Source organism: Natator depressus, chromosome 20, assembly GCF_965152275.1.
Source record: "Natator depressus isolate rNatDep1 chromosome 20, rNatDep2.hap1, whole genome shotgun sequence".
Taxonomy (NCBI): domain Eukaryota; kingdom Metazoa; phylum Chordata; order Testudines; family Cheloniidae; genus Natator; species Natator depressus.
In genome coordinates this window covers 21,618,955-21,733,984 of record NC_134253.1, presented here as the reverse complement: position 1 = coordinate 21,733,984, position 115,030 = coordinate 21,618,955, and the positions used below count along the sequence as shown (strand labels likewise).

The 115,030-nt window shown below is 53.5% G+C and overlaps 4 protein-coding genes across 5 annotated transcripts; 3 read left to right on the top strand and 1 right to left on the bottom strand.

Moving 5' to 3' along the window:
* Positions 1-11,858: 11,858 nt before the first annotated feature.
* LOC141974910 (CCN family member 1-like) lies at positions 11,859-20,709 on the bottom strand. The gene is made up of 5 exons (XM_074934955.1): positions 20,521-20,709; positions 19,339-19,552; positions 16,379-16,696; positions 14,640-14,839; positions 11,859-12,796 (listed from the first exon to the last, which is right to left on the bottom strand). Exons 1-5 carry the CDS (start codon positions 20,569-20,571, stop codon positions 12,488-12,490), a joined length of 1,092 nt encoding a protein of 363 aa, XP_074791056.1. The 5' UTR covers positions 20,572-20,709; the 3' UTR covers positions 11,859-12,487.
* Positions 20,710-46,849: 26,140 nt separating this feature from the next.
* Positions 46,850-53,025, top strand: LOC141974912 (volume-regulated anion channel subunit LRRC8E-like). The gene is made up of 2 exons (XM_074934957.1): positions 46,850-46,987; positions 50,539-53,025. Exons 1-2 carry the CDS (start codon positions 46,850-46,852, stop codon positions 52,792-52,794), a joined length of 2,394 nt encoding a protein of 797 aa, XP_074791058.1. The 3' UTR covers positions 52,795-53,025.
* A 3,815-nt stretch (positions 53,026-56,840) lies between these two features.
* On the top strand, positions 56,841-63,121 carry LOC141974897 (volume-regulated anion channel subunit LRRC8D-like). The gene is given in 4 exon segments (XM_074934938.1): positions 56,841-56,953; positions 60,670-61,904; positions 61,906-62,367; positions 62,369-63,121. Coding segments are annotated over 3 exon segments (2,316 nt in total). The 5' UTR covers positions 56,841-56,953; positions 60,670-60,671; the 3' UTR covers positions 62,990-63,121.
* Positions 63,122-67,587: 4,466 nt separating this feature from the next.
* On the top strand, positions 67,588-111,599 carry MAP2K7 (mitogen-activated protein kinase kinase 7). 2 transcript variants are annotated; one of them, XM_074934894.1, is made up of 12 exons: positions 67,588-67,752; positions 81,450-81,497; positions 98,122-98,266; positions 98,763-98,829; positions 99,530-99,643; positions 100,236-100,355; positions 100,628-100,735; positions 101,253-101,432; positions 103,667-103,747; positions 105,717-105,859; positions 109,391-109,436; positions 110,632-111,599. In XM_074934894.1, the coding sequence occupies exons 1-12, from the start codon at positions 67,629-67,631 to the stop codon at positions 110,767-110,769; spliced, it is 1,314 nt and encodes a 437-aa protein (XP_074790995.1). In that variant the 5' UTR covers positions 67,588-67,628; the 3' UTR covers positions 110,770-111,599. The 2 variants fall into 2 exon arrangements, with proteins under 2 accessions (XP_074790995.1, XP_074790996.1); XM_074934895.1 differs by lacking the exon at positions 81,450-81,497.
* Positions 111,600-115,030: the final 3,431 nt, after the last annotated feature.

The following is a 115,030-nucleotide window of genomic DNA, read 5'->3' as shown; positions in this document are numbered from 1 at the left end:
CCCCCTGCCCCCCCCCACACCTCTCTCGGTCTGCCTGTCTATCTCCCCCCCACACACCTCTCTCTGTCTGCCTGTCTATCCCCCCCACACCTCTCTCGGTCTGCCTGTCTATCCCCCCCACACACACCTTTCTCTGTCTGCCTGTCTATCCCCCTGCCCCCCCCCCACCTCTCTCTGTCTGCCTGTCTATCCCCCCCACACCTCTCTCGGTCTGCCTGTCTATCCCCCCCACACACACCTTTCTCTGTCTGCCTGTCTATCCCCCTGCCCCCCCCCACACCTCTCTCGGTCTGCCTGTCTATCTCCCCCCCACACACCTCTCTCTGTCTGCCTGTCTATCCCCCTGCCCCCCCACACACCTCTCTCTGTCTGCCTGTCTATCCCCCTGCCCCCCCACACACCTCTCTCTGTCTGCCTGTCTATCCCCCTGCCCCCCCACACACCTCTCTCTGTCTGCCTGTCTATCCCCCTGCCCCCCCACACACCTCTCTCTGTCTGCCTGTCTATCCCCCTGCCCCCCCACACACCTCTCTTGGTCTGCCTGTCTATCCCCCCCCCACACACCTCTCTGTCTGCCTGTCTATCCCCCTGCCCCCCCACACCTCTCTCTGTCTGCCTGTCTATCCCCCTGCCCCCCCCACATCTCTCTCGGTCTGCCTGTCTATCCCCCCCACACACACACCTCTCTCTGTCTGCCTGTCTATCCCCCTGCCCCCCCACACTTCTCTCTGTCTGCCTGTCTATCTCCCCCCCACACACCTCTCTCTGTCTGCCTGTCTATCTCCCCCCCACACACCTCTCTCTGTCTGCCTGTCTATCCCCCTGCCCCCCCCACACCTCTCTCTGTCTGCCTGTCTATCCCCCCCACACACACCTTTCTCTGTCTGCCTGTCTATCCCCCTGCCCCCCCCCCACCTCTCTCTGTCTGCCTGTCTATCCCCCCCACACACACCTCTCTCGGTCTGCTTGTCTATCCCCCTGTCCCCGCCCCCACATCTCTCTCGGTCTGCTTGTCTATTCCCCCCCCCCCACATCTCTCTCGGTCTGCTTGTCTATCCCCCCCACACACACACACCTCTCTCTGTCTGCCTGTCTATCCCCCCCCACACACACACCTCTCTCTGTCTGCCTGTCTACCCTCCCCCCACACACACACCTCTCTCTGTCTGCCTGTCTACCCTCCCCCCACACACACACCTCTCTCTGTCTGCCCTCCCCCCCCACACACACACCTCTCTGTCTGCCTGTCTATCCCCCCCCCCACCTCTCTGCCTGTCTATCCCCACAGGCTACTTTGTCTAGCCACCCCTGCGCACAAATTGGTCCATTTCTCTATCCCCCTGCACCTCTGTCTGTCTGAGGCTGTAGCCGGGTTGGTTTTGTTAGCAGAAGAGATCTGTGTGGCTGGAAAGCTGGGCTCTCTCCCCAGCAGAAGTTGGTCCAACAAAAGACATTCCCTCCCCCACCTTGTCTCTTTTCACAGAGTGATCGCTCTGCCTCTGACCTCTCAGGCCTCCACCTCAAGAGAAACCTGCGCCAGCTTCAGAAGAGGAGCTTGGGAGTGTCCATTCATAACTCTGCCTTTATGGCTTATCACAACAAACTGTGACCCACGGACGCCCCCTTTTTGTCTTATGACTGCAGAGGGGTTAATGGGCCACGCTGCCTTGAACGGTCTCTTTAACAGACGTTCTTGTTAAACCCTGGATTTGTGCTGGAAATGGCCCACCTTGATTATCATACACATTGTAAGGAGAGTGATCATTTTAGATAAGTGATCATTTTAGATATTACCAGCAGGACAGTGGGGTGGGGGGAGAGAAAACCTTTTGAAGTGATAAACACCCATTTTTTCATGGTCTGTGTGTATAAAACATCCTCACTGCATTTTCCACTTTATGCATCCGATGAAGTGAGCTGTAGCTCATGAAAGCTTATGCTCAAATAAATTGGTGAGTCTCTAAGGTGCCACAAGTCCTCCTTTTCTTTTTGCAAATACAGACTAACAGGGCTGCTACTCTGAAACCTTTCTTAAAACAGGGGTAGTAAATGATTTTTTGGTCAAGGTCCAGATTCCATAGAAACATTTTTCACACCACAATAATGATAAATAAAAAGATTTGAGGGTCTGTTCAGAAGCATCTGGCGGTCCGGATTTGGCCTGCAGTCTGCCTATTAACTACCCCTCCTTCCAGTATGTGCTACCTACCTATGCTGTACGATCTGTTCCACCTTGCCTTTAGCTGTGATGCTCAGAGGACCTTTCCCAGACCCGAAGAAGAGCTCTGTGCAGCTTGTCTGTTTCACCAGCAGAAGTTGGTCCCATAAAAGATATTCCCTCCCCCACCTTGTTTCTCATCTCCTGGGATCAACACGGCTACAGCATCACGGCAAGTATCTCTCTATCCAACCCCACACTCACCCATCTGTCTGTCCGTCATGCATTCTCTCTCTAACGCTTTGGTGTCAGAGGAAGTGGGAAATCCAGGATCGCCTGGTAGATCCTGTAACATTCAATATTGCCCCATATCGTCCAGTATGTTTATGACTGTGCTGCAAACCCGTGCCTTGTGGACGGGTCTCTCCTTGCTCCCCAACCTCCAGGGGAATTTGGAGAGACAGCCTGCCCCTCTCCCCTGCCCCACCCACCACCCATTATGTAGGGCTAGGGCTCTAGAAAGGGAACCAGCCCATTGCTGTCCTGGTAAGGGCTCAGCCCCATGGCATCCTGCCAGCTGGGCCCTGCGGTGGGGCCAGCAGGATGGAAGTGCAATCTCCCTGGGGGCTGCAAACAAGGTGAAACAGGAGTGGGCAGGTCTGCGTAGGGAGGAGGGTGGTGAAGCACTGGAATGGGTTCCCTAGGGAGGTGGTGGAATCTCCTTCCTGAGAAGTTTTAAGGCCCAGCTTGACAAAGCCCTGGCTGGGATGATTTAGTTGGGGCTGGTCCTGCTTCGAGCAGGGGGTTGGACTAGATGACCTCCTGAGGTCCCTTCCAACCCTAATATTCTATGATTCTATGAAATCAGGGGAAATAAACTGGGTGAACCCTGGGCCCTGGGGTGCTGAGGGGATGCTTCTGGGGGCAGGATCCTATGGTAGGACTTGCCCCCCCTTCCCCAGAGCAGGGCCTGGGCTGCTAGGGCTGGCTTTGCCCCCTCTTGCTCAAGCAGTCCCCAGCTACACTCCTGATTGCTGAACAGCCCCAGCTGTGTCGGAATGGAACAGCTGGCCTGCCCACCAGGTTGTCCCCCCCCAGTGGTTGCTCTGTGCAACTGCAGCAGGAGGTAGGCGCGGCCCCTCCATTTCAAGCAGTAGGGGGCTGATTATAGGTCAAAGGCTCGAGCCCCACCCTGGACATGGGAGACCGCAGGCAGAAGTATTATTGGATGTACCCCAGGACGCACCCCCCGGCCCCCAGCCAGGCTTCTCTGCTGCGCACGCTGTTCTGGAGGCTGCTCCTTCAATCAGCTGCCTCTGCTTCTTCAGCTCTGACAGGGGCACCCCCCAAGGAGCTGAGGGATGGGCAGAGCTGTGTGCCAGAGGAGCCCAGGGCTGGGCCAGCAGGGGGCTGGAGGCTGGGACTGAGGGGCACCGGCAGAGCTGAATGAGGGCTTGGTGCTGACTTTTGGTTTTGCCGGTGGGTGCCCTCCCAAGGCCCCACCCCGACTCTGCCCCTTCCCGAGGCTCCGCTCCCGCTCCACCCCTTCCACCGCCTGCCCACCCGCTCATTCCCTCCGCCCCCTCCTCCGAGCACCTCTGCCAGCTTTGGAGGGAGGCTATTCACATGAGAGGAAAAAGGGTGGGTGAGGTGATATCTTTTATTGGACCAGCTTCTGTTTGCGAGAGAGACAAGATGTTGAGCGTTCACAGAGCCCTTCTTCAGGAAGAAGAACTCTGTGAAAGCTCCAGAGCTTGTCTCTCTCTCTCACCAGCAAAAGTCGCTATTTTCAGGATTCATTTTAGCGTAATGGCATCATCACACCAAGGAAGGAGCACGGCCAGCACAATGAGATGAATATAGCCACGGGTGCAGGCCAGACAGTCACAGGGCAAGCACACCGGGATCCACACAGCAGCATAGTAGTGTCCGTCTAGCTCTCAGTTTAGTGGGACTACACTCAGGGACCGAGTCCAAGGGGTCAGCTAGACACAAGGGCACCTGCACAGAGCTGTACTAACCGCAGGCTCTACACTGGCCCAATAGGAGGAGTTGTATGTCAGGGCACTAATTCCCAATCCCGGTGCAAGGCAATATGGGATCCAGGCACCAGGTCTTTAGTGCCAGAATTTGTACTCCCAGGAGAGAGGGATGGAATTATAGAAATTACCGGGGGCAAAGCCCTCTGTGAGCATCCTGGCTCAGTCCATCTCCCTGCCCATGCAGGGCTGATCCTTACTGCATGTTTTGTCCAGTCTCCTTTTAAAAGTCCCAAGCCTTGGAGTTTCTAGCTGTGACACTCTATAATAGGGGTTCCCAAACTGGGGGGGGGGGTCAGGACCCCGCAGGGGGTCGCGAGGTTATTACATGGGGGAGTTGCAATCTGATAACCTCCACCCCAAACCCCGCTTTGCCTCCAGCATTTATAATGGTGTTAAATATATTAAAAGTGTTTTTAATTTATATGGAGGGGGTCGCACTCTGAGGCTTGCTATGTGAAAGGGGGTCACCTGTACAAAAGTTTGAGAGCCACTGCTCTATACCTTGGGGGAGTGGCGTGCTGTGCTCTCTAGGCCCCATATTCATCATTTGTATATATTCTTTATATTTCATATAAAGCAGGCCATGTAAGGTATCACGGGAAAGGTTATGATTTGCTGACACCCACTGTTCTGTTGAAATATGTGTATCATTAAAGTGCATAAAGTTGTGAAATTGTGCTGTATGGTGTTAATGAAATATGCTGCAAATCTGGGAGTAGCCCAGAAGGCATCTCCCCAGAAACAACAAGGCACTTGACCGAATGGCTGGGTGGATGCTACACAACCATCGCCAGCCATTGTGCAGCCAAGTGAATGACAATTAGCAATTCAATGAGAATTACTCAACCCTGGGACTCAGCAGTGCCCGCCCCCACCAACATGATGCTTGGACTTGTGTTTGCCAGAGCACATGGACTAAACATATAAAACAGGAGACAGTTTCTTCCAGCCCAGGTTGTACCCCAGGGGTCACACACTAGCCCTTCCCTTGGGAGACTGTTCCATCCACACCCCAAGGCAGAGATTGCACTGCTAGGAAGGTTTCCCCTGATAGCTTGAGTTTCCCTCTCTCCCGCCCCATATCCCTTCCCCACTGCCTCTTCCCTTCCATCCCCCACCCTCGTAAGAGGCAGTCACCCGGATGCCAGGGTGGGGGACCAAGCGCACTGCATGGACATGGCCACTGTCTCCGAGAGGCAGGCATCTCAGCCTGGGCAGGGAGGGCAAGCAAGGGGGCACCGCACCCCGCAGGAGCCCAAGAGACGCTCCCCCGCCCCCATGCCCGTCCCTGTCCAGCTGCCCGGCGGATGCTGGCACTCTCAGTCTCTCTGTGCTGCAGGGGTCCGGGGCATGTTATTGGAGACACCTCTGATTGAGCCCCCTGCCAAATGCAGAGAGCTGGGTGGCAGCCGGTGGCCCCCCCCACCCCCATCACCACGCAGACGGCCACCCCGCGCGCAGCCAGGTGCCGGCTCTCAGCACTGCCCTCCCTGCCTCACCCTCTCTATCCCCACAGATGCCTCAAGGCAGAACAGTCCAGATTTGCCTCCCTGGGGTCCAGCGGGGGAGTGTGGGGTGTATGTGGGGGGGTGTTGGAATTCAGAATCATTGGGCCCCTCACACAGGTTTGTAAAGCAACAGCACCACCTGCTGTCAGATCCTGCAACACACACATGTGCACACACCCGCTGCAGGCCTGCTCGGCGAGTCACACGTGCACACACACGGACATGCAGCCCATGCATGTGCAAATCCACACATGGCAGCAGGCCTGCTGTGGGAGCTGGCCCTCCCTGCACTGGCAGCTCAAGGTGTAATGTGACTGTGGGCCCCCAAGTACACGTCAGGGCTCTAGCTGGAGGTCTGGGGTGCTGTCAATGCTGCTGACATTGGCCTTACTGAGGTGGGGTGGGGCTGCTTCGCTACTCTGCTGCTCCCAGATTGTTTTGCAGTGTGACATGCACACACCCCCACCCCTGGCATCGCCGGGCCCTGGTACAGTTGTTCTCAATGCCGGGGGTGGGGGAAAAGCCCTGGAGCCTTGGGGAGCTGCTGCTGGCTGAGCCCTTTGGGAACCCCAGCCCCACACAATGAGCATCTCTAAAAACAGCCACAACTCAAGCAACCACCAGCCCATCCGCCCCCTGCACCCTTGTGTTTGAACCCGTTTGGATGAAATGACCGGCTTCTCCCCTAGCAGGCAGCGGCTGAGGCAGCCCCAGAGCTGTCAACCCACCAGCGGGGCTGCGAGGGTTGTGACTCCTGCCCCAGTGGCTGGTGTGCACAAGTGGGTAAGAGCCTACTGCTACTGCCAGCTAGTGGAGCTCCTCCTTCGGCTCCTTGGGTGAGGCCTGGGCTTCAGCCCTGAGGTTTGTGGGTTCAGTTGGGGTGTGTGTCATCATTGCAGGAGCAAAGGGGGGGAGCTGTAGTACAAAAAGGTCCTGTCACCTCCACAAGCAAAGGCTGGGCTGTGGGATAGTTCTCTCCTAACAGAATACCACCCCCTGGGAATGACCTAGGCCATGCCATGGGGCACCTCCCCTCCCTCACCCAGGCCTAAACTGGGCCATGCCCCCCTCAGGAGCTGAACCTAGGATCTCTGGCTCTTAACACGTGAGCCTCTGGGGCCTGGGCTAAGAGCCAGGTTTGCTGGCCGGGGCTGAATCAGGCCCATCAGGCCCACCACCACTGGAGGGGGAGGGTCTAATCCCACCCCCAACCACCCACACTCAGGCCCAATCTGAGAAGGACCCTAGTCTCAACAGTTCCTTATACCATGTCCATCACCGTGGCATTGGGGTGCCCCCCAGCCATGCATCAGGCATCTGTCCTGCCTGCTCCATTCTCCGTCTGGGCGGGTGAGGAATGACACGTTCATCGTCTCTCACTGCTGATGCGTCCCCTCTGTGGGGGAGCGTTCCTACTCCAGGGGCTGCTCAGCAAACAGCGTGGGGGCCGCTGCCCTAAGCCAGGTCTCTTTTAGGAACGTATGCCCATATAGCATTGTCAGGGCGCGGGGACGTTTCTAGACCAGCAAATGCCCTAGTGTAGACACAGCTATGCCAGAGTAGCTGTGCATTGCCTGTTTTCCTCACTGAGGGGCACTAGCACCTTGCCCGTGAGCTAGCTGCCTCCCTAGCGCCCGGAGCCCCTCCTAGTGTAGACGGGGCTTAGAGCTCATTAGTTAAAACCTGTGCTGGCCCATACCTGGACTCTAGTCCTTTGACCTGCTTAAATATACAGACACAAGCATCTCCAGTAGACAGACAGAGCCAGAAGCAGTATCATATTGATTTAACTACGATCCCTTTGGAAACTGGGGTACAACTCCCCCCAGTATGGGCCCAGTTGTACCAGCAGGGTTGCCTACCCTCCAGGATTGTCCTGGAGTCTCCAGGAATTAAAGATTAATCTTTAATTAAAGATTATGTCATGTGATGAAACCCCCAGGAATTTGTCCAACCAGTTGGCAACCCTAGGCACCTGTATAAGCTTAGCCCGTTATTTGGGCTAGTGCAATCCCGTGGCTGTGTAAACAGGAAGTATTGATCCATAGCAAGGACATTCAATTCCTCCGTTTGGCACCGGTGTGACCGCTGCTGGAATAACATGGCCAGTTCTGCTTGCCACTGTTTGAGAAGGCTGGCTGGGGAGCCATGGGGGAGGATTCAGAGATGACCCAGGAGAACGACTAGAGCAGTGGTCTCCAAACTTTTAAGGGTCACACCCCTCCTTATCCCTGTCCATACCCCCCACACCGGGCCCAGGCCAGGAGCAGGGCTATGGCTGGGGGACATGGACGGAGGAAGGGGGCCAGGGCTGGGGATGGGAAAGGAGGAGCAGCAGCAGCAGACAGGCGCAGCTCCGCTTTCAGTCCCAGGCAGGGAAAGGAGCCAGGGCCAGGGGCTGAGGCTGGGGGCAGGAGCAGGGTTGTAGGCAGGCTGTAGTGGGGGCCAGCAGCTGGGCCCTTGGCCAATGCAGAGCCATACGTGGGGATGGGAGCTGGGGATGGGGCCTCCACACCCCTCCAGGAGGATGCCCCCCACTTTGGGGACCTCTGGACTGAAGGATTAGCAAACCTGCCTTCTAGTGATAGACTCCAGAAGCTCAATCTATTTAATTTAACAAGGAGGCGGTTGAAGGGGTGATTAGATTGCCATTTGTTAGTACCTACGGGGGAAGATTTCAGAGTAACAGCCGTGTTAGTCTGTATTCACAAAAAGAAAAGGAGTACTTGTGGCACCTTAGAGACTAACCAATTTATTTGAGCATGAGCTTTCGTGAGCTACAGCTCATGGATTCATGCATCCGATGAAGTGAGCTGTAGCTCACGAAAGCTCATGCTCAAATAAATTGGTTAGTCTCTAAGATGCCACAAGTACTCCTTTTCTTTTTACAGGGGGAAGAGAAATTTGCTGTGCAGCAGACAAACATCTAACGAAATCCAATGGCTGGAAGTTAAAGCTAGACAAAATTCACACCAAAAATAAAGCACCATTTTTGGTATCAGCGAGGGTCATTCACCATTGGAACAGCTCACCCAGGGCTGGAGCAGATTTTCCCTCATTGGAAATCTTTAAATCAAGATTAAATGGTTTTTTAGGAGAGACATGGTGCAGCTCAACCCCAGCTTTTGCACTTCAACGGGCATTAATTCAGGGCCATCCTATGGCCTGTGTTAAGCAGGCGGTCAGACCATGTGACCACTATGGTCCGCTCTGGCCTTGGAATCTATGAGCGCACCTTCATCCTGCTCAAACTGCATCCTTACTCAGAGAAAGCAGAGTGGCCTAGTGGGTACAGTGCTGGCCTGGCTCTGCCCACCCTGTTGGGTGACCTCAGAAAATCACTTCCCCCCACTCCGTGCCTCAGTTTCCCCATCCATACAATACAGTGCTCCTTTGTAAAGCACTCAGATCTACCCCGGAAAGGGCTAGGAAAGATTATAACTGAATGAGCAGCCTCGGTATAACCCCTCCCCCCCCGATATACAAAAACCCCTGTTCAGCCCAGGCTGGTGCTAGATTTAAACCTACATAAAAAAAAAAAAAAAAAAAAAGAGTATCCAGGCAGAGTTACACCTGTTGGATTAAACCTGTATAACCTACCCCCAAATGTGCATGCTCCTATTTCAATGTGAAAGCTGCATCACCCAGGGAGCACCCGCACTGGGGACAGAACTCTATGGGGACTGTGATCTTTGTGGGGCAAGGAGTGTCATTCTGGTCTGTGTTTGTACAGCACCTAGCCCCCTGGGGGCCTGGTCCATGGCAGGGCTCCTAGGCACTGCTGTAATACACCAAATAACATACAGCACCTAGCACCCTGACCCACAGCTGAGATCCTAGGCACTGCTGTAATACACCTGATACTGTACAGCACCTAGCCCCCTGGGGGCCTGGCCCACAGCTAAGATCCTAGGCATAACTACAACTCAAAGAGTTAAGCCAGGTCTACGCTACTGACGTCTGCTGGCATCACTCAGGGGTGTGGTGAGGACAGAGCATTGCTGGCATGAGCTCCTAGCATAGACTCACTTTGCCTGCAGAGCTGCCCTGTTACCAGGATAGATTGCTCTGGTCAAGGGTGGGGCAGGGGGTGGCTTCACTGTAGCAGCACAGTGCACAGCGCTGCTGCAGCCAGACTGGGAGCCCTTTTGCTGGTATAGCAACCCGTAACTTACCTTGCACTTTCCAGCAGTAGCTCTTGAAGCACTTTACAAAGGAGTTTGGGATCATTATCCCCATTGCACTGATGGGAAAACTGAGGCATGGAGCAGGGACGTGACTTGCCCAAGGTCACCCAGCAGGCCAATGGCTGAGCTGGGACCAGCACCTAGCCTGGTGATCCACTCACTAGACCTCACTGCTAGCCATATCCACACAAGTAGTGCTTTGGTGGTATAGCAGTACGGGGAAAGGGCTGCTAGTATGAACGTGATCTAATCAGTCCAGCTTGTTGCTTAGACCAAGCCTAAGGATCCTGATCCTTCGGGCAAGCTGCAGGCCAGAAGCACCTGCTCTTCTTTCTGCCCCGGGTGCAGACACTCACTGGGGAAAAAAACAAGCAAACCCCCAAACTAGCCACAGCTGAGTTTTCTATAAAATAAACTTTGTTTTATTGTGTAAATTATAAAAAAACCCAAATAAACCCCCCAAACCCTAGACTCCATTAGTTATATCCAAAAATAAACAGCTTTTATTGTGATAAATACGTATCACCTCCCCCCATAAACCGGGCTCCGTACACCTTAGACACAGAGGAACAGCCAGGCTGGCAGGTAGCCACTGACCTGGACATAGAACAGAGACCCCGTAGCCCCCCCCCCAGGCTACCAAGCGCCATTAACTCTTTAGTAGCTGCTTAACCTCGCAAGACAAGGGGAGGCTGCCTCTAATGAGACGCCCCCAGCCGGGGCAAAAGCAGGGAATCTAGAAGCAGGAGTGGCTACTCTGACTGCGCTGTAGCACTTATGAGCCCCTGCCCATGGATCAGGCCCGAGAGGGCGACAATGCTGCTCAGGGTGGGTTACAGGGAGGCTTGGAAGGATTCGATTTCTAGGGATAAATGTCAGCAAACATGAATTGCACCAGCCACACAAACCCACAAAAAAATAGCTTCGGTACAGGTCAGTTATCAGTGACAACCGGCCATGGCTGAAACGCGCTGCTTGAGAACTCCTGAGTTTGATTTAAGGCAGTTTCCTGTGTAGAGTTTGACATGGGGTGTTGGCCATTTGTGTTTTAAAGCTTGTTCACCGTTAACTTTTCGAATCTCAACATCTACTGTAATTAGCATCTGACCCCCCCCTTGTCTGATCCCCCTCCATAATTTCCCACAACTGTAAAAGTCTTTTTTTAAAAACCCAAACAAGCATTATCTATTGAAATTAAAATCGAATGCTGCCAAGCTTAGTTAGATGCACTGAAGGGGGAATCCTGAATAAACTCCTCCGGATCGGGAGATGGTGGCAGGATGAGGGGAGGGGGGGGAAGGTATTTATGAGAGAAACATAGCTGCCCTCCCCTCATATGCCATTCCTGTTCTAAGCCAAACTAAGCAGAGAACTGGCCTTCCTGGAGCAGGGAACAGACAGCTGGGCTGGTGGGGTGGTTCAGAAGAGCCCCATAAACTTTGAAGGGTTTGGTGGATCCAGATCTGACATTTGCAGCTAGTTATCCAGCCAGGAACTGGAGCAGAATACCAGCTTCTAAACTCCCTTCCAGTTTTTTTTTTGTTTGTTTGTTTGTTTTTTGAGTGGGGGGAAGAAAAGAGAAACTCATTCTGATGGAGATACGAGTTTGCAGGGGGTCTGGGGATACCCCTTCCCCCACAAAGCAATTATACCTGCCAGCAAGAGAGAGAAAGGACTTTCAATCATTGTGACAGTCACTATAAATTGCCCCCCCCCCCCCCCCCGGGGAGGGGGAGAGAGAAATCAGGCATCGTTAATTAACAAGGAGGGGAAGACAGCAAGAAGGGGTGACAGATGAGATGGGCTTCCTTATGAAGCCAACAGCCATCGCTCCAAACTGAGTTTGAAGCTGGGTGTGTGTTAAAGAAAAACAAGACAATTTCCCCAAACAATTCTCCCCCTCCCCCCCAACAAGTGCAACTTTGCTGTGCCTGTGAGTACAAAACAGCCCAGCAGGGGGCGATAGAACAGGCATGAAACCCTTTAGACACCCTCCTATGCATCCTTCCCATGGGACCACCAACCCCTTGGCTCCTGGCATCCAGGGTATAATTAAAAGTGCTTTAATGAGGTTGGGGGGAGAGAGAAGAACCCTTTGGATTATTAGAGGGTGGGGCAGCTGTATATTGCCCCCCCATGTGGTTCAAATGACACCTACTCTCTTCCACCAGGGATGGAGAGGGTGTCCATTGGGGGCTCACCACCAGGGGGCAGTGAGTGTGCACAAGGTAGAGGCAGACAGCATGTTGGGTTGGGGGTGGGAAGATGTGGTGAGATACTCCCACCCCCAGGAGGAAGTGGGGGTGCACATCAGGGTTCCATGGGGTAGGTAATGGAAGTGGGGTACATGAAGGGGCACAGGTGGAAAGAGGCACCATGGGATAGGAAATAGGGGGGTCATGAGTGGAAATACAGGCTAGAAAGGGGCTGCCATGTGCGTCAATAGCTCCCTAGGCCTGCCCTCCACCCATCAGCTTAGAGACCTCCAATCTAGGGCTGAGATCCAAGTCCTTAAAGTGTCCTTTGAGCAGGGGGCATCCCTCCTGCCATGCCCTTGCCAAGACCTCGCCCATTCTGGGCTGCCAGCACGGCTCACTCCAGGAACTTGTGTGTGTCTTCATCTAGCCGGTGCTGGGGATGCATGGCAGGCTTGTTGAGGGGCTGGCAGTGAGCCAGCCCGCACTGGCACGAGTGGATCACCATGACGCTGCGCATGAAGGAGTCCCCATCGGGGCAGTGGAAGGGCATGGCCAGGGTGTGGGTGTGCAGGGGCACGCAGCAGCGCCCGTCCAGGCACGAGCCACAGTAGCTGGGCTGGTACTTGCGGAGGCTCTTGCAGCCGGCATAGGTATAATGCACCGGCTCTTGCGCCTTCTGGGTCCGGAGACACTTCCTGCCCTTCTGCAGGGGGGAGGGAAACACCCCAGTTAGATGCAGCTGGAGGGGGAAGGGAGAATGTGGCGGGAGTAGGAGCTGCCTGCATGTCAGACAGCTATAAGGGCCCAATATCTACAGCTGCAGTGTGGCATGAGTTTGCCAGGTCTCAGCCAAGAGGGGGATGGGGGGACTCAGTTGGATGCACCCAGAGTGGAATGAGTACGCTAGGCCTCAGCTGTGTCTGGGGAGGGGATATGAGGGAATCCTGGGAATGGGTGCATTGGGGCTCAGCTCAGTTTGCCTGTGGCAGGACAGACCCTCCCAGCACTGACTGGGATCCAACCCATCACTCAAAGGCTGGGCTAAGTCTCCAGCTCCCTAGCAGGGAAGCCTGGACTTCAATGGAGCCATTTATACCAGCAGAGGGTCTAGACCCTCATGACCCCAACCTGCATCCCCCAACCCCCAGAAGCCAGCCCAGTGTGACCCTGCATCAGCCCCTTAGCTCTACACCAGACCCGCCCCCACCTTTAGTGCTGTGTTGGGCCCTGGATACAGCCTCCATGTGGAGATGGGGCTTTAGCAACCCTTTTGATCTCCAGTTGACAGATGGAGAAACTGAGGCGGGAAGGATCTTCCCAAACTATTCAATATCTTCATAAATGATCTGGAGGATGGTGTGGATTGCACTCAGCAAATTTGCGGATGATACTAAACTGGGAGGAGTGGTAGATATGGTGGCAGGTAGGGATAGGATACAGAGGGACCTAGACAAATTGGAGGATTGGGCCAAAAGAAATCTGATGAGGTTCAACAAGGATAGTGCAGGGTCCTGCACTTAGGACAGAAGAATCCAATGCACCGCTACAGACTAGGGACCGAATGGCTAGGCAGCAGATCTGCGGAAAAGGACCTGGGGTGACAGTGGACAAGAAGCTGGATATGAGTCAGTGTGCCCTTGTTGCCAAGAAGGCCAATGGCATTTTGGGATGTATAAGTAGGGGCATAGCCAGCAGATCGAGGGACGTGATCATTCCCCTCTGTTTGACATTTGTGAGGCCTCATCTGGAGTACTGTGTCCAATTTTGGGCCCCACACTACAAGAAGGATGTGGAAAAATTGGAGAGAGTCCAGCAAAGGGCAACAAAAATGATTAGGGGTCTGGAACACATGACTTATGAGGAGAGGCTGAGGGAACTGGGATTGTTTAGTCTGCGGAAGAGAAGAATGAGGGGGGATTTGATAGCTGCTTTCTACTACCTGAAAGGGGGTTCCAAAGAGGATGGTTCTAGACTATTCTCAGTGGTAGAAGATGACAGGACAAGGAGTAATGGTCTCAAGTTGCAGTGGGGGAGGTTTAGCTTGGATATTAGGAAAAACTTTTTCACTAGGAGGGTGGTGAAACACTGGAATGCGTTACCTAGGGAGGTGGTAGAATCTCCTTCCTTAGAGGTTTAAGGTCAGGCTTGACAAAGCCCTGGCTGGGATGATTTAATTGGGGATTGGTCCTGCTTTGAGCAGGGGGTTGGACTAGATGACCTCCTGAGGTCCCTTCCAACCCTGATATTCTATGATTCAAGGTCACAGTGAGTCAGTGGCAGCACCAGGGAGAGGAACCCAAGAGTCCTCCCCTACCAGCTCTGCTCTAACCACTAGACGCCACTCCCCTGGAGCAGGAGATAAATCCCCAAAAGTCCTGATTCCTAGCCCCTCCTGAAACACCCCCACCCCCCTGGAGTCCTTTGCTAGGATAGCAAGCTCCTTGTTCCAACACCACTTCTAGGGGCTGTCCCCACCTCCCTTGGCAAGGTCAAGGACCTCCCAGCATATCCCCCCACTGCCCCACCGGTTGGGATCCCAGCCCCACCTTCAGCTTGGTGAAGTCAGGCTGGCTGCAGGGTCGGATCTGACACAGCTGCGTCTCCTTTGTCAGCTTGCACTGGGGGTTGTTGTTGGTGACCCGGGTGGAGGCACCCAGGCCACATGTCTTGGAGCAGGGAGACCAGTCTGTAGTCTGGGTTAGGCATTTCCTCAGCACCGAATGGGCCTTGAACAGAGGTGCCCAGGCTGGAGAAGGAGAGAGGGAGCTCAGTTAATACACAGGCTCACCAGCAGGGGGTGCTTGCCATCAAGCCAGGACCTGGGAATTTCAGGTTGCCCTTCAGTCACAAGCTCCTGCACCAAAGCCAGGCCTAGAAGCTTGGCATGAGCTGCAAGGCATATAGGGCAACAGACTAAAGCTGCTGTCTCTGTCCTGCCCCATTCCCGACTCCAGAGCTGGTCCTAGAAGGGGAGAATGGAAGTGCCACCTGCTCACGACCCCTTCACAGCAGACACTAAGTCCTGCACTGCCCCAGGGACTGCCTACCCAGCACTCCTGGATTCTGGGGCTGGTTACTCAGCTTCCTCTGCTACCCTCTTCAACTTGCAGGGGGGGTGCAGGGAATTCAGCTGATGGCCAGTTGGGCCACCTCTTGAGGGGTGGCCAAGCCAGGATTTGCAACCGGGGGTGCAATAGGTCACTGGTGGGGCACTGGAGAGTGAGCCCACCTTACTCCCACCCAGCAGCAGCAGCTCCTGCCCATGGGGCTGGGCTCAGCTTCCTGTGTTGCAGCCTGGCACATGGGGTCACAGTGCCATGCAGGTTTGGCCCTGCTGGCCCTTGGGGATGATGGTGGGGTGCCACCTGACCCTGTGCACCACATCACAGCACCAGGAGCAGGGAGCCAGGCCCAGCCCTGGGGACAGGCACTGTTGCTGCCAGGCAAGTGCACTCTCCAGCCCCATGGGAAAATTGGGGGCAGGTGCCCCCTTCTGTCAATTGCATAATCCACTGGAAAAGGCACCACACTTATCCCTAGAGGCTGCCATGCCCTGCTCCCCACACCCTCCTACTAATTTTGCCACTGCTTCCCAGCAGCTGTGAACCGAGCCCTCTGGGTGCCATTGACCTCAGCACCGGCCATTCCTGGGCACTCAAACAGCCAATGTAGATTTCCAACTCTTGGGGCAGGGACTAGCCTCCAGCCTTATGTTCCTACTGCAGCCAGCAGGGTCCCGGTCCAAATGAAATATGCACGGAAGCATGCACCCCCCCTATGCAATGTGGGGAAACTGGAGGCAAAGATACCTTCCAGTCCAGCCACAGATGTGCATTTAGAGCAGCCTAGAGGCTGCTCTAATTTACGCTCTGCCCCTCTATGGTCCCTGGGGAGCAGAGACTAGCTGCAGCACAACAGGCTCTGGCTGTGCCCTGATCCATTCCCTAGTGGGGGAGCAGAGCCCTTTTGCCAGTTGAGGAAGTTCCCTGCTGGTGGGGGGAGGGAGGAGAGATTTTCTCCCAGAACAGACAATCAGGCTAAATGACAGGAGGAGCTGGAGCATTAGCCTGGGGAGGTGGGTGAAGCACCATTCCTAGCCACCCTACCAGGACGGGTACATCAGACTTGAGCTTGTTGCTAGCTGGTGATAGCACCCTACAAGTCAGGGGTTATCCCACAACACCCACCACTTCTTGTCCAGCCCTGGCATCTCATCCTGGGCTCCTAGGTGGGTGGGCACCCCGTCCCCAGCCCTTTATCTGGTGCCCACTCCTCATGCACTCACCTGGCAGGTTCTTCCAGTGTCCATCCTTGCCCACATAGATAAGCTCATTGCTGTTGGTCTCCCTGCCCTCAAAGGAGACCTCCCCAAACCTCTTGGCCCCCTTGCCGCACACAAACTTCTTGCAGCACTGGCCGGGCACCTTGAGCAGCTGTGGGTCAGGGCAGCTGAGGGAGGCCAGGGGCATCTCCAGGGGGCACAGGGGCAGGCAGCCGACAGCACCATCCATGCAGCTACACTGGTGCTTGCAGCTGGGCTGGAAGTTCTCACCGTTCTGGTAGATCCGCCCATTGTACTGGCATGTCCGGCCTTCCTGTTTGGCTGGGGACACAGTAGGGCCCCCAAGAGGCTCGTTAGTCAGCTGCCCAAGAGGGACACCCACTCCCTAGTGGATCCCTCCACCTCTTTCATGTCAAGATAGCCAAATGTCCTAGGAACCCACTGCTGGTCTGCCCAGCTCCTAACTCCCCCACCCCTCCAAAGCCACATGCTGGCTTGGCATTGTGGCCCCAGAGCAGCAAGCGTCTCCGGGTACTTTGCTGTCCAGAAGCATTGCATTGTGGGAGAGGGGCAGAACCACGGCAGTGGCCAGACAACTTGCAGCATCAGTTGCTCCACACGGACCGGGGGTCAGCAGCACCCTGGTGCAGCTATAGCATGGTGCTTGGGCATCCATGCCCTTACCTCCTGGCACAGACCTATGCCCAGCTGGGGATTGTTGTGCAGGCATCAGATTTGCCTAGAGGAGACCTGGGGCATCCTGCACTGGGGACTAGAGAGGACTTGGGGGGGTCAAGCCTGTTAAGGGGCACAGCATGGCTCAGGATTGGACCATTCCCATCAGAGGTCCATGGCTGGAGCCCCCTCCTGTGGCAGGGGTCCTTTAAGGGTGGTGACTAGGGTGCCCCCCAAAATAAGGAAGGAACCTCACCTCTAAGGGAATTCACAGCCCATCGCCAGAGCATCCCAGGCCCTGGAGAGGCTAAGGGGAGCTGCTGATGCTGAGTGACCTTGCAGGATGAAGGACCTGGATGGATCTTGGGGGGGAGGGTGTGTGGGGTGGGGGAATACAGGTGCTTCATCCTTAGACCACACCATTGGGCCAGACCCAAGTGTTGGAGCAGGGACTGAGGCTGCTGCTCCCCCTAAGGGCCCAGGAGCAGGAGATTTTAGAGAGAGGAGCCCCAGCTTTAAATAGCTCTGGAAAACAGGATGTGGGCCGGGATCACAAGGGCCAGGAATGGATTGTGTTGCAACAGCAGGGGAAAAAAAAGACCCTCATGCTGGATTCAGGCTCCCTTGCCCGCCAGGACCAGGGGAAAAGTTACCTCCCCCACCCCCACAGGAGAAAAGGGTGGGGGGGGGGCAGATTTCCAAGGATGGAGGGGCAAATGTACAATCCTTGCAGGAATGTGGCTGGCTCTGGATCCCTGGCCCGGCTTTTCACTCTCCTGGACACATTCCTGAGCCCTGAGCTCACAGGCTCCAGCTTTCCCACCACCACCCCTCTGGACCTGGGCCTGAGCCCATCCACACTGGGGCAGGGGGGCACAGGTCAGCGATGCTCTCCCACCCCAAGCCAGCAGTGGGGACCCCTTGCTCTTCGGTCTCCCCATGCTTTAACGGGCTGCTGAATGAACTTCTCTTTCTGGGCTCTGTGCCATGCCCCCTGCCCAGCCCCCCAAATGTACATGGGGGTTGAATCCAAGAGAAGCACATGTGTATCACCAGTTTCCCATATGACTGGTCCCCACTCCTAAGCCAGCCATCCCCCACCCTCTGTCACTCCAGGGTATTAATGACACACGTGATCAAGGGAGACAGTCTCCCCAGGGCAGTCAGCTCCAGCATGGCAGGGGAGATGGGTTTTCAAGGCACCCTGAGCCAGATTGCCTTCTCAGCCAGTGAGAGCTCAAAGGGAGACCCCGCCCCCCCCATTTACACCATCTTGGACTCCTGTGGGGCTGGCACTCACCCATCCCACTGCCCCATGGGGCTGGCATGAACCAGTTCTCTCCCCCCCCCCCCCCCCCACACCGCTTGGAATAGAGCCTGGGAAGTTGGTGCGGGGGGGAGTGTCAGTCAATCACAGGGGCTGGTGGAGCATCAGTGACAGGCCCCCTCCACTGTCCTGGGCTCCTCTCCCCACCTGCTGGAACCTTCCACCCCCAGACACCTCCTCCAGCCCTGCCATGGCCCTGTGTCTTGCCCCCTGACCAGCCCCCTGCCGCCTAGAGCGCCTCCTCCCCCCCCCCCCGCAGCCTAGAGCGGCTCCTCCCCTCCCCAAGAGGGAGTGAGCATTAGATCCCCACTGGGGGCAGGGGGGTTTTCTGGCTGTCCCCAGAGCTCCCTTAATGTGGGGCAGGAGGCAGCACAGTCCTTCCACTAGCTCTCGGTATAGAGATGCCACCTCCCCAGGCAGCTGGGCCCTCTCCCCACCTGCCCTGTGCAGTGCATCAGCTGGGCTTGGTTACTGAAGGACCTACAGTACCACCACTTCGCTCTTTGACAGGGAGGTTCCAGGAGACACCCTAGGCCCTGTCATTACCCCTGGGATGGGAATTCCACCAGTTCAGACAGGTGGACACCTCCTCCATGCCAATTTGGTACCCGATTAACACCTTTCCTAGGCGAGGGCAAGGGGCTAGATCTGTTGGGCTGTGGGGGAGGAGAGGAAAAGAGTTCATTGTCCCCTACATTAAAAAAGATCCTCTTATTTAGCTCAAGAACCAGAGGGAGGGGGGTGTTGCCAGCAGGGTCTGTATGTGGGGGTTCATCTCTCTTTTGGGGTAGGAGGATTGTCACAAGCAGAGTTTATATTGGGGTGGGTATATTTGCCCCCCCATCCTCCCTGATGATCTGGAATCAGGGTACCCCCCCTCCCCCAGAGATGTAGACAGAAAGTAAATGAGGACGTGTCCCCCACCCCATACACCCTGTGCCAGTCCCAGCACCCTGCTTACCCCGACAGATGCCCTTGCTGGCCAACGGGTCTGCTCCAAAGTTGCATTCCAGCCCCCTGTGGGGGTCACACGGCCAGTGTTTGCTGCAGTCGTCGTTCAGCTGCCTGGCACAGATTTTGCAGCACCTGCAGCCATCAAGCACCATGCTGACCCCAGGAGCACAATGGGGTGGGCTAGGGGGGCAAAGACACTGCAGAGGGCAACGACACACCACCTACAGGCAAAGAAACCCCTTGGATGAGGGATAATATTTTGGCAAGACCTAGAAAAAAAAGGAGTCCCAGCTGGTTTTGAATAGACGCCATGTTAGTGGTGGGGAAGAGGGACAGAACAACAACATTTTTGTAGGTCCTACAAAAAGATTTTGTAGGTTTTAAATAGACAAGCCCTGCCGAGGCCAAACATTCCCCTCCCCCTCCCCCCAAAAAGCTGGGCAAGCACTTCAAAGAGGGACTATTTTGGGATGGATGAGCCAGGCCTCTTTTTATGGGAGGTGGCACTAAAATAGTTTCCTAGGTGCAGCTGCATTTCTCAGAGGATCTGCATCCCCCTCCCCCCCCACTAAACCTCAACGATAAAAATCCAGCCAGGATCAAAGTCACCACCATCGAGACAGATGGAGGCAGAGACGAGATAAGGGATTTAGGGAAGTAATTTAGAAGAAAAAAACAAACACCTCAGGATCAAATTCTGCTCTCAGGCTAGCACAGATCCCACTGGAGTGACTCCTGATCTTGTTTACACTAGTTTAAATCCAGAGCGGCAGCACAGGAAGTGACTCCAGGTTTACACCAAAGCAAGTGAGCTCAGAAGGCCGGATCTTTCAGCTAACCTAAACCAGTGTCACGCCCACTGATGGAGAGGAGCATCGAGGAGAAAAATCCCCAGATTCAGGAACCTAAAGTTAAGCACCTTAAAGAAAAAAGGTCAGTAGCCAGGTCTGTAGAACACCCAGCGCTGCGTGAAGTCCAGGCGAGGAAAGGCCAGGTCAGGTCTCAACAGGACCCAGCTCCTTAGCTGGAATCCCTCAGAAGTTGCCCCATATGGAAACGGGCTCCATAGACAGGGGCGCAGACTTTAGACCCCCCCAAAGCGAGCCCCTCGGCCTCGAGTCAACGGACTTACACCAGCTGAGGATCCGCCCGCCCATTCCCAGGAGGAGCCGGAAGATCCCCCACTCACCAGCGCAAGGCACAGCAGGAAAACAAAGCTGAGCAGAGACGCTTGTTCCATCGCGGACTTAAACGGGCCAGAGGAAAGGACTGCCTCGGGGGCTCAGCGGATCCGAGCAGCCCGGCAGCCTGAGCTCCACCACTGCTCAGCAAACCCCGCCGAAGCAACGAGCACGTGCATCACACAGCCACCCCGAACAGCATCTATGCCAGCCCCTTTCGGCTCCCTATTTATACTGCCACCTCCAGCGCCCCGCCCACCGGCCTTGGCCGGCCAATAGCAAGGGTGGCGGCCTTCCAGACATTCCAAGGAGGAAGGGGCGGGGCCTGCGGCGGTGGGAGGGGCCGCATGAATAGAATCATTCATAAAACGAGAGGCGCCGCTAGGTTCTAGGGCCGCGCGTGGGCAGTGGCGCGTTCCAGCTCGTAGCAGCGCCTGGCCTCGCCTCGCCTCGCCTCCTTTGCGCCACAGACATGCCAGGGCGAGGGGCAGCGCCGGCCGCAACCATCCCTGCAATGCACGGAAGCCACCTCCACGCCGCGGGCGGCCGGCAGACGGAGCGAAAGGAAACGGCGGAAGGGAAATAAACAGCGCGCGGGTTGTAATGCGAGCCAGGCTGCGAGCTTTGCGGCGGGCCAGGGGGCGTGGGAGCAGGTCTCCAGGGTGCCACTAAGGTAGCGCAGGGTGGGCCCGTCTGTGCACGGCTCCCCCCCGCAGCGGCTCATCAGCACTGGGTTCTGCGGGCCCATAGGGTCTGCTGCCCACCGTTATTCATCGCGGTTAGGGCCCAAAGGGGCTGCCAGACCATTGACTCTGACCAGCACCCCGGAAAGCAGGTCCCGCCCCCAGGGCTCTCGCCAGAGGTGCACCCAGGATTTTCGGCTAAGGAGGTTACTTACCCGCCCCCCTGAGGTCTAGTGGCCGCACAGAGAAAAGCACCAGTCGATTCCCCGCCTGCTCCCCAGAGCTAGGGCGACCTGGTGCATGAGGTCCCACGCCACTCAAATCTGGCCCAGCTGACCACTGTCATGCCATGCCTCCCTTGGGGGCTTCACCCCCCCCCGGCTCTGAAGAATGGGGGCACTGCACCAGCACTCAAAGTCCCCCCTGTTGAAATCTGAAGCAATGCTCCTGCTCAGCTCTCCAGGTGTAAATCTGGAAGCCTGAAGCGTTATTCTGGATCCACCAGACAGAGAACTGGGAGCAATAGGGTTATTCCCAATTTACACAAGTGGAGAGGAGAATCAGACCCCCTGGAGTTACTCCGGATTTACAGTGGAGTGAATGAAAGGGAAATCAGGATCCATGGAGTTATTCCAGATACACACTGGCGCAAGAGGAAAATCCGCTCCAGTGGGGTTACTCTGGACTCACACCAGGGTGAGCAAGGAGAGGCGAGTCTCTACGAACAAAAGAGACTGTTTCTCCTCCCGCTGGATTAGAGTCTGCTCTGAGCTATGCTGGTGTGGATCTGGAGTAACTCCATCAGTGTTCTGGGAGTTCCTCAAGATTTACACCAGTCTAACTGAGAGAAGAAGCCATCCCACTTCCTCACTGGGTTGCAAATCAGGAGCAGCTCCAGTGAAATCAAGGGGCCCCATTCTCATCTCACTTACTCCAGATTAACACTTGACAAACCCCAGCAGAGTGGCTCCTGATTGACACCAGGTGTGAATGAGAGGACAGTCATCCCCAGTGCAATCACACCAAGGATCATCTAGCGGGTATTAGGTCTGTACTCAGAGCTCCAGATGCAAAGGGCCACATGGAGTAAATGGCCCTTGCTCCATTGGAATCAATGGGCTAGATCCCCATTCAGTGGAGTGACACTAATTTGCACCAGCTGAGGATCTGGCCCAGTAATTTTTGGAGGGGGAGGTTCTTACTGCCAGAGTTGGCCAGTTCTACCCCACTCCTAGGCTAGGAGACTTAATCAGCTGCTGCCTGGCTCATTCCAAAGGTAGCTAAATAACTCTCTGTTCCTCCCAGCTAGATAAGTCCCCTGTGTATAAAGGCAGCATCCAGAGAGGGCAATAACCCACAGCAGGGATTTCCTGCTGTGCCAGCTTCATAGCTGTGATCTGCCGGTGACACGATTTATAGCTTGACATTCCTGCCTGTTATTTCCTGCAGCGGCTTCTTTGGTTAGCAGGGGCTAGGCTGAGTTTTCACCTTGATCTGTTTTTCACCCTGACTGGGCGGGAGGAAGAGGAGACATTGCTAATATCCCAGCCAGCCCCAGGGGCAGGCGCCAGTGTGGCTCGGACTGGGACCAGGTGCTAGCCGGCCGGCAGACCCTGCGCTAGCTGTGAAGGGACCTGACATTGGGGGGTCTCTGGGCTCCCATTGGAAACCAGACCCCCAAACTGCAGATAGGGATTTGCAAGCCCTGTATACTGGGGCCCTCACTGGGGTTAAGGTAGCTTTAAACCCCCCATAATTGGGGCCCTGCCTCTCAGTGCCTCCCCATGTGGCACATATGTCCCTATCACACATGCCCACTGCTCTGCCTGAAATCTCACACACATTGTCTCAGCTGCTGTACCTTCTGTCAGCCACTAGATGCCACTGAGGAGCCAGGACCCTCCCTCCCTGCCCCAGCCTTGTATACCTGTCCAGTGAGGTTTAGCTCTATGCACATGCCCCCAGGGAGTATTAGCACCTGCAAATTCATTGAAGACATGCTGAAGAGCTCAGGGGATCATTTGCATAAAATGTCACATGTGGAGCTGCACAAAACTTGGCAGCTGTGGGTAAGTTAGAGCCGCCTTGTGGCGGCTCTAACTCATGCTCTCCTCCTATGGCTCCTGGGGCTCAGAGATCAGCCACAGCTCAGTGTGCTCTGGCCATCCCTCTGATCCACCCAATGCCTGTGCTGGGAGCAGGGTGGGTGCAGAGTCTTTATGCCAGCCAGGAAGGACCCTCTGCAGGAGGGAGGATCGCACCCACTTTACGCTGCCAGAGTGGCCCCTTGGGTCTAGCCACAATGGCGACAGCCAGCAGGTTCCCGGCCTGTATTGCTGAGGGTGACAAGAGTTGCTTCCCAGTGAGTGTGGCAGCAGCTGATTTGGTTCTAGCTGGCTTGCCCAAATCTATCCCACAATGCAGTACTTTACCCAGAAGACCCTGCTGCCAAGTGTAGTGCTGGGCCTGCGCACCATGGGACAAGTGGGCTGGTACAAATGCAACTCCCAAGTCCCCAGCTCTTAATGACACACCCTGGAGCTAGGAATAGGACCCAAGAGTCCTGGCTTCCAGCAGCCCTGGCTCTACCACTAGACCCCACTCCCCTCTCAGAGCTGGGGAGAGAACCCAGCTGTTCACACTCAGACACTCCCAATCCCCACTACCACTAGAGTCCCTCTCCAGCCCACTGCACGCTCCTAGCCCAAGAGGCTCAAGCAGAAAGGACCCCGTGTGCTGCTGGCCCTTGTGCCCTGAGCTCTCTGCCAGGTGGCATATCCTTCACTGACCCATTCCTCCTCCCTGGGTGTAACACACGTTGGAGACACAGCTCACCTGGGCCACCCTCTGCATGGCCTCCCCACACATTAGCCAGGGTGAGGTGAGGGGGCTAAGTACAGACAGGGGGGCAGCTCAGGGAGCTTCTCCCCCCCCCCCCCACACACACACACTGCATAGCCACCTCCTCTCCCTTGGTCAGGAGGCAGTTGAGGTCACAACACAATTATTTCCTTCTGCCCCAGATGGCTCAGGAGCAGCAGGGCGGGGGTGGGGTGGTGCACAGACAGGTCTATATCCTCCCACACCTATGAGCAAAAGCTGTCGGGTCCATGACTCAGCCCCTCTGGCAGCCTGCAAGAGGAGCTGGGGCCATGGGCATTGCTCACCCCGCAGGCGGGTGGGCCCAGGAAGGACCCGCTCACCCTGGAGTGAATGTGCTCCTGCAGGGGGGTGACCCAGCGTGGGTGATGGAAATGACTCCCCATTACTGATCTCCTGCATGGCTGTGCCCCACACACGCTGTGTGTCTAGTGCAACCCCTCTCTCTGCTACCTACCCTTCTACCCACCCACACCCCTCTACCAACCCCTCCATCCACCCTCACCTCTCTGTCCTCCCGTCCACACCACTCTACCGACCCCTCCATCCACCCTCACCTCTCTGTCCTCCCATCCACACCCCTCTACCGACCCCTCCATCCACCCTCACCTCTCTGTCCTCCCATCCACCCCTCTACCGACCCCTCCATCCACCCTCACCTCTCTGTCCTCCCGTCCATACCCCTCTACCGACCCCTCCATCCACCCTCACCTCTCTGTCCTCCCATCCACACCCCTCTACCTACCCCTCCATCCATCTGTGCACATCCCTCTACCGACCCTTCCATCCACCCTCACCTCTCTGTCCTTGCATCCACACCCCTCTTTCTACCCCTCTGTCCACCCTCACTCCTCTGTCCATCCACCCATCCACACCCCTCTACCTACTCCACCCCTCTGTCCATCCATCCACATCTCTCTCTCTATCCCTCTATCCACTGTGACGGAGTCCCCGGGGTACAACCTGGAAATGGGTACTGCTGTGCCCCCTTCACTCTCCAGTCTGGGCTGTCTCTCACAATGCTTTACTACTGACCAGCAGCAAACCCCTCCAGGTGCTTTTATCACTCATCATAACAGCATATGGAGACCCACACTCAGCTAGATTGCATGAATGCTCCCAGAGCCACTCACGAATCACACAGAGACAAGCACTGGTCGATTCGCCGCCAGCTCCCCAGAGCTGTACCATCTTGCCCTGGTCAGCAGCCTGACCAGTGTAAATTTATTAACCAGTCCACCCTTCCCTCAAGTGGAGAGAACATGCACCTACCTGCCTGTGTAAACTGAGCTGAGATTTCCCAAGCACTTCAAACAAAACACACTGTTTAGGTAAAACATAAAACAGTTTTATTAACTGCAGACAGCTAGATTTTAAGTGATTATAAGTGGCAGGCATAAAAGGTCAGAGATAATTACCAAGGTCTAAATCTTAAACACGATTACACTAGGGAGTATTTAGATCAAGCAGTTTTCTCACCCCCCACTGGATGTTACAGTTCAAAAGTTTTATTAAGATGTTTAAAAAAAAAAGTGAATGTTACAGAGTTTAAGCATCAAAGTTTCTGGTTATCAGGGAATAACGTACAGATTATCAAGGAGTGCAAAGTTTGGTTTAAGATTGGATGGCATAAGGAATATATAATCTGCAATATCCCCTATTGGGGGTAAAAGGTTAACGGGTCCAAATAGAGACATTGAGATATGAGGGTATGTTCATATAATGGCTACGTTCAGGTGTGGAGTATAATGAGTGGATATGATGATGAGGATGGATTGACCTTCATTTGGTGAGACTTAATGTTCAGTGAGTTTATGGTTCCAGTTCATATGGTCCAACGGACAAAGTCTCTCGGTCCCTTTCTCAGCTTCTCCCTTAAGCCCGGGACCAGTCCCCTCAGTTGAAGTCTTTGTCTTTCCAGCATTCTTGATGCTTCAAGCATAGGTAGGGGAGAAGAAAGACAAAAGCATGATACCACTATCTCTTAGTTAATACCCTCAGTCTGTGTGCCTCGAAAATACTAGCCGAGACAAGTCCTGGTGGGCTTTGCTGAGTCACAGAGTTGAGCAATCCCCCTGGGGTGGTCTTGTGCAACTGTCATTGAATTCTAAATCCCGATTACAACTCCCCTGCTGATTAATGGTTGTTAAACACCCCCCTGGGAGTGGTTCACCCTCCTTTGTATGTCATTTACAAATTTACAGCATATTTCAGTAACAACCATACAGCAAAATGTCATAACTTCATACACACTAATGATATACATATTTTGAAAGAACAGTGGGTTTCAGCAAATCATGACCTTTTACATATCTTACATGGCATGTTTTATATGAAATATACCCTAATTATATGACAGAGTGGGCATGGGGATTCCAGGGTGCTGCTTTGAGGTACAGAGTGTCACATCAACCCATACCTCTCTATTCACCCACACCTCTGTAGCCATCCACCCATGCATCCAACCATTCATCCACACCCCTCCACCTACCCCTCTATCCACCCTCACACCCCTATCCATTCACCCACACCTCTCTATCTATCCCTCTATCCTAACCCCTCTATCTATCCATCCATATCCCTCTATCCATCCCACCCCTCTGTCCATCCACCCTGTCCCAATCCCTCTATCAGCCATGCATACCCCACATCTAAATCTCTCTACCATACCTCTAACTACCTATCCATCCATCCATCCACCTCTTTCCCTCTTTCTATTCCTAGATCCACACCCTATCCATCCATCCACTCATCCACACTTCTATTTATCTATCGTTCCCTCTGAACTCCTTTGCTACTAATCTGTCCATCCCTCTATCCATAGTCCTCTATTGACTTGATCGCAGTGTATCTGTACCTTCACAGGGAGAAAATTGCAGGTACTGAATGGCTCTTTAGTCTAGCAGTGAAAAAGCAGAACAAGTCCCAATGGCTGGAAGCTGGCACCAGACAAATTCCAACTGGAAATGAGGCCCAGATGTCACCCTGACTGACCATTGGAACAAACTCCCAAGAGACATGATGGATTCGCCATCTCTTGAAGTCTTCACGTCCAGACTGTATCCCTTTTTGGAAGAAGCTTTTAGGCAAAGCCAAGTTACTGGGCTCAGTGTAGGGGAACTAGATAATTTCTCTGCCATGGGTTATACAGAAGGTCAGACGAGGTGATCAAATGGCTTCTCGCCATAAAACCTACAAATCTATCCCTCTATCCGGACCTCTTCCTAAGTTCCTCTAGGCACGCTCCCCTTTCTCTGTGTCTCAGGTGTTATACTGCTCTTCTGCCCATGGGAAGCCCTGCCCCCAGGCCTGGCAGGACACACATGGGTCAGAGGGCATCACTGTAGGCCACCCCGCTGCCCCTTCTTCTGCATTTGGAGCCCACCCCTGTTTTTTTTCCTGGATCAACCCGGAGATTCTGATTATCCCCAAGCCATGCCCTGATCCAGCCAACAGCCCCACCAGAATCTGTCCCTAACTGGGAACCTCTGTGCTGAAGAATCTGTCCACCTCTGGAAAGGAATGGCTCACATCGAAGTCCATTCCAGAGGCACAGAAAACCAGCCCAGGTTCCCCTCTTCCTGCGGGTGCTGCTCCAAGACTCCGTTCCAGGGGGCCAAAATTCCAGTCCACGTTTTCTCCTTGTGCTAACCAGACTCCTCTGATCAATGGCTCTTCCAGCCGTGCCCCACTGTGTAGGTCACACGTGGACCGGTCACCAGCAAATCCTGGCCTGGATTTCTTAGCCTGGATTCATCCATGCACCTGAGCTGTGGCAGTGGGTGCTCTATGCTTTGTGCCTCCCCTGTTTTGGGGCTGGTCCCCTCTGGTGCTCTGGGGCCTTTGCAGCAGCTGGGAATAGCCACAGCACAGTGGCGCTCTGGCCACACCCTATTCCCCGGACACGCCCCCACCCGAAGGGGTGTGGTGACCCAAGGGGTCTATGCTGTCTCTCTGCTCCCAAGCGGGGGAAACACACCCACAGTCTTCCCCACCCCACACTGCTGTGCCCAGGGGTGCTGGGAGCAGGGCCTGGGCACATGGGTGAAGTCACCACACTGGGGAGGGCGCTGGGATCAGACATTGTTCCTGGGGGTGTTGGGGGGCAGAGGAGTAGGGGATGTGGAAGGCATGGAGAGGAGATTTATAGCGGGATGGGACTGGGGAGGAAGAGGCAGGACAGGCAGGGGAAATCCCAGCTCTTATTTTTTCACACTTCCATTTCCTAGTTTCTGTGGGAATAATGGGAATCAACTGCCCTCTGATCTAACCACTAGAGCCCACTCCCCTCCAAGCTGGAGCCCCTCTCCCCGCCACTTCTCATTCCTCCCCCCAATCAGATCTGTCCCTGGGAGGAACCCACTGAACTCAATGGCATCCCCCTACCCAGGCCCTGAATCCCAGAGCCTTCCCCTCCTGGGCCTGGGGTGGGGGGCTGCATGGCCAGAGGGGGGGAACAGAGCAGTGGCCTAGATAAGACAGACATATGGACAGAATTCTGCTCCCTACTCCCCGAGAGTGCTGGCTCCCAGCCCCTTCGCTGACCCATTAGACCCCACTCTCCTCCCCAGAGCTGGGAATAGAACCCAGGAGTCCTGACTCTCCCCTCCCCAGCAAACCATCAGAGCCCACACCCACCAGCCACGCCCCTCGGCAGGGATCTGGTGGGCTCAGGCCCATGGACTGAGGCCAGGGGAAGAGAACGGGTGGGGGGAGCGGAAGAGAGATGGAGAAGAGGGAATGAGTCAGACAGGGGAAGGGAGGTGGATGGCTGCCGGGGCGGAGGGAAGGAGATGGGGGGAAGGGGCGAAAGGAATCTTGACCCTGTGATCCTGGCCTGGGACCAGCTCCCCACTCCTCCTCTCCCTAAGATTGGGACTGAGTCTGGGCTGGACTCACTCCTTCCGTTAGCTCACCCAGAGGGTGGGGGTGGGGGCAGTGCTTGGATTGATTTTGCCTGGGGCAAGGGGGTGATGCTGCCCCTTGCCCCTCCCCCCACCTGTCAATCTGTCCCTGGGGGGAACCCTACCCAGGCCCTGAATCCTGAGCCTTCCCCGCCTGGTGCGGGGAGGGGGGGTGGAGCACGGACAGAGGAGGGGGCGGGAACAGAACAGTGCCCTGGGTACGACAGAATTCCATTCCCCCCCGCAGCATTCCCACAATCAGAGATAGAACCCAGGAGTCCTGACTCCCAATCCCACCCCCCAAAAATCTAAAAGGTCTGGGCCTATGGGAGAATCGGATGTGAGGGAGGGGAGCACCAGGGGGGTGAGCTCCGTGCTCTTGGGAGAGCTGAGCAGCTGGGGAGCCAAGCTCTGCCCCATACTCTGCTCCCTGGAGCTGAAGGCCCCTGACAGGCACCCCCTGTGCACTGTGACTGAGCCCTCCCCATCCCCATCCAGGCCCTGGATGCTTCCCACTGCTCCCCCTCCCCCAGGAGGGAAAAGCAGGATCAGAGTTAAAAAAGCCACAACCCCAAAAGGAGGAGAAGGGGGGGGAGGGGAGGCAGCCGGGTGTGGGGAAGGTCCTGACAAGGGAGCATTGCGCTCTGGGAATGAGAAATATCCTTGGTATCTTCCCAGGCCCCAGCCCCTCTGGGTACCCCCAACCCTGCTCCCCTCCCCTGTCCCCATTGGGCACCCCCACCCCCTCTCCTCTCCCCTGCCCCCACTGGGCACCCCCAACCCTGCTCCCCTCCCCTGTCCCCACTGGGCACCCCCACCCCCTCTACTCTCCCTTACCCTGTCTGGGCACATGGGTCCAGTCTAGGGAGGGGCAGATACAGAGCTGGCTGGGTCCATAAGTACATGCTGGTACCAGGGAGCGGTCCAGCCCCATGGGACGCCCCGGGAACTTGGGCAGGGACCCTCTGGAGGCCCCTGGGCAGCCTCCTGCTGTGGGAACCCAGACTGATGGGAACCACTGGTGCTTAATCCCCTCCCCCGCACCCCGAGCCAGGGGCAGGGCTGCCCTGCTGGATTTGCCCTCCCCGCTCCACCACCAGCTTCCCTGGACCCTGTCCCGGGGGGTCGGGTCAGAGCTGGCCAGGGAATCCGGCGTGACGGTGCCACAGGACGAGCTGGGCACAGCTGGCGGCATGCGATGGAGGGGGGTTGCTGGTTCCAGCCAGTCTGGGCATGTTAAACCTGCAGCTCAGGCTGCTGACCCCTCCCCCCACCCCCATGTGCACCCCACATGCCCCCCACTCCCGGCCTGACTGCCCTGGAGCCACCTGAGCTAAACCCCTCCCCACACACCCTGCAGAAAGGGGGGCAGCCCTCGTGGGGGGTGTGACCCTGTTGAGGGCTGGTGCAGAGGCACTGGCACCAGGCACCCCATCTGGCTGAGGAGGGAGCCAGCCCCATAAATGCAGCCACTGGGAGCCACAGCCCTGGGGGAGGTGATGGGGGAAGATGAAAATAGCCCCACAGCTAGTCGGGAGGTTGTAACTCCCCAGCATTCCTGAGCTCTTCTGGAGTCGAGCAGGTTAGAGCAGGGGGATGAGGAGTCCCGGACTCCTGGGTTCTAGTCCCAGTTTAGGAGAGGGAATAGGGTCTAGTGGTTAGAATGGGGGGCTGGGAATCAGGATTCCGGGGTTCTAGCCCAGCCTCTGTCAGTGTAGCTAACCCTAGAGAGAAGCTCTGGTTCTGACTGTCCGAGCCCCCAGTGTTGAAGGGGTTGGCTCAGCCACAAAGGCGGGGGATGGGGGGCTGCTCTCCCTTTTCCCCTGCAGACAGAGCCAGCTGTGAATCTGGGATCTGGACCCTGGACCCTGCCCCCCTGCCATTTGGATCCAGACTCCAGGAAAGCCAAGGGTCCTAAACCCTCAGTAGTGTGGTGGGGGGGTCGGGGGGCCTTATACAGTCCTGTGATGGCTCCCCCTGGATTCTGCCCAGGAGAAGGGGAGAGACACCCACCCCCACCTCCACCCCCAGCAGCTGGAGTGGCCCGGCCCAGCAGGGATTCCAGGGATGTTTGTGGAAGCTTCAGGCAGCTTCCTCTGGCCCCGGCTGGACAAAGAGTCCTGTGTGCTCCCCCCCTTCCCCCGCACACCTCTGCCATGGGGTGTGTGCAAGCAGCGCCCCCCACGAGGGTTAGCAGGGGCTGCGGGTCGGGACTGAGGGGCACCAGCAGAGCTGTGTTTGGTGGGGAGGCACAGGGCCAGGACAGCAGGCAGCTGCAGGTCAGGATTGAGGGACAACAGCAGAGTTTGGGGGGCAGTCCCCTGCGTGCACCTAGTGTTCCAGCTCCCCCCCCATTATAAAAAAGCCCCTGCAGTATTTGTGTTCGGGGGGTTCCTACGAACGGGATAAATGGGGTGCGCTGGGATCCCATTACCAGCTCAGATTACCCTCGCTGGCCCGACACCCGATCCCCCCCTGCATCAACAGCCCCGACAAACATGGTGCCTATTAATAACAGCAGGGAGAGTCTGCCTAGGGCACAACAGCCCCCCCAGGAGGGGACAGAACCCAGGAGTCCTGACTCCCCCGACCCTGGATCTACCCGTCTAGACCCCACTCCCCACCCAGAGGCGGGACAGAACCCAGGAGAACCCAGCCCCCAGCCCCAGCTCTCACCCACTAGCCAGTGCTGCCTCTTGGAAAGTCCATCCTTTGGCCAGAGAAAGGAAGCCCCCTCCTCCCAGTAAAGGGCAGAAGAGTCTGTGGGGCAGAGGGATAGAGAGAGAGAGCCCTTCTCAGTGTGGGGCTGGTGGGAGCCTGGGAGGGAGTGAGCGGGAGGGACAACTCCTCCCAGTATGGGGCAAGGGGGAAGAGGGGGAGGTACAGCTTCTCCTGGTATGGGGCAGAGGGGAGGAGTGGGCGGTACAGCCCCTCCCAGTATGGGGCAGGGCGGTTAGGGGGAGGAAGGGGAGGGGAAGCCCCCCCCCCAGTATGGGATGGGAGAGGGCTACTGGACAGTTTTGGTGGCCTGGCGAGCTCCCTGTGGCTGGAGGGTGAGGGGGGGTGACACGTCCTCCCAACCTGCCCCTTGGGCCCCACCTCATGGCTGCTCCCACTCGGAGCAGAGTGTGAGGGACCCAGCCACAGGGGCAGCTCAGGCCCGGGGAAGGGGGTGGGACGGGACAGAGCAGGCACCATGCTATAGGGCCCCCTGGCCAGGTGGGGGAGGGACACAAACCCAGGGAGTCCATCCCCGGGTGCCCTGGCCAGGAAAGTCACAATCCCTGGGGCCTGGTCCTTTGCCAAGTTGGTCAGGCCAATTAAGTCCCATTGATTAGAGGGTAGAGACCCCCACCCTGCTACGCCTGCGCTCCCCTCCCCAGGGGATTTAATGCCCCAGAGGGGCCCTCGCTGGAAGGATTCATGCCCTTAACAGGCCCCAGCCTAGAGCTCCCCTCCCCCAGGTATAACCCAGATAGCAGCCAGGCAAGCTCTGTCCCCCACCCCTGTTCTCTGCCCCCCAACATGCCCCTGCCCTGATGAGAACTGGATTAAGACCCAGTGCCCCCTAGAGTGGAAACGCCCCATGAACCATTCCCCAAGCCAGACAGCCCCTACTCTGGGGCTGGATCAGGGCCGGCGCCCCCTACAGGGGAAAGGCCCTGTGCCCCATTCCCCACTCCCTGAGTCAGATGGACTGGAGCCAGCACCCCCTGGAGGGGAAAAGCCCCGTGTCCCATTCCCTGACTTCTGTCTCTTGACCCTCCCGGATCCATGATGGTCCAACTTGGTTGTGCAGCAATCCAAAGAAATTAGGGCTAGGGTGTTACTAGATATGGAGCCCACCAGGGGGTGCTACTGGGTTACAGCTGCCAAGAGCCCTTGGAGAGACGATGCCCTCAGGGCTCTGGCTCTCAGGAGGGTCCAGGCAGGGTTTGCAAGGGGCTCTGGGGTCCAGGGCTCGCTCCTCCCCAGTTGGCAGGGCTTCCTGCTGGCCCCTCATGTGCTTCCCTGAGCGCTCCAGCTAAGCTAGGCAGGACTGGGTTAGTGCTTGGATGGGAGACTGGGTGCTCCTGGGGGGGCAGGGTGCTCAGAAGGGGGTGTTCTCTTCTTGCCATCACTGCCGGCCCTACTGCCCCAGTGCAGTGCTAGGGGGCGCTGTGCTGCAGGGAGTGGGTTGGGGGATCAGTAGGGGCTGAGAATCCATGCTTCCCCCAGCGTGATGCAGCTTTAATCACCCCAGAGCTGGCTGCATTTCAGTGGAAGGGGTGAGAGATCCCCCTGTGACTCTCAACATCTGAAAGTGGGACATTGCTGGGACATTTTTTAGGGGTCTGAAATATTAATACAAAAGACAAGACCCCCCTCCCTCCAGACACACCTCCACTCACTGTGTGCAGGTGTCACTGCTCCCAGCTGCTGCCTCAAAGCTGGTCTTGCAGAGTTACAGATTTCAAGGCCTGCGTGGGCCATTCCATCACCTGCCCTCCTGTACAACCCAGGCCAGAGTACGTCACCCAGGCCAGCTCCCCCCGTACCGAGCCCGATAACTCGTCTCCACCTAACGTGTCCTCCAGAAAGACTGCCAGGCTGGATTTGCAGATGGTGACTCCACCCGTCCCTTGGGCGTGAGAGCCAATGGTCAGTCGCCCGCACTGTCATACATTTGTGCCTTATTTCCAGTTAGAACTGGGCGGGCTTCAGCTTCCAGCCGTGGGCTCGTGTTCTGCCTTTCTCTGCTAGATTAAAACGCCCTTTAGTAGCTGGGATTTAGGGTGGACAAATTTCCAAGGGGAGAAGATTTCAGCCAGTCCCTAGTGTCTGAATGAACCGATCATGAAACCCTGAGTTCAGATTCACCCTGCAAAGGGTCAGCTCTGGTGACAGTCTCCTTGTGCTCCCCCGTCTGTCTGCACCCGGGGTCTCTTGTCTTATACCCAGGTCACCAGCTCTTTGGGCAGGGCCTGGCTGTTTGTACAATACCGAGCACTCTGGGGGGCCTTGGCCATGACCGGGCCTAGGCGCTACCGTAATACACCCAATAAATCATAATAATCATAATGCTGACGGTGCCGGTGCCCGTTCCAGGTCTCCTCCAGTCTGGACGCTGCCCCTCGGGCTGAACGCTCTGCTGGGCTGTGCTAGCAAACGCTGAGCAAGACAGCTTGACTCCAGCAGTTTGTACCCGAGCTCTTAGGGATGTTATCAGTGAAATGCTGCCATAGCAAAATGGCCTTTTTCGATGGAAACTGGTCACAAAAATTGTCTTTTTTTTTTTAGTTCAAAATATTTCTTTCCCCCCTAACCAAGCCTGAACATGAACGTTTTGACCTTTTCCCTATTTTCTACCTTCCCTTCCCATGAAATTGCAGCAAGGAAATGAACGAAGGTGGTGTTATGTGTCTGGCACCAGGGCACTGCCATGCTGTGAGTGGCATTGAAGCACATAGATGGCTCAGGATAGACAGGGGGTGCTGACCCACACCCAGAATTGGGCACAGCCCCCTGCCCTGCACACCATCTATAGACCAGAGCCTGCAACTGGACCCTAGTTCTGGGAAGGGAGTGAGGTCTAGTGGTTAGAACAGGGGAGGTCTGGGAGACAGGACTCCTGGAGTCTATTCCTGCCTTTGGGAGGAGAGTGGTGTCTAGTGGTTAGAGCAAGGAGGAGGACCTGGAATTTAGGATTCCTGGGCTCTAGCCACAGCTATGGGAGGGGCGGGGGCACAAATTGATTTTTGCAAGCACTTCCGATAAAATGAAAACCGCTCGTTTTGAAACCAAGAGAACGAAGCTTGGTTTGGAGCCTGCAGGTTTTAAATGCAAACGTTTAACCGTTTTTAAACCAGGCTCGATTGTATCACTTTTCCTTTTAAAAGCCAAATATTTTCATTGTTGCCAACAATGGGGGTTTTATCACAAATCACGCAAAACGTGGTGCTCTCCTCCAAGCCTCTCAAGTCCTGGAGCGCCAGGATTAAGGGAGAATCTCTCAGCTTCCGTTGAAAAAAGCCAGCTTCTAGCCCTCAGTTCAATTCAGCAGGCCTACATTGGTCTGACAAAATCCTTAAAGAGACAGGGACCCCATCCCACCCCTGACAGCTCAAAAACCCCCAGAGGGTGAACAAACTGAAGGTGAATTTAAAAGAATCTAGTGATTTTTGAAGCTGATCTCGTGATTCATGATTAAGGATATTATTTTTCCATGGCGGTCGCAGAAGTCACGGAATCTGTGACTTTCAGTGACCTCCATGACTTCAGCCCGCAGCAGCCAGGAGCTGCAGGGACCCCCATCACCTATGGTGGACGGAGGGGGGACCCCGGAGCTCCAAGTTGCCGCAGGTGGTGGGGGACCCTGGAGCTCCGAGTGGGCCACCACAGCTGCCTAGCTTCCCATTTTGTCATGGATATTGTTAGTAAAAGTCAAGGACAGGTCATGGGCTTCCATGAATTTTTCTTTATTGCCTGTGACCTGTCTGTGACTTTTATTAAAAATATCCATGACAAAATCTTAGCCTTACTCATGATCTTTGAATGACTGGGGTTGGCGATGCTGCAGTTTGCTTGAGGAAAGGGCAGACCGGGATGTGGAGTTCCTGGCGGGTGGGGGGTCAGGGGCTGGGACATTGGGTGAACAACCAGGCCTGTCCCAGGCAAACCAGGACGCTGGGTGCTTTGACCCCTTCCTGAGCTCATGTGTCTGGGATAAGGCCTGTAACCACGTGGGGGCCGCGCCCCCTAGTGGGGGTTCCCAACAGAGTCCTCTGTGTTGGTTTCAGAGTAGCAGCCGTGTTAGTCTGTAGTCGCAAAAAGAACAGGAGGACTTGTGGCACCTTAGAGACTGACAAATTTATTAGAGCATAAGCTTTCGTGAGCTACAGCTCACTTCATCGGATGCTGCATGAATCCGATGAAGTGAGCTGTAGCTCACGAAAGCTTATGCTCTAATAAATTTGTCAGTCTCTAAGGTGCCACAAGTCCTCCTGTTCTTTTTGTCTTTGTTGGATTACACTCTGACGATCCAGATCCTCAACAGGGGCGGGGCTAACTCTGTGCTGCTGGAAATAGGTTGAAGCATGGGGGATGGGGAGCCATGAACCTCAAAGTCTCTGGACCATATGGAGAGCTCCCTGAACATCCAGCCATCCCCATACACCCCGTCTGTCTGTCTATCTATCGCCATCCACCGCCTCCCTCTATCTATCCCCATCCACCCCCTCTATCTATCTATCCATATATTGCTCCTTCCCCTGGTCTCTGATGTGATCCCCTTCTTCCCTTCCCAGCATTGTCTCCCCTCTCGGCCAGTGCCCCGGGGTGACCTCTGCCAGCCACAGCCCTCTCCCACCTGTGTGTGAACTGGGAGGGACCTCCCTTCCCCCTCAGTTGGTAGAGTGGGTGGAGGGGGGACAAGAGGCTTCTTACAGGAAGGGACTAGCTGGTAGCTCCAGGAATCCTGGCCCCGGGGGCTCCTGAGAGGGCTGGGGTGACTGGACCAGTTTGAAGCTCAAGTGGCCCCACACTGCCTTTGGGCTCATAACTCTGCTTCTAGCCACCACTGGGCAGCCAGAGATGGGTGGAAGCGGGGGATTAACCTCCACCCCTCCCCAAGATCACACCCACCTTGCTGCCTCTAAGGCCCAGGGCACCACTGCTGAAGGGAAGAGCGCAGCCTCCAGCTGGAGTGCCTGGGGAGGAGGGGCTGAACCAGGACTGTGCTTATGAATTAAGTTCTAGCACCCTCAATGGTTACCCCAATAATGCACCCCCAGCCACCCCAAAAATTCCATTCCCTCTTCCCCCACACTGTTGGGGGATTCCTGGGGCAAGATGTTCTAGAGCAGAGTGAGGAGTGAATGGGGGCAGAAGCACAGGGGTTGGGGACCAGACCCATCCATGAGGACTTCACACCCAGCATTGGGACCCCCCAAAGGGTCTGGGAGACCAACAACCTCCCAGTCCAGCTGCCTCGGAGCCAGTAACCTCCCACTCCTCACCCCAGACAACACGGCCTCCACCAATTCATGGCCTGCATTAAGAAAAAGTGGGTTCTCACTAGCTCCTTCCATATCTGGGGACCCAAGTCTGTACAGCCTGTGAATGCTCAGGCACTGAGATGCAGCCACCTCTGGGGTGGGGCACAGAGGAATTTATACAGGGAACCCTCATCTGGGGCTGAAATGCAGCCACCTCCAGTGTGGGGCGCAGAGGGATGTGGGAATCTCTCGGCTGGTGCTGAGATGCAGTCATCTCTGGGGTACCAACACTGAACAAGAGTTTAGTGAAGAATCCTGTTGTCCAGGGGTCGGCAGCCTTTCAGAAGTGGTGGGCCGAGCCTTCATTGATTCACTCTAATTTGAGGTTTCGCGTGACCAGTCATGCATTTTAACGTTTTTAGAAGGTCTCTTTCTATAAGTCTATAATATATAGCTAAACTGTTGTTGTCTGGAAAGTAAATAAGGTTTTAAAAATGTTTAAGAAGCTTCATTTAAAATTAAATTAAAATGCAGAGTGGAGATCATCCCCCCCTGAGCCCCGACCATGCTCCCTGCAGCACAGCGACCCCTAGTGCCACACAGGGGCTCTAGGTTCAGCAGCAACAACCGGAAGGACTGCCCCAAGCTGAGGCCCCGCCCCCACTCCCTGCACTTCCCCTGGGCTCTCCCAGGCGCTCATCTGCAGAGTTGGTCTCTGACACACACACCCGCACTGTCCCCCCTGGAATGGGTACACTGGCCCTTTAAATATCCTTGCCAGCCCTGGCACAGGACCTGTGGGCACCTCAGGAAATGACTATTTCCAGATAATTATGGGCTGTGCTGGGCCCTGCCTGCTGCGGCCGGGTGAGCTCACTCACCCCTAGTTATAGGCATGTAGACAGGACTGGGGGGGACAGGGCCTGGAGAGGGCAAAGGAGTCGGGGAGAGGGGCAGAGAAGTGAGTCAGGACTCATGGGTTCTATTCCAACTTGAAGGGGGGAGTGGAGCCTAGTGGTTAGAGTGGGGGAGGCCAGGGCTGGGTTGTATTCCCAGCTCTGGGCAGGGGCGGGGTCTAGCGGTTAGGTACTATGGATCCCTCTGCAGCCCTGAGTAGATTCCACTGGCCCTGTCTCAGCTGGCGCACCCAGCTCCTATCTGTGGTGTTTCCAGTGTGCCCTGCTTGGAGAGGCTGGTACTAGGCACCTGCTGAAGGCTGGCCTGGGATCCCGCCAGAGAGAGACCTTCAGTGAGGGACACCAAGTGACCCCAGGCAGACGTGCTGGCGGCAGTGCACTGGAAATAGCAGTGTGAACGTTGCAGCGGAGGCTGCGGTCTGGCGTAGCCGCCTGAATATACACTCCCAGCGGCTGTGTCGATGTACCCTTTGGGGGTCCTGACTCCCAACACTCCGGCTCTAACCACTAGACACACCACTCTCTGCCCAGAGCTGGGAATAGAACCCAGGAGTCCTGACTCCCAGCCCCCTTGCTCTGAACACTCCCCTCCCAGATCCAGGGCTGATGAGAGCAGTAGAAAGTGGGAGACAACTGTACTGGGGCCCCCCAAACACCTGTAACTGGGGTGAAATGGGAGGGGGTGGGGCCCCAGCGAACATGATGTATTGGAGCCCCAGTTTCTTTTGATGGGCCTACCAGGAACAGAAACAAGGAGTCCTGACTCCCAACTACCCTGCCCTAACTACTAGACCCCACTTCCCTTCCAGATCTAGGATCTGATTGCAGGCTCTGAGATATAGAGGCAATGCTGGGCAGGGGCCAGAACACACAGGGTGCAGCTTTCACTCCCCTCCATCCTGATCCTGGCCCTGTCACGCAGCCCCGTCCACTTCCTCTGTGCACTGGGGGAGTGAGATGAGCAGGGAGCCACATCCCACAGGTACCAGGCACCTGTCCCCCCACATGCCCTCCGCCCCCATGGGTCCCGATAGTACGTGATAGTTAATAGTTCATTTCCTTGCTGTAGTTCCCAGATCCCTGCAGCAAGGGGTAGCAAGTTGGGCTTTTTGTCCCTCGTCACTTTCAATCCCAGAATCTCAGGTCCCAGCACTCGGCTGTGATGTTTGAGTGGCAAAGGGGGAGATTTTCCTTCCCAAACACCCGCTCCACTGATTCACATCCAAACATCCCTGTTGAATGAATCCCAGCTCACACGCCCCATCTGATTGTCTCCAGAGATGGGTTGTGCGGAGTAGCTGGGGGGTCGAATTTCACCCAGACAATGACAGGCTTTGAGACCATTACAGCTTCTGCCTGCTGCAATGATCCACTTCCTTGAGAACATAAACAAGAGCTTTTTCATAAGCCCTTTTCCGCCCATGACAAAACCCAGCATTTAGCACAGCTCCCGGAGGGCTTCTAACCCATCTTGGGGAACATTTTTCTATGCAATGATTGGTTGCACAATTGTTCTTGTGGCGTGTTGCTGTGTGCTGTTAAACAGCTGCCGTGTTCCACCCCAGAGCTGGCTGCATTTCTATTGCTGTGTGAATGATCACTGCATCGAGTCACTGACGCGCTGTTAAACACCTGCTGCTTCCCACCCCAGAAGTGGCGGCCTTTCATTTGCAGGGAACGAAGTGATCCTTATAAGTAGTTTGCAAAGTACCTGGCATTGACAGAAGCTGCAGAAACGTTAGATTGTCATCGCAGAGGCTGAAATCTTCTCCGGTCCATGAGCAACAGCCATGGGCTGACTTCAGACCACAATTCCGGTGAGAGATTAAATAATCAGATAATTGTAATGTGCAATTACCGTTCCTGTCACCTGACCAGCCCAAACCCTTTAGGAAAGGGAGGGCCGCTACCCACCCGCACAATCGGAGGCGGAGAGAGCAGAAGGGATGCCCCTCAGGGTGCCTGGTGAGACTGGCAGCGATGCAGGAGTCCTGGCTCCCAACGCCCCCCGCTCTCACCACTAGCTCCCACTCCCCTCGCGGAGCCGGGGAGGGACCCGTGAGTCTCGGATCCCCGCTGTGCGGGTCGCTGCCGCTTTGTGGCTGGTGCCGGTGGAGGCGCCGCGTGTTTGCTCTGCCCCGGGTCTCCTCCCTCCCCAAACCCAGCCCAGCGGCGGGGCTGGGCCGGAGCTCGTCAGGCAGGGTGAGTCACTCCCGCACCGGGGGGGGGTGCCCGGGAGCCGAGGCAGCAGGCAGCGCTGGAGGAGCCCGTCACCGCCGCGGGGGGCGCAGCGGAATCACCCTGACTGCGCCCCGCTGAGCTCCGGGCAAGGCAGCCGGCTGGGCAGTGGGAACGGAGAGCTGGTAAGTTACACGGGCAAAGCGGGTGGGGGGAGTGGTCGCCCCCCTCCCCCCCCCCCCCGCGTAGTGAGAATCCAGATTCCACCCACCCAGGATGGGAGGAGGAAAAGGGGGGGATCCGGATCCCCCCCTCCCGCAGGAGGAAAGGGGGAATGTGAATTTACACCTGGCGGGAGAGTGAGAATCCAGATTGACTCCCCAGGAAGGGAGGAGGACTACAGGGGGCAGGAAGGGAGCTTAAGTGGAATCTGGGGGAGGGATAGCTCAGTGGTTTGAGCTTTGGCCTGCTAAACCCAGGGTTGTGAGTTCAATCCTTTAGGGGGCCATTTAGGGATCTGGGGCAAAAATTGGGGCTTGGTCCTGCTTTGAACAGGGGGTTGGACTAGATGACCTCCTGAGGTCCCTTCCAACCCTGATATATGACCTGGCTTTGCCCCTGGGTGAGTTGGGGTTGGTCCCAGAAAAGGGGAGTGGGTCTTGGATCCCCAAGGAAGGGGGAGAGGGGAATTTGTCCTTAGGAGAAAGGGGACCATTTTTTGTGGGGGGGAATCCAGATTTACTAGGGAGGGGCTGGAAGGGTTGGCACCTGTAGGTGGGGTAAGCAAGTGCTTGTTTGCCTCAGGAGAGAGAGTTTTGGGGGGTGCAGATTTTCCTCGGGGGTGGCACATCCACAGGAAATGCATCCTGCCCCCTGTGGCCTGTTCGGTGGGACCCCACTTGCACTTCCCCTCATCCCTGCCAGCACCCCCAGAGAGGAGCAGGCCCCAAGCCACATCCCAGAGCATGTGTGAAAAGGGGGTGGGGGTGAGCGCAGAGGCTGGAGTGCCTTCAGATAGGGCATGGCTGGGGAGGTGGGTCATGGGTAGGGGTAGGGGCCCTGAGCACGGCTGGGGGTGCCCAAAATGTGGCGCGTAGGGGGTGCCTAGGGGCTGGGCATGGCTGGAGGTGACCAGCAATGGGTGGGAGGGGGAATGGGAATAATTTGCTTGGAGCCTGGGAGGATGAGGGGGCTGGGCTGGGCTGAGGGTGAGGGTGAGGAAGGAAGGAAGAAGAACTTTCTTCTGGAAGTCCCCAAGTGCTTGCTCTCCAGGCCAGGCTGAGAGGGGGAAACGGGGCGGGTGTGCCCTCAGATAGCCTGTGGGACTCGCTGATCACCCCTGCTGCAATGAGGCCGATACAGGTGATGGTGGGGAAGGCTCCTCCTGGGCAGCGATGCCCCTGGTTGCTCACAGAATGAACCTCTTGGCTCCTGCATGCCAGGAGCAGCTTGGGCCGTGGGGCCTCCTACTCTGGACCCGATGCCAGGTCCCCCCCATGCCAGAGGCTCTGTGTGTACCCCCTTCTCCCCTTGCTCTGATGCCAGGGGCTGTGTGCATCCATCCCCCCACCTCCTTTCTGTCTGGGAGATTAGGCGTTTGGGATGCCAACTGGGTACCTGCGGGGAGGATTGAGGGGAAGGCATTAATCATAGAATATCAGGGTTGGAAGGGACCTCAGGAGGTCATCTAGTCCAACCCCCTGCTCAAAGCAGGACCAATCCCCAACTAAATCATCCCAGCCAGGGCTTTGTCAAGCCTGACCTTAAAAACCTCTAAGGAAGGAGATTCCACCACCTCCCTAGGTAACGCATTCCAGTGTTTCACCACCCTCCTAGTGAAAAAGTTTTTCCTAATATCCAACCTAAACCTCCTGCACTGCGACTTGAGACCATTACTCCTTGTTCTGTCATCAGCTACCATTGAGAACAGTCTAGAGCCATCCTCTTTGGAACCCCCTTTCAGGTAGTTGAAAGCAGCTATCAAATCCCCCCTCATTCTTCTCTTCCGCAGACTAAACAATCCCAGTTCCCTCAGCCTCTCCTCATAAGTCATGTGTTCCAGACCCCTAATCATTTTTCAGAGTAGTAGCTGTGTTTGTTTGTATCCGCAAAAAGAAAAGGAGTACTTGTGGCACCTTAGAGACTAACAAATATATTTGAGCATAAGCTTTTTGCATCCAATGAAGTGAGCTGTAGCTCACGAAAGCTCATGCTCAAATAAATTTGTTAGTCTCTAAGGTGCCGCAAGTCCTCCTTTTCTTTTTGCTAATCATTTTTGTTGCCCTCCGCTGGACTCTTTCCAATTTTTCCACATCCTTCTTGTAGTGTAGGCCCCAAAACTGGACACAGTACTCCAGATGAGGCCTCACCAATGCCGAATATATGGGAATGATCACTTCCCTCGATCTGCTGGCAATGTTCCTACTTATACAGCCCAAAATGCCGTTAGCCTTCTTGGCAACAAGGGCACACTGTTGACTCATATCCAGCTTCTCGTCCACAGTAACCCCCAGGTCCTTTCTGCAGAACTGCTGCCTAGCCACTCTATCCCTAGTCTGTAGCAGTGCATGGGATTCTTCCGTCCTAAGTGCAGGACTCTGCACTTGTCCTTCTTGAACCTCATCAGATTTCTTTTGGCCCAATCCTCTAATTTGTCTAGGTCCCTCTATATCCTATCCCTACCCTCCAGCGTATCTACCACACCTCCCAGTTTAGTGTCCTCTGCAAACTTGCTGAGGGTGCAATCCACACCATCCTCCAGATCATTAATGAAGATATTGAACAAAACCAGCCCCAGGACCGGGCCATCAGCCAGCTCGCTGAGCCACAGACAATCACAGAGGTGCTGGAGGCTGTGGGTTGCTGCAGAGATGGCAGGGTCCTCCCTTTCTGGTTTTCTGAAATCCCCCCAAATCCATTGGGTTCTGCCCTTTGATGGATTTTGGGATGGTCTGAGGGATGCTCTAAGGGCTTCAGTGAGACGGGGGTGCTGGATGAGTCCTGATCTGCACAGGGTCTAGCAGATGCTAACTGGGCCCCCTGAACTGCCCCCCAGAGGCTGGAGCGAGGATCTTGTACTCACAGCTGCCCATGCTGGATAAGGGTTCCAGGACTGCCCCCATAGGTGCTGGACCTAGGGGTCCTGCCACACCCCCTGGCTTGAAGTGGTTTCCATCGTATGCAAGGTTTCAGTCTGGTTCAATGGCTCTCGGGACCCTTGGCTGCCCCAGTTTGGCAGCAGGGGCAGTTACCCGTGCCTTTTCCTTCCCCTGCGGGACCTTCCCCATGTCGGGACCCCCGAGGGATTCAGTTGATTGTAAGCTCCGTGGATGCTGGAGGAATCCAGCTGTTATGTTTTGGGTGTTTCACTAGTAACACCTGGCTTAGCCAAACGTGACTCTCGGGGGGGGGGGGGGCAGGGAGATGGGGGTTACGTAGGTATCCCTACTGCCACCCTCTGCTGGATGGAATGAGGGTGTCATAAGGCCTGAATTGCTCATGGTGATACCCTCCAACTCTGACAGAGGAGAATGGGATCTGTCCCTACTGCAGCAGAGTGACCCCTCCCCCAAAGCCCTAGTTGGCAGGGGGTTTGTGTCAGTGCTCAGCTCTTTGCCTTTTCCAAGGGGAAGGGAGTTGCCCAAGGCTACACTTCGGGTCAGTGGTGGGGCCAAGAGTAGAACCTAGGGGTTCCTGGCCGTGTGCTTGGGCGCTAGTACCTTGTGCCACCTGCCAACCCTCGCTCCTAGGGAATTTATACTATCAAAATTAGCTGGGGGAGAAGGGTAGTACTGGCCCTAGGAAGGGAGTAGAGTCTACTGGTTAGAGTGGGGGGCAGGACTCCTGGGTTCTAGCCCCAGCTCTGGGAGAACAGTGGGGTCTAGTGGTTAGAGTAGGGAGTCAGGATTCCTGGGTTCTGTCCCCAGCTCTGGGAGGGGAGTGGGGTCTAGAGCTTAGAGCAAGGGGGGCTGGAAATTAGGACTCCTGGCTTCTATCTGCAGCTCTGCATGGAGAGTGTGGACCAGCAGTCGAGCAGAGAGTTTCTCCCACTCAAACTCTGGCTTTCCCTGGAAAGTTCCAACCCTGCCTTTAAAAATTCTCTCTGCTCTGAAAAGTCCTGTAAGTGTCTGAATTCTCCAGATTGCCCCAAACTGCCTTCAGCTTTCTTTGCTGCTTCCCCTGCTGCCCAGTACTGTCCATGGAAATATTTACTCTGCCAAGCAGGCACACATACAAACCACAGGGAAGCAACTGCAGGGTTGACATCCCTTGTATAAGAGCTGGCTTGGGGGTTTCTCCACCATGAGCAAAGGGAAATGCATTTCCTCTGGGGAGCAGGAGTAGCACCCGACTGGGTTGGAGGGGAAATGTCTAGGCAAAGCCATGGACTTTCCTGCTGGTCAGCGGTCCCCACATAACATTGGTCAGTGCAATAAAAATGATTGTGCTCCTTGTCTTGCCTATGGGTCACAGCACTGTGCAAAGGTCATTAAGCCACACAAGCCTTGCAAGGTGTAACGGCAGGATTGTTTGTCTCCTAGAGTTGGGGAAACTGAGGCACAAAGGAGAGAGAGAGAAATTGCCCAAGATCACACACTGTCAGAGTCTGGAACCCAGGAGCTTTGACTCCCAGCTCCCCTGCTCTAACCACTAGACCCTGCTCCCCTCCCAATGATGGGAATAGAATCCAGGAATGTGGATGGAAAAAACAAAGACTGAATAGGCCACAAAGACTCCTCCCTAAGGGTGTACCCTGAGGGGAGGGGTGGCACACATTGGCAGGAGGATGGGGTGTCTACATGGGCTCACAGAACTGCTTCCTGGGCGTAGCTTGTGGGGGTGGAGCATAAAGAGCCTCCCCATCTGGGGCAGTTGGGTACACTTTCACAAGAGCTAAATGATTAAGAATCATGTAGGGCACCAACTGAGCAAACTCTGGCTCCATTCCCACCAGAGATAAATCTGAGCTGCAGATCCTATATCTGGAGACCTGGTTGCTGTGCAGAGAACACCTCCAAAAGGTGGCAGGATGAGGGGTGCAGGACACACCTGAGAGCACTCGGGGGAGTGCAGGGCCAGTGTGATGGGGGGGGGGGGCTGTTAAACTTCCCAACTCCAGGAGTGGCGTGGGGTTTAGCATCAGAGCAGGGGGACCAGGAACCAGGACTCATGTCTTCTATTCCCAATTGGGTAGGGAAGTGGGATCTAGTGCTTAGAGCAGAGGAGGCTGGGAGCCAGGATTCCTGGGTTCTAGTACCAGCTATAAAATGGGAGTGGGATCTATGAGTCAGAACATATGGTGCTGGGAACCAGGCGTCCTGGGTTCTATTCCCACTCTGGGAGGGGAGTGGGATCGAGTGATTAGAGCAGGCTGGACTGGGAGCCAGGACTCCTGGCTTCTATCCCCAGCTTGGCAGGGGGAGGGTGGAACAGGATCTAGTGGATTCATTAGAGGGGGGCAGAGGCTGGAAGTCAGGGTTCCTGGGATAAATGAAGAATTTTTTCCTGCTGCACAACACTGAGACTGGAGTCTGGATTACGCCCCCCAAATCTGGGTTACTGGGCCGGGCTAGGTAAAGCCCAGCACTGGGATCAGAGTCGACCCATCTGCCTTCTGTGACCCAGCGAGGGTCACCCCATCTCTGTTGCCTGAGGGAGGCCACAGGGCGTTGCTATAGTGCTTGGAACCCTGCTCCGAGGTGGGGGGGTTCCTGGGCTGGGCAGGGCTCCCCCATCACTGGGCCATTAAAGCCCCACCCGGTGCCCTTGGTGCCAGATGATTGGGCTCATCCCGAGCCAGCAGAGGGGTGAAATCTACGGCTGGCTGGATCAGTTTTCAAAGGGATGCTGGGACTGGTAGGGGGGAAATGGGACCCCAGGGTCTCCCCTTGGCCTTCTCCAAGATCCCACTCCCTGCCCGTATTGATGTCCTGGATCAACCTTCCCAATGACTCTGTGGGTAGCCCCCATCCCATGTCTGCAGGGAACAAAGCCAGGCAGGAGGGGAAAGGTGGCTCAATGAGACCGGTGTGGATGACCAGCAGGGAGCGCTGTGCTGCAGGGAGGGAGGCTCTCCTTGGAGTCAGTGCTGACCCTGATGTCTCAGAGCTGCGCTGGGGGAGCTATTCTGCAGGGCGCGGGGCGGTGGCTCAGTGTGGGGCGCTCTCCCCTCGCAGTCAGCTCTGGTCCCAAAGCTGCACTGCAGCATGAGACCGAAGCACTGACCTTTTGTGGTTATCAGATGAGCCATTCTTCCCAGGAGTCAGGGTGTGACCCCTGGTGTCCTGCCCAATTTCCGACATGAGTAATCACCTTCTGCCTCCCGACATCCTGCCCTGGAACTTTCACTTTCAGAACAGGGCTCTCCTGTCTCAGGCTGTTGGGGGGCTGTTAACCAGTGGCTGTGCCCCACCCCAGAGCTGGCTGCATGTCAGGACTGGGCAAACGATCCATCCCCATGTACAGTGTGTAATGATCTCTGGGATGGTTGGTGTTATGGAGGTGAAAGAGATTCAGGGTAGGACAATTCTTTCTCTTGGGCTGGGATCCTGCCCTCTTCCCAGGGGCCAGCTCCCTCCCAATGTCCCATGGCCCAATGACTTTTGCTCCCCAATGTCCCTCTTGCAGTCAGGTTACCCAGTGCTGCCTCTTGTTTTCATAATTGGGGGGGCCCCCTTCACTCCTCCAGATTGACCAAGGATCCAGCAAGCTCACTGGACCTGAGCTGGGATTTGAACTGGGGGTCACTAGGGAGGAGAGGCCTCCACCAGCCTAACCCCACCCTCTCTCTGCAGACAGGATGATCCCTGTAGCTGAGTTCAAGCAGTTCACGGACCAGCAGCCGGCCTTCAAGGTGCTCAAGCCCTGGTGGGATGTGCTGGCTGAATACATCACGGTGGCCATGCTCATGATCGGGGTTTTTGGCTGCACCCTGCAGGTGGGTACTGGGCTGGGGGGTGGGCTGGGACCACCCTCTGTGAGACCCCACCCATGCAGCAGCAGGGATAGGACCTGGGGCCTCTGGATCCTCCTCCCTCTGGAGCTGAAGGAGAATCTCCAGCAGCAGCAGTAGAAAGTTCTATCCCCAGCAGCCACTAGAAGGTGATGTGCTCATGCTGGTCAGTAGGTGGCAGTGGTGCCCATAATAGCAGGATGCAGACCCCACAAACCAGCCGAGAGCAAGAGTGGAAACGGAGGAGAAGGCAGCCGGCTGGGAAGAACACCCCTTATCCTGTCCCCTCCTGCCCGTCAAATCGCTGCTGGGGCAAATGGAGTCCTTTGTCAACAGTGGACGCCCTGTTGCATTGTGGGAGGGACATCCCAGCAAGCACTCTGCCATGACGCAAGGCGGCTGGAAGATGCACCCCTGGGGAACTGGGAACTTTGGATCAAAACCTCCCTGGAGCTCAAACGGCTGGGTGGGTGAATGCCACCCTCCTGCTGGGAGAGGAGAGGATGGGCCCAGGGCTCGAGGGAAAGGGGAGCAGGGGGAAGGGCGAGGGCCATCAATACAGGCCCTAAGATGGAGTTGCCCCCCCGATCCGGAGGAGTCAGCCTCCCCTGGAGCTGCCAGTCCTCCCAGGATGTATTTTATCCATGCAGGTGCTGCCACCCCACTGCAGGGGATTCGTGCCCAGGCAGGAAGCTTGCCCCAGCATGTCTGGGGTGCGGCTGGATCACGGGCTGCCCTGGGGAATGGGATGAAGGTGGGGAGCGAAGGCTGTGGCTCAGCAACAGGAATGAAAGGGGCTGAGCTCAGCTCAGCCCGTCTCGTGTGAGCCTGATCAGAGACAGGCTGCTGAGCTAGATGGACCCATTGGGCTGATCCAGGTGGGGGAAAAGAGAGCTGAGACTAGAACCCAGGAGTCCTGATTCCCAGCCCCTCCCCCTTATTCTTACTCCCTTCCAAGAGCTGGGAACAAAACCCTGACTCCTACCCCGCCCCTGCAGCCAGGGCCGGTGCAACCACTAGGCAAACTAGGCGGCTGCCTAGAGCGCCAAATGGTTGGGGGCGGTCAAAAGCGCGCTCCGGGGAGGTGGTGGAGCGGAGGTGAGCTGGGGCAGGGGGGCACGGGGAGGGCCGCCTGCAGCAAGTAACGGAGGGCGGGGGGCCGGCATGCAGGGGAACCCTGTCCCAGCTCACCTCTGCTCCGCCTCCTCCCCTGAGCACGCTGCCCCGCTCTGCTTCTCTCCCTCCCAGGCTTGCGGCTGTTTGGCGCCGCAAGCTTGGGAGGCGGGAGAAGCGGAACGGCGGTGGCGTGCTCGGGGAGGAGGTGAAGCAGAGGTGAGCTGGGGTGGGGAGCTGCCGCATGGCTCCCCGGGCCGACGGGGCGGGGCGGGCAGGCGCAAGGTGGAAGTTTTGCCTAGGGTGCGAAACATCCTTGTACCTGCCCTGCCTGCAGCTCTAACCACTAGACCCCACTTCATAAATGTCAGACTTGAATTTTAGTGGTTAGCTGATGGGCCAGCAAGCTTTGCATTCTGGGGTGGAATGGGGGGAGATGGGAGAATCACCCTCCCCCCATCTCTGCCCCCTGAATGAGCTACCCCTCCTCCACCTAGCCCTGTTTTAGGCTGGTCTGTCGTCATCATTGGGGTGGGGGGTGCTCAGTCATCCCCGGATGAAGGTCCCCCCAATACTGGGGGGAGGAGTCCGTCCATACAGAAGCCAAGCAGCAGGTGCACAAAGCAGCAGCCCTGTCACAATATCTGTCTCTTGTGGCACCAGGGAGAATATCCGTGGCAACAAGTCCCATAGGCAAAGCCCCAGGGCCACTCGGGAGGAGGACGGGAGTGAGATTAGCTCCCCGCTGGCCCCCTTTTGAGTTAACCATTCAGGCACCTGCCACACTGCCAACCAATGAGATGCCAGGGGATGGTGGGATCTGCCAGGGAAGTAAAGAGAAACCCCCTTGAGATGGTGGCTAGAGCAGGGGGCTGGGAGTCAGGACTCCTGGGTTCTATCCCCAGCTCCAGGAGAGGAATGGGATCTAGTCATGGTGAAAGCAGAGGAGCGGCAGTAGTGGCAGGCAGGACTCCTGGGTTTCATTCCCAGCTCTGCCACTGACTTTTGGGGTGACCTCAGGCAAATCCCCAGTACACACACATTCAGACCCTGCTGACACTGGGACCATCAGCACAGCACTCTATTGCTTGAGCTGAAGGAGCAGCTCCATCAGCTGGCACAGTAGGAGGTTGGTGACCCATAGATGGGGAATGTCACCCACACTGCACAGGTGGGTCTGGCTTGCTTAGAGCCAGGGGCTGAAAGACAGTTTCTGTAACAGGAAGTCACGTGGCCCTGGGGTTGCAGTAACCGGGAGCTGGGGGATTTTATTTTGCGTGCCACTGGGCCAGCTCAGCCTCTGCAGAACGAGGGGCAATAATTCTTTACAGTACCCTGATCAGCTCGTCTCTGCTTCCTGCCACCCGGCCTCCCCTGCTCTCCTACCTAACAACATCACGGCGGGTCCTGTTCCCTTCAGTGTCAAGACTCCTGGGTTGTGATTAGCAATGGCCTGGCTTAGCATGGGCACTGAATCACAGGAGCTCCTCATGGGGTTGGTGTGTGCCGTGTGCAGTGCACACATTCACAGGCTAAGCTCATGGGACGCTCTTGCTGCTCTCTAGCTGTGGGGTAAGATGCTGGCGTGAACTAGCAGCTCATTGACCTTCTCTAGTCCCATTTGTCTCAGCCTCACCAGGTGCTTTAGAAACTTGCTACCTCCCTGGAGTTGGTATAATGCCCATTTTATGGAGGTGGAAATGGAGGCACAGAGAGAAGGGAGCAGCCAAAGGTCATACAGAGAGTCAGTGGTAGAGCCGGGGATAGAACCCAAGAGTCCTGACTCCCCACCCCACTGGTCTAACCCAGTAGACCCCACTGCCCTCCCAGAGCTGGGGAGAGAATCCAGAAGACCTGGCTCACAGCCCCCCCCCTGCTCTAACCACTTGACCCCACCCCCCTCCCAGAGCCAGGGATAGAACCTAACTCCAACCACCTGAGCTCTAACTACTAGACATGCTTCCTCACCACCAACTGTGCTTCTTGGACAGTCTCCTTTGTCCCAGGGGCAGCCGAAGTGGGGCCAGAATGGGTCGTGCTCACTGCTGCTCCAGTGGCGCAGCCCACTGAGACTGCAACTCCCAGCACGCCGCGTGTCACGGAACCTATAGCGTTCCCAGGGTGCACCTCTGCACTGAGGGTGTGCTGGAGTGTCTAAGCTACCCTCGGGGCTCCTGGGTTGGGCAAGGCTTCGGTGCCCCTGTTATCACTATTGTCCTGAAATATGCGTGAATGCAGCCTGCAGTCGGTGCTCAGGGGGCAGAACTGTACATGGACCATTGCATGACATACAGGGCCAGACCCCCAGCAGGTGTAAATCAGCCATTGCTCTATTAGAATCAGTGGGGGCAGATCCCCAGCTGGTGTGAATCAGCATCCCCCACGGTTTCCTCACCTGTTCCCCTCTGTGGCCATATCCCCAGGTGACACAGGACAAAATCATCTGCCTCCCCAACCATGTCCCTGCTGGTGCCTCACTCTCTGAAACATGCCAGAATTTCACCAGGAAGAGCCTCAACACCTCGGAGCCAGACACACCCCTGTCCTCCCGGGAGATGAGCGGCCTGCGTAACAACCTGGACATCCAGCAGTACAGCTTCATCAACCAGATGTGCTATGAGACAGCCCTGCACTGGTACGCCAAGTACTTCCCCTACCTGGTGGTCATCCACACCCTCATCTTCATGGTCTGTGCCAACTTCTGGTTCAAGTTTCCGGGCACCAGCTCTAAGATTGAGCACTTCATCTCCATCCTTGGCAAGTGCTTTGACTCACCCTGGACTACCCGGGCCCTCTCTGAGGTCTCTGGGGAGAACCAAGATGGGATGACCTCAAAGAAGGAAGACGGGCGGAGGAAAAGCATCAAGGATGAAATGCCCGAGTCCCATCCTGCTCTACAGCCCGTCCAGTCCATCTCTGAGAAGAAGGTAGCGGAGACTCCTGCAGTCAGCCTGCTGGACAAGAAGGAAGGGGAGCAGGCCAAAGCTTTGTTTGAGAAGGTGAAGAAGTTCCGGCTGCACGTGGAGGAGGGAGACATCCTCTATACCATGTACATCCGACAGACTGTTCTCAAGGTCTTCAAGTTCCTGATCATCACGGCCTACAATGCCGCCCTGGTGCAGAACATCCACTTCATTGTGCCCTGCAGCATGGAGATGGAGGACATGACAGGCTACGACCACTTCTGCTGCAACCACACCAAGGCCCACCTCTTCTCCAAGCTGGCCATCTGCTACATCTGCTTCTTGGGTGTCTACGGCCTCACCTGCCTATACACGTTGTACTGGCTCTTTCACCGGCCCTTGAAGGAGTACTCCTTCCGCTACGTGCGAGAGGAGACGGGCATCAGCGACATCCCTGACGTCAAGAATGACTTTGCCTTCATGCTTTATCTGATCGACGAGTATGACTCCCTCTACTCCAAGCGCTTCGCTGTCTTCCTCTCCGAGGTCAGCGAAAGCAAGCTCAAGCAGCTCAACCTCAACCACGAATGGACAGAGGAGAAGCTGCGGCAGAAGCTGCAGCGGAATGCCCTGGGCCGCCTGGAGCTCCACCTCTTCATGCTGTCCGGCTTGCCTGACACAGTCTTTGAGCTGTCTGAGGTGGAGGCCCTGAAGCTGGAGATGCTCAAGGATGTGACCTTCCCACCGCTGGTGGCCCAGCTCGTCCGCCTCCAGGAGCTCTCCCTGCTGAACTGTCCCGTCAAGCTGCCCTTTGCCTCCCTGGTCTTCCTGCGGGACCACCTCAAGGTGATGCAGGCCACCTTTGACGAGATCAAGGATGTGCCGCTGTGGGTCTACAGCCTGCGCGGGCTGGAGGAGCTCCACCTCTCCGGCCTCTTCAGCCAGGAACTGGGGAGGGCGTCCGGCTTGGAGAGCCTCCGGGAGCTGAGGAACCTCAAGGTGCTCTCGTTGCACAGCAACATCTCCAAGGTGCCGCCCAGCGTGACTGACGTCTCAACTCACCTGCAGCGCCTGTGCATTCTCAATGACGGCACCAAGCTGGTGACCCTCAACAACCTCAAGAAGCTGGTCAACGTGCGGGAGCTGGAGCTGGTCAACTGCAATCTGGAGCGCATCCCCCATGCCGTCTTCAGCCTGGTCAGCCTGCAGGAGCTGGACCTGAAAGACAACCAGCTACGCTCCATCGAGGAGATCCTCAGCTTCCAGCACTGCCGCAAGCTTGTCTGCCTTAAGCTCTGGAGCAACCACATTGCCTACATCCCCGAGCACATCCGGAAGCTCAAGGGCCTGGAGCAGCTCTACCTCAATCGCAACAAAATAGAGACCCTGCCCTCCCAGCTCTTCCTCTGCACCAAGCTCCGCTATCTTGACCTCTCCAACAATGGCATCCAGGTTATCCCCCCGGAGGTAGGTGTGCTCCAGAATCTCCAGTACTTTGCCATCTCCTCCAACTCAGTGGAGACCTTGCCCGATGAGCTCTTCTTCTGCAAGAAGCTGAAGACTCTGATGGTGGGACACAACAAGCTCTCCACCCTCTCCCACCGCCTGGGCAACCTCTCCTTGCTCAGCAAGCTGGAATTGAAGGGGAACCGTCTGGAGGCCTTGCCGCCTCAGATTGGGCGGTGCCCAGCACTCAAGCGCAGTGGCTTGGTGGTGGAGAGCACCCTCTATGAGATGCTGCCCGTGGACATCCGGGAGAGGCTGGAGAGTGAATGAGAAGAGGGGACAGTCAGCAGCAGGGGCAGGCTCTTTGGCCACCTGCAGAAAGACTGTCACAGTGACTAGAGCTGGGAAGTGCCTTGTGTGCTCCTCTCCAGTGCAGATGTTGCTCCCAGGCCAGAGCTGCAAAGGCACCTGGGAGATCTCCCACCAAGAGTCTTACCAAAGAATCATCCCCCCGGCCATGGCTATGGAGGGGCTCAACATTTTATCCCAGTCGGACAGTGGGTGATCCTGTATGGCAGAGCTGCCACGTTGTATCCTGGATTGCCGGGGAGAAATTACTCTATTTATACTTTATTTTTTAGTGTTGTTAACAAGCAGCGTTTATTGCTTTTAAAAAAGGACAATTTGTGTGTGTGTGTGTGTGTGTGTGTGTGTGCGCGCGCGTGTAAATAGCTCATGTTTTAAAGTGCTAGATCTCCAGCACACCTTGGTCACTGCCCCATAAACTGTACCCCAGCCCACAGTCTATCCTATGAATTTCCAGGCCAATCTGATGGGTAATCTAGAGAGGATGCAAATGTGGGTGTTCAACTGAAATTTTGCTGTGGCTTTAACCATGGGAAAGTCTTTCCTCATTCCACAGTTCCACCTACTCCACTGATTCAAAGGGATGCTTTTCTGGCATCATTAGCCAGTGGAACTCACTGTCACAAGAGGCCAAGATGTCAGCAGGATTGAATTTCATTAGTGTTTGGTCATGTCTCAGTTTTGGCAGTCCACACCCACTGTGATGTAACCACATTCCAAAGGAAGGTTGCAGCTGGCTTTGTAGGTCATCTGCCTGGAGAGGGGAAGGAGAGTTACCTGGTTGAAGCATCTGATGGATTTACAGTACCAAGAGAAGCTGGTTTTTCCACTCGGTGTGCTATGTGCTTATCATACAAATTTAAATAGGTGGGTGTGGCTCCCATTGACCCTCCCCCTTTGGATGTGGCTTCTCCTGCTTGCCACATGCCGCTGCCTCCTCCTCCTTGAGGCATGGCTTTTTCCACCAATGACATGGCTCTCAGGGGCTCCTCCCCTTAGTCCCACCTCTCTGTAGCAGGATTCCAGGTGGGCCTGGATTACAGGCACTGATTTCTCCTGCGCTGCATGTAGCTGAGTCTGGAGCCCTTACTCAGGCAAAGATCCTGAAATCCTCCCATGATTGAGCCCTTCTTTTATATTCAAGGATGTATAGGGGGTGGGAGGGGTGGCAATCCACACACAGCTGGTAATAGCAGTGGGCCTGAACCAGAGCCCTGGCTCTGTGCAGCTGGAGGGGAGAAGTTGGAAATGTGAACAGTGCAAACAGCCTTTATCTCTTCACCGAGCTGGGTGTAGCGCTTCAAGAAAGCCCAGTCTGAGCAACGCCCCAGCAGCCGCCTCAGCAGCCGCTCCCAGGACGGCGGGAGCACTCCTAGGAACTCCAACAGCGGACCCTTCTCGGCCGGTAGTCAGCGGCAAGGCACCCTCCAGTTATGGGAGAACCCCCCTTAGCTGTGTCCTGGAACCAGAGGACATATGGGCCGGATCCAACGTCAGTATTATCATAGTAATGGGTAAAGGTCCCAATGGAGCAGCCTCTCCATTGTGCTGGCTGCTGCACAAACACCTCCCCCACAATGTGATCGGGGCCCCCTTTGCACCAGGCACTGCACAAACCCCTTCCCGCAACCACGATTGGGGCCCCTATCGTGCTGGGTGCTGTACAGACCCTGTGTCACCAACCTCCCTATCCTGCCACAGAGAGGCACAGAGTTTCAGGCCAGAGGGGACCATCTAGTCTGACTTCCTGTCTATCACAGGCTACCAGCACCCACACAACAAACCCAACTGCATAATGAGACCGGAGTACCCCAGGAAAGCAGACTGCAGACTATTACATGCCACAGGCAGAGGAGAGGAGGGACCGAGGTGAACCAGAGCCCGAGGCCTCCATGATGGCAGGGAGATGTTTAAGTGAGCTATGCCCAGATAATCCTGGCAAGTGCCCTACACCCACATGCTGCAGAAGAAGGTGGAAGCCTCACAAGGTCCCTGCCAATCTGACTTGGGGGAAAATTCCTCCCCCCTGTCCCCACATATGGCCATCACCGGGACCCAGAGCATGTGCACAAGAACTACCAGACAAGTGCCTGACGAAGGGAGAACGCTTGGTACCAGCTCAGATCCCTGGCCCACCCTGCCCACTAGCCTGTCTCCAGCCCTGATGTGTCAGAGGAGGGAGATTAAAACAAACCCCTCCCAGAATACATGGGGAGGTTGTGGGGGAGGGAATCCCTTCCTGAGCCCTGCCGGTGGCTGGCTGAAACCCTGGGGCACATGCTATTAGGAACATAAGACCCAGGGGTGCTGAGTCCTGCTCCCCACCATCCCCAGCAACCCCATCACACAACTGCCCTCATCAGTGTGTCCAGCTCCCTCTTAAAACCAACTCATCTCAGCCCCTGTGGCCTCCCTCCACCCCCAGCCTCCCTTCAGTTATCCTGCTGCTCACCCCTAATCCCAGCCCTTCTCCTCCAGTCTTCCTCCCTGACCCCATAGGATACCCAACAGGGGGCATTACACCTTCCTCCTCCTGCCACCATCCAGCCCTATCTGCATCCCGAATTCCCTTCAGTGGGCATCTGACTGGGGGGCAGGGGGCTTAGCCGCTCCCTCCCCCATGCTGTACGTGGGCCCCAGGCCAGGCTGCAGATCTGACAGGAGCCAGCCACGCCCCACTCACGTGGCAGCCGGCCAGGGAACACTCTGGGACGGGGCCCAGCCCCACCACCTCCTGCCCTGGCTCCAAGTCACTGGCAGGAAGGAGCTGGGGGCAGATGGGGGCAGACTGGAACTTTAGGGCTGGGGTTGAGAGTGCATCTCAACCTAGGCCCACGGTGGCTGCTCGGGGGAGGGGGGGGCTTTGCCCCAGGGGGTTAGGAATTGAGGTGCTAACCCCCCCCAACACAACCCATTCCCACCCCCATCTCTGCCTTATAGACACACAAGCCTCCCATCCCCCCAACAGCCCTTACACACCACACATCCATCTCAACACATACCACCTCACACCCACCCCTGCCTAATAGACTGTGCCCCCCACTACCTCCTCCATGTACTGGGGTGCCCTGGGAATGGCTATCCATCGCCATCTGCTGGCCAACGCTGTGCGAGCTGCACCCAGAGCCCCTGTCTCCTCTTCTGTGGCGTCTGTGGATCAGAGCTCAGCAGCAGGATCTCTCCACCGCTCTGGATCCCATCCCCTGGGTTTGCGTTGGAGCGCGTTCAGGGATTGGAGTCATTTTTCCATTAGCCAAAGGACTGGGCTCATGATCCCGGCAGCGCCTCACCCCAAAGCACTTTCTACAGTCCCTCAATCCCACTGCTGGCCTCGGCAGAGAATCGTTACCCTTTGGATCTACCGGGAGCTGAAGGCGGGAAGCCACTGACTGTGTCTGTTGTATTAGAAACAGGGGGAAATAAAAATATTCCAGAAGAGACCCTTGGATCCATCCCCATAACCCAGTTAGGGAGAGAACCCAGGAGTCCTGATTCCCAGCCTTCCCCCCTCCCTCCGCTCTAACCACTGGATCCCACTCCTCTTCCAGCGTTAGGGATAGAACCCAGGTGTCCTGATTCTCCCTGCACTGACCACTGAGCCCCACTGACGGCCTACAGCTGGGAACAGAATCCACCAGGAGTCCTGCCTCTCAGCCCTTGATCTGGTGACTGGAGAGTGGGGAGCTGAGATTCAGGACTGCCTGCATCCTGTTGCCAGCTCTGTTGCTGACATGCTTTGTGACGTTCAGCCTTCTGTGCCTCAATTTCCCCATCTGTCCAAGGGGAGGGGTGGTCATTACCCCAGCAGCGGGTCTAATGAGGGAAGTGCTTTGGGTTAGAGTTGGCTGGATCCTTTTGCTAACACAGCTCTTCCCAGCCGGCCCATGAAACAAATGAGGAGGTCACGCTCCCTCCTTCCACAATCCTTCCCCTGCTCCCTGGAGCTGCCATGGAGACAGGAGAGAGAGAGCCACTCCAATGGGACGGATGTGGAGGGCTCCGGCTGGGGACAATCCAGGCCCCCGGCCAAGACTGGGGGGGCTGGAGGAGACTCTTCCCTGTAGAGAAGAGACTTGGTGGAACAAGGATCTAGGGCAAGCGGCAGCCCCAGGCTGAGCAGCAGGTGAGGGGAGGGGGCCTGGATGAGGAGAGGCAGGAGGTGGGAAGGAAAGGGTTCGAGGTTCTCTGGGGCTGTTCCCAGGGCCGGAGAGCGAGGCCAGACCCCCTGCTGCCGGGCAGGATCGGGCCTGAGCGGGTGGGGAGGCTGCTGGGTATGAGTAAGGGGCTCCCCCTGGGATTGGTGTGGGGCAGGGAGCGGTTAGCAGAGCTGAGGGGCAATAAAGAACTCAAGTTAGTTAGTTGCAGGGAGAGAAAACTTTGTTCTCTTCTGGGTCATGGGCCATTCCTCTCCCTCTTTCTCTCTCCTTCTTCCAGTCTTTCTCTCTCGTTCCCTTTTCTCCCCCCAAAAAACATCCCTGGACTAACCCCAAAGTGGGCCAGAGCCAGAGCCAGCTGTTCAAGAGGGTGTCCCAGGGCGACAGGGATCCGGCCCCATGGAGACGGAGTTCTGGTTCTGTTTCCGCAGCAGTGGGGAGGGGACGAGCTACTTCTGTAGCTGGGAGGAGGTACCTGCACCACCCTGGGTGCTGGGAAAGGTTTTGGAGGGGGGAGGGTGTTGGTGATAAATCCAGCTGGTAGGAGCAGCTGGCTGGTTGCGGAAAACGATCCCATTCAGAGCACTGGAAGTGCCAGGGATCCGAGCTGGTTTACATGCCTTGCCCCAGGTAAGCAGGTGGCCAAGGGCAGCTGTGTGGTTAGCACATTGGCCTGTGGTTCTGGACTCCTGGCTCTGCCAGCCACTCCCTGTGTGAGGCTGGACACATCACGGCATCGCTCTGGGCTGCCCGTGGTGAGACAGGTGCAGGGATTCGTCCCCTGGCTGGGACATTGTCAACTCTTTCTAATGAGAAGGCAAAGAATTGTTAGAATTGCATTTAATTCTCTCACCCCAACTGCACTTCATATGGTTTGGAACAATAACCGTCCCAGCAACAGTCCTGACACTCAGCCCCCGCTGCTGTAACCATCAGACCCCACTCCCCTGCCAGAGCTGGGGAGAGAGCCCAGGAGTCCTGACTCTAGGCCACACCACTCCATTTAAGATCTAGCCTTTCGGATGTCAGTGGTTCACTCTACCGGCATGAGATCAGGGTGGATCTGAGCAGGGTGGAGGGAAATCAGGGGACGAAGTGAGCGATGTCCTTCGTGGGAGGAGAGGAGAAGGCTCGTAAGTCTAGGGCCTAACAGGGAGACTGTCAAGACTCCATTGGTCCTTCTCAGCCCTGCTAGGGAGGGATGGGGTGTGCATGAGCTCAGACTCTGGGAGGTGAAATACCTTCTTCCATTGGCGCCTGATGCTGGCTTGGGCTCCCAAGAGACGAGATGCCTGGATTCAGGTGCCCCACGTGAGAGGGGGCTGGTTCTGCCAGGAGGAGCTGGGCACTTTGCACATCCACCTCCTGTGAACAGAGCAGCGATTCATACGCAGAGCCAGGACTGAACCTCTTGCCCAACAGCATCGCAAAGCCAGGCAGCTGCCTCATAAGCTAAGGGAGCCACTCCCAGAGCCAGCAGCAGCAGTAAGTCATTTATCCCCTTGGTGAGAGCAGTCATGGGAAGGTGCTAGGCCCTCGCTGAGACACAAAGTCAGGGCACCTCTCCATAGGCAGAGTGCAACATTTAACCCCTCCTCTGCTACATCATTTCAGTGCTGGTTCCCCTCCTCTCGCCCACTCCTGTGCATTCAAACTGCAGGGCAGCCCTTCTGCCAAGTTTCTCCCTCTCTCTGTTGGGCAGGATCCTGTGGGGAGGTGGCAGAGCAAAGGGCTACAGTGGCAAGATGGGTTTCAGAGTAACAGCCGTGTTAGTCTGTATTCGCAAAAAGAAAAGGAGGACTTGTGGCACCTTAGCGACTAACCAATTTATTTGAGCATAAGCTTTCGTGAGCTACAGCTCACTTCATCAGATGCATACTGTGGAAAGTGTAGAAGATCTTTTTATACACACAAAGCATGAAAAAATACCTCCTCCCACCCCACTCTCCTGCTGGTAATAGCTTATCTAAAGTGATCACTCTCCTTACAATGTGTATGATAATCAAGTTGGGCCATTTCCAGCACAAATCCAGGTGGAAATGGCCCAACTTGATTATCATACACATTGTAAGGAGAGTGATCACTTTAGATAAGCTATTACCAGCAGGAGAGTGGGGTGGGAGGAGGTATTGTTTCATGGTCTCTGTGTATATAATGCCTTCTGCAGTTTCCACAGTATGCATCCGATGAAGTGAGCTGTAGCTCACGAAAGCTTATGCTCAAATAAATTGGTTAGTCTCTAAGTTGCCACAGTGGCAAGATGGTTATTAAGGGGATCACCTGGTCCAGAGCTCTGAATCTACCAACCCCAGGAGTGGGTGGCCAGAGGGACTGCAGGCTGGCACTGCTACACCCCTGCTTTTAAACAGGCCCTTGGAGGACCCCTTCAGTGTGGCAGAGCCCCCAAGGGGTCCCACTCTTCCTTTAGGTTAGCCCACGCAACCTCCCCGTCTCTGAGACTGAGCCCCTGGGCTCCAGCCGTACTGCTTCACCCCATGGAGCTTTGCCCAGAGAGTCCAACTGGGACATATGCCGGGCCAGAGACTTGCTCACTCCTCAGGGTCCACCACACCCTGGGAAAGATTTGCAGTGACACCAAGCAGCCTTTACAAACAGTCGGGTCTATTACTCAGCCGGAACACAGCACGGGAAGTCCTTAGGTGAGCACAGAGAAGCAAAGGTTAAGACATATCCACCTCGCCAAGCCAGTACCCCACCCAGCCAAGCAGCCGTGGGCTCCATTTCAGGCTCTCTCTCTGTCAGACCCAGGTGAGAGCCCTGGCTACAGCACTTGCCCTGCCACCTCACCCCTTTCCCTTTGTTCTTGAGCTGGGGCCTTGGACTGGCAAGTGGAGAAGTGGGGAACTCCCCCCTGGTTGCTAGCTGTGGACGTGCTGGCTGCTGGGGTTCCCGCTGTCTTTTTGGTTTCCAGCCAGTCCTTCAATGAGCCATTCAGTCCACCCCAGACAGCAAGGTGAGACACATGCCTCAGGGCTCGTGTCCTGGCCCTTTCCCCCACTGGTTAGCTATGCAAAGTATGGAGGAAAACTGAGGCACACACAGCAAAAAATTCCCACTTCATCACAGGGCCCCAGCTGAGCTCTGGGTTCTCAGCTTCTTTGACCAGCAGGCCCTCAAATGTCTCCTAGAAGACAGAGGCAAGAGGAGAAGGGTGGAACCTCATCACTGAGCAAACATGGAAGCAGCATGTGTGCTGGCCCTTTTGCGGGGTGGCAAAAGGGCAGGGGACCCTGGGGAACGCCCAGCACCCACCCCTCATGTCTCTTCACTATCTTTGAACCTCCACATTCAAGGCTTTCTATGCCATTAACTGTTTCTCTGTTAGGTGTATTATGGTAGCACTTAGAGGCTCCATTGTGCCAGGTGCTGCACAGACACACAGGGAGAGACAGTCCCTGTCCCAGCTGAGATCAGGGCCCCCTGTGCAGGGTGCTGCACAGATACCCAGTCAGAGACAGTCCCTGGTCCAAAGAGCTCACAGATTAAATAGGCAAAGGAAGGATCATTATCCCATTCTACAGATGGAGAAACTGAGGCACAGGGAGACGAAGTGATGTGACCAAGATCCCAGAGGGAGTCTGTGGCAGAGCCAGGATCTCCCAAGGACCAACCCAGGCTCAGAACACCTCTAAGCCACTGACCCTTATCCTTTCCCTCCCACCAGCCATGTTTTCCCTGACGGAAGTGGCCTGCCTGAGTGACGGCCGGGCCCCGTTCAGTACTCTGAAGCCCTGGTGGGACGTTTTCACCGACTACTTGGTCCTGGCAATGTTGGCCATCTCCATCATCGCAGGGACCCTGCTGATCTCCACAGATCAGGTGGTGTGCCTGCCTGTCAGCAGGACCAGCATGGCTGCAAGTGGGTCCCCAGCTCCCAGACCTGCCTTAGGGCCTCTGGGTGGCCCAGAACCCGACGCTACTCCGGTCGGCACCAGGAGGAAACTTCCTGCTGCCCACAGTGGACACCCAACCAACCTTGACTACCAGCAGTACCTGTACATTGGCCAGGTCTGCTACCACCAGGCGCTGCCGTGGCACTCCAAGTACTCCCCATACCTGGCCCTCCTGCACGCGCTGCTCTTGATGGTCTGTAACAACTTCTGGTTCATATACCCCAAGACCTCCTCCAGGATCGAGCTGTTCCTCTCCATCCTCCGGAAGTGCTTCCACTCACCCTGGACAACCAAGGCTCTCTCGGAGACAGCCTGCCAGCCCTCGGAAGGCAAGCTTGGCCGGATGAAACCCTGCTCTGCCCAGATCTCTCAGGTTGGCGCTGGCTCTCAGGCGGAGCAGGCATCCTCCTTCCCTAGCACCACCATCCTGGACCAGAAGGACAGGGAGCAGGCCAAGGCACTCTTTGAGAAGATCCGCACCTTCCGGGTGCACACTGAAGCTGCCAGCCTCCTCTACTGGGTCTACGTGGGGCAGACGGTGTTCAAGGTGGCAAAGCTCTTGGCCGTGCTGGGCTACGCCTCCAGCTCTGCCGGCACCATTGCTTTCAGGCACATGTGCCGGCCGGGCCTGGAGGACCTTGCTGGCCATGCCACCTTCTCCTGCACCCACAGCCTGGCCTACATCCTGCAGAAGCTGCTGCTGAGCTACCTGGCCCTGGTGCTGCTCAGTGGGCTGGTGGGAGTCTACACCCTCTACTGGCTCCTCCGGAGGCCGCTCAGGGAGTATTCCTTTGGGCGAGCCAGCGAGGAGAGCAGCTTCAGGTCTGTCCCCAATGTCTGCAATGACTTGGCCTTCCTGCTGCACATGGCTGACCAGTATGACCCGCTCTGCTCCAAGAGGATTGCCATCTTCCTCTCCACCATCAGCGAGAGCCAACTGCTGGAGATCGGACAGGAGCACCGCAGGGACTATGAGGAGCTGCGGTGGCAGGTGGGGAGGGACGCCTTGGGCCTGGCTGGAGCTGAGGCTCTGTGCCCTTCCGGTCCTGCCCCAGGCTGTCTATCAGAAGGCAGACCTGGAGGTGCTGCGGCTGGAGTGCATGGTGGAGGTGAAGCTCTCTGCCAAGGTGGCCCAGATGGGGGCGCTGTCTGAGCTGCAGCTGTACCGCTGCCCAGCCACGATGGAGCCCATGGCTTTGGCTTTCCTGCAGGAACGGCTCAGGGGGCTGCACGTCCAGTTCACTGACATCACCAAGATCCCCTCCTGGCTTTACTCCTTGAAGAACTTGCGCCAGCTGCATCTCTCCAGTCACCTCTGCTCCAACGTGCTGGCCCTGGAGGCTCTCTGGGAGCTCCGGAGCCTGGAGATTTTGCTGCTCCAGACCAAGCTGACCAAGCTTCCTTGCTCTATGTCCACCCACCTCTGCCATCTCTGCATCCAGAACGATGGTACCAAGCTGGAGGCACTGGGGGGTCCTGAAGAAGTCAAGCAGCCTCCAGCAGCTGGAACTGCTCTGCTGCCAGCTGAAGAGGATCCCACTGATGGTCTGGCATGCAACCGGCCTGCAGAGGCTGGGTCTGCGTTCCAGTGGCATCCGCATCCTTGAGGAGGGGACTGGCTTCCAGCATCTGGCACAGCTCACCTGCCTGAAGCTGTCGCACAACCGCATCGCCACCCTGTCCGCTTCCACTGGGGCAGCGGGCAGCCTGGAGGGGCTGGTGCTATCCCACAACGAGCTGGAGTCTCTGCCCCATGCCTTGTTCACCCTGAAGAGACTCGGGCACCTGGACCTCAGCCACAACCTCCTTCGTCTCCTCCCTGCGGAGACTGGCCAGCTGGGGACGCTGCAGCACCTCTCCATCACCGGCAACAGGATCAGGGCACTGCCCAGCCAGCTCTTTGCCTGTCTGGAGCTAACATCTTTGCAGCTGGCGGACAACGCTTTGACCACGGTGCTGGCTGAGATTGGGAGGTTGGTGCTACTCTCCAGGCTGGAGAGTATACCTTTGGCATTTGTAGCATCTCAAAAGTGGGGAGGGAAGGAGATCTATAGATCTGACAGGGAACCCCTTGGAGTCACTCCCACTTAAGCTAGGCTGCTGCTCCCTGCTTAAGCAGACTGGGCTGAGTGTGGACAACACCCTCTTCGAGACCCTGCCGTCTCACGTGAAGCAGGTGCTCGCCACACCCGTCTCTGCTCTCTCTCCCGTGAGGCCTTTGGCTGCTCCAGAAACGTCCCTGGGGGGTGGACAGCTGGGGAGCCTGTTATGTGGCTGGTCTGTAGCTCCGGGGCACAGGGAGGAGATCTTGGTTAGCAGCAGCAAGTGGACAGAGCCCAGGCACCGGGTCTCTGGAGACCTTGCTGGTCATGGAGCCCCCTTGTCCAGGTGGCTGCATCTGTACCAAGTACAGCACCTGCTGCATCATACCCACAGAGCAAAATCTAGCCCCCACCCGAGTAGGGCAACCCTGGCTCATGCTCCTTGCTCACAAAGGGGCTTGGGTGCAACTGAATCTGGGGTGGCAACTGAAGGGGGGCAGCCCAGGCTGGGGGGATGGGCTCTCCCTGCACAGCCCAGCTCCATGGTGTCTCCCTGGACAACCGGGCTTAGGAGAAGGCTGCCCTGTGGATCCATAGCCTGTTACACCTGCAGAACCAGGAGATCTGCTGTGGAGGGGCTACAGGGCCACCCTATGGCCTAGAGGAGGAACGACACCTTCCCCAAAATACCCAGTGCTTCCCCCCTGGATATGAGGCAGCAAGGAGGATATGACCCAAGTCAGCACAGATAAGCTCCTTACCTCCTCTCACACCATGGGACACTGGGCCAGAGGGGGCTCCATTAATCAGTGTGGACACCAGCCCCTTGAAATCCTCACATGAAACACTGGAATAGCCAGACTGGATTGCAGCAGGGGGCGCATCTAGCCCAGACTCCTACAGTGGCCGACACCAGCGACTTCAGAAGAAGGTGGAAGGAGGCACCCAGTGGACAGCAATGGAGTAACCTGGACCCAGGGGAAGATTCCTCCTAGCCCCCAACAGCCCATGCCCTGGAGCAGCAAATCTGTCCCTAAACTCCACTGTGTTGTAGTATTTGCTATTCTAACTCTGGACGTTTCCGTTACCCGTGGAACCATCCAAACCTGCGTTGTTCCTGGCTTCAGTGGTACCTTGTGGCAGTGAGTTCCACTGGCTTATTAGGGAGCAGCAAGAGCTTAGAGCCCCACAAGGCACACATTTCAAATGCAAGGGAGAGGGGGACGAGGACAAGGGAGGGAATCTCTCAGCCAACCTAAAAACAAAACGAGTCATGTGTCCGTGCACCATTTCTCCGATGCGGCCACCGTGGCCGCCTGTGGCCACCAGGGGGTTTCCCTGCAGCCACGGCAGTTTTCTGTGCAGCATCAGGCCCTCCCTGTCCGCTCTGTTGCTCCGGCATGTGCTGCCTCTCTGGAGACACAGGGGGGACACACAACGCTTAAGGAGCAGGTGAGGCGGCGGCAGTGGGCGGGGGGGGTGACGAGGCCAGTGGCGGGTGGGGGGCCCTGGCGGAGGAGTAGGGAGGCGAGCGGCCAGCCAGCAGCAGGGTGAGGAGGTGGGCAGGGGGGTCTGGCTGCGAGCAGCGGGGTGAGGAGGCGAGCAGTGGGCGGCGGACAGTGGGGTGAGGAGGTGAGTGGGCAGGATGGGGGGGGAGGAGGCGAATGGCAGTGATGGGGGGGCCCTGGCGGAGGAGTAAGGAGGCGAGCGGCCAGCCAGCAGCAGGGTGAGGGGGGCGGGTGGGAATCTGGCTGCAAGCGGGGGGAGGGGGGCTGAGGAGGCAGGAGGCGAGTGGCGGTGGAGTGAGGAGGCAAGCCGGGGGGGGGGCGGGGGTGAGGTGGTGGGAGGTGAGCGGGGGTGGAGTGAGGAGGCGGAAAGCAAGCGGGGGTGGAGAGAGGTGGTGGGAGGTTAGCGGGGGTGGAGAGAGGTGGTGGGGATGGAGTGAGGAGGCGGGAGGCGAGTGGGGGTGGAGTGAGGAGGTGAGTGGAGGTGGAGTGAGGAGGCGGGAGGCGAGCGGGGGTGCAGAGAGGTGGTGGGGGTGGAGAGAGGTGGTGGGAGGCGAGCTGGGGTGCAGAGAGGTGGTGGGGGTGGAGAGAGGTGGTGGGAGGCGAGCGGGGGTGGAGAGAGGTGGTGGGGGTGGAGAGAGGTGGTGGGAGGTGAGCGGGGGTGGAGAGAGGTGCTGGGGGTGGAGTGAGGAGACGAGCAGGGGTGCAGAGAGGTGGCGAGGGTGGAGTGAGGAAGCAGGAGGTGAGCGGGGAAGCCCTGGGCTGGCTGCAGCCATGAGACCCACCCCCCCACACCTGCCTGGAGGAGCCCTGGGCTCACCGAAGCCCGAATCGCCTCCCGCTCCCTCATCCAGAGGAGCTCCGGGCTGGCGGAAGACCCGAGCCCCCGCACCTGCCCGAAGGAGCCCCTGGCCAGCCGCAGCCGTGCCTCCCTTCCTCTCCCCTCCCCTCTCCTCTCCTCCCCAGACCAAGCCACCCAGATATGTTTTTAATTATTATTTGGACTTCTATTATGTAAAAGCATTTTAAAATTTACTTCAGAATTGTTATACAACCACTTTTACCAAAAAAAGCAAAAGAAACAATAATAAAAAAGACAAGAACGTGCAAAGCACCTTATCTGTGTTTCTGTTCTGTTAGGTCCAGTAAAGAATAGAGATAACTGTGCATGTTTTTATTGTTGGGTCTGCAAAAAAAACCCAACTCTTACATAAATAAAGGACAATGATTTGGATTTATATATATGCGTATTACTTAATTAACTTTAGGAAAAATAAATTATTTTAGGAAAAAGTGCAGGTGCAGCCACCAGCAAGAGTTGGTGGCCGCACTCTGAGGCCACCAAAAAATTGGTTGTGAGAACCCCTGTTTTAGTGCATTTTTGGAGCTCTCCTCTGAGTGAGGCAAGCAGCCCAGGGGCCCAGGCCCAAATCCTGCACCAGGATCCTGTCCCACAAAACTTGTGCAGGCTCGGGGCTTGAGGGATGCGCGGTCAGATTTTCAAGCGCCCTTGAACACTGGCATTTTGAGCTCATTTGAAAAGATGGCTGTCACGTGCCGCAATGGGAGCTGCTGGGCACTGAGCAGGGTGGGGTGGGGACGGACACGGCCCCCCATTCTGGGCAGGGAGAATCTGGGCTCTCTGTTTTGGGGGGTGAGCCATAGGGTGGAATCTGGGTCCTAATGGGTGGGGAGTAGGCTCCAGGGGAGAATGTGGCCCCTATGCAGGAGGTGAGCCCCACAAGGGGGGTGGGGAAAATCCATTTTGGGTGAGGGAGCAGTGAAATCTGGCCCCGAGTTCTTCTGAAAATCTGGCTTTTGATGTGACAACCAGCCCCAGCTAGAACTTTCTGTGGCTCCTTTGGGGGAGATGCCACGTTTTTAACTAGCCCAATCAGACGCCACTGGGCCCACACCCGGGTGCACTGGAAGCCTCAGGCAGCCAGGTGGGCTGTCACGCCCAGAGCAGATGCCCCATTCCTATCCTGCTGGGAGTTTTGGATCCACTTCTTCCCCCCTCTGCAATCACGTCCATCTCTCTGTCGGATAAAAGCACCATAGCACGCCCCAGGGGTGAGCACATCCCCAGTCTGGTGCCCCAGCCCCTCTTAGCCTGGTCTGCTCCAGCCCAGCCCTGGCTTTGGGGCCCTGAGCCACAACCTGTCCCGCTATTGTGCAAGGCTGTGAGGTGCACTGTCGCTCTCTCTCTCCATTCTGCTGGCGGGACATGAGGTTTATTTGGAGCCCAGCTCCCCGCCTCAGAGGAGCTGGGTGGCCCCTGAATGGGGGGGATTTTCATAGGGGTTCCCCAGGAGTCAGCAGACTGGGGACGGGGAGTCCCCAGGACTCCCAGACCAGATGGGTGTTAGGGGGAGGCACAACTGCTAGACTAGGGAGTGTTGGGGGAGAGGCAGGTTTCCCACGCTGGGGGAGGAGGGAGAGTCGGGGGGGGGGGAAGGGGGAGGGTCCGGGTCCCCCGGAAGGGTGCCTAGGCTGAGAGAGGAGGGGGAAGTGGAGGGGGAGGGGAAGGGGGAGGGGCAGGGTCCCTAGGCTGAGAGAGGAGGGGGAAGTGGAGGGGGAGGGGAAGGGGGAGGGGCAGGGTCCCTAGGCTGAGAGAGGAGGGGGAGGGGCAGGGTCCCTGGGGAGGGGGAGGGTGCCTAGGCTGAGGGGGGAGGTGGAGGGTCCCCCGGGAGGGTGCCTAGGCTGAGAGAGGAGGGGGAAGTGGAGGGGGAGGGGCAGGGTCCCTAGGCTGAGAGAGGAGGGGGAGGGGGAGGGTTCCCGTAGGAGGGTTTCTCTAAAACCCAGGCCCTGAAGCCTCCAACAAGCTGGCTGGGAGCGCATGCGCATTAAGAGTTGTCCGACACAGGATGAGCAGGCTGAAATACCCACGAACAACCACAAGAGGGCACCAGAATCGCATGCACAGCGGTCCCTTTTCAGTCCGAAGACCTCACCTCAACCGGCAGGGGGCGCTCTCGGAGAGCTCGGCGCGGACGCATGCGTACAAACGCCCCTCGTCGGTGGTGGGTGTGTAGCGGGATTACGGCGGCGCAGCTGGTTCAATCCCGCGCCTGCGCAGCGTGGCTCGCCAGGAGCTACGGCGGCTCGGCGAGCTCATGCCGCGCCTGCGCAGCGTGGTGTTTGTGTATTCTGGCTGCGAGGCGGCGCTGGCTCCGGGGGAAGATGGCGGCGTCCTCGCTGGAGCAGAAACTGTCCCGCCTGGAGGCCAAGCTGAAGCAGGAGAATCGGGAGGCCCGGCGGAAGATTGACCTGAACCTGGAGATCAGCCCAGCCCGGGCCCGGCCCAGTAAGGGGGGGCCGCGAGAGGAGGGGCCGTGGGGGTGACAGGGGCCCCGGGGCGGGGCCTGAGGGGGCGAGCTTGGCAGGGGAGGGGTCTGAGCTCTGGGGGTCTTGGAGTGGGAGGGGCCCCAGGATGGCAGGAGCGCGAGGGGAGGAGTCTGAGGTCTAAGGGAGGGAGTGGGGGGGTCCCCGTGGGAGGGGGTGCTTGAAGACTGGGGCCTTGGAGGGGAGGGGCCTAAGGGGGTTTGGGCAGGGAGGGGCGGGACTTGGGGAGTGAGGGAAAGGGGTTTGAGGCCTGTGAGTAAAGGCTGTGAAGGACCTCTGGGATGACAGGTGGGGTGGGGGTGAGAGAGGAGCCATTGGCCACAGGGATCTGTGCGGGGAAAGAGGGCGAGGTAAATCTCTGGGGGAGGAGTTGGGGGGTTGGAGAAGGGGGATAGGGAGGGCCCTGGGTGGGGAGGGAGACAGGAATCTGAGGCAGGTGGGCTTGCAGTTTTGGCGGGGGAGGGGGAGGGACTGTTCTGGGGGAAAGGAGGGATCCAGGTTGAAGAGGTTGGTTTATGGAGTTGAGCAGTGCAGTGGGCCATGGTGGAGGGGAGAAGGGTGTGGGACCAGCAGAGGGGACCCCAGTCTTTGTGACAGTTTTATTTGTGATGGGAGGAGGAGAATAGATGGGACTGGGATCATAATGGTGTTGGGGGGATGAGGGGTGGAAGGATGATTGGGAGTCTCTCCATATTCTGGGAGAAGAGGGAATGGGGAAGTGAATAAGGACCTTCCCAAGGGACATGGGGACAGTACAGCAGGGATTGCTGCTTGCTGTATATGTGGGAGAGGGAAGCTCAGGTAGAGATGATAAGAACCAGGGTTGCCCCTTACCACCAGGCCTATATGAGGAGGAGAAGGGAGACCATTGGCTATGCAGGGTGAGTGAGGAGAGAGTGAGCTGATCAGGTTGCCTGGTATGTAGCACCCCATTTGTTTGGAGACAGGATGAGGGGTTCCCCGTAGGTGACCTGTCAGTATTAATGGTGAAAGTGCTTTTGGGGTGGTCATTTACTGAGGCCTTAGGAGAGGGTACGTGTGCAAGACTCTAAATTGGTGCGTGTGGGAATAAGGTAGATGATATTTTTAATGTTCTGAGCATGCAGTGATTTGGGTGGAAATGCCAGTCTCTTCTTATCCTGTCAACTGGCACCTCAGCCAGGCTTGGAGCATGTGGCGGACATGTGTGTGTGCACATGTGCAAACTGACTTGTGGCACACTTGAGGCTACCAAAAAGCAAATGTCAGTCAGTTGCATAATTGTGCGAGATAGTTAGATGTGGAAAGGTTTGTGTGTCCTTTCTGCCTTGGGTTCAGGCTAGTCAGTCAGAGAGGAAGAACAGTGCTTCGTGTGACTGAATGAGGGTAGGAAACATGTTCTAATCGTGAATAAGGCAGTGGCACTAGGACTTGGGAGACCTAGTTCAGTTCAGTTACTGCCTTAGGCACAGACCTTGAGTCACTTAATCTAGCCAGTGCCTCAGTATCCCATCTGTAATATGTGGATAATACCACCCTATTTGACAGGGCTTCCATGAGGGTAAAGTTCCTTAATGAGTGTGAGCAGCTCAGATATTATTGTGATGTGGGCTTTTTAAATTATTAGAAAGAGGATTGTGTAATTAAATGATGGTTACATGATCATGTAATTATATGCTCACAACAAGCCTTGGGAGTGCTAGATTCTCCTGCTGGCCCAGTTACCTATCAGGCAATAATTTCTGGAGAGCGATTGCAAGGTGATGAGTTTTCAAAAGCTACTCATCAAGCAGGCTCTTAGTAGCTGTTTCGCTTCTTTTCCTCCACGGCACAGAATTGGTGTCTCATCTCCCCAATTAGTTGTGTAGTTACCACCTTGAGACTGTCCTGCGGGTGGGTGCTTGTCCTGAGTGTGCTTTGTTTTAAGCCAAAAGATGAATAAATTAACTGTAAGCTGATTGATATCAGCCTCAGAAAATCATCACAGGAATTGGGTCTAGTAACCCAATCTACTTGCTTAGCTTTACCATGGTGATGATGAAAAATAAACTCTCTACTTGCCAAGGACAAGTAGAATTTTCAAAGGCTGATCTGTAGGCACTAAATATGGACTGTGTTTGAGGGAGAGATTTTAATGCTTTCTCTTCGTGACTGTGAGGCAGAGAAAGGTGGTGAGCATCCTGGATTCCCGTTGCAACTGAAGACACTTGTTACTTTAGAGACTAACCAATTTATTTGAGCATAAGCTTTCGTGAGCTACAGCTCACTTCATCGGATGCATCCGATGAAGTGAGCTGTAGCTCATGAAAGCTTATGCTCAAATAAATTGGTTAGTCTCTAAGGTGCCACAAGTACTCCTTTTCTTTTTGCGAATACAGACTAACACGGCTGTTACTCTGAAACTTGTTACTTTGGAACAGCAGGCTCGCTGTCGGCAGTCAGCATAGGTTGGAGTGTAGACAGCTCTAGTGTCAGGAGGACAATGATTCCGTGTTGCGGCGGAAACTTATTTTCGTTCCATGTTGGAACACAAACAGGCTTTCCAACATTTTTAGAATGTGAAATTGTTGATATGTCTGGTTTTGGATCAAAAGTTGAGGTTTACTATTCAGGGAGATTTTTGGGCCCAGGTAGGTGGAGGGGCAGGGGAGAAGCATGTGGGTGTCTCATGCTATATAGCCTGGTGGTTAGGGCACTGGGCTGGAATGTGGGAGACCCATGTTCTAATTCCTGCTCTACCTGATACAGAGCAGAGTTCTTCATCCCAGGTCATTCTAAATCGGGCAGAGTGAGGACTTGAACTTGGGTTTTCCAGGCTGGTGCTCTAACCATCAGGCTATAGAATGTGAGGGTTTCTGTCTTTCAAGTCCTGGACCAAAAAACCTTCCAGATGATTGTCAAAACCAATACATCTCCGCAAAATGTTTGAGCTTTGATGAAAGTTCATTTGGTCAAAAATGGTTCCATCCAACTTGAGTTGAGCCAGGGCCAGTTCAGCTCTTGTATAAAAGATCCATGCTGTGGTGAGGTGATAAATGAGATGATATCTAACTGAACACCTAACGGGGGAACTGATGTCTAGACGCTTAGGCCTAGGCTCTAACAGTTGAGGACTCCTGGGTTCTAAACCTGGTTTATTGTGTTACGCTGGGCAAGTCATTTCTCCATACTTCAGTTACCCCAGCTGTAAAATGAGGATGAAAATAATCCTTTTCGTCAAGACTTTTGACATCTATAGAAGCCAGAATGCTCAGTAGAAAGTACTGCTCATTTTTCGAAAGACCACAGTTAAGGGGTGGGCTCGTGAGTCTGTAAGGACTTGAAGGGCGTAGGTACCAAGAAGAGGAATTATTTAGGATGCTTCAACCGGGCATATCTTGGTGGAATAGGCTGAATGTTAAGGGGAGACTTCCTGCCTGTGAGATCTACTAGCCCAGTGGCTCTCAACCTTTCCAGACTACTGGACTCCTTTCAGGAGTCTGATTTGTCTTGTGTGCCCCCAAGTTTCACCACACTTAAAAACTACTTGCTTACAAAATCACACACAAAAATACAAAAGTGGCACAGCACGCTATTACTGACAAATTGCTGACTTTCTGATTTCTACAATATAATTGTAACATAAATCAATTGGAATATAAATATTGTACTTACAGTTCAGTATATAGTGTACGTAGTGCAGTATAAACAAGTCATTGTATGAAATTTTAGTTTGTCCTGACTTTGCTAGTGTTTTTTATGTAGCCTGTTGTAAGCCTAGGCAAATATCTTGATGAGCGGGGGGAGGGATAGCTCAGTGGTTTGAGCATTGGCCTGCTAAACCCAGGGTTGTGAGTTCAATCCTTGAGGGGGCCATTTAGGGATCTGGGGCAAAAATTGGGGATTGGTCCTGCTTTGACCAGGGGGTTGGACTAGATGACCTTCTGAGGTCCCTTCCAACCCTGATATTCTATGATTCTACCCCCTGGAAGATGTCTGCATACCCTCATGGGTACACGGAACCCTAGTTGAGAACCAGTGTACTAGCCTGTGCAACGGTCTCACCAAGGAAAGATGGTAGAAGTCCCCTGGACATTTACACTAGGTTGGACAGAGCCTTGGAGAATGTACTGTAGGAAGCAATCTTGCATTTGGGCCCCAGTGAGTATAGATGAGAAGCATCCTATTGGGGCTTTTATCTTGCTTGGAGAAAGGACCAAATCCTTTAGTGAAATCTGTGCTTGTTTTAGCTGCTCGCTTCCTCCTTGCTCCCACCATTCTGTTGCCCCCCCAAAAACAACGCACCAGCTGCCTCCTCAGAGATCTCTGGCCTTGCTGCCCAGGCCGCCTACCTTCCTTTAATTCATCTGTTGGGCTGGAAGAGCAGGAAGGCTTTGCTGTGTCCTGCCTTTTTGAAGCTCATTGGCATGTTGCTTCTCTGGTATTGAAAATCAGTAACAGGGGTGGGCAGGCTGGTGCTGGCCAGTTGGTGCTTGTCTCGACTCTCTTGGCTTGTTATGTGAGGGAGCTAGAAATGCCGAGATAGGGAATTACAGTTGTGCTTATTCGAGAAGCTTATCAAAAGGGGTTTTCTTGGAAATGTCTAAAGGGCTCTCAGGAAGCCCACTTAACACAGGCAATGGGTGCATCCATTTCTGGGCACTGTTGATTTGCCACTATTGATTCGCTTCAAGACAGTTCGTTCAAGTTCAAGACAGCTTCATTCATATCCTGGGAATTCTAGAATTCTGGCAGGGTTCTCATCTGTCCACTGAAGGGTTAGTATCCAGAACAATTGTCCGGATTGGTTCTGGATGACAGCCATGCTAGTGGATTGAGTTGGTATAATAACGAGGGAGAGTCTGAAGGAATAAAGAAAACTGATTAGGCTTCTAATTCAGTTTTGTAAAAACAGCACAGTGTTTGGTTTAAAATTGCAGTGGGGACTCTCGTGTCTAAACATGGAGTGTCTGCAACCCACGGCTGAGAATCTGCGAGTGACACAGACTGTAGTTGTCTTTTCATTGCCCAGGTTGAGTTAAATACAAAAACAATCAGTATAAATAGTGACAAGTAAATTGGACTTTAAAAATCATCTCACTTGTTATAAGCTCCGGTAGCATTAGTGACAAAGAAAGAAACAAGATTATTACCCTAAAAACTGTCATTTGGTTATTTATATTCCAGTGGTACCTACATGCCCTAATCCAGAAGGGGGCCTCATTGTGTTGGTTTCTGTTCATACACATAGTGAGGGACAGTCACTGCCCTGAAGAGTTTATCATCTAAACAGCCAAGGGTGGGAGGTGAAACAGAAACATGTAAAGGGTAAGTGACAGGCCCAAGATTACCACGCAGGTCAGTGGCAGAGCCAGGAATAGAACCTAGGTCTCCCAAGTGCTAGTCCATCTGCTGTCCACTGCACCGCACTGCCTGGCTGGACCATGCTGCCTAGAGAACACCCTGATGTGGTATCTGAGGGTAAAATACAGTAAACAACAACAACCACCAAGGTTCAGATGGGCTTTGTCTATACACTAAACTCTTCTACTGCAAACAGTCTTTAGAAACACTTGTCAGTACTGGTCTAGAAGTATTTTCGGTGATTATAACAAAAAAGATACGAAATCTGCTATTAAGTGTTGTTGTGGTTTAGTTTTAAATAAAAGAAAACGGATATTTTTCTCCCTTTGGATGGCAAGTATCTCCCTGTATGCAAGCCCAACAACACACCTAAGAACCGAAAAGTGAAACCAACTACAAACAAAAGTGAAACTGACCAGTCTGAAGTTCAATTTAGTGCCAAATTGCAGAGGCACAAGTCTTGGAAAGCAAAAATAGCCTTTAATGATCTCAGGTGTTTGTCAGGAACCCAGAATAGGATGACTCTTGTCCTGCTGTTGTCCCTTTAAATCTGAACAAATGACAGTCCTCTTTTGTAATCAACACATTGCCTGTGGTATCTTACAACCTGACCCATCAAAAGAAGGGCAAGAAAAATTATTAGGGGTATGGATCACTTCTGTGTGGGAGAGATTAAAAAAGACTGGGGACTGTTCAGCTTATAAAAGAGATAAGTAAAGAGGGATCTGATAGAGGACTGGTGCGGAGAAAGTGACCAAGGAAGTGTTATTTACCCTTTCACATAACACAAGAACCAGGGGTCTCCCAATGAAATTAATAGGCAGCAGGTTTAAAACAAACATAAGGAAGTATTTCTTCACACAACGTACAGTCAGACTGTGAAACTCATTTCCAGGGGCTGTTTTGAAGGCCAAAAGTATAACTGGGGTCAAAAAAGAGTTCCGTAAGTTCATGGAAGATAGGTCCATGAATGGCTATTAGCCAAGATGGTCAGGGACAAAACCCCACGCTCTGGGTGTCCCTAAGCCTTTGACTCTCAGAAACTGGGACAGAATGACATGGGTGGATCACTCAGTCATTTCCCTGTTCTGTTCATTCCCTCTGAAGGATTTTCCACCAGCCGTTTAGTTGGGTTGCTCCTGCTTTGAGCAGGGGATTGGACTAGATGACCTCCTGAGGTCTCTTCCAACCCTAATATTCTGTGATTGTCAGAAGACAGGATACTGGGTTAGATGGACCACTGGTCTGATCCAGTATGGCTATTCTTATGTTCTTAAAAAGATTCATATATATTAAGGTCAGAAGGGATAATTATGATCATCTAGTCTGACCTCTTGCACAACGCAGGCCACAGAATCTCACCCACCCACTCCTGCGATAAACCTCTCACCTATGTCTGAGCTATTGAAGTCCTCAAATCATAGTTTAAAGACTTCAAGGAGCAGAGAATCCTCAAGCAAGTGACCCGTGCCCCATGCTGTAGAGGAAGGCGAAAAACCTCCAGGGCCTCTTCCAATCTGCCCTGGAGGAAAATTCCTTCTCGAACCCAAATATGGCGATCAGCTGAACCCTGAGCATATGGACAAGATTCACCAGCCAGATACCCAGGAAAGAATTCTCTGTAGTAAATCAGATCCTACCCCATCTAACATCCCCTCAGAGGCCATTGGGCCTATTTACCATGAATATTTAAAGATCAGTTAATTACCAAAATCATGTTATCCCATCATACCGTCTCCTCCATAAATTTAAACTCTTACGCCTGTATGGAGTCCTTGAATGGATCAGTGCCTTAAAGATGGAAAAATTTCCAACTCCCTAAGGAGTCCAGTGGAGGATTGTTCCTTGTGGTATTTCACTCATTTTCGTTTTAAATGTCCCCGGTTTGGGGCTTCTGCTGCTTTCCTCAGGACCCTTCTACAATCTAATAGCTCTTCTTGTTGTGAAGTTGTCCCCCCATCAATCAAGCTAAATCTTGAGCAAGGGACTGTGTGGGGGAGCCGGTGGTAAGAGTGAGGTGAACCTTACGGTGACTGTAGAGGGGCTGTTGGTACACAGTTGCCCTATTGACCCTAGCCGCACCTTAATATTTGGGCTAAACGAATCGGAGGGAGTTGCGAACAGCTCGTGTGTGACTGTTGAAATGTCTGCCTCCCCCCAGAGCAGTGTTGCCTGGGATAGTTTGCACAATGCTGATCAGTCTTATGAGAGACTCCCCCAGAGGTGACTGGGCTTTTTGGTTGCTCTGTTTGTGTTGTCTTTCTTCTCAAAAAGAAAAGGAGTACTTGTGGCACCTTAGAGACTAACCAATTTATTTGAGCATGAGCTTTCGTGAGCTACAGCTCACTTCATCGGATGCACACTGTGGAAACTGTTTCCACAGTATGCATCCGATGAAGTGAGCTGTAGCTCACGAAAGCTCATGCTCAAATAAATTGGTTAGTCTCTAAGGTGCCACAAGTACTCCTTTTCTTTTTGCGAATACAGACTAACACGGCTGTTACTCTGAAACCTGTCTTTCTTCTCAGTTAGCCTTGAGACTCTTGAAGAAGTGATAGATTTAACCGCATGCACTGTGGTGGGGGACAGAATAGGAGGCTAGTTGCTATAGCTGAGGCTGGTATGTCTTTCCAGAGCCAGCCTGTTGGGCAGCTAAGCTTTGGTGCCTGTGGAGCATAGTCTGTGCTTGAAGGTGAACAAAAGTAACTTGCTGGGCCTAATCCTGCAGCCTTCACTCGGGTGGGTAATCCCACTGAAGACAGCAGGACTGCACACTTCAGTAAAGGGAGGCTTATAGGATCAAGCTCAGATCTTAACGGAAGGATGTGTAGATTGCTGCATTTTAACTGAATCCAGTATCGAAGGGCTTATTAAACCACCCAGTGCTGAGTTCGGATTTCTATTTCTCCTTCCTCAGCTGAGATCTTTCTTAAAGCTGCAGGGCCTGAATTCTGTGACCAGTTTGCAGGTAGTGGGTGGAGCACACTAGAGACCCACCCCTCCCATGTAACTTCACAATCTAAAACAGATTTGCCACTGGGATATTCCCTTCTGCTGTTGGGTTAAACTGAGTAAACGAGAGAGAAATGTGCTCTGGTGTAGAAACCAGAAAACAAAAACCAATTCAGCCCAGTGAATTTCTTGGGTGTTTTAGCTTTTTTCATTTTTTTTATAGACAGTATTTTTCTGAACCTAACATCAGTGAGGAAGATATTTTGAAACATCAGGCTCAGATTGCTTTCTGTAAAGGAAAAGTGGAGCTATTTTAAAGGGAAGCTGTGAGGACATTAAGAGTCTTATTAGGTCTGTTAAGAAACCAGTGGAGAATTAGCTGTCAAGAAGCATACAGGGGAAAGGAGAATGGGTTGAAAGGGGTGTGGGCCTCGTGGTGGAATCAGGGGATATTGAAGAGATGGGAGTGAACTGTTAGTAGGTTTTGGTTTATTAGAATCTAGGAACTATGGGGAGGTGGATCTGTTGATGTGGTTCTGTATGAAGCTGGCCAGCTCATGTTACTTTCTCTGTTGCCAGTGTTGAATTCGGGTTGAGGGTGGTTTGGGAGTATAGGATTGGAAGGGTCCTCTGGTTCGAGAAGTCCAGTCTCCTACTGTCGCAAGCAACCCCAGCATATCATCCTGTTCATAAATTCATCAAGCTGCATCTTAAAACGAATGTGAGGTAGTTAGCTCTCTCTACTACTCTTGGAAGACTGTTCCAAGCTGTTCTTATTCTGTCATAAATGTGAAAGCCACTGATCAGTGCTGCAAATGGATGCTCCAGCCATCACCGTGAGTTTTTCTGACTGGACCTGCCTAATGTTGATGGAAAGAGTAGAAAGCAAGCAATCAAAATGGGCTGAAATAACAAAATCAGATCATTCTTCTGAAGTAAAGTGTGAACATTGCCAAGAGTTGTTGAGCGACAAGAGAGAAGGGATTTGTGCCCATCTCTAAAAGACTAGAAGATTGGTTTCTTTGGTTTTAAGATCAAAGGTCCTATTGAATGAAACTCTTGCTATTGAAATGGATGAACAAAACATAGGTGAGCTTGATCCTGAAGCAAGGCATTTTCTGAGGTTGCTGTTGTCAAGACGTAGCCACAGTGATGATGTAGGTCCCCGCTCTCTTCATACACAAGGGGTCTTAGTTTGCCATCTGGGACAAGGTCGAAGATCAGTGGGTGATTGTGGCATAACAGCCATCGAATGGCAGAGAGCCTTCTTTTGCGCTAGTGGTACTACACACAGAATGAACAGTTCAAGGAAGTGATTGAAGCGGTTTGCCCTGGGGATATACTCCTTCCAGGAGATTGAAAGTGGCATGTCTGTTACTAGACGCTGCGAGTGAAGAAATGGGGGGGGGGGAGGGAAATGAAAGGAGGCACTTAAATGGTTGATGTGGACACTTCCTCCCACAAACATTTTTGATCCTCCTAGGCATGGGATATCCCCTCCAAACTTGTCTGCAAATCCTGTTTTGCTTCAGATCCCTCCTTGAGATTCGGAGATGCCTACAGGAAAATGCCAGTTAGATTCAAGGAGCTCGATCTGTTTAGTTTAACAAACATAAGGTTAAGGGGTGACTTGATCACAGTCTGTAAGTATGGACACCGGGAACAAATATTTTATAATGGGCTCTTCAGTCTAGCAGACAAAGGTATAACATGCGTAAGGTGTAGATTTTTTAACAGAGAGGGTAATTAACCATTGCAACAGTTTATCAAGGGCTGTGGTGGATTCTCCATCACTTTCCTTTTTTAATCCCAGAGCACTGGGAGCAGTACAGCATTTAGACACTGGGAGCAGTACAGCATCACCATTCATTCCTGTCCATGGCTTGTGCTTCCTGTAAGCCAAGCCTGGCCATGACATCCCTGCCATCTAGTGGGTGGATGGCCTCTCGGTCAGACTAATCTTGCTTGGTTTTGCATTATTTTCTTTCATTCCATTTATTTTCTTTCTTTTTGTATTTCTCCATCACTGGCAATTTTAAAATCAGGTTTGGATGCTTGTTTAAAAGATCAGTTCTACTTCAAAAGGAATTATTTTGTGGAAGTTCTGTGCCCTGTGTTATATAGGAGGTCAGACTACATGATCATAGTGGTGCTTTCCGGCCTTGGAACCAATAGATAGAAAGCCAGCAGAGATTTTTGCTTTGTTCTTGTATATTTCTTATTTACATATAAAAGAAATCAAATCGACAGAGCCTTCCAGCTGTGTCCACATCTGCCTATGTTAACCTTTGTTCTTATTCCCATTTTTTGAGCTTGTGGTTTGTGGTACCACCTACCATAAAAATCATAGGCCAGCCCCACCCCGAGTCGTGAGATTGGCATAAAAAACATAAGATTTGGAAAAAAATATGAATTTGATGTTTATTTGCCTTCTGTTTTTTGAGTTGTTGGGGGTCATGTTTTTCAGTCCCCTGCCCCCAAACTTATTTTCTTTTCTAAAAATGAAAGAGGAGACTCCATGACTCCAGGAGTGGGGCCTGAAGGAACATTACAAAGCAGTTAAATGGGTTGGCAAGGCTGCGTTTGTTGCATCTTGGACTGTAAGCCCCTTGGCGCAGGGATGATTTTTACTTTCTTAGTACAGCACCCAGCAGAGTGGGGCTTTAAACCTGACTGAGAGCTCTAGCTGCTGCTGGAATTTAGCAGGAGCCATAGTTGCTCTGCTGCAACTCTGAGCGTGTCAGTTTCACTGTGTGGGAGCATCAGAGGCTAAGGTGGGGTGTTTCCACTAACTCATAGGCTTCTGCTGCCCATGAACTATGATTTTGGCAGAGACCTGAAAGAGCTGCTGACATTCACTTCTTATTTGAAAATGTATTCACATCCACTTGAAGTACAACTGAGACGTGGCTGTCCAAACGGCCCCGGGGGAAGGGGCTATATGTTCATTGTGTCTCAGTGGTCCCCAATCAGATGGGCGTGCCCTTCCCTTAATTTCCAGTGCTGGAAACTAAACCTGGGTTCTGAGAGTCAAGCTGGCTCTATTTCTTCTTGGGCATCATCTGCAGATGCACAAGGCAAGTGACCCTTGGTGATTCCTGTCCCCTTAGTGCGTTTGTCGAGGCATAACTGATTGGAACTTAAACAATCCTGGTGATGGACAAGAAGAAAGCGAATCCAGCTCTCCCCATGGTCTAGGAGGAGTAAAAAGCAGGGAAATTGTCTTCTAGTTATTTCAGTCAGCAGATCGGACTCCAGCACATAAACAGAGGCAGGCCTGAGGAGTAAGTGAAGTTGCTCTTCAGAGCAGAGCTGTGCTTTGTGCCAATGTGTGCGTCTGCTACCAGTTTTGGATTCTGTACAGTTCTCTGTACTTCATTTAATTCTCCTTTTACAAGACGCTCACTGAGCTGGGAAGTGAAAGGTTATGTGAGGTAGGGGTGGCCACTTCTGTTCAGGTTGGGGGAGGGGTGGAAAAATCAGCTGTGTATGCCTTCTGGGGTTGTAATTATAGTGGATGATTTGACAGACGCCTGCCTACATCCGTCGGAAGGAGTCTCAAGCAGAATTTCCAGACCTGGTGAACTCAGTGATGAGCTACTGTCTCTTAATCCTGTCAGGCAACTGTACCACTTTAAGCAGCCAGGAACAAAGTTGAAGCTAGACAAATTCAGATTGGAAGTAAGGTGTATATTTTTACAAAATGAGAGTAGCTAACCATTGGAACAATTTACCAAGTGTGGTGGTGCATTCTTCATCACTGACCATTTTTAAAATCAAGATTGGATGGTTTTCTAAAAGATCTGCTCTAAGAATTATTTTGGGGCAGGTCTCAGGCCTGTGTTATACAGGAGGCCAGACTAGATGATCACAACGGTCCTGTCTGGCCTTGGAATCTGTGATACCCCTGCTGTGCTTTGTGTAAGTAAAATGTTGGTACTGTATGAAATCAGTGCAGCCAGTATTAAATAGATTGGAAACTGGCTAATTGCTAGATCTCCAAAAGTAATTGTCCCAATGTTCCTGGCCCAATGCTATTCAATATATTTGTCAGTGATCTAGAAGATAAAATGTGGTGGTAAAATTTGCAGCTGACGCAAGGGTTGGTTTAATGGTGAGTAGTGATAAGGACAGGTCAGTTATACCGAGTGCTCAGGATTACTTGGTGAGCTGGACTTATTTGAGCAACATGTGTTTTTAGTACAGTGGAAGATCATAAACCTAGGAACAAAGAATGTAGGTCATCGTAATGGTATGGGGGACTGTATCCAGGAAAGCAGTGTCTCTGAAAAGGACTCTGGGTCATGAGAGATGATCAGCTGAACGTGAGCTCTCAGTGCAGGGCTGCGGCTGAGGGCTATTGTGCTCCTTAGCTTTGTAAATGGGAGAATATCAAGTAGGAGTAGGGAGATGGTGTAACCTCGGTATACAGTATTAGTGAGAGCATCACCAGATAGTGCATCCAGTTCTGATGTCCACACTTCAAAAAGAATGTTGAAAATTGGAAAAGATTCAGAATAGGGAAGAGGGTCTGGAAGAGACATAAGGAGCGCAATCTCTCCGAGATCGTCAGAAAAGTTAGGAGTTGGCTTGATCATGGTCTGTATGTGGGGAGATGAGCTCTGATAGTAGAGGGCTCTTTAATCTATCACACAAAGGCATCGCTTGATCCAGTGGCTGAAAGATAAATTCAGACTAGGAATAAGGTGCAGAGGAATTAACCATTGGAACAATTTACCAAAGGCTGTTGTGGGTTCTCTGTCACTTGAAGTCTATAATTCCAAGATTTGACGTCTTTCTAAAAGATCCTGCCTTGGCTTAACCAGAAGTTAAGCTTAACCAGATGCAGGGTTGAGTGGGTGAAATGTGGCCTCTGTTGTTCAGGTGGTCAGACAGATGATCACAGTGGTTCTTTCTGGACTTAGATTAATCCTGCAGACTATGCTGGGAAGGAGGTAGAAACATGAGCCTCTCCAAATTGTAAGCAGCCCAAGCACTGTGATGGGGCAGAACATGCCTGACTTAATGGGAGGGAGGTAACAGGGACATGGCCCAGGTAGGTTAGCAGGGAGGCTGGGGTACCAGCATGGATGAATGGCCTACAGAGAATTTGCTGCAGTGGAAGGAGATGGGAAGGGAACAGCTGCTGCCTGCATATTTGAGACACTTGGGGAATGGCTGCCCAGGGCTCCCAGGAACTTCACTGTATGGTGCATCCCATTTTTCACCTTGTCTGTCACCCTCTGTTGGTTTCTCACCATTCTCCATCCCTCACCCTGGAATCAGTTCGCCCCCCGCCCGGAATATGATTTGATTTCTTTTGATGACTCGATTATTTCTGTTGTGATTTATCGTGTTGTTTTTTTCTTCCTTTTCCCAATCCAGTTATTGTGATCACTCTAAGCCCTGCTCCCGCTCCGTCCCAACGAGCAGGTACCAAACTTTTTATCATCGCAGCTTGGATTTCCTGCATCATTTACTTAACGCTTCCTTCAACTGCATAGAAATGCCACCTGTCTGACTTCCCTCCTGTCTGTCTCCCCCTCCCGTCCCCCATCTTTCCCATATCCACCTGTTACCACCACCATAGATCGAGCATACATGACCATTTACAGCTAGGAACAGCATTAGGTAAGGCCTCCAGTAGGATCATGGCTCTGCTTGACGACATGCTTTCCTGTCCCTCCACCACTGGAATAGCTTTGACCACCGCACCTGCCATCTGAGGCTCTCAAAGCACATTCCAGAAGCAGGTAAGTATTAAACAACCCCAGACTATAGGGAGGCAATCCTCACCTCCACCACTGATACACAACCACTTCTGGGCTGGAACGCAGCAGCCATTGACCAGCACACACCAGCAGTGTGCTCTCAGCATTGTAAGCTAGCAAGTGAAGAAAAATCCCATGTCCAGTTGAAACCACAGCAGCAATTTTAGGAAGGCAAAATGTAATTTTTCCATGTTAGAATTTTGTCAGGACATTTGGGCTGACATCCCTGTTCTCCGAGTGCTATGCACTCCTTGATAGCCACGAGGGGCTGGATTTCTGGGGAAGGCTTAGATACTGTGTCGATGGCACAGCCGTGAATTAAATATGATGGATGGCCACCACGTGGCTTAGCACAATAGTGGGAGGTATTTTTATCTGTCTTGGACATAGAAAACCCAGAACATCTACATTCCCATTTGAAGAACCACCAGGGACCTCTGGAGGAATCTTAAAGTGTGATTATTGTCTGTATTAGAGACTTCCAACTGAGATCCAGGTCACACTGTGTCAGGAGCTACATACCCACAGGTGCAAGAGTCCCTTCCCTGAAGAATTTAGTCTAAGTAGCTGAGTGTGTGTGAAAGGAAGAGTTATTCTCTTCATTTCACAGATCAGACAGGGAGTCCCAGTCTAATGCCTTAACCACAAGATGACTCTCCAGCTGTATGGGCAGCCGTATCTCCTTGGCTGGAGCAGAGAGCTTTCCCGAGAGTCCAACTCTGAGGAGTGAAGTGGCCCTTCCCAATTTTTACCATCCTAGGCTGAGAGTCTTTTGTATCTCCTAAGGTAAACCGAGCCAAACCAGGTCAGTACTTGGATGGGCAACCCAAGAAGTGGTGTTAGTGGCTTATTCGGGGGTACTCTTCTCACTGAGTCAGTTCTGAAGACTGTGCTCTCTGCAGGTGATGTGCTGCTAGAGGGGCCATCTTCTGGGTGAATGGCTATCTGGCCGTGTCCCCAGCTCTTACGCTCTTATCCTGAGTCTCACAATATTGGGTGTGTTTCTTAAAGCCTCAGCTCTTGGAGTAATGTGATTCCATGAGGATCTCCGCTTTCTTTTTTTCAAATAATTTTTCAGCCTTCATGGCTGCAGAGAGAAGCTGAAAAACATGAATCCTAAAGGCTCATAAATCAGAAAGCAAATAAAATTTTGAATAAAATAATTTTTGTTTAAAAAAAAAAATTTTTTTTTAAAGGCAGTCTCATGATTTTTGGGACCAGACTCATGGATATTTGAACACTGGCGCTTGACCACGCAGAAAGGCGTTTATGACGTCTTATGATCATTAAAGTTCTCACTGTGCTCTTTGAGATTTGCAGGGTAGTCCTGGTTTCCAGACTCCAGTTTTGTTTATTACCTCCAGTCTGCCTAAATTCCCCCTGCAGCTGCATTTGGGAACAGGTTTCTTCACTTCCTGCCCTAACCTGTTGTTTAGAGATTCTGTGCACTGTTAAGTAGCTCTTGCTTTCCACCCCAGTTTCAGCTGCATTTGACTGTCATCAGTGAAGCAGTCCCAACATTGGATTGTTTTGCAGTGATTTTGCATTGCTGTGCACTGTTAAGCAGCTGTTTTGCTGATCCCAGAGTCAGCTGCATCTGAGAGTGGCAGGTGAAGCAATCCCAATATTGGGTTTGTTTTGTAGCTGCTTAGTCTAGTGTTCTGGGATCCTTCAGGATGAAAGGTTTAGTTTAAATGTACAATGATCTGACAGCTTTTTCTCCTGTGCTTTTACATCTCTCCCACACATTGATGTCAAATTGTAACACTGTGCTGATAGACTATGCCCTGCAGAATTTCCCAGACAGTGAACTATGAAATAGTATTTCTTTTTCTGGCCTAGAAAAGAGACAATTCAACTTTTTAAATAAAAAGAATACAGTATTTGTTGATTCCCAGCCTTGAACGTATTGCATTGAACTGCCCTCTCCTGAAACAGTGCAGTGAACACACGGTTTCGTTGCCGTAATCAGAAATTCCGATGCCATGGCGATTCCCGCCAGCATTTCTGAGCCTCCTGTTGGTGACCACCCTACCTTTGACAGTCTTTTCGAAGCGTCTGTATAGAAGGTATCCATTTGCCCCCATTAGGACGGCAGACTGGGAATCCAGACACCGGGGTTCTGTTCCTGGCTCCACTCCTGGCCTCTGGGGTGACGTTGGTCAAGTCCTTCACCTCCCTGTGCCTTTCTTTTCCCAGCTCTCAAATGGAGGTGGGGCTACCCTCTTTTGTTAGGTAGATAACTATTCACTGTGAAGTGCTTTGAGATTCTCCAGTGGCTATTGATTGTATTATTTATACAGCTATTTCTTATTTTTTTTCTTTTAGAACGCTCCCCTGCCACCAGGGTGCTCAGTAGCCCAGTAGATGAGCCTTTATTAAAACCTTAGTAATGGAAATAGAACTCAGGAATCCTGACTCCCTGTGGCCTGCCCTAAGCATTAGGCCACACTCTCCTCCCAGAGCTGGGGATCAGAAAGTTCCTCGCTCCAAGAGCATGCCCAGAGCCTCGGACCATGGTAAGACTGGGGCTCAAAAATGATCCTTTAAAATCCAAGTCTCTATGCACTTGTCATGTAGCTTTTTGCCATGGGAAGCAATGCCATGTGCTTCATGCCTGTGAGGATCACACTCAAACCCACCATGTTCACAGTTAAAGGGGGAACTGAAAAGCTTTTCAGTCTGCCAGGGGCAGAGTTCATAACATCCGTTGTGGAAAAACATAAAGCCATCATGTGCCCTTAAGACAGGGAAACAGTTTAATTCCTGGTATTGCTGGAGGGATTACTGTGGTCACGGGAATGCCAGACTTGGGTCTTGGCAGGTCTGTAAGAACCTAAACTTTTAACAGCTGTATGGTGATGAATTAAAAATGACATTCATAACCCTCCCACCAAGAAAAAGAAAAAATTAATAATGTTTAAAAATAAACAGATCAGAAACATGAGCAGTTTTGACTCTGCAAACAAGTTCCAAAGACTCCCCATTGCTATTGCTTTTGAGCTATGGAGGGCACCCAGATACTAGGGGGATGGGCAGCAGAGTCAGACACTTAGGTAGATTTATAGACAGCATGTCTGCGCCTTATGTTGTGTCACTGATTTGGTGGGGGGAGTCTATCTTTAGAAAGCTTTACTGTTCACTTTTAAATCCAAAATATTTTAGTGTTATTTATTTTAGCTGGGAATTAGGCAGCTGTTGAAATTCAGTGGACTATAGGTCCCATTTACCTTGGGCTTCTTGGAAATTGTGACCTATTTTTATTATACTAGCACCTGCAGGCCCCCAGCAGAGACCAAAGGCCCAATGTGTGCTGTAGAAACACAGAGGAAGAGAAAGTGCTTTCCCCTAAGAGCTTACAATTGAAATAGAGACAGAGGGGCTTTGGCCTTCCTCTAGCGCTCTCCATCCAAGGATCTCAACATGGTTCATAAACATTCTCCCTTTAACCCTCCCAGGCCCCCTCTGGGAAGCAGGTGATGGATGTGTTTGGATGGCTTCACTCAGAATTGAAATGCTGCCACGTCTGGGTTGGAACACTGCGGCACTTTAACAGCGTAATTGTTTGCAGGCAGAAATTACATTACTGTATCCAGCTGAAAATTCAAGAGGAGGATTTTTAAGTAGGCCATCTGCAAGTACTCTAATTGAAATTTTGCTAGGACACTAGAGTTAAAACAAAACCTCCCTCCTAGGGGAAGTACCGGGGGATTTTTAAGGAGTACAAATGGTCAGGATGTTTTCAAATGATAGCAACTTCTGCAGCACAGCACTCCCACGCTGTGGCTTTGGGATTGGTACTGAGCACCTGTCACACCCTGGGCCTTCTGTTGAAGGTCTCCCATCCAAATTCTGACCTGACCTAAGTTTGTTTGCTGGCTGCAGGCTTGTTGTTTCAGAGCAGCTCAGTTACTTCCCGTAAAGCTTTAATCAGGAAGTCATTCATGCAAGATGATTGACTGGCAGGAGGGGGAACGTAATTGGGTACCGAAATTCTGATTCGTCAAATAAGAGTTTCCAAAATGGTGAGAGACAAGGTAGTATCAGGGCTGCCAAGATATGTCCTGTTTAGACCCACAGCGACTCTTGTCATTGCCCAGTTTGTCTAAGAGACTATCAGAGTCCTGCAGAAATGTTTATAATACACACACTACATATCCCAGTTTGGTCAGCCTAGACCACTCCAATCAGCTGGGATCTCAGGACTGATCCTTGCTGACTGGGGTGGTATGATCTGACCAGGCTGGGATATATAGTCAGGACTCCTGGGTTCTGTGTCCAGCTGTGCCACTGATTTCTGTATATGGCCTGCTGTCTCAGCTCCTGGATTCTATTCCAAGCCCTGTCACTGACTTAGACACGTCACTTTCCTGTGCCTCAGTTTCCCCACCTGGAAAATTGTAGCTATTTCCTTAGTTCACCAGGGTAACTGTTGCAAAGCACTTTGTGATCCTTGGATACTAGGCCCAATTGTTAAAAAGCCCTAAAAAGGTACAGTTGACTCTTGTGCAACTTCATAATGGGCTTTTTAATGCATTTGTAAATGTCCCTGTGCCCAAATATCTTACACGCTGTCTGGTTGTGAGGTGAGGATTTTCGCAACTGAGTTGGGAATCCCAGATTAAATTGATAATGCACCCATAACTAAAGGAGCTTAACACTTTCCACTGACCTAGGGTATGTCTACACTTAAATCACTGTAGCGCTTCAGTGTACACGCTACCTACGCTGACAGGAGGGGTTCTCCCATAGGCTTAGGTAATCCACCTCCCCAAGAGGTGGTAGCTAGTTTTATGAAGAATTCTTCCATCGACCCAGTGGTGTCTACACCTGGGGTAAGGTCGGCATATCTACATCCCTCTGGTGTGGATTTTTCACACCCCTGAGACAGAGCTATGCTGATGTAAGTTCCCCATGCAGACCAGCCCTTCTGTGCACACTTTCAGTTGCCATAAGTTTGGGCTTAGTGTAGAAGTGGTGGGGTGAGGAGTGGAGAGAAGAGTTAGTTTATTTTTTCTGCTCCCTACTGACTCACGCATGATCGGATGCCTTCAGCTGGAGCAGATCTGCAATATAAGGTCAGATCAGACTTTCCAGAGACCCAGTCCTGGGAGGAGCTGCCATGGGAGTTAAGCCATGTCAGCTGGCATGGCTTTGTTTGTGCCCAGACTGCGCTAGTCCTGCTGGGGAGGTAGCTCTGCCTGTTGCCACGTTCCTGAAATTGCTGAAGTCAATGGGCACAGTACACAGTCACACCCCACTTTTCCCTCTGCTTGAAGCAGGTAGGAACTTCTGGTCACTTTCATGCCACCTCTGTAGCTGCAGAGACCTCTGCTGCCTGCTTGGAGGGTGCCAGTTGCTTCTAGGAGATGCCTCTCGAGGTGCAGTTGTAGTCCTTATGGGATTACTGGGCCCATGTAGCCCACAAGAACTCTGATCCCAGCTCTCTGTAGCTTCACTCCATCAGAGAGAGGTGCCCCCATCCTGGTATATTTTTTTTTAATGTCCCCTTTTACTCCTTGTTTGACCTCAGTTTTTTTTCCTCTGTGTGTTTCTCTTTCATTCCTTTTGCCAGTTCTTTCCTTTTCGTGTTGATCTCAAGGCCTAGCAGCCCTTAGATGGTGGCCCTGACATTGAGTGTCTGAAGTACCAACAATGTTCTTTAATTAGAATCCATCTTTTAGCTAATTAAAAACTAGCTAGCAAATAGACAACACATGGAGCATATCTCCCTGGTGCTTAAACTCTGATATTTGGTGATGGGTTCCGAAACTGCCCGATTTCTAAGGAAACTCATGGCAGATCATCCAGGACTGGAACTAGATCACGACAAGGTGGACCAGGAGAGCGTCTGACGCTAGAATAGTAGCAGTGCAGGTGGGTTGCGAATAGACCATCTCCCTCTCCGTTCCAATCCAGTAGGGAGGGATCCTGGCCAAGATCTTCCAAAAGTGGCTGTTGATTTTGTGTGACTCCACTTGGGGGAGAGGGGAAAGCAACCTACGTCACCTTAAAAGGGCCTGAATTTTTTTTTTTTCTTCACAAAAAGCTGAGCACCCACCTCCCTTATGAAAATCAGACCCCTTTAAGGATCTCAGAAGTTGTGCACTAAAATCACCTTTGAAAAACCCTTAGCCCCTGAGGTTTTTGTTTCAAAAGCAGACTCTGATTTTTGTTCCCCTGAGAGCAGTGGGGGCATCTCCCAGCACTCTGTCTGTCTGTCTGGTTGTACCTGCAGAGCAGGCAGCGGTGAAGGCTGGGGTTTTGAAAGTTCCTAAAGGAAATAGGTCCCCAACTTTCATTGAATTTCAGTGGCATTTGGCCACTTCGCTCCTTTGGAAATCCTAGCCTAAACCCCGCCAGAGCATGGGTACAGCCCCTGGCACAGTGGGGTCCTGGCCCATGTCTGGGGCTTCTAGATGATATTGCAATAGACGTGATAAAATATGCCCCACAATTCACTGATAATTGGGTCATAAACGTGGGATTTCCACCCAGTGCCCTTCTACAAAGAATTGTCTTCCCTGCCTGCTAGGAAAGGAACGAGCCCCATCACTGGACGTTAGGAGCCTGAATGCTTCGAGGAACTGCCTCAAAATCCCTAGTGAGAGACATCAGGTTAATTCCTACTTCCCCCTTGCCTAGTGCAGGATCATTCCCTACAGGGCCCTTTGGGCGGTCTGGTTTCAAATATCCCAAACAAAGATTTGTGTGTGTGGGCGGAGGAAACGGGAGGTACCGTTCCACATTGAATAGGTCAAACTGTCAGCAACCATTTTTCTCATCAGCAGCCTAAATTCCTCCTTAATACATTTCATCCTGTTACTCTCCCTGGCCATGCCCTGTGCTGCTTTGCCAGTGGTGGGGATTTGCTCTGATGCCAGCCACCGGTGGAAGCCCCTTGCTGCAAGCCTTGGTTGGCTTTGACACAGTTTGACCTGTGTTCATGCTGCACTGGTGCAAACCATGGCTTTGCCAGCATGTGGAAGTAGTGGGATTGGGACAAATAGATAAGACCTCGGCCATCATCGTAATGCCCAAGTGACCTGTGGGAAGGTGGCTTCTCCCTTGGCTGCCCGTCCTCACCCAGAGACCAAGTCTGGTTGGAGCAGTATGCAGCACCCATCCTCTGCTTTGGGCACTTAGCCCAGCCCACGGGCAATTCCTGCAGGTCTGGGAGTCCCCAACAGCACAAGTTGCCTGCAGCTGCACACCCCTATGCGATCAGTCACAGGCTGTGTCTACACTACAGAGCCTGTGCCGGTGTAGCCCCCTGGTGTGGATGCAGTGCACACGGATAGAAGGAATCTGTCTGCTCTTGTAGGACCACCGACGTTAGTTCTGCCGCCAGAAGCTCCCTTCTCTCAACATGGCTGCGTGCATACTGGAGGCTTTGTCAGCGTAGCTCTGTTGCTGCGGGGTGTGGAGGGGTTCACACCCTTGACCGAGACAGCTATTCCAGGATAAGTTTTACGTGTAGACCAGGCCTAAATGGTGGTTTTCTCTCTGCCATCCTGTCCTACTCACACCCCTTTGGTTTTATGTTCACTGGCAGCCTCTCTGCTCCCCTTCTGCCTTCTTTCTCTTCCACCCCAACCCCACTCCCCTTTAATTTAACCCCTCCGAGCATACACTGGAGTGGCTGACCTCTGCCTGCAGCATGTTTTCCCCTCCCTGCCTTGTTGGTTCTCCATCCGACAAACCGGGGAGCTGTTAGATTGCATGCCCCACCAGTAGAGTAGCATGCAGGCTTCTGGAATGGAGAGCATGAGCAAGGCGTGTGCTGTAGAAATGGAATGGGGAAAGGGCAGGTGGGAGGAGTCTGATCTCGAATTGTGGGGAGGCTGAAGCAACCGGGGGGTGGGGGTGGGATTGGGGTTGGGGTCTTGCACGCTGAACTACATCGTGAAGAGATACAGATGGTAATAAAACCTGTGGTCACAGAGATCAGAATTATAGACTTTTGCTCAACCACCAGATATGGGCTGGGTGCAGGGGTGGCTGGGTGAAATTGTCTGGCCTGTGTCACGCAGGTGGTCAGCCGGAGGATTACAGTGGCCCCTTCTGGCAGTACGGTCCCTAAATGTCGGAGATCCTGTAGGCAGCCCAAGCTCTGTTTTAACACAGGTGACTTAATCAGGAAAATGTCCAACTGCTCTTAAATCGGAGCATCCTGGTGGCTCTTCTATCCATCAGTTACTCTGGAGTTCGTTAAATGGGCAGGAGTGTGGACTTCCACTCCTCCTTCCCCAGCCCTCATCACCCGGCCCTGCTTGCCTCTGCTGTTGCAGGGAACGTGTCACTAGGGGTGTGACTCTCTGATCCAGAACGATCCCCACTTTGTGCTCCCTATATGACACATCCCAGCCTATGGTCCTTGGCATGGAGGGGAGCTCCCTCCAGCCCTCCCTTGGTGATCATTTTAATCCCAAGTGTATGTGCAGGAATCACCTTGGATAATACAGTATGAATTCCCATGCTCCATTCACACAGGGGGATTTAGGAGCATGAACCCCCTGGAAAGTAAGTGGGAGCTGTGCGCCTGAATGCCTTGGGCAGCTCAGAAAGTTTCTCCCAGAATCCCTAATAACCATTCCACAGGTGCGTCCCCGTAGCCTTGGATTGGAAACCCCCTTTGTGTGGCTAGAGGCCTTTGCTACCTTTTATATGGAACTTGCCTTCTTAGGGCCAGATCCTGCATTGTGCAGAATGACTGCGACCCTGCTGAGGCCATTGGAAGCCGAGGGCACTCAGTAGTGCACAGGAGGGGCTCAGCAGCTGACAGGATTGAGCCCCTGGGGCAGAATTTGCCTCTCCTCTCTGCACAGCAGAACTTGAGTCCTCGGAGTTCCCACTGCTGTGCATGGAGGGGGAGCACATATCAGACTCGAGTGCTGAAGAGTCTTTGGTCCAGATTCTTGACTTGTATAAAGCTCTGTTGATTCCAGTGGAGGTACCCAGTTTAGCTAGGCCAGGATACACCAGCTGGCCCACTGCTTTCAGTGGAGCAACATCAGTTTACACCAGCTGGGGATCTGGTCCCATTGATTTCAGTGGAGACACACTGATTTACACCAGCTGGGGATTTGGCCCCATTGACTCCAATTGGTTGAGACTGCTTTACACCAGTTGGGAATCTAGCCGTATTGATTCCAGTGGAAAGATTTCAGTTAATACCATCTGGGGACCTGGACCCACTGACATCAGTGGAAAGATGCCAATTTATGTCCACTGGGGATCTGGCCACATGGACTCTAGTGGAAAGATGCTAGTTTACACCAGCTTAGGATCTGGATACTTGCCTACAATTTGGTAGTGGAGACCCCCTCAAGCAAATATAGCTGCCTGCAGAGCATTGCGACCCCAGACCTGTCTCCGTTTGAAGTCCCTGGCAGAATGATCCCAATGGGGCAGGACCAAGCTTTTAGCTACGTTACGTGATTGTGTGAGTCTTGGGCCGTAGAAAGTCTCTCAGAGAATTTAGGCCTTAAATTTGTGTTTTGTGGGAAAAACTGGCTCTACCAGCCGAGGTCGAACAACTGCTTTCGCCTGAGTTTCTTTTTCCTTAAAGTGTTAAATAAGTTTAGATTTGATACCCAGTTGTACTGGGTGAAATTCACTAGCCTGTTTTATACAGCAAGTTGGACTAGAAAACCTTCTAAAACCTTCCCCTATGTCTGACTGAAATACAGCAGCCTTGTGATCCTAGCTCACAATCAGAAAATAAAATAAAACAAAATAAAAATGCGACGTAAAACTGACTGGCCGAGTTTCACTGTCTGTGAGACACCAAAAGGACCATGGACTAAATGGTGAAAAGCAAAATGAGACTGACGCATTCTTTGTTCTAATCAGTGTTTTGTTAGCAACTGTCATAGGGCTACTGGCCCCTTGAAGAGGGGGCCGGTTCCAAGGCATCTGCACTGATACCTGCTTCTCAGTTGGGCATAAGGTAGGCACCTGGGCATTATAAATGCAGGTGGGTGTTGACAGATGCCTACAGACACTGCAGGGAATAAAGGCTCCTGCACAGCCCTGTTATAAGGCCCTGGGCCTTCCCTTATGCCCAGTTGGGCAGCAAGTATCAGTCCAGATGCACTGGACCTCACCCCCCCTTAAAGGGACCAGTCATCTTGTGACAGTAAACACATGTAAGAGACCTGTGTCATGTAGGAAAGCAGACTAGATGATCACATTTGTCCCTTGTGACCTTAAAATCTGTGTACTTTTAAGGACAGTTTGTTGTGTCGTCCAGCAGTTCAGTCCTACAAGGTGGTGAGGTCCTCCATCGGCTTTGCTGGATCAGATCCAACGTGCTCAGCCCTAGAGCTGGGCGGGAAGTGATTTTCTTGTCCTGTGAGAGTTTTCAAGATTTTGGCATTTTTCCATGATCCAAAGCAGGATGAAGTCAAAATTAGGAAAATTTTCACAAATGTTCAGTAATCCAGGGGAAACAATTTGGTCTGTGTCGATCGTAGTGTTTTGTTTTGATCCGTTCAAAATGCTTGATTTTGATTTTAGCCTTTTAAATCTTTGTTTGTAGTATAAATTAACTAAAATTTTGAATCAGAAAGTCATTTTGAACTGTAAAAAGGGATCTTTCAACAATTTTGATATTTTTTCCAAAGATGTTTTGAATCAAGAGATTCGGTGACACCAGACCTTTCCCATGCACGCTTTCAGTTTTGCCAAGAAAACGTTTTGTCAGAAAATTCTCAACAAGCTCCTTGGAGGCAGGATTGGGCCCAGTGGGTCTATCCTGTTTTGTAACCATATTCACTACAATGGTACCTTGTGCCTTAATTAGAATGTGGCCTTGATTAGAAGGTGTTAACGGAGCACATTACCCCTCTCCCCTGAAAAAGGAGACAGATTATTAAAGATGAAGGAATACAGCTTACCCTGGAGAGAGAAAACCCTCTAAAGGGGCAAGCCTCGGACTCCTAATACTGCCCTGCTTAGAAAAATGGGTGCCTTTTTTCAGGGATGCTAATCCTGCAGGGTTCAATACAGCCAGGTTGCGTGTGTCAGGAGAAAGAGCCTGCCTCTGTGTTAATGAATACCGCTCCTGTTTCCTTTACAAACCCAGCCATGGAAAGCATCCCATTGAAACCGACGCTGTCCTGGAGTTGCACTATAGCACAGCTATTCCTTGAGCATATCGAAAGGTTCAGGGGAGGCTGTGAAGCCAGATTACCCAGGGAGTGCATCAAATCCTGTTTGCTAAAGCCCCATTAAAATAGTATAAGCAGTGGGATGTCTCGGTTTCCATCATGACCTGATTCTCGAGGGATTTGCCCAGCAGCTTCTTCTTGTGTTTCCTTTATAACCAAAAAGAAAAGGAATACTTGTGGCACCTTAGAGACTAACAAATTTATTTGCACATAAGCTTTCGTGAGCTACAGCTCACTTCATCGGATGCATAACCAAGGGGCTCAAAAGTTTTTTGCAGTAATGCCACTTGGCAGATATTCAGACTGCCTCCTTCGGAGGCTGGGTTATAGGGCAGCGTTATCCTTGTTTTGCTGGTGGGTAACCAAGACACCAATACTACGATCTACCCGTGGCCATGCAGTCAGGCCAGCTCTTCCAAAACTGGCTGGTGGTTTTGGGTGCCAACTTTGAGATGACTTAGACTGAGGTAGGTGAGGGTCATTCTCATTCAGCCAGTGGCGAAGGGGACTTGTTCCATGGTCACGCAGCAAGAAGGTGGGATAAGAATCCTGAATCCCAGTATCATTCCCTTCTCCAACCAGTAGACAGCACTCCCCTCCCAGATCCAGGAACAGAACCTAGGAGTCCTGACTCCCAACTCCCCACCTCTAACCTCCTAGGTCTCCTGGCGAGTCCCAGAGCCGGGACATAGAACCCAGAGTACTGTGGAACCAGCTTCCAGAGGAAATTAGACAAATGGAGATTCCAACCCTCCGTGGGGCTCAGAGCAGGCCTAGCCTGGTACCCTGTGCCACCCCTCAGACATTAGATCTCCTAGCCAGCGCCCCTGTGAGGTATGTATCATTTCCCCTTTGGACAGCTGGGTGAGATGAGGTTAAAGGGGCACAGTTCCAGACCTGGTCTGTGTTTAAAAAGCCGTGGTTTTCAGGCCTTTTCCACAAGTGGGGATTTCAGCCATTGGTGGGGCAGCAGCACAGCAAACCACTGACGCAGCCCCCACTTCCTCAATGCCAGGCCAGGTTGACCTGGTGTGAACCGGGCTCGGGCTGTCAGCGCAGTAGTGCAGTAACTGGGGCAAACCCACTGTGCAGACAGGGCGTTGGCAGATTCCTGTCCCCGAGGCCTCCTGCCAAGTTTTGTAGTTTTGCAGCACGCAGTTCAGCAGATCAGCCACTGCCCTGGGAATCAGGACACCTGGGTTTTGTTCCCGACTCTGCCACTGAACTGCTGTGTGACCTCCTGTGAATCACTTCCCTGCTCTGTGCCTCAGTTTCCCCTTTATTTAGACTGTGCGCTTTTGGGGGTAGGTGTCTGTAGCACCCATTATGATGGGGGCCCCAGGCTTGATCAGGGGACACGGGGGATCTACAGGTGCACCTGGCACAATAGGACCCTGATCTCACTGGGGTCTGGCAGCAGTCAGCACGGGCTCTTCCCCTGCTGTGTGTTGGAAGAACCCAGGCAAACAAAGGTGGAAACTGACTCCTCTGAAACTGAGCAGGAAGAAAGTGATGTCAGATGCACCAAGCAAATAGATGAGAACGAACAGACAGTGGCATTTTGTGAGCCAGGGCGTTCCCTGCTTCAGTTGAAGTGAGGTGTTTAATGCTGGCAGTGAGCCGCTATGAGTTGCCATCTGTTGCCCAGTAGGTGAGTGGCGGAGCAGGTAGGAGTCCTGGCTGCCCATCTTCTGTGCTAAGCACTAGCGCTCCCTTTGCCAGCTGCACTGTGGTTTCACAGCCCAGCATTTGGGAACCAGGTCCCTTCCAGGCTCAGGATGGGCCAGATTTTTCGAGTGCCTAGCTCCTACTGAGTTAGGGGGGAAGTGTGGCTGACTGCAGCACATCCTGGGCTGGGATAGAAGGGGTATAGGCTCTAGTCCTATCTGTGGTCTGCTTTGGGACCTTGGGCATGTCATGTCCCCTCTCGGTTTCCCCATATGTAAAATGGGTATAATACTGCCCTCTCTTGTAAAACACTTCGTGATCTACTGGTGGAAAGTGCAATGGAAAAGCTAAGTGTGAGCTGCTTGGAACTAGGGGCAGTTTCTGTGGAGCTCAGTATTAATTATAAATATTTATATTACAGTTAGTGCCAAGAGGCTTCAGCTGAGATCAGGACCCTCATATGCTGGGCACAGCATGTAGAGACAGATGGTCTATGCCACAGAGCTCTTACGGTTTAATCAGACAAGATGGGCTAAGGGTGGGAGGGAAAACAGAAGCACAGATAGGGGGAAGTGACTTGTCTAGGACCCTGCAGTAAATCAGCGGCAGAGCCAGGAACAGAACTCAGATCTCCAGCTGCCCTAGCTACTGCACCACCCTGTCTAGCCAAAGTCCATTCAAGTCGATTTAATTGGGCTTGGAATCGGATGCTGTTGAAGTCCTTGGGATGTGGTTCGCTTTGGATCATGACATGACGGAGCAAATCAGGCAGGGGAGGGGGTTGTGTGCATGGATGGGGAGAGAACTTCACACACCTTGACAAGCAGCAGTTAAAGCCAGAGGGAACATGTCAACTTAGTTTATCATTAAAAACCAGTGGGCAGAGTCCTCAGCCAGTGTAAACCAGCATGGCTTCACTAATGTCAATAGCACTGCCCTGATTTACACTGCTGGAGGGTTTGGCCCCATATTTTTAGTCAGGTGGGACCTTTCAAAGTGAGCCTTGGGTGATCTTAAAAAATCCACGAGGAATTGGATCACTTCACGTGGGAGCAGAGCAGTTTCAAGTCCTGGCCTGGGCAGTTATCCATTCCAATATTGCAGCACTTGGATACACCAGCAAGTGTGGAAGCAAATTTATAAAGGGAGCACTGACTTGTGGTAAGAACAAACTCAGCAAAAGAGACTGAGCCAGAACTCCTGGGTTCTACTTCTGGTTCTCCTGGGGTTGCCCTGGGCAAGTCTCTCACTGGTGATCCTTCTGTATGAGGTGGATAGCTTGTCAGAGCTTATTTGCCAGTGTGCTTTGAGATCCTCTGATGCCAGGAGGGTAAAGTATTTTTGTTTGGTAAAAGACTCTTCAAGCTATTGAAATTGACCAGATTCAAGCTGCTTCGGGGCAGTGTGGGAAAATGGTTCTTCTTTGACCTGTGTGTGGGAATTTGGTTCTGGCTCAGTCAATGGGCATTAGATGCCTTTGTCTGAAAGGATCAGGGTCCCTTCACCAGCTCTCCTGTCGCAGCAGCTGCAGCCCTTCCCTCCTGGGCACAACATGCTTTGAACTCTCTTCTAATGACCCCACAGTTCCATAAGTGGCCTTGCCCTTGGGGTGAGAGGTGTTCCCTTCAGCCCAGGTTAACAGCCTAGGGTAGTTTGGCTTGGCCATTGAAAGCTGGCTTGGGGAGTTTCTAGGCATTGTTTGAGGTGGGATGGTTTTAGCAAGCTCCTGCTTGCAGTCAGGTGCATAATATTAAATACCGAGGGCCGGATTCCACTGACCTGCGGTAACTTCGCTGGCCTCTGGGGTGATGCCTTGGGCAGAGTGAGGCCAAAATGTGACAGCAACTTTCTAGCCAAAGCACAACCCATCGAGTTCTACAGGCAGCCTCCCTACCTTCAACAAGGGGGCACAGGCTGTGGGTGGAGGAGGGACTACATGTCCCAGCATGCTGTGTTGCACCTTCTTCCAAGACCTGGCAGCACTGTATGCTGGAATCTGTAGTCTCTTGAGGACAGCTCCTCCCAGTTGGGCGGTGAGGTCTGGATGTGAACTACAGGTGCGCTCCTGCAAGCAGGGGCCATAGCTCTGTGATTCTGGCCCGTGAGCAGGAAGAAGTTCAGAAGGGGCGTCCCACTCGTGCTCTGAGCTGTTGAGTGTGTGCCCCAGCTACGCTCTGTGCTTCCCGTGGTTCCCTGCCCCAGTATGCGGGAGGGGCTGTTTTATTTCAAGCCTGTGGGAAGATTCAGTCCTTCCCCTCTTCCCCGTTACCTGTGTGGTATAGAATGTGGTAAGGCTGGGTAACAACTGCAGCGACCTCCCTGCTCATTCATGGACTTGCCCCAGTAAAACTTTGCCTCAAACTTCCAGGGGCAAACAGTGGGCCTTGCTTTCTCCTCTTCTCATTCTGGCAGGTTCCCAGCCTTTTGGTGGCAGAGCTGCCTCCCTTGTTAACATGGGGACGATCGGTTTATGTTGAAACTGATCCGGGAAACTGACACACCTGAAGAGGCTCCATCTCTGACCACTTCCTTAAATCTCACCTGATGGACTCCTTATATTTAAGGCATGCTGCCAGTCTTTGCCAGTTGGCTGAATTACAGCAGTGGTATAGCAGGGAGTGTGGGCAGCCGGCTGGGAGTCAGGGCTGAGAATTGCAAAAGCAGCTAGGAGGATTTAGCTACACAACTCCCATTGTGTGGTTAAATCTCAAGCTAGGATGCCTGGGTTCCCCGCCCTAACTTGCGGTGGCCTCGGACAAATCATCCAGCCGCCTCTGTCTCTGCTTCAAGTGCCATCTATAAAACCCACCAGGATTAGCTGCTCGGAAGGGTCAGGATCGTTTGCAGTGACCAGTCTGCAGGCCAAACCCAGCTGTATCCTGTGGGTCCGTGTACATCTAGCACTTGGGATTCCAGCACAGCACAGTCGCTCCCAACAGCTGTTAACCACTTTGCTGAGGCCTGGGGTGAGCAACCCTAGTATGAGAGGAAAACAGGCTTTTGCAGCCCAGGTTGGAAAATCTGCTTTATCGAATCATGGGACTTAAATGCAGAGAAGACCCATTATGTCTTACCTGGCCTGTCGCCCCATGGAGGCCAGGTCCACATAGGTCCCTACAATCTGCTCCAGGGTGGCATGGCCCAGGGTGAGGGGAAGGGTTGGTGCTGTGCATTCCAGCAGCTAGTGGCATCCACACAGGGCTCTGCTCTCTGATGGGCACAGTGTCAGCAATGGGACGTGTTGCAAGTCGGGATGCTGGACAGTAAGCAGCATGGCTGTGGGTATCGCATCCCCCCTTCAGCGAGGCCCTCACAACTCCATGCAACACAGATAGGGATCTGGGGCTATAAGATGCAGGAGGCGGGGGTGGGGGGGTTCCTCTGGAGCAGAGTGTGGAAAGGGACCCAGGCATCTGAGGGCCTGACTCTCGCTCACTCCCACAGCCCTGCAGCTCCCCCTGGCGAACGATGGCAGCAGCCGTTCCTCTTCTTCGGAGAACTCTCCCCAGCATCAAACGCACCAGCCGCGCCCCCGCCACATGCTGGGCCTGCCCCAGCCACCCTTCCCCATACCCAGGAGCATGGAGAGGTAAGTGGTGGGGAAAGGACACCACCTCCCAAGTGGTGGTGATGGGGCTGAGCTAAGGAAACCCCTGGGGCCGCTGTTCTTGGCCTGGCTAGCTGGCTCCCTCTATAGGGTACTGCGTGTAATGCAGCTGCTGCACCAATCACCTATTTTGTGTCGATGTCCTGTAAACTGGCATTGCGGGCCAGCTGGCCTGGCCAATGAGGTGGAGCGGGCCACCTGGCTCGGCCAATGAGGTCGAGCGGGCCACCTGGCTCAGCCAGTGAGATTTTCCCCACCTTATTCTGGTGGGCTAGACAGATCACTGGGCTAATCCAGTGCCACAGGGCGGTGGGACCACTAGACTTGATGGGCCTGCTGTTACAGGTGGGCTGGGGTCCTCAGCCAGTGCCTAGTTTGGACTCTGACCTGGCAGGAGAGCTCCTCCTCCTCCTCGGAGCCAGAGTCACTTGATTTGGTATGTTGTCTCCATCCAAACTTTCTCCATGTCTCTCTCTAGTATAGAGATAGATCAGAAGCTGCAGGAAATCATGAAGCAAACGGGTTACCTGACCATAGGAGGGCAGGTGAGTTGGAAGAAGTGCAAAGGGATCATATTCTCAGTGCTGCTCCGTCAGTAGAACTGTAGGTGCCAACTACTGCAGAGTATCCCTGATTGGTATCAGGTTTCCTCTCCTACGCTGTTGTGTGGCATTGTGCTTTTAAACAGCTGCCAAGTCCCACTCCGAGGTGGCTGCATTTCACGGCTGGGTGAGTGATCCCAGTGTGGTGTTGCCACAGCAGAGATGGCTGCATTTTGGCAGTAGGAGGGGGGGCCTATGTGGCATTGCCGTGCAGCTATTAAACAGCGCCTGGCAGCATCCCAGAAGTGGCTACTGTTCTGTGTTGAATTTGGTTCTGGCTTGAGACAAAATCCTCTGCCCCAGGACAGGCTGCATGAGGGCAAGCGCCCCCCACCCCTCACCACATGCATATGCTGCCCCTTGTTGGGATGCCCATCCTGCAGGGAGAGGGGAACTGAGGATTCCCTGCCCTTTCGATCTCCATTGTGGGTTAGAGAACTGGCAGGTGGGTGCAATGTGAGGCCAGGGGGAACCTAGTGTGTCAGTCAGTGAAGCCTGGTACCCCACTGGCTGGCATGCTTACCATGGAGTTTACCACTGGGAGTTGTCCTAGCTCAGGGTTGTCTGCTGGGCCCCTGCGTATAGACATGGGCTCTGTTGTATGGCCCCTCCTGTAGCCCTGTGTGTATGTGTCTCTGTGCAGCGGTACCAAGCAGAGATCAATGACCTGGAGAACCTGGGCGAGATTGGCAGTGGGACGTGTGGTCAGGTGTGGAAGATGCGATTCAAGAAAACGGGACACATCATAGCCGTGAAGGTGAGCATCGGGGGCAGGGCCTTAAAAACAGACCGAGCAAGGGGTGAATAGTTCCATCAGGAAGGGAGGGGGTGTTGTTGAATGGGGAGAGGAGAGGATCAGGACTCCTGGGTTCTATTCCCAGCTTTGAAAGGGGAGTGGTGTCTAGTGGTTAGAGCAGGGCGGTACTACACGTCAGGACTCCTGGGTCCTACTTCCAGCTCTGGAAGAGGAGTGGAGTCTGGTAGTTAGAGCATGGGGGGCAAGGGCTGGCCTTCTGGGTTCTATTCTTGCCTCTGATTGGGGAGTGATGTCTAGAAGTTGGAATAGGGGGGGCCTTGAAGCCAGGACTCCTGGGTTCTGTTCCCAGCTCTGCCACTGACTCCGTGTGACCTTGAGCAAGTCATGCCTCATGTCTGTGCCTCAGTTTCCCCACCTCTGAACTGGAGATAACGCTGCCCTACGTGGGTGGGGAATCATCCGCGTTAATTAACAAGGGGTTATACGGTCCCCTGCATGGCGGGGCAGAGCAGGTGTCACTGTTCACCCCTGCAGTCAGCTCTCAGCTCATAGAGCCACTCTGTAATCCCCTCCTGTTGTCTGGTCCCCACAGCAAATGCGTCGCTCAGGTAACAAGGAGGAGAACAAGAGGATCCTGATGGACCTGGATGTGGTGCTGAAAAGCCACGACTGCCCCTACATTGTCCAGTGCTTCGGGACCTTCATCACCAATGTAAGAGCCCCCTGCGCTCATGCTGCAGCTCTCCATCTCCCCCTTGTGGCTGCACGCCCTGGCTTCAGCCTTGAGCTGTCAGAGCTGGTTCTTCCAGTTCAGGTAGCCGAGGCTTGTGTTTGTAGAGAGGTCCCGGGTTCGATTTCCGACGCCCGCCCCCAGTGTGGTGTGACGTTACCCAAAGCCGCCACCTCCTTTCCGCAAAATTGTCTGGAAAGCCAAGCACACGTCGCACCCCATGGTAACCTGGCCTTGGTCTCCCTCCCACACAGACAGACGTCTTCATTGCCATGGAGCTGATGGGCACATGTGCGGAGAAGCTCAAGAAACGCATCCAGGGGCCCATCCCTGAGAGGATCCTGGGGAAGATGACGGTGGCAGTGAGTTCTGGTGGAGCAAGGTCGGGGAAGGGCAAGTGGGGCTGGATGCAGCATGATGGGCACCTGCCAAACCTTTCTCCCACGTGAGCAGCTGGGAGGGACCCGACACACCAGCCGCCTTTCCCGTTTGGCAGCTGGGTTGGCTTTGCGCAGACAGGGTCTGTGCTGGGAAGGGGGCTCCTGGAGAGAGAGATCTCTCGCCTCAGGGCCTGGTTCCCACTGATCTCTGCACAGCACCCCATGCATGCCTGGGGCCTTGATCCTGCAATCCGATCTCATCGGAGTGAGGGGGGCTGGCTCCTCCCTTCTCCAGGACAGGAAGTCTGGGATTGATGGGCCTAGAACTGAGCTCTCTGCAGAGCTGTGTACAGAGGGGCTAACCCCCCCTGCTGCATACAGAGCCTGGGATCTCTTTGGCTTTTCTAGCTGGCCCCTCCTTTTGCTGATCCTCCTGAGGTGAGCCTGGGGGTCAGGTGGGTGCAGTGGGATGACTCTGGGAAATGCCGTGTCCTTTCAGATCGTCAAGGCGCTCTACTACCTGAAGGAGAAGCATGGCGTCATCCACAGAGATGTCAAACCCTCCAACATCCTGCTAGACGAGAGGGGGCAGATAAAGCTGTGTGACTTCGGGATCAGCGGGAGGCTGGTGGACTCGAAGGCCAAGACCCGGAGTGCGGGCTGCGCGGCGTACATGGCGGTGAGGGCTGGGCCGTGTCATAAACCCCAGGAGGCTCAGAGAGGGTGCTGCTGGGCCTCAGGCTGCCTGTGCGCTAATTGGCAGCTGCGGGTGCCTGAGCCCCAGGGATGGGTGGTTTCTTAGGATGGGGTGCCCTTTGATCTTGCCAGCTGTGTAGGGTGAGGCTTGGTCAGTATTGAGATGGGAGACCTCTGAAGAATGGCCAGCTGAAGCAGCTCTCCAGGGTGGCTCTAGGGGGAGCTGTGATGCTTGAGATGACATAAGTGAGCCAAGATCTAAAGACTCCTGCCCTGGATCCTCAGCTGGTGTGAATGAATCATAGAATATCAGGGTTGGAAGGTACCTCAGGAGGTCATCTAGTCCAACCCCCTGCTCAAAGCAGGACCAATCCCAACTAAATCATCCCAGCCAGAGCTTTGTCAAGCCTGACCTTAAAAACCTCGAAGGAAGGAGATTCCACTACCTCCCTAGGTAACCCATTCCAGTGCTTCACCACCCTCATAGTGAAAAAGCTTTTCCTAATATCCAACCTGAACCGCCCACACTGGAACTTGAGACCATTACTCCTTGTTCTGTCATCTGCTACCACTGAGAACAGTCTAGATCCATCCTCTTGGAACCCCCTTTCAGGTAGTTGAAAGCAGCTATCAAATCCCCCCTCATTCTTCTCTTCTGCAGACTAAACAATCCCAGTTCCCTCAGCCTCTCCTCATAAGTCATGTGTTCCAGTCCCCTAATCATTTTTGTTGCCCTCCGCTGGACTCTTTCCAATTTTTGCACATCCTTGTTGTAGTGTGGGGCCCAAAACTGGATACAGTACTCCAGATGAGGCCTCACCAATGTCGAATAGAGGGTAACGATCGTGTCCCTTGATCTTCTGGCAATGCCCCTACTTATACGGCCCAAAATGCCATTAGCCTTCTTGGCAACAAGGGCACACTGTTGACTCATATCCAGCTTCTCATCCACTGTAACCCCTAGGTCCTTTTGTGCAGGACTACTGCCTAGCCATTCAGTCCCTAGTCTGTAGCGGTGCATGGGATTCTTCCGTCCTAAGTGCAGGACTCTGCACTTGTCCTTGTTGAGCCTCATCAGATTTCTTTTGGCCCAATCCTCTAATTTGTCTAGGTCCCTCTGTGTCCTATCCCTACCCTCCAGCGTATCTGCCACTTCTCCCAGTTTAGTGTCATCTGCAAACTTGCTGAGGGTGCAGTCCACGCCATCCTCCAGATCATTAATGAAGATATTGAACAAAACCGGCCTCAGGACCGACCCTTGGGGCACTTTGATTGATACCGGCTGCTAACTAGACATGGAGCCATTAATCACTACCCATTAAGCCTGACTATCTAGCCAGCTTTCTATCCACCTTTCTATCCACCTTATAGTTCGTTCATCCAGCCCATACTTCTTTAACTTGCTGGCAAGAATACTGTGGGAGACCGTATCAAAAGCTTTGCTAAAGTCAAGGAATAACACGTCCACTGCTTTACCCTCATCCACAGAGCCAGTTATCTCGTCATAGAAGGCAATTAGATTAGTCAGGCATGACTTGCCCTTGGTGAATCCATGCTGACTGTTCCTGATCACTTTCCCCTCCTCTAAGTGCTTCAGAATTGATTCCTTGAGGACCTGCTCCATGATTTTTCCAGGGGCTGAGGTGAGGCTGACTGGCCTGTAGTTCCCCGGATCCTCCTCCTTCCCTTTTTTAAAGATGGGCACTACATTAGCCTTTTTCCAGTCGTCCAGGACCTCCCCAGATTGCCATGAGTTTTCAAAGATAACTCAAAGAATGGATGCAGCTCTGGTGATTTCAGTGAATCTGTGCTGATTTAGGTGAGCCAGGGATCTGTCTTTAATGACTCTATGGCCCATTTTACCAGCTGGGGATCTGGCCCCCTTTGCTTGCCCCAGTGTGCTTGGCCTAATTTCAGCCAGGTAATTCCACCCCTTAGCCCAAACTTTAAACCGGTTAAATGAGATTTCTTGACTTCACTGATATGTACATTAGAAATCTGTAGATAGATTCACTTCCCGGGCTACATTGCAGCATTGCTGTGTGGCTGTTACGCAGCTGCCCTCCTCCACTCCAGAGCTGTCTTCATATCAGTAGAGAATGGCGTGATTTCATAATCTCAGTCTCTAATAGGCATGTGTTGTGCTTGGTGAATGTAAGATCCTAGCCTCCAGGTGAGCGCCATGGGACTGAGTGTGTACTGACTTTTCTTTTCCAGCCTGAAAGGATAGACCCTCCTGATCCCACCAAACCAGACTACGATATCCGAGCGGATGTGTGGAGCCTGGGCATCTCCCTGGTGAGTGAAGTCCCTTCTTTACTTTCTCATGCAAAACCCTGCTTTGAACCCAGTGCCGAGATTTGCCACTAGGGGCTCAGTGATCTTGAGATAGCCAAAGTCCTAAGATGTGTCCCTTGGCCATTCTCCCGCTCATGGCAGAGTAAGGGTAGGGCTGATTAGCTGCTGGATTTTATCTCCAGCTGGTTGGCAAGGTTTCACCAGCATGTTTTTTCTGTCAGAAAATAACTGATTCATCAAAATGGAAACTTCCCACACATGTTGGGATCAGCACCCCCCCCCCCCAAGACAAAAAAAAAGTTTTGAAAATGGCAAAACGTCCCATTTTGATCTTTTAGTCCAAATGACTTTTTGTTTCTAAACTTATTATATATTATTTTTAAAAAATTTTTAAAAGGTCCTAACCAAAGTGAAACATTTCAAAGTTATCGAAGTGAAACTTTTCGATTGACCCAAAATGATTTTTTTTCAGCTTTTCAGTTTTGTGAATTTTTTTTCCATTTTTGGCTTTTTTTGCCGATTCAAGTTCAGAAAACTATTCTAAATGTTGGTACAGGAAATTCTAGCCCAACCAGCTCTGCTTTTACCCTTGGCCAACTCGGTGTCTCTTTGTCTATTGAGGAAGATACAAGGACAAACCAATAGCCGGTTTGCGTGGGTGAGGCATGCAGGTTCTGGGGCAGCCCTGCGATCTGTCATAAACTTTGGGCACTCCTGTTTTTAAAAGGAATTGCCTCAGCAAGAGGAATGCAGAAGATAGGCTGGTCTTGTGGCTAGAGCATCGCCGTGGGGCTCAAGAGTCCTGGGTTCAAATTGCAGCTCTGCCACTTACTCCCTCTGTGACCTTGAGCAAATCACGTCATCCCTCTGTGCCCCAGTTTCCCACCCACAAAATGGGGATAATGATCCTTCCTGTTGTCTGCCTTGCCTGTTTAGCGTGGGAGCTCTTTGAGGCAGACACTGTCTCTCACTCTGTGTCTGTGCAGTGTCTGTCATAACAGGGCCCCAGTTTCAGTGGGGCCTCTAGGTACCACCATAATGTTCGTACTAACCTACTTTTGGAAGTGTTAATATCTTTTCAAGATAAAAAGTTCCCCTTGCATCAGTGAAACCAGGACACATAACGCCTTTGTCACTAGGGCCTTAGGACCAGAGAGCGAAACTGACGAGAAATCAAGCGAAACTGATCTGGCTAGGGCCAGTGCCTAAGCTAAGTGAAATGCAACAGGACAAATCCATTTGTAGGAAAAAAACCAGATATTCAGATAATCTCAGGGGTCAAAAACATGAACCAAAACTTTCACACCAGGGTGCTTGAAGTTCGCCTGGTAGGAAGACTTCTCCTATTTCAGTGGGAGCCAGATCAGCCCTCTAAATCCAGAGGAATAAGTAAGCTAATGCCAAACATCTGTTCAGCGTAACAAAGAGAAGGGGTGACTTGATCAGAGTCTGTAAGTACCTATGTGGGGCACAGAAATTTGACAATAATGAGCTCTTCTGTTGAACAAAGTTCTGACAAGATCCACTGGATGGAAGTTGAAGCTGGACAAAGTCAGACTGGAAAGGCCCAAATATTTAACAGGGTGATTAACCAAGGGAACAACTTACTAAGGGCTATGGTGGATTCTATATTGGGTGTTCCTTGGATCTGCGTTGGATTGTCCTGCTCTAGTTCCAACAGGGTTTACTCTGAGGAAGTCCGATGGCCTGTGTTATACAGAAGGTCAGACTAGTTTCCTTCTGGCCTGGGAATCTATACATCTATGAATTACACTAGGCCCCTGTCTGCATCTTTAGGCACTTGGATACCTTTGTAATTTCGTAATGACTAGGCCCCTAATTTCCAGAGGTCTGAGCCCCCACAAATCTCATTGCAGTTGATGGAAGTAGCACAGCATTGTAGATAGAGCACATGGACGGTCTCTAAGCTCCCTGATTCCATTTTTAACCCTTGCTCTCCCCGCTGCAGGTTGAACTGGCTACCGGTCAGTTTCCCTACAAGAACTGTAAAACGGACTTTGAGGTGCTCACCAAGGTATTGCAGGAAGATCCTCCCCTGCTCCCAAACAACATGGGCTTCTCCGTGGACTTTCAGTCCTTCGTTAAAGACTGGTGAGTGACCGCCACGCTGCTGGGGAGCCAAGTCCCCGTTCGTGGGCCCCTGAGCCCAGTGGGGGAGAACTGATCTGCTGCATCTGTGGGGCACAGTGTCAGCTGCTGAGGGGCCATGCCATGGTCAGAGCTTAAACTGCCCATGAGCCTTTACTACTTCAATAGATGTGACTCAATGAGTGATCTCCTAAGTAGATGGCACAGGGGCCCCCATACCCTGGCAAGGGGCGCCATTTAGGGAGCTGGGGGACCTGCTCCCCCTTTGTTTTGTACTACGGCGGAGCAGGGGCGCCATTTCAAATTTTGGTTGGGGTCCCCCCATGCCCTCCCTAAAAGGCACCTCTGCAGGCCAGCTCCGTTGGTGCAGCATGTGGGGCTCGCGCTGTCAGACCCTGTGCCCCTTCTCCAGGGAGTGGCTCCGGCTGGGGCTGTGCTTCGTGGCGGGGGAGCTGGTAATAGTGCTGCAAGTGCTGGATGGCAGCTGGTGGGAAGGGCAGGAGAATGGGCTGCACGGCTGGTTCCTGGCGAGTTACTTGAAGCAGCTGGAGGTAGGAGACTGGCTGCACCGAATGCCTGGGGGGCGGGGTGCATAGGGCGGGAGTGCAGGGGGCTAGGGCCACAAGGGAGTGCAGCGGAGAAGAGGTTACATGAGCATCAGCATAAGTGCTAGGAGGATAAGGGGTGCACGAATAGGGCCATGTGATGTGCCAAGTGCTGTATGGATCTGTGCTGTAAGGGTCTGTGTGGGTGGTTAGCTCAGGATGGAGCTGTTGCCTTCCCCAGACCTGATGTCTGGCCATGCACCACTAGCTCTGCTCACGCTCCCTAACCTGTGTGCAGGGCTGAACCCTGGCAGAGCGCTATCGCCAGCCTGGGGCTTGGCCCTTCTCAGCACTGGGGGAGAGGGCACCTGGGGTTAAGTTGCTAATCAAAAGTTGTGCCCACTAGAGCAGTGGCTCTCAACATTTCCAGACTACCATACCCCTTTTAGGAGTGATTTGTCTTGCGTACCCCAAGTTTCACCTCACTTAAAAACTACTTACTTACAAAATCAGACATAAAAATACAAAGTGTCACAGCCACGCTACTACTGAAAAACTGCTCGCTTTCCCATTTCCCCCATATAATTATAAAATAACCAATTGACCTAGAAATATGGTACTTACATTTCAGTGTATAGTATACTGAGCAATATAAACATATTGTGTGTTTGAAATTTTAGTTTGTACTGACTTTGCTAGTGCTCTTTATGTTGCCTGTTGTAAAATGAGGCAAATATCTAGAAGACCTGTGCAACCCCCGGGGTACGCGCACCCCTGGTGGAGAACCACTGCACTAGAGGGGGTTTGGATTGTAAGGGTTTCTCTGTTGAGAAGCCAGCGTGCTGAGCTGCACAGCTCTGGCTCTTGGGAGGCCTGACTGACCATCGCACTGACACACACCCACGAGGCACTGCTCGGGCCACTCCCAGGGTCACGCAGCACTGACCTCTGCCCCTTGGCTGTTGACAAACCTTTGACCCTGACACAACTGCATGGTGGTGGCAAGGAGGAAAAGCCTCTTAGAGCCCCACATGGCAGTGAACCCCCACTGGCACTCCCGTGGGAACTGGGGAGTCCCAGGCTGGAATTCCAGTGGAGGGGTCTGGAGACGCAAGTCTTTCACAGCCCCTGTCACTCACACATGGATTTCAAATGACAGTGGCCAGCTTCTATCTGACCCTGTTCTATTCTGAAACAACCTTTCACTGCACTGAACAGCTCACTGGGCACTAGGATCATGAAGGAGTAACTCAGGGATGTTCTGCTCTGTTGTGACACTTCCACAGCCAGCTGGAACTGCCATGTGCCACTGAGCTGCACACAACGGCCTTGGAGAGCTGCTCAGCTGGGGCAGAACCCCCATCTCCTGCACCAAAGCACTAGGCCGTGATGTCTGAGCTAATGGAGAATCTCTGCTATTTGTTAGCAGTGTAGGGCCCAGGACAGCCAGGGGAGCCACAAGAGGTACATGGGGCACATACACACCAGCCTGTTCATAACACACTTGCTGAGATAAACAAAGCTGGCCTTCAGAACCAGCCGTTCAGCTCTTACTTTTGACATCAACGTAAGAAATCCCTGTGCACCAAGTGCTTCCACCCTGTAACTTTCATAGTCTTTGCTCGGACTTATCTGAGGTGGGATCTTGGGACCTGTCATTCCCAAATCCAGAATTCTCCCCCTGAGAGCAACAGGCTGCGGCACCCGCTCCTCATATGGGACTTTATTCATGGGGATTGAAATGGGCTCCTCCCCACCACCAGCTGAGCTGGACAAAGGTCTGAATGGTTTAATGGTAGGACACATCTGAACAGTTCTGACTCCACCCCAAGGCTTGGATTGGGAATATCTTGCTGTATTATCCCCTGATTGTTTTACACTTACATATACACTGAAAATATGGCTTTATTTGGTGTTTGTATATGTGTTTTCTTTCTTGATGTAGGAATTCGATGCAGTGCTCCTGTCTACTCATTTCTAAGTTATCATCTGCAAAAAAACTAGAGAGCCTAGGCAGCCCTTGGAATCATGGTTAAAGTCGTCGTCCCCCGCCCAAATCTGAAATGATGCCCCTGGTCACTAGACGCTCTAGGCTCCCCACTCCTTGCCTTAACGTTCAGGCCTCCTGCGTGATTGCCTTCCAGGAGACTGGGCATGCTTAGCACTAGGGTCTGGGAGGGCCCAGCCCCCTCAGCACAGGCTACAGCACACACGGGGCCTGGGGCTGGTACATCTGGTCAGACAGCCTGGCTGTGTACACAAGGGCCAGACAGCTGGGGGGGCTGGTTCGGCAACAGATCAATCCCCATCTCTGCCCTTGGCAGTGACTCTTCCTAGCCAGATGCTTGGTCCGGGGTTAGAGCACTCCCCTAGGCCCTAGAAAACCCAGGTTCAAATCCCTGCTCTGTCCCAGCCTCCTTGGGTGACCTTGAGTGAGGCTCTGGGCCTGCCCTGCGTGATGGGGTAAGAACACTTCCTTCCTCCTGCGGGAGTGTGAGGATAAATGTGTTAAAAGGATTGTGAGGTGCCCAGCTACTACGGTGATGAGAGCCAGTTAAGCACTGGACCTGGAGTAGGTGATGTCTCTGTACATCTGCACTGAACCCCAGCCTGTCCTGTTTGCAGGACGCTGTTAGCTTCCCTAATTCCCAGTTCTTGGGCACTCAGCCTCGCAAGCTGCTCGGTCCCCCTCTACCACCGGGCCTTGGTTCTCGTGCCACTGAGCAGCCCAACCTGCGCTGCCTCGCTGGCCGTCGGCGAGGCGCCTCCCAAGGGAAGCAGCAGAAACCTAAGTGCTTGGGACAATTCTGCACTGGTGGGAAAGGCCTGTGTGCTAGAGAGCTCTCAAACAATCACTCCCGTGATAAGGGACAAAACAAGTTTCTTGAGCTTGACTGACCCCTAGTGGCTGAGGGTATTGATGAACCTAAGCCCAGAGGGTTGTGTGTGGAGATGTCCAAGACTCTGTATGTGTTTTCTCTCTTCTTAGCCTTACTAAAGATCACAGGAAGAGACCAAAGTACAACAAGCTACTTGTGAGTATCTGACACAGAAATCCGACCTCCTGTCTCCCCGAGCTGCTGGTGGAAAAGCCTCAAATACGGCCCCAGCTGCAATCCCCCTGCTCCATTTCATGCTGTACCAGGGTGAGCCTAGCAGCAGGTATACTGAAGGCCTTGGTGTGATACTGCACACAAGGCTGGGGGAGGCCCTCTGGGTTGCAGAGAGATCTCAGTCAGCAGTCATGCTGCAGTGAATCAGTCGGTCTGTTGAAAAACCGCTGCAGCTCTTCTACGTCAAGCTGAATAAGCAGCAAATATGAAATTTTGTATTTTCCACTTCGAGAGAGTGGGGTCTAATGGTTAGAGTCAGGGGTTGGGAGTCAGGACTCCTAGGTTCTAATCCCAGCTCTGGCAGGGGAGTAGGGTCTAGTAGTTAAAGATGGGGGGATGGGAAGTCAGGATTCCTGGGTTCTATTCCTGATGTGGGGAGAGGAGTGCAGTTAGGGATGGGGGGCCTGGGAATTGGGACTCCTGGGTTCTGTCCCCAGCTCTGGGAAGGGAGTGGTGTCTAGTGGTTAGAGCAGGGAGAGGGCTGAGTCCTGGGTTCTGTTCCCACTTCCGCCACTGAGTTTCTGTAATGCCTTGGGCAAGCCTGTTCTCTTTGCCTTGGTTTTACTCATATTTTAGTCCTTTTTCTTTAATATGAGTCCCCCTCCTCTGTCCACTGTGCAGTAGAACCCCCCTACGCCCACATACTCACTCAGAGCTACTGCCTGCTGCAGTGTTGCAAAAGTCGTTGCAGAGAGGAGCACTGGCAGCTGGCAGGGTATTCTACATGTCCTCAAGCGGTGTGTGTGGCTGTGTGTCCCTGATTACATGTCTCTAAGGGGTGTGTGTGTGTCTGTGTTTGTCCCCCTGATTCCATCTCCCCTAAGGGGTACTTGTGTGTTTTTGACTCCATCTCTCCCATGCGGTGTGTGTCTCTGCGAGTCCATCTCCCCCATGGCGTGCATGTGTGTGTCTCCGTGAATCCATTCCCCCATGGGGGGGTATACGTGTGTCCCTCACTCCTTCCTCCCCCCACAGGGTGCGTGTGTGTTCCCACACTGCTAGCAGGCTGTATCCCTCCAGCCCTATTCCCCCCAAGATGCTATGTTCCCCCCAACTCCCCACCATCTCCCATTCCTATGGGCGTTTATGCTCAGGGTCCCTCTGGCTTCCTTTCCAGGAACACAACTTCATCAAGCGTTATGAGACACTGGAAGTGGACGTGGCGTCTTGGTTCAAAGACGTCATGGCCAAGACAGAGTCGCCCCGTACAAGCAGCATTCTCAGCCAGCACCACCTGCCTTTCTTCACCAGGTAGCCACGCGGCCAAAACGACGAGCCGGGGAGGGGGCCATGCCAGCGAGAGCTTACGGCCAGTCACCGCCACAGGGTGGGGACGGGGAGGAGACCCATGGCAGCTGCCCCGCCCCCCACATCTTTGCAAAAGCAACTCTTCTGAGGCTTGGTTGAACCATTCATTTCACCTGCCCTCCTCGCTCTCTCCTCCAGTGTCGTCAGGGGAAGTGGGGGGGCTTGGTTGTTTTCTCTGGAGTGTGGGTTTATTGCTTCCCTTCCGCTAGAGTCCTTGTGTCTCGGGCACCAGCGAGCCGAAGAAGACAAGTCCCTCTCCATCTCTGTCCCATGTTCCCTGGATGGGAAGCCTTTTTCCAACTTGGCTCTGCATCTCCAGCTGGGTGAGAGAAGGCCCCTTTCCAGCCTGGCCCTGCATCTCCAGCTGCTTGGGAGCCTGCAGCCTGCATCCCAGCTGGATGAGAGAAGGCCCTTTCCAGCCTGGCTCTGCATCTCCAGCTGGATGAGAGATGGCCCCTTCCAGCCGTGTCCTGTGTCTCGAGCCAGATGAGAGAAGACCTGTTCCAGTCCTGGCCCTGCATCACTGGCTGGACGAGAGAAGGTTATTTCCAGCCCTGGCTTGCTTCTCCAGCTGGAGAAGAGAGGGCTCTTCCCAACCCTGTCCCGCAACCTCCTTCAGACAAGAAGGCTCTGCTGGGAACCTCATACTTCCCTTGGCCCGGAGCGGTGGCGCATCACCGGTTTATGCCTCTCTCTTCACCCCTCCTGCCCCCCGAGAGACTAGGGGAATGGGGAAGGGAGGCTGGGACCCTTACTCACGCACTGTGAACAAAGACACATGACAATTTTTTACTCCTTATTTATTAAGTTTGGACTCTGCGGTGCTGCGGGCTCCCTGCCATGCCTGTCCGCCAGCCACCTGCATTGTTGTATGTCTCTTACTTTTCTCTCGTGGTTTGGGATTGTATTGGGGGAGGGGAAAGGGTGAGGGAGGGGCACACGGGGCGTGCAGCTTCAGACTTCACCTAGGAGCTCAGCCCTTGCCCTCTGTTCATTTCATTTTATTTTGCCTTGTGGGTGGGGCTGGGGTGGGTTTCGGGATTATTCTTGCCGGAAGCAGCTCAGCTGAAGTGATTTATGCTGATGATTTTTTTTTTTTAATTCTGTTTTTGATCTCAGGGGTTTTCCTGTTTCCTTTTTTCTTTCTTGGAGTGCGAACAAAAGTTTTTTGTTTTTCTTCTGTCCGCGGCTTTGTATTTACCAAAGTGATTGCTGGGCTGCTGAGCACTGGGAGAACACGGCTGCATGTTGTTTTTCTTTTGCTATTTAAAAGGAGGGAGTGAAAGTGCAAAAAAAAAAAAAAAAAAAGTTAATTCTAGGGGTAGAAACAAGTGTTTGCAGCCTGCAATCTCCTCCCACCGCGGCAGCTGCGGAGTTGTAAAAATCAAAGACACTAATGAAACTTGAAGTTGTTCTTTTCCCACCACCTCCTTCCTTTAAATCTTGTCAGAGCCCTGGGTTTATTCAGGCTTGTCCTCAGCTGGTGTGAAGGGCGTAGTGGCCAGCAGTGGAATGGTGCTGGTTCAGCACAGCTGCTGTAAGACAGCCCCTCCCGTTTGGCTTCTCCAGAGCTCTGCAGGGGTGTGCCAGCAGACGTGAATCAGTGCAGCCGTGACAACAGCAGAGCTACGCTGGTTGACGTCAGCCGGAGGAGCTCAGCCTGGCTCCACCAGTCTCCCCGGCAGACGTTTGCTGAGGATTTGGCTGATAATTGGTTGCATGTCACCTCTTTGGAAGCCTGGGGGGTGTCTTGGGGAAGGGGGCTCCGGTCAGAGCTTTTTGGGGGGCTGTTGATTGTTTGGTTTTTCACTTTCATTCTGATTCGCTGGGGAAGGCAGGTGCCCTCATCAGCTTTGGGAAGCAGGAGGTGAGGAGCATAATCCTGAAAGCCTGTGGGATGAGCTCCGGTCTCCAACCTCCCTTGACCCAGCCTTCTAACGAGACCGTGTAGCTCACAGGGGCTGCGGTTGACTTTCAGCCCATTTTTAGCAGAGATCTTGGCTTTTTGCCTCCAGAAGGACTTGGGTTTGCTTCCTTTCCCAGCTGCCAACTGGAACGTGGCATGGGCTCCCCTCCAGCAGGTTTGGGTTAGGCTCACCATTTCCCAGCTCCAAGCAGGATTGGGCTCTGCACAGCCCTTGCTGCTGGCTGGGAGAGCTGTACGTCGCTCTGACAGTGCCCCAGGTGCTCAGATCCGATGATGATGGGCAAGTTGCTTTACAAATCCCAGCCAAAAAATAGTGACACGGAGAAGGTCAGGCGCCAAGCAGCTTTGGGCTGCAAGGTTCCTTGAGATCCTGAGTCCGGCTGGCAGCTGAGAGCCATACTGCACTGTTGGACCCGTTCCTCCAGTCCAGCGATAGACAGAAACCTCCTAGCAAGGGGGCCCACAGTCTGCAGGGTGACACCACTCATCTTGCCCGGCCTGGTTTTTTTCTGTCCAGCACACTGAAACCACTTAGTGCCCATGGTTCTCAGAAAGGGAGTTGGAGCCTGGGTGGGTGGAAACATGGACACAGCTGCCTGGCAGTGCCTTGCACAGTGCTCTGTTCTGCTCTGGGTGGGGCGGACCGGGGACAGTAGTTAAGCATCGGGGTAAAGGAAAGTGTGTATATTGGATGGGTATGGGATTGCTGGCCTGGCTCTGCAAGGGGATGCCAGAGAGCATCCAGGGCAGGAGGGTGGGCAGAGACCAGCAAAATGCCTGCTTTATCTCGAGCATTAGGAACAGAGCATTCTGCTGTCCCCACAAGGTCAGCAGGATAGGGAGGTAGGAAAGATCTTCAAACCCAAATGCAAGTTCTGGCACAATACATCGCAGAGCCCCTCTTTCCCCACAAATGGGAGCTGGATGGGAGAGACACCCCCGCGCTAACGTGGCAGCAAGGAAACCTGTCGGACTGTTGGGGTGGGAGGAAGAGGTGCCCCTCTGCCTTAGGGTGGGGGTGGGGGACATGTCTCCTCCTTGGGTCTCCAGGGAGAGCTTAGAACTGTTTGGTTCCTCAGTGGTGGATAGCTGTTAATAAAACAGAGGAGGAGCTGAGAGCAGCTGGCACAGGGAACGAAGGGAGCCCTCAGTTTCCGACACCCGAAGCTAGATCAGAAAGGTTGTCAAGGAAGCTGTAAATGCAGTGCAGGATACCACGCGTGGCCATTTCCAGGTGGCTTTCTAGATGCCCTGAAGATTAGCCCTGGCCCAAGCCCTCCTTTGCTACCACCTCCCATCTCTTCACAGAGGACTTAGCGAAGACTTCCCACAGAACCCATTAGCCACAGTCATTCCACCGCTCTGAGGATCTGAAGCCTCTGGCATGACACTACAGAAAAGCACAGCACTGCCAAGCCTGCGCTACTCCATCCTTGCAAAGAAAATAGCCCTTGGGAGGCATTAAGGAGTTGTTGATGTTGAATCTGGTCCTGCCAGTCTATTTCCCCTCACATCTCTCCTGCTAAGAGTCACCATTGCCGGCAATCACTGGAGTGGACATTTGCAAGCGCATCCTGCGGTTAGATCAATACAGTTAACTCATCCTCACAATGCAGTTGGCATGGAATTTCGTAGCTGCAGGTGGAAATTATGGGACCAGCTGTATCCTCAGGAATCTAAGTCCTAAGAGCTATAGATTTTGGCTTGTTCTGTTTCTAAATGTGAAAGAGGCCCTCAGTCTGAACAGTGAGAACTTTGTTCCAGTGTGGATGCAGAATAGACTCAGCAGGGTCCCAACTCTACTGCCCTGTGCTAGGCCCAGGGCGAAAGGAGAGAGCCCTCTGGTGGCCCTTTCAGAAGCTGCTGCTGATTGGTGTAGTGATGCGTTACAAGACGTAAAGGGAACTAGTTCTCTAGCCTCAAGGACTTGAAGTCTCAGGCAGACAAGATAGATTGGGATGAGACATGGGATGACAGCGAAAGGCAGGCCTGGAGGGAGCATTGTTGAGGGAAAACGAGAGAGAGGATTTCTGGCACAGAAGGTCGGAGGGATTTGTTACTGTAACTAGGAAAGTGCGGGGAGGCTGTTGGTGAACTTGGAAGCAAAGTATGTTGGGGATGGCGGTGAGTTTTAGGGATCCTTCGGTTTGGAGGCCGAACAGGTAGCGCTGGGCCTGCAGTCTCGGCTTAGTGAAGAAGTTTCAAAAGTTGAAGAGCAAACTCGGCCAGAGAGGACTGTGCAAAAGGGAGATTAAATCGGGGCAGGGAGCAGAGTTTTATA

What these genes read in the sequence shown, in the direction of transcription:
- LOC141974910 (XM_074934955.1), bottom strand. Translation starts at nt 20,571, where the DNA reads ATGGAACAAGCGTCTCTGCTCAGCTTTGTTTTCCTGCTGTGCCTTGCG. An exon ending in TCCTGCTGTGCCTTGCGCTG is followed by an intron (nt 19,553 to 20,520) that starts GTGAGTGGGGGA and finishes CTTTGCCTGTAG; the next exon opens with GTGGTGTGTCGTTGCCCTCT. An exon ending in CTGACTTCACCAAGCTGAAG is followed by an intron (nt 12,797 to 14,639) that starts GTGGGGCTGGGA and finishes TCCCCCCTGCAG; the next exon opens with AAGGGCAGGAAGTGTCTCCG.
- LOC141974912 (XM_074934957.1), top strand. Translation starts at nt 46,850, where the DNA reads ATGATCCCTGTAGCTGAGTTCAAGCAGTTCACGGACCAGCAGCCGGCC. An exon ending in TTTTTGGCTGCACCCTGCAG is followed by an intron (nt 46,988 to 50,538) that starts GTGGGTACTGGG and finishes CCATATCCCCAG; the next exon opens with GTGACACAGGACAAAATCAT.
- MAP2K7 (XM_074934894.1), top strand. Translation starts at nt 67,629, where the DNA reads ATGGCGGCGTCCTCGCTGGAGCAGAAACTGTCCCGCCTGGAGGCCAAG. An exon ending in CGCTCCGTCCCAACGAGCAG is followed by an intron (nt 81,498 to 98,121) that starts GTACCAAACTTT and finishes TCACTCCCACAG; the next exon opens with CCCTGCAGCTCCCCCTGGCG. An exon ending in GACACATCATAGCCGTGAAG is followed by an intron (nt 99,644 to 100,235) that starts GTGAGCATCGGG and finishes TGGTCCCCACAG; the next exon opens with CAAATGCGTCGCTCAGGTAA.